Source organism: Artibeus jamaicensis, unplaced genomic scaffold (genome assembly GCF_021234435.1).
Source record: "Artibeus jamaicensis isolate MK-2021 breed Jamaican fruit bat unplaced genomic scaffold, CSHL_Jam_final contig_866, whole genome shotgun sequence".
Taxonomy (NCBI): Eukaryota; Metazoa; Chordata; class Mammalia; order Chiroptera; family Phyllostomidae; genus Artibeus; species Artibeus jamaicensis.
Genome location: NW_026521994.1, coordinates 485,582 through 629,760, shown reverse-complemented (window position 1 = coordinate 629,760; position 144,179 = coordinate 485,582). Strand labels below are relative to the sequence as shown.

Below are 144,179 nucleotides of genomic sequence, written 5' to 3'. Positions count from 1 at the left end.
AGAGAAATGGAAGCAAAAGAAAACACAAGGCATTAAACTCCAGGAAAAATAAAACATTGCAACTGCCCATCCAAAGGGATTCTGGTCATGGTACACTAGTAGTATCAGAGAACAATATTTATATAGCATTAATATGTAAATGCTAGACACTAATTTAACTAAAATTTGGTAATTTGGGTGGGAATTGGAAGAGATACAGATTTTAGAGGTAAATGATAGAAAGTTAATCACTACTATTTCAAGAGAGGAGTGTATGCATGGAAATATGGAAGTGTATTCCAAAAGAGGCAGATACGAATTGAAAGTAGATGCTTCTAGGGAACACACCAGGCTCCTGAGAAGGGGACAAGGCACCATTAAGACCCTGTCATTGCTCTTTGACCTGTCAGATTATTTGCCTGTTTCAATGCAATCAAAACAAAAATTACTTGTTAATAATGTCTTCCTTTTTAAGGGAAGAAAATACTACTTCCAAATTGAAATCCTGCTTCTAGATAAAAAGTGCTTTAGTGCTTTGTAAAAACAGAGTAGGGGTAGAGCCTTGTTTTGTGTTTTCAACATCTACCCAAGTGTCACGATTCTTAGGGCGCTAGGACAGATGAGGGGGGACCTCCCCCAAACTGGACTTCACTTATAAAAAATTGTGTATTTAGTCTTACATGTTGAAACTTCAGCAACCTTCAAAGTACTCTCCGTTTGATGCAATTCACCTGTTGAGACTTTTTTTTCCATTGTTTAAAACAGTTTTTTAACTCATCAATTTTGTTATCTTTTGGTGCTTCTACCATTTTTTGTTTCTCCTCTTTCACATTGGCAAAATGTTTCCCTTTGAGGACTTTTTTTTTTTTTATCAGGGAAACAAACCAAAAAAAGTTGCTTGAGGCAAGATCAGGTGAATAAGGAGGGTAGGCCATGGTGGTCATGCCATTTTGGGTCAAAAACAGCTGAAACACTCAGCAGAGTGTGGGCAAGTGAACTGGTAAATCACCCATCATGAAATGGGCAAATGCATTGAAAGAGTCTTCTAAAAAAATTCACTGAAGCCAAATGCATCTGCTCCCAACAGTGACAGTGGTGCACTGATACAGAAGGGCTCCTAGAACGCTCACCTAGTGGGGAAAGCCTGTACTCTAAGGGGCCTGCCCTCCAGGAGATAATTCTGGGTCTGTTTGTTTGGTCCTTCCTCATTTAGGTTTCCAGATAATGAACTCTGACAACAGCAACAGTCTCTTATTTGTATGTGTATGGGCCTCAGAGCCCAGCACGGGGCCCAGCACACAGTGAGCCCTCCATGCTGTTGAATGAGGGAAAATTAAAGAGGCACTTCCAAATAAAATCTTTCTGACTTTCCAGTTCAGTGGTGACCTCCCTAGTATTTCCATGCAGACACTTCCCACCACCTTCTCCTTGTTCCAAGATTCCAGGGACAGAGAGCTCCAGGGTGGTGGGGAGAATGAAGTTTAGAGCTCGAGGAGCACTTCCTGGCTTCAGTGGAGTGTGAAGCATCCTCTCCTTCCCTGGAAATTTGTTGGATTTGGAAGTTTATCAAGAGGTGCTTTGAGGCAGGAGGAGAGGCTGTAACACCATTCGAAGCAGAAACAAAGTTTGCATTTTGATCTTTGTGGAGCTGTACTCCTTAGAGAACCAGGTCAAATCTTTGCTACTTGCTGGGCCTGAGAGGGGCAATCTTCTCACTGGACCAGTGGGGAAATAGCCTCCACCTCCACCTCTTTTGCCTCTTTTTTCCAGTCACTGTGAGCTTTGCAAGTGAGAATGAGTAAGAATGTGCCAAAGTACTGTCAACCCAGCCATTATCCAGTAAGTCAGACACAATAGACACTAGGGATTCATTCATTCAGCCAACCATTCAACAACATTAAGTGAAAGCTGTTATGCATCAAGCAAATGCATTCTGACTCTTGCTCTCAAAGGGGTTAACAGCTGGGGAGGGAGTCTAACCAGGGTGTTTCATACCAGACTGTGCAGACCTACTGTCCCACCTCCAAAGACAGCGTCCCCACCTCCTCAGGTGTCCTGCACCCTTCCTTTCCATGAGCTGCCAGCTTTCCACCCTCACCTGCCTCACCACCCAGAGCTTTAAACTCTTAGATCTACGAGATGTGCATCAGACATGCCCAACGTGCAAATCACATTTGCCCTGGGCTTAGGATGCACTGATCCCATTTCCACCTTTTCCACATCTAATCTAGAGCCCACTAGACTGGGTGTCTGGGGCAGAGGAGTTTGGGAAAGCCTTATGCTTAGCATTTGGGTCAGCACCACAGAGCTGGACAGGATCGACAGCCCTATCCTCCCTCCCCCTCACTCAGCAACCGAGTCTCCACTCGCCGCTGCCCTGTCCTTGGTGCTGGGGACAGTCGTGAATCAGCTCAGGTCCGTGCTGTCCCAGCTCCCAATTTAAAGGCGAGGGGCATAGCTGATGGTGCAGTGCCTGCCTCCACAAGTGCAGAGGACCAGGTTCTGCAGCCTGGTCCCACTCTTTAAATAGGGAGCTTTACACCCAGTGCCGTTTCTCCAGAATACTGTATACTAATCACCAGCAAATTCTGTTAATATGCAGAATGTGATGATTTTGTGGGTCTGGAGGGGAGCCTGAGACTGTGCATGTCTAATAAGGTGAAAGCTCATGGACTGCACTTCGGGTCCAAGGCTATAGAGCACTTATCTCATTTCTCTGAGGAGTGACTGGCAATGTCTCTTCCCCTTTGGTCCCTAACCATCATAAGGCAGGGATCTTGCCCATTTGTTAGTGATGCATTTATTCCCAAAGCCTAGCACACTCAATAAGTAGCTGCAGGAGTGGCCACTACTCCCTCACCCGTGGAAGCTGGAAGTAATCACACAGCCCAAAACTCACTGGCCAAATACTCTCATGTGCACACACAGTTCATCTCCACCAGCTTCTGGGGTGCAGCAGGTGGTGGCGTCTACTGGGCTTACTAGGTGCACAGCTCTGGTCAATCCCATCCTAACCCTATTTCATGAGCCTGATGACCCACGAGGGGCTCACGCTGTGTGACAACCAAAGACCCTGAACAAAGCTCACCCACTATCTCCCCAGACCACTCCCCCCACTCCAGGCACCAGCCAGCACACCGAGCCCAGAGAAACCTTTCTTTCTTTTTAATCAGACCAGCTTTAATTTAAAAAAAAATAGTAATAACCTAATGAGTCAGGCCTAAATCTTCAGATAGTGGGGAGCCTACTCACTCCTTTTCGGTCAGGAGCCCCTGGTGCTGCTGGTCTCAGAAGCGGCCTCAGGGCCTGACCCCACGCGGCCAGGCGCGCTGTGTGGGAGGGGCGGCACTCTCCCAGGAAGAAACAGGACAGGCAGCTAAGCCGGGGTGGGAATAAACTTGCGGAAAATACAGGGAAGAGAGCGAGGGAGTCACGAACCCAGGAGTCTGGCCTCTAATGTAGTGTCAAAACTGGAGGGAATGTTTAGATAAGGAGCCAGTCCTGGAGGCAGCTTGAGATGGAAGGAAGGCCTGGCTTCTGAAGGCTTGGAATTCACCAGAAACCTGCGGTGGAGGTTCGTGGGTAGCGATCCAGCTCAGGGTCCCGCACCGACAACAGCGCGGGGTGAGGGCGGGGGCGCGGGGTGGGGCGCTTAGGGGGGCTCAGAGTGGAAGAAGAAAGGAGGGGCTCACATATTGGGGAGATGTGAGGGGCAGTCAGTCCGATTGCGAGATGGTAGGATTCTCCCCATAGATGGGTTACAGAGAAAGAGGTAACAGGTGGGCTCGGTCCAAGAGGCAAAGATGGGGAGCTAAGAGGTGGGCACAAGCCAAGAGGGGAAGGGACCCCTCCCAGGCAGCACCCCAGTCCTGGGGGTGAGAGGACCCCCACGTGGCCCCAGCCGCTGGGGAAGGGCTCACAAGTAGCGCTCCAGCCCGGGCGTGTAGCCGGGCTGCATCAGGTAGGCCTCGCCCGGGCCGAGCGGGCCGAGCGCGCCCAGCGGCACCCCCAAGGCCAGCAGGGGCTCGGCGGGAAGCGGGCCGGGGCCGGGGCCGGGGGCGCCCGCGGGCAGCCCCGGGCGGTCGGGCGCTGGCTCGTAGAGCGGCGGCGAGGCGGCGGCCGCGCGGAGCGGGAAGGCGGCGGCGCAGCAGGGCGGCTCGGGGGCCGCCAGCCCCGCCAGCTCGGGCGGCAGGCTCACCACGCCGTCGACGCTGAAGAGGCGCGCGGGCGGCGCGGGCCCGGGGGCGAGCGGGAGCGGCGCGAGCAGCCCGGGGCCCGGCGGGAAGGGCGCGTAGGGCCCGGGCGGCGCGCTCGGGGCGGGCCCCGGCGGGTCGGGCTGGGGCGCGGGCGGCTCCGCGCGCTTGAAGCGCTTGCGGCGCCGCAGGAAGCTGCCGTTGTCGAACATGTCGGCGGCCGCCGGGTCCAGCGTCCAGTAGTTGCCCTTGCCCGGGTTGCCGGGCTCGCGGGGCACCTTGACGAAGCAGTCGTTGAGCGTGAGGTTGTGGCGGATGCTGTTCTGCCACTTGCGCGGGCTGTCGCGGTAGAAGGCGAAGCGCTCGGTGATGAAGCGGTAGATGGCGGCCAGAGTGAGGCGGCGGCCGGGGGCGTGCGCCAGGGCCATGGCGATGAGCGCGATGTACGAGTAGGGCGGCTTCCCGCGCTGCAGGGGCCGCCGCCGTCGTCGCCCCTGGCCGGGTGAGGGCCCCGGCTCCCCGCGGCCCGCGGCCCCCTCCTGGGGCTCCAGCCCGGGCTCGGCTCCGGCGAGCGGCGACGGCGGCGGCCCCGACGGCGCGACCGAGGGCAGGATCGGGAAGCCCGAGAAGGCGGTGGGGGACTCCATCTCGCCGCGCCGGGTCTTCGGGACGGGACGGCGCAGCCCCAGCTGGCGCTGCGCTGCTCCGAGGGAGCAGGGGCTGCAGGGCCGCCTTATATGGACACAGCTCCCCTCCTCCGCCCCCTGACCAAAAGTCTCGACCTTCCCCCCGGCCCCGCGTGTCCCTCCCTACTTTGCTTTCCCTGTCCGCTAGCCAGGCTCCCGGTCCCCGGTCCTACATTTGCCCCTCCTTTGGTTTCCTCCCTTTGGGTCGGTCTTTCCCAGACCCAGGCTCATCCCCTCCCCATATCCCACGGATCAGTCCCTGGCAACTCATGGGTTCCACCGAATTCGTCAGCTCCCTTTTCTTTCTCACCGTATTCCTAAACCTCCTCCCTTTTTTAGTCAATGCCAATCACAAATCCACCCATTCAGCCCACTCTCTGGGCCCCTCCCCATTACTCTTTTTCCAGTTGAACCTGTCTCCTGCATCTTTCTAGCCTCCTCTCTGTCTTCCAACCCCCACTGGGGCGGAGATGAGAGCCCCCCCAGGCCGCCTTGCCAGCCTTAGTGTCCTAACGCAGTGCTGGTCAGGGCAGTGTGCGCGCACACTCAGACATTTGGAGATGGAGACGGGCAGAACGGGGAGAAGGGCGGAGGGAAGACCCTGGCTTTGTCTCAGCGGAGGATGTTTGGGGGGTCCACAGTCACCATCTCCTCTCTCTCCCGGCTCCGCCACAACCCTGTTTCCAACCAGGACATTTGTGAGTGTCCTTTAAAAAGTGGCGGGAGATCGACTGCTTTAAATTAACAGTCCCACAAATCCTTAACTTGGAGTTGCCTTTCTGGCTGCCTCTTTTCCATGTCCCTTCCATTCCAGAAAAAGAGCTCCCTTGCTCACACCTGCACAGTTTGCACACTGGGAAGGTGCACAGAACACAGGCCTGCACAGCCCAAAGTTCCAAGGGGCAGTTACTGCTCAGAGAAAAGACCCCCTAGTGCTTCCACAGACGGGAGGTCTGAGAGATCTGCTTGCTGGCACAGAAATGCTACACTCGGTCTCAGGGGGGGCGAGAGGGAGAGATGTCTTAGAAGTTTTCATTAAAAGCTCACTCTGGGAAGTGCTACTCACCACCACCATCCAGAGCTTATTTCAGGAAAACCTTCTAAAATGACTGGAGAGGAGGCCCTGGCTTGGAGGAAACCAAAAGATAAAGGAGGATAAAACCTCTTGTCTCAAAGAGGTTTTTGTCGTGGGTACAGGCAAGATCGAGGGAGCAGGGCTGGGGTAGGACAGGTAAGTGGCATTCCCAAGGCAAATTTAAGGGGGCACTCACTCTCAGGGTGGTGTGAGTGCCAGGTCAGTACTTGAGAGCCAGCTTCCTTAAATGGGGACCCCTAGGTGCCTCGCCCTAGTTCTGGCCCTGGGTATAGTGGGCCTGTGGGCCAGGGCTTCAGTATCCATGCTTGAAGTTGAAGGGCCCCCCTCTCTCAGCTCCAGTCTCAGCTGATAATTTAACAGCCATCATTACTGAGCATTTTGTATGTGGTAAACACGTTATACCTGTTATCTTGCTGAAGTGTGAACACCTTGTGCAGTAGACACTGTTACACCTGAGGGTTGAGTGACTTCCCTGTCCTCACACAGCTGGTAGCAGAGCTGGAAGGACCCCCAGAGCTCAGAGCACCAGCACCACAGCCCTTCTAAAGACATCATGTTTTAAATCTGAGACTGTAGAAATAACTTACTACAGAGTTCTTCCAGTCCTCACAATTTTAGTTGCAAAGTTGATGCCTAGCCTCTGTCCTGACCTCCAGGTCGGCATATTCCAAGTGTCCACTGTACATCATTCTCACCCTTGCATAACCCCCACCCCCAACCTGCTCTCCTTTGTGCATCCAGATCTCAGCCAATGGACCCCTTGCTCCGCACCACCCAGATCAGAAATACGGTCATCATCTTGGTCTCCTCCCTCCCCTACCACTTCAGTATCCAACTAATCTACAAGTCCCGAAACCACATGGATTCCAAATCCATTCTCCTGCCTCAGCTTAGCCCACGTCATTCCTCAAGCACTTCCCCACCAGTCCCTTTGCCAGCGTTCAGGGAAGACAGAGCTGAAGATACAGTCTGGTGCAGAGAGAGACACAGACAGTTTGGCTATGAGACAGGTGGGTAGAGGGGGCTGTGGAAGCAAAGCGGAGGGAAATGACACTCGGAGATCTAAAAACAATCCCCTATCCCACAACCGTGAAGAGTCAGCTGGCTTATACATGAGCAGGTCCCACTCCACACCCTCCCGACCTTGCACAGGTCGTAGGGAACACAAGGTGGTACTGTCACAACAAGCAGCTCGCCAGAGAAGACAAGACAGGCAACTGTGGTGACGGGATGCTGCTCCCCAAGCTGAGTGACCTGGGATCAGTTGCTCATTTGAGCCTCAGTTTCCTCACCTGCCAAATGGGGACAGTAATGAGCCCTCAGCATTGTTATGAGGTTTAAACGAGATCATGTCTGAAAGGGCCTGGCCCACACTGTACTTGGTAATAGGAAATCCAGAATTAAACCAGGGGATGCAGGAGAGAGGCAGAGCCGAAGAAGTGATTTCAGAGCCTGCATACTGTCAAATGGGCACGGCGTAATGCTGCAGTTAGACTCAGGCACAGAACAGGAGCTACCATCTTTCCCACCTTCCCCAGGGCTGAAGTCCCCTTGGAAGCCCCCTACCACAGTCCCCTACCACAGCCTCTGTCTCACGTGTCCAAATTAGGAGTGGAGGGACAACAGCTCATTTTACCTCCATATCAGACTACACTTTTCTTGTACTCTTAATTTTCTGTGTCATGGACAAAGCCTGGGACATAGTATGTGGTCAATAAATGATACTGAGTGTGCATTTGGCTGTGCTAATTCTGGGGTGGGCGGAGGCGGGGAGCTGGGTCAAAGGGGTGAGAACCCAGACTTTATCAGTTCTCGGTGCCTGCCTGGCCCCTTCCAATGGGCCTGCTTCCCAGAGCCGAGCAGGCCAGTGTCAGGGGTAGCCCAAGGGCTAATCCGTGTTTTCAGCGTGGCTGGGCCCTCTTTTCATAGGCCCTGGGCCGGACGGGATGTGGCTGAGCATCCGGGCATAAGACGACCAGTGAAGGCAGCCCCTTTCTCATGGGCCTGAATTCCAGGCGGCCCAGTGTCTGAGTGGAGCCCCTGGGGCAGGAGGAACACAGAGGCTGGACTGGGCAGTCCTTTGTCTGACCATGCTGGGTGGATATTTGGACTGGCAGGAGGGATTAATGGCCAGGGATTGGCCCTGGGGCTGGCCTTCCCACTGCCCTTTGGAGGCCAAAGGCCCAGGTCAGGGCACACAACACTGATGGCTCCCTAGATAGGGCTGGAAATTCCCACCCTGTGCAAAGCTCTTAGCATCAGCCCCCAAGGCTCCCTGCCCCCAGCCCCACCTCCACAGAGGCACCACAGCCAAGATACACACCATGGGAAGGAGCAGAGGCTGGGGGCCAGAGCTCCTCGGTCACTCTGCCAGGGGTCTGAGGGGGGTCTTAGTCCGAAAGTCGGTTCCCCTCCTTACCCTGAGAATTGTAGCCCCTCTGGAGCTCTGGGGCAAAAGAGCTATGTTAATCTAGCAAGGAAGGGTCCAAGGGGCCAGACTGAGCTGCTGCCAGACCCCCTAAGTTTTTCTGGAATACTTCTCAAACACCTCTAGTTCGATCCTGCTCCATAGTTGTTTATTCCTAAAGTCCTCCATCACATCGTCCACTTATCTCATAGCCCAAAGGCTGTAGAAAGGTCTCAGGAACCAAAGGAAAGCTCAGCGACACCCCCGCCCCACCTCTGCCACCCAGGGACTCTGAGGGCTGCTGCAGGACCCCTCCCCTTTACCCCCACAACTAGAGCTGTCCCAGATACTGCCCCTTCCTCAGAAGCCTGGGGTAGACAGTTCCAGCCCGGCTGGGGGGCGTTCTGCATGGCCTTTCCAACCAGGCTGCTCCTGAACCAGGGATGGCAACAGCAGCCCTGGCCTTGTCTGAAGGGCCTGACTCCTGCGGAGGATTGCTCTCTGGGCTGAGCAGGCAAGCCAGGTCCAACAAGGAGACAAGTGTATGCCTGACTGTGGGGAGAGCGTCAGGGAGCAACTCGGAAGAAGGACAGCCCTCCTGTGACTCTTCATTCCTCAAGAGCTTCCTTCCATTCAGCAAATCCTAAGGATCTGGGTCCAGGCCACTCTGGGTGTGGGTCAGTGATGAGGCAGACTGTTCTCTGCCTTCACTGTAGTAAGGAGGGGACAGCCACATAATCACGCCCCATACACAGTGGTCAGTGTGTAACATGGACAGAGAAGGGACTTGCAGAGGCTCAGAGGAGGGACCTCACCCAGCCTGGTAAAATCAGGAAGGCTTCTTGGAAGAGTAAAGCTCCAGCTGGCCAGGTGGGGCAGATGCCGGGCTGCATTAGAGGCTCCTTCTCTGTGCTCCCATCACATCTGTCACTGCACTTACCTTATCAACTCTGTGTGTGTCTGTCCCCTGTGCTAGACTCAGGCACTGTGTCTCACTTAGTATAGTGCCTGACACAAGTTGATGGTCAGTAAATATGTATCAGATGGCTGGCAGGACAGTTGGATACCAGGACAAGAAAAGTGTGAGTGGAAAGTTCTGAAGGCAAGATAGGATATAGTCCATTCTGGGAAGTGTAAGACTTTCAGCGGTTTTCTGTTATGAACCAGCTAATAATATGTATAAAGCTCTTAGGACACGGCCAGGCAGGTAACAACAGCAGGCAAGTGTAGGCTGTTGTTGCTGTTGTACTATTAGTCTTCACAGTGGCTAATGTAGAAGGTCAAGGAACCTAGACAAAGAAGGTAGATGGGGCCAGATTGTAGAGGACTTTATTTGCTAGCCTAAGGAGCTCAAATCGTTCTAGAAACAACAGGGAGCCCTTGAAATTCTTCAGCAGGGAGTGATACAATCACATCCATTGTTTAGATCCCGGTGGCATCAGATAGGCTAGAGAGGGAAGAGGCTGGAGGCTGAGAGAGCAGAGGGGAGGCTGAGAGCGTGATGAGGTGTGAACTCCGCGTCTGGGGGCCTCACCACACCCTTCGATCACATTCATTCCAGACCAAAGCAGAGAGCGCAGCTCCTACCGTCCATCTCACAGAATGGCTTAAACACTGAATTTGCCACAAGTCCAGGAACTGGTCATCGTTTTCTACTCCTTTTTCTCTCTCCAGCCACTTCCAGTCACCGAGACCTGTGTGTCCTCAGAAGTTTCTCTCAAGTCCATTCTCTTTTCTTGTCCCCTGTGTTGGTCCTTGTTCAGGCCAATATTTGTATTCACACTGCCAACTGCAGCTGTCTTCTGGTTGAGCTCACTGCCTCCCCCTCTGATTTCTTTTCTGCCTGGCAGCTAGAATGATGTTAGGGCCACTTAAGCACCTTTAGTGACTCCCCACTATCTCAGGAGTCAGACCTAGTCATTAACATGGTTGGCAGGCACCATACAACCTGACCTGCAGCCCCTACTGCCTCATTTATCACCAGCTCCTGTGCCCACTTCCCCCAAAACATACACACGGTCCATACACAGCTCCAGCTGCTTTTAGCCAAAGGCTAAAGGTCCTCTCCTTCTCCGAGCCTTTGCTAACCCAAATCAGCACAACCCACTTTGCCAGCTCTACATACAAATACAGTCTCATTTACTTTTCCTACCAGCCCCTTGATTTCCTAAGATCTTGTAACAAGAAACCCATCTATCCCTCCGAAAGACTGGTCCTCCAGAATGTCAGACAAATAACAAGCAAGTGAACAAAACCCTGAGAGTTTTCCATCCAAATGCAGAGAAGGAGCTTACTCCTTCTCCCACCTGACCCTCTGACAGGAGCTCCAGTCTTCCACAACCTGCTTGGTGTACCTGCCCCTTGTCCTTTGAGAACTGCTCACAGTAAATAACTACTTGATTCTTTAAAAAACCATTTTCTACTTTCTCCTTCCCCAGACAGAAGCCTCTCTGGCCTCTGGCCTCCAGCCCAACCACACCCAAAGAGACTTCAGCACATGCTCTGGTTTGCCTTCCTCTGTGCCCAGTTCATCCTTAGACCCTATGCCAGGCTGCAGAGCTGCACACTTCTGAGCATTTGTTGAGTGACTAATGGACTACCTTTCTGAATGAATGAATGCATGAATGAATGAATGAATTAACCAGCTAACAAATGCTCACATGTGTCTGGAAAGACAAAAGGACCCTGTGCCTGATTTCCAACTAAGAATCTTCCTCGTGCCCTCACTGTCTCTCTGCTGGGCTGTGTGGCCCAGGACTGAGACCCCCCATGCAACCCTTGCCTTAGCAGGGCCCACACTCAGCTCAGGTTCAGACTCAGACAATGTTCGCTCAGCCCTGAGGGTGTAATTCCAGCCGTTCCTAAACCACACACTGGTATCTGAAGTATGTTCCATGTCATTTTGGGCTGTCAGCATACTGCATTCTGCCTTCTACCTCTGCTTGTACTGTACACAATGTCAGGGCTCTTGGACCTCCCTGCTTTTCATTTCCACGGAGGCTGAGGGGGAACAGTGCTGTCAGCCAGGCTGGCTGAGCCAAGAGAGCCCAGGCTGGAGAAGAGTGCACTGGAATCCACCACTCATTTGCTGTGTGATCTCGAGCAAGTTGTGCAACTCCTGTGGCCTGTGTTAGACACATAAGCCCCTAGTTCATCAGCCCAAAGAACCCCGAGATGATCTAGGTCAGTGAATTCCAATGGTCAGGCCCCTTAGCAAAAGCCAGGCATCTGGAAACCACGTGCTACTGGGGCTGTCTATAAAGAAGATGCATGATGTGTCTCACACACACAAGAATGGATGTCTTTCAAATGGTTGTTGATGCTGCTGTGACTGGTAAGTACCCACACTTGAAAGCTTTGCAGCCCTTCTTATTTTTAACCCATTAGTGGATACCAAAAGCCCAACTACTATCACACAGAGTAGCTCATAGAGGTGTTTTTAATCTTGTTCTTCAACTACTGCTTTAGTTTAATATGACTTCTTACAGTGTTGGGTATTGGGGTCCAGAAAGGGGAGTGATTTACCTAAAGTCCCCAAGCAAGTCAGTGCCAAACCAGAAGTAGAGTCTAGGACATTGCCTCCCCAGCCTCCCTTTCTCTGCATTTATCCCACAATTTTGCTAAGCACCTGCATTGTGGCAGACTCTCAGTCCTAGTCTCAGTGGCTGGTGGGTGCCTAGGAGGATGTAGGTATTATGTAAGCAGAGGAGACATTGAACAAAGCCTTCATCCTAACTGCTAAAAGTAGCCACTGAAGGACTGGAATCAGAAAGTGACGTGATAAGATTCCTGTTGTATAATAACCACTACATTTGCAATGTGGACGATGGGCCAGAAGGGTTTTATCATTCAGGCTGTTTTTGGCTTCAAGTAACAGAAAACCTCAAGTCAAAGGAGTTAGGATGTAGGGAAATACATTTTCTCCCTAGCAAGTTCAGAGGCAGGATGTGGTTAGGGTTCTGGCTTCTTTTTTCAGTGATTCTCCTGGCCATGTTCCCCTTACAAGCTGGCCTCATCTTCAGGCTAGTGACAAGATACTTACAGCACCCAGCATGACAATGCCTGAGTTCTAGGGATCCAAAAGACAGGTGTCTCACTCTATGCCTAAATTTCTTAGGAGAGGAAAACTCCCCATCCCCCAAAGTCTCCTTATTCCTCATTGGCCAGAATGGGATTACTTCCCCTGCTCCTAAACCAATCACTGGCAAGGAGCAAAGTTATTACAGGTTTGACTAGGACCAATCCGAACCTACTTACTCCAGGAGCTGGTGGTGGGTCACTTTCCTATCACGCAGGTTATTGTGTAGAAAAGAGTGGATACTGGAAAAAATGGCTCCCTTTACAAAGGAGGAAAAGGGCCCTCAGCAGTGTCTGCTACAAAAAGAGAAGAAAGGAGGCTGGCAGCCCAGACTGCAGGCGACTGAACAGGGCAGCTTCTGTAGAGCTCCTAGGTCTCTGTTTTGTATAAACCACTCACAGGTGTCTCCCTCCTCTCTGGGCTCTCACTTCCTTGACTGCAAGGCCTGTGGCTCATCACTTGTGAATCCAGGCACAGGAGTCCCCGAAGAAGCAGAGGAGCAGTTAGAAAAGACAGTGTATTTCTATAGTGGGAAGCACAGGTTTCCATCTGGTAAGTTCATCAAGCAGAGACCAGGGAATGACACTCTGCGAAAGGTCATCTGGCCAGGTGACATGGGCAATCATCTTGACCAACTGTAGCCTCAGGTTCTCCCTTGGAGAACAAAGAGGGGATATTTTTGTTCTTTGGGAACAGTCGCCTCCTGCAAAATGTTCAATTTATGTTCTGTCACCTTGGATGGGTCTCAGGGTGGAGGACAATGGGGAGGGGTTAAGAAGAGAGAGACTTAGAGCTGGGGTGCTGTAGCCAGCTCCAACCAGCTCGTGAGATTAAGTGCTTCTCCTCCCAACTCTGCTTTCAGAGACATGTTGTTGGTAATTTGAAAATGGCCATAGTGGGAGTTCTCGCACCACAGAAATTGAAAAACACTACAAATCAGAACCTAACCCTCCTTGCCCTGAAGATCCAGCTGTTAAATATTCACCAGCCCACCACTTGGCAAGAATCCAATGATTAAAATAATTAAGCTCAGACGAGACCAAGGCTCTCCCCTGTGGCTGTCAGGAGGCTCCAGGGAGGAAGGGTCTGGAGGGAGGAGCAGCAGGCCTGTATCTGTCCTCTGTCTGGGACCCCTTAGCCCCACACTCACGGAGTGCTGTGTCCAGACCAGAGCCTTACACACCATCTCTAACACAGTGGCTCTGTGAGGCCTTTTCATTCTGGGTTCTCATACAGTCATGTCTCACGTAGAGAAATGAGTCATTAGGCATTTTCATCATTGTGTGAACACCACTTACATAAACCCAGATTAAACAGCCTGCGATACATGAGGCTGTAATAGTATGGCCTATAGCTCCTGGGCTACAAACCTTTATAGCACACTACTACCGCACTGACTGCTGTGTGCAATTTTAATACAATAGTGTTTGTGTGTCTAAACATAGCTAAACGTAGAAAAGGTACAGTAAAATGCAGTAGGAAATACAAAAAATGGCACACCTGTGTAGGGCACTTACCATGAATGGAGCTTGTAGGACTGGAAGTTGTTTGGGGGAGTTGCGGAGTGAGTGGTGAGTGAATGTGAAGGCCAAGCTCATCACTGTCACTCCTGCAGATTTTATAAACACTGTCCCACAAGCCGTTTCCCAGCTTCTGACAGGGTCAGAAATAAGGCATTGAAGCTGTCAGTGCTACTCCATGAATAGGGACATGGGCAAGACTTATTGGAAATAATGAGGAGAAACTGGCTGGGAGAGGCATAGATCACCATAGTAATGACTGTCAGGAGGGAGTGAAAGAGGCCTGAGGACCAGTAGGAATAAGAAATCAGGATGGAGAGAGATGAAGGATCATAGGGGCTTGTCATGCAATATGGTTTTAGCTATTGCATGTTGGAACAGTCACAAGATTAAGGCAATTTGTTGTATCCATAAAGAAAAGAGGGTGTTGAACATGAAGGTATGGAGCTGATGACTCAATATGGTGACACTGGAAGTTTAGTTTTTGTTCCATTGACCCTGTCTAGCACAAAGGGCTTTCTCTGACATTGAACTGATGGAATAAATACCATTTGTCTGTGCTTTACATCATGACAACCTGAAAATATTTCCAAAGTACAAAGACAGGCTGGGTCCACAGGACCACAGACAGCTTTAACTAAAGGGGCAGTGGCACCTACTACCTGTTACGGTAATTCCTTGGACCTGTGTCCTCATACAGGACCTTAGGTCCTCCATGAACAATGTACGGCATTGTACTCAGAAGACCATCAGGCTGGACCTGCGAGGGCTGTTGCACCCTCTGATTGTGTAGTTCTGGGGCACAGGCTCCTCTGTGCTGACAGGTCCTTGACTGACTGACAGGATGTAATGTGTGCACTCAAAATTGAGGTGCCGTGAGTGAGAGAGAATCTACTGCCATGCCCCACAGGTATTGCTCCCGTCAGAGAAAAAAATTCCTCCTGAACTACACATCCTTCCATTTCTTACAGGAAATGCAGTTTTGTTATGATGTTACAGGGTCACTGTCGTATCTGCAGTCTGTCACTGACTGAAACGTTGTTATGTAGTGTATGGCTATGGTTCATGCCATTTGATTCAGTAATGCCCATGCGAGGAATTCCTCTCGTGGGGTGTGCTCCGTGATGCGTGTTTCAGGAGGGACACCACTGTGCTATCAGGAGAAACGTGGACCTGAAGGTTCCATAGTGAGGTTGGGTCCATTCCTTTGAAGCAATAGGCAAACACTGAAAGAAATTTTCTGAGGAATTTTTTTCTTTTTTTTTTAATTTTTAATGACATGAGAAAATGTTCATGTTAAAATGTTAAATATAAAAAACGGTACAAAATTATACAGATGATATATATATTGCCTATTTTTATACTTTGTGCATATATAAAATAGGAAGAAAATCACCAAAAATAGCAATAGCTTTTATCCCTAGAGCAAGGATTTGGGGTGATTTTTCTTTTTTCTTATTGATTTATAACTTATTAAAAGATTTTATTTCTTTATCTCTAGAGAGAGGGGAAGGTAGGGAGAAAGAGAAGGGGAGGAACATCAACATGTGAGAGAAATATGGATCGACTGCCTCCCGCACACTCCCTGATCGGAGACTGAACCTGAAACCCGGCACACGCCCCAACCGGGAATCGAACCTGTGCCCTCCCACCCTGCAGGACAGCACTCAAGCAAACTGAGCCACACCAGTCAGAGCTTTTCCTTATTTTTTTTAGGAATTAAAATTGTGAACATTATTTACCATGATGAGCTCTTGAAACATATGCACTTTGCTATATACATCTGTGCTGACACTTCAATAAAAAGCTCTAAAATGTTATACATATTTAATACACCATAAACCAAGAACAACGGTTTGGTGTAAGAAACCGTTGCCTTGGTGGAAGAAAATGGTGTGGTTAGGGAACAGGGGTGAGGGGGAGACTTTAACTTTGTGCCATTTGCATCTTTTGAACTTGGAACTGTGTGTCGCCTATTCAAAGATGGGTTGATTAAACTGTAAAAAATAGACAATAAGAATACATAGTACTTTAATCAGAGGGGGGAGATGCTAACTTCAGAAACTATCAAATTTGCAGATGAGAAAAATGGAGCTTCACAGAGGTGGGGGGAACTGCCCAGAGTCACCAGCCAGAAGACCGTTCCAAGCTCCAGCACTGATCCAATCAATCCCTGAGTGTGTTTGAGGCTTTGTTTGAGTTTGCAGATTACTGCTTCCCTACAGGCTCCTTATCACTTGATAGATACAGAAATGGAAAACACTCAAGTTTAGAGCCCACCTCCCTCACCCCAAGTCGCCTAAAACACTGGCTTCCTGCCCACCACCCTTCTCCCAACAGTCAGCTGAGGCGACGATCCCTAGAGGGCCTATTGCGGGAGAGCGACCACTTACCCCAAGACCCCAAGCTGACCGCAGGTCTCCCAAGGGACTAGGACCCCAGGAAGAGTCCAGAACTCTTCAGGCGGGAAAAGGGAAATGCTCTCCCAGAGGCAGGAAGCAGCATCTGGAACAGTTTAGCCTTCAGTGCAGGCGTGCAGTCATTAGCAGGGCTTTGGCATGTTTGGGGGCAATAACTGCATATTTTCTCCAGGGTGCATTGTGAATTGCCTTTGCTCAGAATGTAATGAGTATGTTTTCTGTGAGTGGGTGATATTTATGCTCATCCCAGGCCTGCCTGGGCTGCTTTTCTGCCGTCTGCTTGGTGTTAGACTCCCAGCCTTCCTATTTTTAGATGGGTCCAACAGACTGAGGACCAGCAGCTGGATGAGACTGTGAGTACGGCTCACGGAGGAGCAGTGGGGCAGCCTACTGAGGGAAGAATCAGTCATGCCAGTGCTTTACTGTGGTCAGGAGTCACTTCTTTTCATCCCTGTTCAAAGACTCCACCCTGGGGACTTTCCAAGCTTAAAAAATGGAGCGCTTTGTTTTTTGTGTGTTTATTTTTCCAGAAGTTACATGGGTGGAAAATACAAATAAGTTCATCTCTGGTGTCCCCTCTCCTCTGGCTCCAGGCTGCCTCTTTCTCTCATTCTGCTTTGGGCCCTTACTAAGGTAAATTCTTCTGCCTGAAATGCTGTTCCTCCACTCTGCACACCCACTTCCATCTGAAAAACTCAGCTCGGGTGACCTCTTCCAGGAAGCCCTCCAAACAGGGATACATCTTCTCTGACTTCCCCACAGCTCCTGTGCTTCCCTCAGTCACACCCATTTACCATACTCAGTACTGAATGCTTACTTAATTCCCAGCCCTATCTAACTCTGTGAGTTTTGAGATTCAGGAATGTGAATTATTTCTTCAGCAGAAGTCCCAGTGTCCAACCTAGGGCCAGGAATGCAATAGATACCCAATGGTTACTGACTAACTAATTGATTGAATGAATAAATTTGTGACAATAGTGATAAAACATCAGAGATGAAGGCGGCAGGTTGCAGAGGTTTAGTGAGGGAAAGGAGAATGTATTATCAGGAATATTTGGTTGCAAATGACAGAATGCCTACCCAAACTAACTTAAAAAAATGGGAGAGGATGTTGGCTCATAATTCATGGCAAGAATGAAACTGGGTTTAGAAATATCTGGAAGCAACTTCTGGTCAAGATGGCAGTGTTGGTAAACATAGCACACCTCCTCACACAAGCACATCAAAATTACAACTCAACTATTGGACAACCATCATTCAGAGTTGAATGGAAATCTGACAACTGTGGAATTAAAGAAACCACATCCATCTAAAGGTAGGAGGGGTGGAGACACAGATTGGGCTGGTTCCATAAACATATGTGGTGGATAAAAATTGGGGGGATATCTAAGGAGTGAGGAGTCCCAGTTCCATACCAGTCCCCCCAGCCCAGGGTTCCAGTGCCAGGAATATAAGTCCTCATAACTTCTGGCTGCAAACACCAACGGGAATGGAGTTGGTGGAAAAACGTCGGGAGTCCCAAGCGGTTTCTCTTAAAGAAGCCACACTGACTTGCTCAGACTCACTCCCTCTGAGCTCCAGCACCAGGGCAGCAGCTTGAAAGGCATCAGTGGCACACAGGGAGGAACTGAAATTTCTGACATCAAAGCAAGAGCTTGGGGACAGTTTTTTCCCAGACAGAAAGACAGGCAGAGGACATCGTCCCTTTTCTTCACAGAGACACAGAGCCAGCAGGCAGCTGCCATATCTGAGACTCCATCAGCCTGGCTAACACTTTTGCCCTACCCTGGAGATACCCTGAGACTCTGTCCACTCAACTTAAGGCCCATCCAAACTGTTAACTGTGACTTTTCCACATAAATAGCTGGTCTTGACTCATGCTTTACAACCTCCTAAATCCTCTCAAATGAGCAACAACCTGTCTCAGTGAGCCCTCAGCCCCCATACCTTGTGCTAAATGGCCCCAGGACTGGCACTAGCAGCATTCAGCCTAGAGTCACAGCTTAGCTTCACCTGGGAATCTCCAAGCCCAGCACAAGTAGCAACCATCTCAAACTGATTTATAGCTCAGGCAGGTTGGCCCCGGGTACAACACAGGTGGGGGCTGACCTACGCCTGCACCACCTGGGAAACCCCAGAGCCTCTGTACCCAGTGGACAGCTACAGATTATGTCAGAGCACCACCACCCTGCCCCTGCACAGCTGATTTTCCATGGAAGATGGAGTTCTGTGGCCAGTAGTCACAGCCAGTCTTTGCAGCTGACTGGCCTGGGTAAATCCCTCCTATTGCCCTGCCAACAGCAATCAAGTTTCAACTACAAGAAGAGGAAGTACTCAGCCCACATGAAGGATGCACCTCGAGCACCCAGCTTGGGTAATAGAGGAGGCTATGCCACTGGACCCTACAGGATACGTATTGCATTAGGCCACCCTACCAAGACAGGCAGTCATAACAGCTCTAATACATAGAAACAAACACAGGGAGGCTGCCAAAATGAGCAGACAAAGAAATATAGACCAAGTGAAAGAACAGATCAAAACTCCAGAAAATGAACTAAACAAAATGGAGATAAGCAGTCTATCAGATGCAGTTCAAAATACTGGTTATAAGGATGTTCAAGGAACTTACTGAGGACCTCAACAGCATAAAAAAGGTCCAATCAGAAATAAAGAATCCACTAATTTAAATAAAGAACAAGTTATAGGGAAACAACAGTAGAGTGGATGAACAGAATCAAATCAATGATTTGGAACATAAGGAAGCAGAAAATAATCAGAATAACAAGAAGAAAAATGAATAAAAAAAATGAAGATAGTGTAAGGAGTCTCTGGGACAACTTCAAGTGTCCAAAAATTTGCATCTTAGGGGTGCCAGAAGAAGAGAAAGAACAAGAAATTTGAAATTTATTTGAAAAAATAATGAAAAAAAAACTTCCCTAATTTGGTGAAGGAAATAGACATGCAAGTCCAGGAAGCACAGAGAGTCCCAAACAACATGGATGCAAAGAGGCCCACCCCAAGACACATCATAATTAAAATGCCAAACATTAAAGATAAAGAGAGAATCTTAAGAGGACCAAGAGAAAAGAAGTAAGTTACTTACAAAGGAGTTCCTATAAGACTGTCAGCTGATTTCTCAAAGAAACTTTGCAGGCTAGAAGAGATTGGCAAGAAATATTCCAAGTTATGAAAAGCAGGGACCTACAGCCAAGATTACTCTACCCAGAAAAGCTATCATTTAGACTTGAAGAACAGATAAAGAGCTTCCCATACAAAAATAAACTAAAAGAGTTCATCATCACAAAACCATTATTATATGAAATGTTAAAGGGGTTTATTTAAGAAAAGAAAAAGATCAAAACTATGGATAATAAAGTGGCAATAAATATGTATCTATCAACAAATGAATTTAAAAAACAAACTAAGCAAACAAGAACAGAGACAGAATCATGGATCTGGAGAACATTTTTATGGTTACCAGGTGGAAGGGGAGTTTGGAGAATATGTGAAGAGGGAGAGGATTAAGAAGTACAAACAGGTAGTTACAGAATAACCACGGGGATGTACAATATAGGGAATGGAGTAACCAAAGAACTTATATGCATGACCCATGGACATGAACAATGGTAGGGGGACTGCCTAAGGGAGTGGGGGTGCTGCGTGGAAGGGGACAAAGGAGGAAAAAATTGGGACAACAGTAACAGCATAATCAATAAAATATAATTAAAAAAATATAGTACTCATACATCCTCTTTACGTCAGATTCACTTCCACAGAGCACATTCTCCACAAGGTTGGGGACCTGGCTGTTGGCAGCTTCATGCTCCTGTCCTCACAGTTCTGCAAATGGAGACAATAGAGTTGCAGTTAGGAAAAAAAGCTTTAGAGAAGCACTCTGAGTGATTCCATTTGAACCCATGCTCACCTCTTGACAAATTACTGTCGGGAATGGCAGCTCCTGATTAGAGGGGGAACAATTCTTCCCAATACATAAGGGTGTCAATGATTCTTGGGGGAAAGCATTGCGAGCTGGGAACCCACCCTAACTGAAATCTACTAAAGTCACTAGCATTTCCCAAGCATCTCCATACCCAACCCATGTTAGATATTTTCATGCCCACGGTCCTAGAATAACTCTATGAGGTAGATCTCATTACTCCCACTTTACAGATGAGTAAACTGAGTTTGAAGAGGGTAAGTAATTGCCCCAAAGAGGGTGGGACTAAGTAATTATTTAGTGTACAAATGAAGAAACTGCATCCCCAATGGGGTATGGACTTGCCTGAGGTCACAGAATAGGTCAGTAGGGTAGTCTGGAACCAGAATTCAAGAGCAGTTAGCCACCTGACATTGTAGATATGGAAGAGGCAACTTTGGAGTTTTTTGAAATAGCTGTAGAGCTCCTTATCCTTTCTCCATCTCATAGATAAAGAAACAGGTACTCCAGCACCGAGGTGGCTTGCCCCAGGGTGCTTGGTTGGGACGTGGCTTGAACCCAGTGTGCAGATGGCTGCCCTCTCATCATGAAGGCCCATTGCCTTTAGAGGATTTGGGGCACCTTTTCCTCCCCAAGCTTCATGGCCCCAAACCCTCATCCCCTTACATGCCCCACCCTCCCAAACAGCTCTCCAATGCTCCACAGTCAGATCGCCCTCATCACACAGCCTTCATCACGGTGTGGTCCTCACCCCTGGGGGGGGGGGACTATCTACCTAATGGCTGCCTCTGCCTGAAGTTCCCCAAGGGTAGGGGTTTTATCTTTTTCACTGTCCTATCCCCACTTCTTCATTCACTCAACAAATATTTATTGAGTGACAGCCACTCGTAGGTGTTAGGGATACAAAGAGTATACGAATGACAAAAATTCCTGCCCTTTGAGCTTACCTCTTAGTGTGGAAAGACAGGCAATAAGCAAATCTTAGAGTCTTTGAAGGTAATAAAGTATGACAAATGGAAACAAGTAGGGGAGGATAATAAAGAGAGTTGGGGTACAATTTTATATAGAGAGGTCAGGAAGGGGCCTGGAAGCCTGGGAGGGGACAATGTGGGTGCATGTGGGAAGTGCATTCCAGGCAGAAGGAACAGTAAATATAAAGTGCAGAGGCAGGAGGGTCCCTGGCATTTCTCAGGAACAGCGAGGAGGCCAGTGTGCTGGGGCAGAGTGAGGAAAGGGCAGCACAGAATCACACAGGACACCGGAGAGGCTTGGCCTTCCCTTTGATTTGGGAGGCCGCTGGAGAAGGATGGGACAGGAACTGGATCTGATTTAGGTTTGGAAGGACACTCTGGCTACTGTGGTAAGGACTGATGTTTCTGACACACATTAGGGAATTAAGAGGTATTTTTGAATGAATTAGCACAGCAAGAGTGAGAGGGATGAGAGAAAGGAGGCACTGTCAAGGGGAGAAGCTGGAGAGGCAAACCCAGAGGACACTTCTAACCTTGACATTCTAAGTCCAGTTATATGGAAGTGAAAGGTAACAGGTGTCTGATGAGCTGAGTGTGAACATTTTGGCTGTCTTAGTAAATGTTCCAGAGGTCAGAACACCTCTTGTAGGTCAAGACTGGTTGGCTTCAGGAGAACCTATGAGCTGTGGCTTTCCATAGGCCAGGAAAAGCCAGTGTCCCCTGACCTCTCCTTCCAGACTTTAGCTCAGACATTGCATTCCTGTGTCCTCTTGCAGGTCCTCCATCCTACCCTCAGAGATGGCAGGCCTTTCCCATATATCTGGTCTACCTCCTTAGCCAGAGCCAATGACAGAAGAGGCCCAGGGAGCAGGACCGCTAGGAAACTCTGGCAGTGCAGCGTTTGCAGCACTGTTTGGAAGGGGCCAGGAGGCTGCCCAGAGTGGCAGACTCTCTGTGGGCAAAGTCCTGGATTCCAGGGAGCCAGGGCCAAGGAAGGCCAGGAATTCCTCACTTTAATTTTGCCTCTAATTCCTCGCAGAAATGAGGCGTGTCAGTCATCACATTCTCAGGTTTTTATGAGGCGATTATGGTGATTACTATATGTTGTTTTCAAAGGGGCAATTAAGTGGAGAAACCAGACACCATTTTCATTTCTCATTAAGTGATTAGGGTTTGTTTGGCAAATCCCAACATCTGTGGCTGGAGGCAAGCTCTGCTGAGCTTGACTTGGGCAATGCATAGCCTCCATGCACATTAAGTATCCAGCACTTCCCTTCATCCCTGCCCTCTCCTAGCCTGAAGGAATTGGGAGGAATCCTTTCACTGTACAGATGATGAAACCAAAGTGCAGAATGGGGAAATGGCCACCAAAACTGCATCACTAGCAAGCGGTAGCACCAGGCTGTGCGTCCCAGAGCAAGATGCCAGCCATTATACTATGCTTCCTATGGAAAGAGGGAGCTTCCAATAAACTTGTTCCCACTGAGGCTCTTGGCTTCTGGAAGGAGCAGGGAAGGCCCCTTCTTTAGCAGGAGGTTCTTTTTCACCTGATTCTCCTTTCTTCTAGGACAGCCACCACAGCAACAAGTGCGATGTATAGCAGACATTGTTTGTTGTCCACCCAACAGTCATTCCCAGTCTCCTTTTCATTGGCCTCTACAGTCTCTTTAGAGAGACTGTACCCAGGAGAGGCTGCCTGACCCAAGTCTGGCCAATGAAATACATGGGGGATTCTGCTGAGAGACTTCTGGGTAAGATTTTCCTTCTCTTTCAAGTCATTCAAGAGAAAAGCCTTTGCTTCAAACCCACTCCCTCACTTCTGCTTTTAAATACTTTTTAAAGACTTTATTTATCTATTTTTAGAGAGAGGAAATGGGAGAAACAGGGGGAGAGAAATATTAAGAAAAACATTAATCGATAGGTCGCCTCTCACAGACCCCTAACCAGGGAACTGGCCCGCAATCCAGGCATGTACCCTGACTGGGAGTCGAACTGGTGACCTTTCAGTCTGAAGGACAACACCCAATGCACTGAGCCACATCAGTCAGGGCCTCTCACTTCTGCGTTTAGATGTGGTCATTTATAATGAAGCTTGGAGCTGAGGCAGCCATTTGGTAACTTGAAGCAACATACTAGAGGAAGAAAGCCACCTGTTCCAATTATCTATTGCTATGTAACAAATTACCCCCAAAATTCAGTATCATAAAACAACTTGTTACCCTCTGTCACCATCCTGTAGGTTGACTGGGCTTCACTTGATGATTCTTTCTTAAGGTCTCTTGTACGGTTGTAGTGTGATGCAGGCTGGGGCAGAAGTCCTCTAAAGGCTTGACTGGACTGGGCGTTCTGGATGGCTCACTCACAGAGCTGGCAGTGGCTGTCGGATGGCCAGGGGAGCTCACGCGGCCTCTTCCTGTGGCCTGGGTGTCCTACAGCATGGTAGCAGGTTTTTCAGAGCACATGCTTAGGCACTGAGCATTTGAAAATGTTCAGACAGACCAGGCATAGGACTTAACCTTGAAAGTTCAAAATGTCATTTCCATCACATTTTATTGGTTGCAGAAGTCACCAAGGCCAGCCCAGATTCAAGGGAAAGGGAATCGAACTCTACCTTTTTTTGACTCAATGGGAAGGTCACATTGCAAAAGAGCAAGTAGCAAGGGAAACACTGGTCCATCCATCTCTGGAAAACATAACCCACCACACCCACACCCTGAGGATGACGATGAGGTGACATGGGCCTTGTCACCTGTGAGCCACTGTGCAGTTCTAGGACTGCCCCCTCTGGACTTAAGTAAATATATAATGTCCTAAAGGGTTAAACTGTTATGCGTTGGACTTTCTGTCAAAGACTTTCTAGAGGAGATAGGACTTATACTGAGCATTTCAAGACCACCTAAAATTCTTAGGCTGTGGCATCAGGTGCACCTAAGTTTGAGTTCTGGTTCAGCAGTTACTGCTAGCTGTGTGACTCTGAGCAAGCTGGCCTCTCTGAGCTTCACTTTCCTCATTTATAAAACAGGAATAATAATACCTGCCTCTAAGGTTGTTCTGAGGGTTAAATGAGATGAGCTTAGTATGAGACCTAAAACATCTAAGTGGTCTGTAGTCTTATTTATCATCATTATTTTATCACATTATTGAGATGAGGTAGAGGAACCTGCCTTGATCTGTCTGATTCCCAAGGTCCTGGCTGGGACCATTGAGGGGAGTGTCAGGAGGGCACTTTGAGAGGGACACAGCTGCCTCTGGTTGGGCCCACCACATTCATTTCTGGGGTCACAAGCAGATCCGAGGGGCCCCATGAGAGGCTTCAGAGTGGCTTCAGTCCCAGGAGGAGCTGGACTGTTCTTTATAGCTCATCAGTGTGTGTGTGTGGGGGGGGGAAGTAAGCCTGGAATTTGGGAGCTAATGAGAGGAGCCTAGTTGGGACCAGAGGCAATCAGCTTAGAGCAGTCAGTGAGGCCCCAAACCTTCTCGTATGGAAACCTGACCGAGGTTGGGACAGGGGGGTGAGGTGGGTGGGGACAGGGGAACAGTCCTCTGCAGGGAGGGTAATTAATTCTTACCATTTCCCCCAGGGCTTTCCGGAGTTAGCACTGAAAAAAATCTCATCTTCTGGGAAGACCCTCAGTAGTGTGCACACCAGGATGGTTGGTGAGACCCTGTTGACTGGGGATCTTCTTGGTGGAGCCCTTCAGGACTCTGGGACACCAGGTGAGCCGGTCTCAGAACTATCACCCAGGTCCAGTAGGTCTGTCCCATAGAGGCCTGGGATGCAGAGCCACCTCCAGGGCAAACAGTACTTACAGTATCATGGGTCAGGGACAGTCACACCCCTCCAGCGATCAAAGGCTTCATGTCCAGGCCTGGGGACAGAGGCTGTAGTGCGGGGTAGCAGCAGCCTCTCTCCAGCCTCGAGGGCCTGTCTCAGCCAGGAGAGCCACCCTAGTGTGATTACCACCAACAAATGACATGGGATCATTCTAGGGGCTTAAAACATGTAAGGACTATGCTCATTCCTGAGATACAGCTTTCCCAAACCAAGTCCTAGAACTGAAATTTCCCTGTATCTTCTTCACTTCTCAGGTTTTAACCAACAGGGACTGGGTTCACAGAAGCCCTCATTTGATATGCACCCCTAGAGTAAAGGAGTCTCCAGTCCTTTCCAGAGGAGAAGAGAGCCTTGACAGGTGAGGAAGTGGTGCCTGGGGCTAGGAGAGAAGGGAGCAAACACAGCAGTCCTGAGACATGCTTTGAGGATGTCACAACTGGGCCAGTGTGGTAAGGAGAGGGACAGAGGAAGGAGCATAGGCTGACATGTCACAGGGGATGATAAATTGGGAGCCTTCCAAAATGACTGTTGAGGAATTAAAGGGATAATAAACCCACAACAATAAAGATAATGGCTAAAATAACCTTAGTAGGCAAGATGTTACAACCAATTTCAGGACAATTGGAAGCAGATGGGGCTGTGGTGACTGATACAGTGGCAGAGAAGGCCCCGTGCAGTATGCACAGAGAGGAAGACCGAGCCAAGGGAGGAAGCTTGGAACAGAGCTTAAACACAGGGATAACCGGAAACCTGTCCATTGGACAGTCTCTCCACCCCTGGGCACAGGGCACCGAGTCCAGGGTCTGCTGTCCAAGTGATGTCTCAGGGGTTTTCTGGAGAAATCTAATGTCCCCAGAAGAAAGACCTTCATGTTCTGGCACTGGGGTGGGATGGGGGAAGGAAGTCCCCTGCTAGAGTGAAGTCTTGACGACCTGAAGCATACTAGCTAATGAACAAGCTTTTTAGTTCTTCATTCTTAGGTATGAATGGACAAAGATTACCAAACACTTGAGGAAAGCCTCCAACTGAAAGAAAGACAAATAAAATGACCTCAGAGGAAATGGAAAAAATGCAAAAAAAAAAAAAAACCCAAACCCAAACCAGAAAAGAACTAAAAAAAATTTTTATAGTCTAATAGTATCCTCACGGAGATTCGAGGAGGTATTGTATCAATAAAAACTGGATGGTATGAGGAAAAAAAGAAACAACCACAAAACAAGAAAGAGCTCTTAAAAGTATATATATAGTCTGTCCAGAAGGTATGCAGTCATATAATATGAAAAATATAGACATTCACTGAAGAAGATACAAGATACAAGAAACATTGCACATAGGACAATGATGCCTCAGTCCCCTTCAAAACAAGCACCTTGGGACCTCACACAGTTCTCCCAATTGCCACCAGCTACCCCATCATATTTTCCTGAATCTTTTTGACAGTCTGAAATCTCTTCCCTTTCAAAGGTGATTTTCATTTTGGGAAAAGCCAGAAGTCTCAGGGCATCAAATCTGGGCTGTAGGGGGGCTGAGTCATCTCCGTGATATGATGTTTTGCCAAAAAACTCTGCAACAAGACGTGATGCATGAGTGGGCATGTTGTTTTGATGAAGCTGCCAATCACCAGTTGCCCAATCAACAGCTGCAGCCTTCTGAATCACCCAAATAGTTTCCACAGAGAAATGTTCAAGCTTAATGCAAAATCTGATGCAGATTTGTTGCTCTACTCACTCAGTCACCTTGAATGCAATGGCCACACAGTACACATGCTCATTCATTGGCATCTACTGCCCCCACTGACTAGGACAGTGAAGTCGTCATTGTTCACACATGTGCCTTCCAGTCCACTCTCCTGGGCTACCAGGTTACATTGATGTCATGCAAACTATTCTTGTTATGTTAACAATGGCTGGACTTTTTCCAGACAGACCTCATGTGTGTGTGTGTGTGTGTGTGTGTATGTGTGTGTGTGTATATATATATATGCTTTAAAAATAACAGAGGTTTAAAACATAAAAATAAAAAAATGATGTGGTAGAAAATGTAAGAGAAAATATAAAAGACATAAAAGAAGTTAAAAATCCAACAGGTAGGAATTCCAGCAAAAACATATTAAAATGGAGAATTATTTAAATGTTATATAAGAAAATGCCCCATAAACAAAATTCATAAGGTCTCCATATTAAAAGAGTTCAATATGTGTCCCCCAAATGAATGAAAATATGACCCCCACTCAAGTAGGTCCTGACCTTTTTGAACCGGGGGTAAAGAAAAGGTCTAAAATCTTTCAGAGGGAGTGGGATGGCTTCAGGTTTCTCAGCAGCAGCACTGGGTGCTGGAAGTCACTGGAGAAATGCTTCAAAGTGCTGAGGGCACATGGCTTTCAACCTAGAATTCCACGTAGGCTAAGCCGTCCATCACAAGGACATAATGAAGACCTGCAAGATGTACAAGCTCAGGTTTACAGCCCTCGCAGCCTTCTCCAGGTGGTTACGTGGAGGGGATACTCTGGACAAACATGGACACAAAGCATGAAAGAGAAAAACCTGAGCTAAGGAAAGGGAGAATCCCGTGCAGAAACCTGTGAAAGGAAGTCAGGGAGACAGAGGTCCGCAGCCTCGGACAGCAGCAGGCCAGGCTGCGGTGGGTCAGAGGGCCTGGAAAGAGGTCTCTGGGGAGAGAGGGGGACTGCACTAAGGAAAAAATGCATAAACACAGGGGAAAGAGAAAGGCAGTTAGGAACTGAAGGAAAGAAAAAGTGGTGTAAGAAAGGAAATGCAATGTAGTATCTACCATCTCTATAGTGAATGATACTAACACAATTACACAAAAACCACGACTTATTAGTTTCTAACTTTTTGGGTCCATCTACGAACAAAGCACAGACGACTTGATTGTCCAGCTGGTGGCAGAAAGGAAGTCAGAGATTCCAAGCAGGACGAAAATTCTACCTGCCTTTGTTATCTGGAAAATGGAGGGGTCACATGGAAAGGACCTGAGCCTGGCCTCTACTGCCAAGAGTGCCCCACTCACTTCAGTGGCCTGGGATACACAGCTCCCCTCCTTCGGTACCAACAGACACCTCCTGACCACCTGCAGCGTGATCATCAGCCCTGCAATCCCAAGGAAGCCAACAGCGTGGATGAGGCTGGAAGTGGATTATCTCCTAAGCCTCCAGATGAGAGCCAGGCCCAGCTGATATCTGGATTTCAGTTCTGTGATGCTGTGAGCAGAGAACCCAGACTTCTGACCCACACAACTGTGAGGTAACTAACATGTGGATGTTGTTTAAAGCTGCAAAGTTTGCGATAACTTGTTAGACAATAGAAAAACTAATACACCTGGCATGACTTTCCCCTCCCAGTCTGCCCCCAAACCCTTATTTTGTTTAGGTCATAAGAAGTGTTCTGGCCTAGTGGTTAATCTCTCAAGACTGCAGACAGGCAGACCTGGCTCAGAATTTTTCCTCTGTGAGGATTAGCAGTCACGAACACAGTAAACAGGCAACAAACAGAACTGTAATTATTGTTCTTATTCATTCGAGTGTCTGTTGGGCTCTCACTCCCTCAGTAAATGTTTCCCCGCCTCCCTGCCTCCCGCTCTGGAAATGTCATCACACCCTCCCCTGTACTTTGTACTTGCTGTGCTAATGCATGCTGTCCTGGTTAAATGCCCTCACCAGACTGCTAGCTCATTGAAGGGCAGGAGTCTTGTCTGTTCAGAGCCTACCATGGCCCCTGTCGTGATGGAGATCCAAGAATGTTTATGGAGAAGGAGCACAGAGGAAGCTTCTAGAAGTCAGAGCCACCCCGTGAGGTCTGCTCAAGGAGGGTGAGTTCTCTGTTCCTATGGTAGCTACCTGTCAGGGATGCTGAAAAGGATTGACTTCGTGACGTCTTGGGTTTTTCTAGCCTAGCTCATGTTTTGAAGCCAGGATTCGCTTCACAGGACCACGCAGGAAAAAGCTGGCAGACAGGGGCTGGAGGGAGAGAGGCCTGTCCAGCTGGGTTTAGTGGGGAAGGCAGAGTCAAGTGCTCAGTTGGGCACTGATTTGTTCATTCAGTAATTTTAAAGTTGTTAACTTTTGCAGTCCATCATGGGGAGGTGCTGAAAGAGAATTTGAAAATATAGGTGGGATTTTGACAGATGCTCCTGGAAGAGAAGCTTCCTGCAGAAGCCACATTATGATCAAGACCTGACATCCAGTTTTACAAGGAGCTGTCTCAAGACTGAGCAGGGGCTCTGAATTACGCATTCAGCTAGGCGGGAGGAGGGTCGGGGAGTTGTTGTTTCGGTGGTTTGGGAGAGAGAAGGGGTGAGAATGAGTACAATGGATGCTAGAAGGCTGGGAGCAAAGAGCCTTCCAGTTCTGTGCAGGGATCTAGGACAGGAAAGTGCACGTTTGTGCGTGAAAACAATCCACCCGCCTGCAGAGGCAGCGAAAGGTGGATGCAGGATGGATCCTGGGCGCCCCTTGGTGGCCACAATGAGTAACTACACCTGAGCCACACACAAATAGTGCCCAGCTGACTTGAATGCTTCACTTACCGCAGGGCTGGGAGGATCCATTCTCCCACCCAGGAGACACACTTGTTGCAGTAAAAATGATTTGTGAGAATGCATGTGCCTGGGGTCGTGGGGTGTGTTACCCAACTGTGTAAGTACACATGTATGTGAGTGTATGAATGTGAATTTGGGTGTGTATGTGAGAGTATGTATGTTGTTACCAGTGATTGGGCACATGTGTACTAGGTGTTAGTATGCAAGGATGTGATTGTGAGCACTGGTGCCAAAATGTGCATCTGTATATTTACATGTGTTATGTATCTACTGGTGTGATTGCTTGTGTCTGAGTGCATGTGTGCTCATGTAACTTTTGGGGCCTTGGGCTTTCTTTCCTGTTACACATTGAAATAGTTAAGCATCATAATCTTATTGTTTGTTTAAAGTTTGCTCTTGGATGCAGGCCTGTTCCAGAATAACTAGCAGATGCGAAAAGCATCCATTATGTATTTTTGCAATTAGCCGAAAACCCCAAAACTTTTCTTAAATAACAGACACAATTCTGTGGGTTGCTTATTGCTGGGAGCCACCTCCTTTCCCCAGCTCGCCTGAGCCAGCCCTGGGCCCAGTCCCACCCAGGCCAAGCCAGGGAGGGTTTGCAAACTGTCCTCACTGGGATGGAAAAAACATTAAGTGTTCAGAATAGAACTCAAGGGACAGCTTACAATAAAGAAGAGACAGAGAATAAAGAGGGGGAAGCAGAACAGCATCCAAAATCTGAGACGCTTTTGTCAGACTGACTCATCCAGCCTTGCAGTTACCCAGCATTCTAGTCTGGACCCAGCTAAACAGACACAATAAACCACAGTCCTTTACCTGTTATTAAATCTGTGTTCCCACCTTGTCTTTGCATGCTCCTACTCCCACTGTTCAGTACAGGGACCCCCATCCCCTCCACACACATGGGTCTCCCCACCGCTCACTCATCCTCACTGCCCCCTTTGGCTAGTGCTATTTTCCTCTCCTGGAATACACCACTCCTCTCAGCCAGTACGAACCAGGCACCCCCTGATCACTGGCAATTTTGTTCAGAGTACCTATCCTAGGCACTGGGGAGGGCACCCAGGAGGCAAAATCAGAAGCTTAAGGAAACTTCTCAGTGTTTGGGTTCTTACGGGAAAGCACAGACTCTCACAATGTTCCTTAGCCTTTCCTCCCACTGTTCTGTGTCCTGAGTCGGAAGAGGGCCTAGACCCAGGAGGGATGTCCAACCCGCTACCCAGGATGGCTATGAATGTGGCCCAACACAAAATCATTTAAATTTACTTAAAACCTTTTTTTTTTTTTGTTCATCAGTATTTGTGTATTTAATGAGTGGCCTGAGACAACTCTTTTCAGTGTGGCCCAGAGATACAAAAAGTTGGGCACCCAGAGAATGTGGCTGGGGCTCTAGGTGGACTTCAGACTTGGAGAGCAACAACTCGAACAGGATGGCCCCAAACCATGGAGTCTCCGGGCTTGAAACCTCTAACACACCCTGCCAAGTAGGCGCCCAGGCTCTGCTGGCACACCCAGTGACGGGGAGCTCACCATGTCCTCAGGCAGCCCAGGTTGCTGCTGGGCAGCTCGAACTTTAGAAGGTCTTCCTTGCATTGTTTTCCCTGCTCTGGCTCTGCCCCCTGGCCAACATGGACCATATCTACTCCATCTTCCCTCAGAGGTCTGGAGACCGACCAGTGGTGTCCTCTGGGCTCTCCTCATCTTTTAAGGCCGCGGCAGCTGCTAAGTCCTACCTTAGCGGCTGCCCTACTATGTCAAGTGGGCACTCACTGACAAATTCTTGAGTGTGAGAACATTTGTGATTTCCTTGCAGTACTTCTCCTTGCTCAACCCATGAGCTTCAAGGATGGCAGACTAGGCAAATGTTTGCTTAGTGAGATTTCCTATGTGTTGTTACCAACTCATCAAACACTGAGGACCTATTAACTCTATGTATGCTAGGCAAAAAGATTCAGTCCTTTGCCCACAAAGACGTGAGGCTAGGAGTTTCCAAATACTTGCTCTGATTACTTCGTTTAGTACAGTGGCCCTCAAAGTATCAATATCAGCATCACCTGGAACTTTCTAAGATGTAAATTCTTGGGCCACACCCAGGATCTACAGAGCCAGAAACTGGGGTTGAGTGCAGCTATCTGGGTTTAACGAGCCTTTCAAATGACTTGTATATACTGGAAAGTTTGGGAATCACTGTTTTAGATTGACCTGGGGAACTTTTAAAATTAAGTTAGGATTTCTGGGGGTGGGTCATTGGTTTGTCTGTTTCTTAATATGGTTTAAAATACACGCTCGGCACACTGAATAAACTGTCCCTGGGGCATCGCAAGATCTCCCTTTGCTTTTCCAAGTCCTTGTTAGGAATGATGGAGGTAGAAGCATGCCGGTGTGAAGAATGGAGCTGGGAGACAGGAGCACTGATGCTACTAGGCCTTGTTCTCTTTTTAACGACCTGGAGGGCTTTGAGGACACGTTCCTTCTTTTATGATCCAACAAAATGTATAGGCAATGTATTAGCAATAAAATGTATTACTAATCTATTCCATGCCAGGTCGTTAAGAGCATAGAGCTCTGCAACGAAGATCTTAAAACCTCTCTCCCAAAGACTCTTACTGATCAAGAACCACATGCATAACCACAGAGAAAGCTTCTCACTTTATTCTTTCCAATTCAATAAATACAGTCAGTGAAAGTGCTGAGCATGCACTGTGGTTCTAGAAGGCTTCCAACAGAAATGTATGCTAAGAGGTTTCAGATCTGTGACATGGACCAGAAACTGTCTGCATAAAGCAGAGCTTTTCTATGTCATAACACAGTAACTTTAAAATAGAGGAGGTACAATAGGTCAAAATCTATCAACTAGATTGAACTATGGATGGCTGGATGAGATTTTTCACCTAAACGTGGTTTTCTGGTTCCAGCCTTTCCTTGCTTCCAAGATACACACACTTCAAATCTTTCTATGAGTTGTGTGCTGAAGTGGGGGGGGGGGGGGCTGGCCGATGTGGCTCAGTTGGTTGGAGCGTCCGCCTGTAACTGAAAGGCTGCGGGTTTGATTTTCAGTCAGGACACGTGTCTAGGTTGCCGGTTTAATCCTGGGTGCTCGGGGCTTGTAGGGAGGCAACCAGCTGTTGCTTCCCTCTCACAGGTTTCCCTCTCCCTTCCTCTCTCTCTAAAAAGCAATGAAAAGAATGTCCTTGGTTAAGGATTAAAAAAAAAAAAAACCAGTAGAGGGAGGCTGACAGGATCGAAAACTCATCTCTCCTCCCAACCCCGGTACTTGATGATTATCAGCTTCCCACCTTCAGGGTGAATGAAAACACAATCCTAAGGAGACTGCAGATGGACCCAACTGGGACCCAAAGTTCAGTGATGCAAATTGTAGCTACTTCAGTGACAGCCAAAAAATAGCTTTTCTTTTGTTCACTTTTTCAACAAATATGTACTGATTGCCTACTACATGCAGGCACTGGGAAAAAGAGACAAGACGTTTTTGCTGCCCCGGCACTTATAATCTAGCAGGGAAAACAACAATAAGTAAGCAAAGTAACTTCACAAATTGTACACATGTGGAACAGAAAATAAATGAGGGTTAACAGACCAGCATAATGGGACATTAGAAGTCACCTAAAATTGGGCTTTATTAGAGGCAGTCAGCAAGGGATGTTAGAAAGGCAGGAAACAGACTTGGGTTTCAGTTCTAGACTCACAACTAACTAGCTGTAAAGGCTTTTAATTTAAACAAAAAATGCTTAGAATCAAGGCATACTTCATTTGGCTGAAGTATGCAGATAAGCCAACTGACTTCAACTCCTTGGACCTCAGTTTTATCATCCACGAAACAGGAGAATCGCTGTATTAACCCACCTTGTTAGGGAAACTAAATGAGATCACAGGGTAAACGGGTTTGCATGAAAACATTACAAGCACTATATAGAAACACAATACAGTTAGGAAAGCACTGGATTTGAGCTGGTAAGCACGTTGAGGGCAAGGGCTGTGTATGACTGATGGTTGAATATGTAATAAATCTGTCTCAAACGCATTTTGAATGAATGGCCAGCCAATTTTTGTGTGACTGCATTATTTTAGTGCCAGTGTCATCCCCCAGTCTGGTGACAGACACATTGCCGAAGGAATATACAGATTTCTTGTAACAAACTCTCTGATCTGTCACAGGGTTAGCATCTCTGAAATTCGCTTGCCAAGGTGACAGGTCACCTAAATTAAGATGCGGATCTTGAATGAATGTAATTACAGACCATAATAATGCCTCCTCTACTGTGCATCCAGCTATTACTTCACCAATTGGCCATAAACTGTGCATCATCATATAAAACAATAATTCCATCAATGACTGTAAAGTCAACAGCTACTTCCTTAAGGCAAATACATCACCACCTAAACTAAGAAACAGCTATCAAATAACTCAAACCACAAGTCCAGAATCAATGAAAATAAATGGTTGTTAAGGAGTCACATTCCTCAAATCTGTTTTCAGCATCAAATACTCATGGGGAGAAATGGGAATGTGGTCCATGATTATGGAGACTTTGGGGCAGGTTAAGGGACGGTGTTTGGTGGGAGTGATGATGAGTTGAACTAAAGTAAGCTCTTCCAAGAGCCAGATGTGTGAAGTAGAACTGGGCTGAACCAACTCTTACCTTTCTATTCAAAGGGTTTTACTCTCCCTACCCTCATCCTGTCCCAGCCCATCCCCTAAACTTCTGAATCTCCCATTGGCACACAGTAGCAGCAGCTGCCAGCACTGATCCAGACCTCACTAAAGACCCTCAACAGAGGAAGAAATATAGTCTCTGCTTTCTCACACATTTGACACCAGTGGGATTTCACTGTGCCTGATTTAATTTGGTTATTTTGATGTGGAAATATTTTGACCCACTGTGAAAGCCATTAAACTTGAGCATTTTCCCTCCAAATAACGTGTCCGTCTTGACCACTATCCCAGCTGAGGACAGAATAGCGGTATTGCCTACTGTGCATGTTACCTGGTAATTAAAACGTGAAAAGGTTTCCATTTTGACAAGTCCATTGTGAAGCAGCCTCATCACCACCATAGATACTCTGGTCCTTGAAAAACCGTTTCACTCAATATCATTTAGTTATAATGCTGGAACTTGACTCCTGTTTTTATCACTTAGCCTATGTTAAAATTGATATTATATATCATTTCAGTTGAAGTTATGTGAGGACTTACTTTTTAGAACTAATGAACAACCTAGGGGGAGCCATGCACAACAGCCCTGTGCTTCCAAGTAGGAACTGCTGAACTCACTCAGTGTCTTTCACCCCTGGCTCTGGGAGCCCTTGGACCTGAGTGGCTGTGAAAGGGCCAGTTCCACCCGAGTCCTCAAAGGACTACAAGCATCTACAAACTAGCAAGGACACTTATTCAATTGAGGGCTTTTCTTGAAAGTCCATCTTCAGTACACTGTATCCATTTTTCCCCCTTAGTTATTTCTAGAGAGATGGGAAAGGAGGGAGAAATAGAGGGAAACATCAATGTGTGAGAGATGCACCAATCGGTTGACTCTCATGCACCCCCAGTGGTGGGGGTCTGCATGAGAGTCAGCCCAGGCACTTTCAACCTGCAACCCAAAAACTGCAACCCAGGCACATGCCCACACGGGGAATCAAACCGGTGACCCTTTGGTTCACAGTCTGGTGCTCAAATCCACTGAGCCACACCAGCCAGGGCTCCCTTAATTTCTTAGAAGCAGCTACTGAGAGTAACACATAGTACTGATATATGAGCATTCCTTAAAGCTCATATACATGGTTTTATTTGAATTTTACTTTGTTTTTAAATGTGGTTACTCAACCGAATGGGAATACATATGCTATTAATATGGTATGCTGCTTAGCTGCTTGATTCTGCCATGCAGACGACAGTTCTTCAAGTCTGCTTCCATTTCCACCTGCAGGGTGGAATGTAGTAGTTCCCCTGCAGATGCTTTTCCTCTGGTTGGTTAAGGCATCAGAGGCCAGTGTTAGGAAGCTGCGTTGTTACCTGAAAATGTAGCATAAGTAGAAAACAGTTTTCTGTGGCAGAAAGAACCACACCTGGAGAGGGGTCGATCTGTATACCCTTATCTCCCTAAATAGTAGAAAGTAATTAAGCCCTCTTCTCCTGCGCCAGGGCCTTATGAGGACACAGTCATGGAAGAAAAGCCTCTTTGGAAAAGAGGGACCCAAGAGAAGCTGGCTCTGCTCTAATGAATGGGGACAGCGGGGATCCCATCAGGTCTGAGCAGGATAGCCCCCAGCTGGTATGGCTGACACTGGGTGTAGGGTGGTAGCCAGAAATTCAGCTTTGTCCTTCAGCTCTCGACGGGAGGCATGGTGACCTGCAGAGCCTGACCAACGTCCAGACTACCATCACAATCACAAACAACCACACCCATTCAAAGGAAAGCAGGTCTGGATCCAGGAGATTTCTTACACTGGAGTCCATGATGAGGGAAAGAAGGATAGGAGATAAGAACCATTTTTAGCTATTTCCTTTGTTACACAGTAAGTGAGCTTCATTTCTTTCTTTCATTAAAAAAATACTGAGACTGAAGGACTACTTCTTTTAGCTGAAGTATGCATGTAGGCTAGGGAGAAGTGTCGGAAACTATATAACAATGACTGAAGTTAGCCAACACAAGACATCTGAAGGTCTGTCTGCATCAGAGTGTTAGATTTTGCTAGAAATTTCCTGGAAGGCAGAGAATGTGTTTGCAGCTCTGTGACTGGTGCAGTTAATATGTGTTTGAAGATGAAAGACCAAACCTCCAGGGAAAAGATGCTGACCTCGTCTGGCCAATACTTTCAGCCACTATTATCTACAGGGACCACTGAAATGTCAGACAACCACTTAAATTACATGGACAAAGCCACAAACCCACAAAAGACACTACCGCATCCTGAGACAGACGCGCTGCTTGCTTGCTGCCAATTTTCCCCTCAAAGAGACAAGGAATTGATGCTGCAGGCTGGTAATGAAACGGGCTACTGGTACCTTGCTCCAGATTATTCTTGGAGGACTGGGATCGAGTCATGCTTTCTGCTTAATTCAAGACACACAAACATAACACACAGAGCAGAAAATCCTCCTGGATCTTGAATTCTGCTTTTGCTATGTAAGGACCCATGTGCACTATACTTGAGAGGACAGAAATCTGAACCAGCAAACAACAAAGGCCATAGCGCAAAATTTATTGGGATTATTTACTACTAAATATTCATATATATCCAGCATCACTGAATGGAAATAATGTAATTTTTTTCAAATGGCAAACCTTCCACTGTGGTCTTTCAAGAAAGTCAAAAACTTCTTGGTGACTGTATCTTTAACAAATGGAATGACCTAACTAGTAAAGTTAGATGTGTCTCAATCAGCTCCTAAACTCAATATTGCTAACATGTTTTTCTACTTAAAAAGCAAACAAAAAGCAGAGCTTCATAATTTAGTAATTATGCCACAGAAAGATATTTGATGAAAGTAAGCAAAGCACCTAGTCTCAACAGTCTTCTTAAAATCCTTAAATTAAGGTTGCTTTCACAATACCAATATAAATATTTAGATCCCCATCTGATGCGTTTCTTCACTTATATGAGTAGGAATGCACTCAAATCCTTAAGTCTTTACTCTTGCTTCATACTACAGCTGCTTAATTAAATTACCCAGTACAGAGGGCTGTACTGGCTGGACCAAAACACTTGATAAGAATTCATTACAATCTTTTCCAAGAAACCAAGATAATGTCAATACAAATTTTAGTGGCTACTGTGTTTACCACTTACGAATACTTTGTTTTTATAACAGGAAGCATGTTTGAAAATTCATCATTAATAAGTGAATTCCATAACACACATAGAAATAAATAAATCTGTTATAATGCAGGGGTGGGCGAAAGTGGGTTCCCAGTTGTATGGGAGTTAATAAAGCTACTGCAGTGATCATAACCTGCATGTCTTTTTCCACACAAACAAGTGTAAACCTACTTTAGCCTGACCCCTGTATAGGAATATCTATAAATTGTTCTTATTGTTCCCAATGGCTTTAAATGTAAATATGTAATTATATTAGTAATTTTATAAAGTCAAAATTTTTGCCTAATTTAACCCTGTATACCAAACGGTGTATGTGCTGAAGATGAGAAGCATTTTAAGAAGTCTCGTAACAGGAAACTTAAATACCACTTTGCACTGGTGATGGCATAAAAGATAGAGAAAATCAATTTCTCAGAAATTTTTAAAGGAAGAATAGATTTAAGAATAAATTTCTTTGGACTCTATAGCCCGTTTTATTCTACACCTTTCCACGCTTCAACATGATGCCAGAAAAAAGAATTTACTGAATAAAAGTAGCCAGGAAGGGAATCAAACATTTATAAGATATATTTATTATTTTTCTGACCAAAGTGCAGCGATTTTTTAAATCTTCTTAAACAATAACTATGAAAAAATATTCAAAAAATAAAATAGAAATGGGAAATTTAACCATTATATTTCTTCTACCTTATTCTAATGTTATTATATTTAGTCTGGAAAGCAAACCAAAAAAAACTCATTTTACCATAAATTTAGTACATGCATTTCAAGATTCCACTACTGAAAATTTGGTTGAGATCAACTTAATCACTAATAACAGTAAATAATAGAGCACAAGGAACACGTGTCATTAGAAGTGATCCTTGCCCCTTATCCTCAGACTTATGTCAGAATAAAGCTGACGACCCTGTCAGGCTCTGAACCCCAGTACCCCCATCCCCATCCCTGGACGCAGAGGCTGCGCCCTGCCACACAACTCTGTACATGCCGTAGGAAGGTGTAGCCTAAGTGTTCTTACCTTTCTACGGGATATGGCCAGTTATGTGATAAATGCTAAAACACTTCTAGCAATTCATTTCATGAGTTTGTTTACCAAACACACTATGCAAGAACTGACTACACAGAGTCCCTTTGGAATTTGGTCCATAAATTTACTTAACAGGTTGGACATTTAAAACCTGCAAGAAAAAGAGGAAATGAGGAATCCCTAGTCCTGACACATTATAATTACTAAAGGGATACACACATACCAAAAAGTTTTGCTCACAGAAGGCACAAACTATAAAAGGGATTTTCTTATTCAATAAAAACAAAGAACTAGCTAATGCCCTTCTTTGTTTCGTGAGCACCATAGCTAAGATGAAATTAGATCCAAATTCACTCTCTACTCCTGTGACAAAAAAAAAAGTTAAAAAATTTAATTTGTCTTACATACTTTGTGGCCATTAATTGTGATATAATTATGAAACATTAAAATTGACTTAAAAAGAGATTGTGATAGCAGCTATCAAAGCAATATTTCAAGCATGATTTCAAGGATGCTTTCAGGTCTAGAATTAGCCTTCTCTGTCAAAAATCTTCACAACTTCATTAAAAACCTATAAAGGAAAAAGAGATTAACAATTTTAAGAAACAGGTATTGTTAAAATACCACACAGCCTTAAAATGTGTCAACTTTATATTCATTTCCAAAATAGATCATTAAAAAACAATTAGGATTTCTTAGTTTCGTCTATTTTACTTTAGACGGTAAATAACACCATAAATAATACATATACAATTATGAAAATGATGTATTCAATTTTATTAGTGTTCTTAGGATAAAACAAAACTTCTTGATCAGCTACCAAACACTGATACAATAGAAGTGGCCTATCTTCCTAGTTCTGATTCTGAAACACTTAAGTTTTCTGATGTATTACACCTCACTGCTATAGAAAGCAGCAATGGATAAAAAACCAGAAACGACTAGATAATAAAAAAGAAAAGTCCAGAGGAAGAAGATTCAGGAATCAAGAAAAGACTGGGTCAATTAAAAGGCACTGAAAGGATTTGGAGGAACAAGTAGGAAGGACACAAGGACAAGAACTAAGGGGGTGAAAATGGGAGGGAGATGGGGAGCAAGGGGGGGGGACTAGGAAGGGAGAAATAGACAGAAAATTGTACTTGAAAAATAAGTAAATATAAATTTTTTAAAAATACACAAGGACAAAAAAAAGGCACTAGGAACAGCTGCAGGGCACCAAGGACTTGCGAACCGGAGCTGACTCGTGAGGGAGAGAGCAACGTCGAGTCACGGAAATCCTGCCCCGCTGGAGCTGTGTGCTCTGCGACAGAAGAGACGAAGGCAGCCTGGGGCTCCTGAGCCACAAGACTTGCCCTTCACGTTATAGATTTTAAAAAATGATCATGGTCCAAATCATAGTCTCAAAGTGCCAATTTTCCAGTGTTCAAGAAATGAGTTTTGGAAGTAATAGACCACTCACTTCTTAGGAAGAACAAGTCTGAAGTTGTAAAATCCATTTTAGACTACTCAAAATAAGAGAAAAAGCCTAATTTTTCATTTGGTCTCCAGTGTCTTGAAAAGCAAAGTATTCTGTCATAGTATTTTTTTTCTCCTGCCTAACTCCTCCATCACATTTTTACTGGACTTTTTTTTTAAGGCAGGCTAGAGATACTCACTTCATCAACAGATTTAGAAGCATCTATTTTCTTGACTTTCCCCATTTCTTCATATAAGTCAATAATTGGCTTTGTTGACTGAAGGTAGGTTTGAATTCTGCAAAACAAGAGGAACTATTGCAAGGTTCTAAGTATCTATCCATCCTCCCCCACGTTATAGGAAAGAAAGCTTAGAGGAAAACACTGGATCTGCCTCAGCCGATTCCCTGACCATCATCTCAGGTCAGCCATTCCACCTATGTAAGCATGGCGTTTTCTCTGTTTCTGGACCAAATGAGGGAAGTGTTTGGCCTGCTACTCAAGTTGCAAACTGAGGCTAAGGTGGCTATTGTATAAAAACTGCAAAGTACCTCTTTTCCAGGCTCTCTCTGTTGTCATCACTCCTTCCGCTGCTCTTTCCCCTCTCAAGACATCGTTCAACACAGATCTGAAAAGATCAATAAATTAGAAGTTATTTTGAGCCCTGGCTGGTATAGCTTAGTGGATTCAGCAAGGGCCTGTGAACCAAACAACCACAGTTCAATTCCTAGTCAGGGCACATGCCTGGGTTGCAGGCCAGTTCCCAGGAGGGGACGCATGAGAGGCAACCATACATTGATATTTCTCTCCCTTTCTCCTTCCCTCCCCCTCTAAAAATAAATAAATAAAATCTTTTAAAAAAACTAAAAAAAAAAAAAGGTACTTTGAAAAGGACAAAATTAAAAGGAGAGACATGCATTCTTTTAACCTGAAAAGAGAATGAAGTTTTAAGAGTTAAAGAAAAAACCTGCATTAAACCAAATGTGTCTAATTCATTAATCAACATATAAAGTCCTTTTAAATTTAAACATGTGGTTCAATTTATATAAACTAGGTTAAATAAGTACAGAGCATAATAAGAATTCATTCATGACTCAGTTTTTCCTGTGTATTTGTTTTCAAACCGCAATAAAAAGATCTGTATGTGTATGGTTCCAGCTAAGATATATTATTATTAACTTATTAGGTATGAATTACAGGCCTCAAACTTTGTTCTATTTCTGCTTACTTTTCAATAATTCCATAAATATCCAAATATTTAAAAATCAACGTATTTGCATTGTAAGAAAGTACCCCTTTTTAATTGTGAATAAACATTCCTTGGTTGTAAAGCTATGGTAACATTCTAAAGTTAACTTTGAAGAGTAAGTGAAAACATATTTTTGGGGGCTGGAAGAAGACAGTTATATTTTAAAACAACTCAAAGGCTTCAGCAAGTCCTTCCACCAGAGGATATTTGCAATTCAACCAGCCAATTTCCTTCAAGGCAGTACTTCAGGTTTTTTTTTTTTTTTTTAAGAAAGAGGGGAAAGGAGAGAGGAAAAGGAGAGAACACTGACGTGAGAGACACTGAAGGGCTGCCTCTCTTACGCTCCCAACCACCAGCAACCTGGGCACGTGCCCTGACTGGGAATCGACCAGTGGTGATGCCCGTGGGTGATACCTGGCCAGATGAGCCACACTGGGCAGAGCAGCACTTCAGATACTCACTCCCTCAGGCTGCTGGCATTAATTTAATGAAGTTTACAGGTGTGAAACAGTCAGGCCTTTTAATTAGATGTTCCCAAGAAATTAATTTAGTTATTCAAAGGTATGTCTAAGTATGCTATTAAAAGTGCCAACAAGAAAAAGAATGCTTTCCTGCTTTTTTTTTGCCTAAGATCATTTTACTCTGAGAAGACAAATCAGCTATTTTCAATGTTTCTGTAAAATAGAAACTTTTCTCAACTTCCCAGAAATGTGTGCTTCTTTTCCAGTAAACAATCATCCTAAGGCAAGATAACAGCTCATACCTAAGAAGTAATAGGGGGCAGCTTTATCAGCTAACATTATTGTACAAGTCAATTCCTACTTAAAAACAACTCAAGACAAATTGTTCTTTTGAAAAAAAACAAAAAACAAATTTCAGGTCCACAATGTTGCTGATGCCACTAAGTGTGCAACACTCTAATGGCAAGACAATGCCGTTCTGTCCCTGCAACGTTCCAATTCAGAAAGACACTGCTGCCAACATAGAACATAAATATCAGCAAAGAGTCACGTCGGCCCTGGCTGGTGAGGCTCTGCTGGTTGGAGCACTGTACTGTATTCCTAAAGGCTGGGGCACAAATGGGAAGCAACTAACTGATGTTTCTCTCTCACACTGATGTTTCTCTCTCTCTCCAAAATCAATAAACAATATATTTTCAAAAAGCCACTTTGTATTTCTGTATGGCTGACAATCAAGTTGCTTAAAACTCATGTGGGCAGATGACGATGTGCATTACCTCATTATTACAATCAAAAAACAGAACGAAAGCTACATCTGCCTTCCCATCCATGGTCTTGTTCCAACCTTGAAGGTTCTCTTGATTTCTTGGAAACCCATCAATCAAGAATTTATTCTTCTGAGCATTGGCAGCCATCGTCTGATCCATTTCCTAAAGGAAAAGAAAGATTCAGGGCCAATACTACATTAACAAAATTCAATTTCTTAGCAGGCCAGTGAATATGTTGGTGCTTGTTTTATTGTTATTCTTTAAATCCTAAGTAAAGTGTGAAGGATGCATAGGAAAAAAAGACTTAAAAGAAAATGATCCAATGTATTAACATGGTTGCTGGTGGAACTATGGATGTGTACCCTTCCCCCACTTTATGGGCATATACATTTTTTGTACTTTCTAAGATTTCTATAGTAAGCATGTACTGCTTTAACATATACATCCACAAAGTTATAAACAGCAAATGAGAAAAATAAGTATTAAGCAATATCTTTGCTTCAGCCACTGGAGACCTCATCCTGTCTTTCCTTTCCTCCACCCACAGCATGGTGCCGTGGTGGGAAGTACATATGCTGCATCTAACGGCACTTGGATTCTCTGCAGTAATTCAAGTCCAACTGCAAAAAGCTCTGGAAAATTATAACAGACTGCTAGCATTAATTGTAAGTGAAGGAGTCAATATGTTTTCTTCTTTTAATTGAAGCTAATTAAACCTAAATGCCACTCACTGGCTACCCCCAAACACAGGTAGCAAAGAAAACAATACCTTCAGAGAGACAGCAAGAAGAGCACATTTCACCATCCTCTTTCCAAGTCTGAATTTAAGTGCAATGTGGAAAAATGTGATGGGAGATGCAGATGTCCAAATCCCTACCACACCAATCACCATGGGATAAGCACAGATGCGTGACTTTGAAAAAGTCCAGAGGGGCCTCTATTCCAATGCAAACCAATATCTGGTCCCGTGAGTGCTCAAACTGTTTTCTAGTTCCTCAAGAACAATGGCCTTCAGGACTCCTGATTCCCTGATCCGAGGGCTGGCTTTATTCCAGCACCTAGCTTCTCCAACACTCACAAAACTTGCACAGCAAGCCTTTGTGCCCCTTCTATAACATTTCTATACCAATAGAAATTGGTACAGTGGAAGACACATGCAGAGGTACACCAATATTCTACTCATTCAACATACGTTTATTCAAGGCTAACTCACAGGGGACATGAAGAGCAAGGACATGGCCCCTAGGGAGCTCACAGTCCAATGGATAACAAATATGTAATTAAATCTGCTAAGTTCTATCGTGAGGCATAAGAAGATGCTATGATAAAACAAAGAAGCGAGCACAAACTACCTGGGAAACTTGGAAGCTTTATCTAAGAGGTGGCAGCAGAGCTGAATCCTGAATAGTGAAGTGGCAGGCAGACAGGGGTCCAAGTACTTTGGACGGTAAACTGCATGGATAAAGGCTCACAAATGAGAACGTGTACAGCTCTGATGAATCTGAAGTAAGCTGGTACAGCTGAATCTTAGGATATGTATATAAAATGGTGGAAGATGTGACTAGAAAGTATGAGGGGCAAGACTAATGAAGAACTGGTTATGCCACACAGAGGATTTGGTTTTTATTCTGGAAGCAATAAAGGATCACTAAGGAACTTTAAGCAAAGAAGAGTATGCTCACATCACCTTTCAGAAGAAAAAAAAGTCACCCTGACTGCACCATGAAGGATGTATTTGAAAGGGACAAAAATGATTTAGGCAAAAAGACTAGGAGGAGGCTCTAGAAGAAAAGAAGGTCTAAACTAAGGTGACAGTTATAGTAAAGAAAAGAGATGAAATAGAAGAGGATTAAGAGAAAGATAAATGAAAGGATCTGCTCACTGAATGAATGTGGGAAACTAAGGCAGACTCGGAAAATACAGCACAAAACCCAGATTTCTGGCCTGGGCAGCTGGGTAGATAAGACGGTAGACCCATTAAGCAGGACAGGAAATAACGGTGATCACATTTTAGATGGTACATTCCATCTCGGACGTGGTGATTCTGGAGCACTTGTAAGACATACCGGTGGATGCCTAGTAGTTGGTTAGAATCGCAGGTCTGCTGTTCAGAAAAGCATACTACAGCTGCAGATTTTGGCACCATTAGCACATGGAGAGCCTTAGGCATGGCTAAACCATCCAGCAAGAAATATATAAAATGATAAAAGAACCGAGGATAAAACCCTGAGAAATATATGGCTTAGGAAAACTTGCAGAACAAGATTTATCAAGGAGACTCAAGAAATAGTACTTATCGAAATAGGAAGAGAATCGAAAAAAATGGTGTCACAAAGAACAAAAGAAATGAATTTCAAAAAGACAGTGAGCACAGTTAAATGCTACAAGAAAAATGACAAAAATATCCCCTGTATTTAATATAGATTATTGGTAACAACAACAAGAACAATTTCAGTGAAGATGGACATAGAACCTGACTGCAAAGGGTTATGAGTAGAAAGTGAGAAAGTGAAAAACGTAGACTGGTCTTTCATGATGCTGAGCTATAAAGTGGAGAAAGAACATTACATCCAGAGAATAAGGAGATTTATTACCCTGGAATAGAAGTAGGTTATTCCAATCTCTGAGGCAAGAGGTAAGAGTATGTGTGAATAAGCTACTCTTCATCCTCAAGTTTCTCTGATTCCACCCAGATGCTCACATATCTCTTTCCTAGCACGTTTAAACTATTCCTTGCTGTTCCCATTCTTGTATTTGTCCTTAACTGTTCCTTACATGTGAAAATATTCATTAATGATTAGACGTGTAAAGTTATGAAAATGTGTGTTTTTTTAGATGGGAAATATTTTACTTTGATAGCTGTTAATCTTTGCATTTCATACTGAAGATGGTGATGCATACACCAGAAAAGGAGATACCGAGACTGAGAGAATGGCAACAGTAGGAAGGTCATGGAAGACAGGGATAAAGGCAGGGAAGGAGGTGGGAGGAAGGTAGGAAGTTTAACAAAAGAACAGAAAACAGAAAGGAGGAGAGGGAGGAAAACGAGGGGAAGAAGAAAAAGAAGAAACAAATGGAAAAGAGATCATCAAGTGCACACATATGAATGTTGAGTTGATACCAGACCAAAGCAAAGAATGCTTGCAACTGTCCAATTTCTTCCCACGTGGAAGCGGAGTTCCCAATCTTAAACACCATGATCATCTTCTACAGAGAAATTCAATACTCTGATTTTTTTCATTACTCTAAAGGTGGATAGATTTAAATTCTCAAACGAGATTAAACCTTGCTGGTTTAAATTGGTTGGCATTCACACTCCTTACCCTCTTTAACAAACTGATGGTTATCTCAACTGGCACAATCCTTCCATCTTTAATGTATTTTTCAATGAGTTCACCATACTGTGAATCAGGGTTTTTCCTTTCATCGCGAAGAAGTTCTCCTGCAGAAAGGTGTGTGTAGCCATATTTCTGAAAGAAACAACAAATAGGGGGGAAAATTAGAATATAGTTAACCCAGTAGGACTATTGGTTTTATCTCATTTTAATTTCTACACTCTATTTTTTCTTACAATAAAAAAGCTTTTCTTACATAATAAATAATTTAAAAATTTAGCCCTGGCTGGTGTGGCTCAGTAGATTGAGTGCTGGTTTGCAAACCAAAGGGTTGCTAGTTCGATTCCCAGTTGGGGAACATGAATGGGTTGTGGGCCAGGTCCCCAGGGGGAGGCACACGAAGGCAACCACACAGTGATGTTTCTCTTCTCCTTTCTCCCTTCTTTCCACTCTCTAAAAATAAATAAATACAATCTTTAAAAAAATGTGAGAGGTTTCATGTAATCTCTCAGTTTGCTTAAAAAACATCTCTTACCTATGTAGGGCATGGTAACTGTAATGTTCACAAACTGTGAAATCCTCCAGAAACTTATTTAATTATTGAAAGCATTAACATCTCATTATATTCCTTCACAAACACAATCAACATTTAAATGTTATTAACATTCGAAGAAGTGCCTAACAAATGTCTGTAAGATTCAAGGCAGCCCTAGCCAGTGTGGCTCAGTAGACTGAGCGCCAACCTGCAAACCAAAGGGTCGTTGGTTCGATTCCTGGTCAGGGCAAATGTCTGGGTTGCAGGCCAGGTCCCCAGTGGGGGCAGGACGGGGGCGGTGCACAAGAGGCAACCACACATCACATGATGTTTCTCCCTACCCCTCTGTCTAAAAATAAATAAAATCTTTTAAAAAAAAAATCAAGGCAAAAAAAGAAACCTCCCCCAAAACTCACCACTATTGGCTACACCCACCTTTTTAAAGTCTGCTTCCCTTCCTTAAACTCAACATGTCCAAATTGAACTCATCAGCATTTACACAACCCCCATTCTTGTTTTGTTACCCTTCTCAGTAAACAGCACACAATCAAAAAGTATCTTACCAAGTATTACTGTCTCGACACCTAATAAACCAGCATCTTCCTTCCTATTTTCCAAAGTCCATTTCCTACTTCTCCAGTGAGGTCTCATATTAGAAAGGGAATAGAGCTACCTATTTTATAAGTTAGTGGGATGATTAAATGAGATAATGTGTGGGAACTGCATACCAGAGACCCTGACACATAATAGGGGATAAAAGCCATCAATTACCTCTTTGCCACCATGAAAATATTTATCTTAAATAATCCAGAAGCATTTTACATTTTATATATACCATTTAAATATATATATTTTTAAGATTTTTAATTTATTTTTAGAGGGAGAAGGGAGAAAGAGAGGGAGAGAAACATCAGTGTGTGGTTGCCTCTCATGCGCCCCCTACTGGGAACCCGGCCCACAACCCAGGCATGTGCCCTAGACTGGGAATCAAACCAGCAACCCTTTGGTTTGCAGGCTGACACTCAATCCACTAAGCCACACCAGCCAGGGCCATTTTTATATTTTAACATGTGTATGTATATATTCACCTTAATGTTTTATGATAGAAAGACTAATGAAGGGGCTTATGTGAGATAACAGATATGAATATCCTATGAAAGATCAACAAGTATAATATTATGACTGTGATAATCATTAAGGAGTTACATATGACGTATTAGGTCATAGGTCGCAGTTGAGCCAAGTCATGTAAGAAGCTATGGTATTGTTCTGCCATTTCCCCAAGGTCAGAATGAGAATAGAATATAGATCTAAGAAATAACTCTGAATATTGAAAAGCTTCCTCTACATGAACTTGTACATTCTCTTTGTTTGAATCAAAAGAATCATAAAGTCTATTTTTTAAATGTTTTTACTCTCAAACATCAGGACACTCAGAACAATATCCAATGTTCAGTTACAATAATCATCTCGTCCCAAATTCTTAAGACTCCCTAAGTGGGATTTTTTCTTATCCATAGTAAGTGTGCAATAAATATTTAATAACTTAAATCTTATGTTTAATTTCAATGTTAAGATTTGAGGCATCCCATACACTCATCCCCTTTTATTTTTTAAATATATTTTATTAATTATGCCACTACAGTTGTTCTATTTCCCCCCTTCATTCCCCTCCATCATCCCCTTTTAAAGTAGCATTTCAATTACACATTTTACAAAAACTTTCAATTACCTAAGCTACAGCGAATTTCTCTCTTTTTTGGATTACAGAAGCCATACATTCTCTACCCCTTTTTCTATTTCCAAAAATTGTTAACTACACTTGTTCCTGCTCCCTAAAGTAAGTGACCAGTAAAGTAGTCAGCAAAGGAAAACAAACTCTTAAAATTGGGCATAAAGTTTGGTGAGAATAAACAAAACCTATAGTATCATACATGTCTCTCAATCATATAATTCCTTCCATTAGAAGAAATGACCAAAAGTATATTTAGTTGTTAATAGGTCTTTAAAGAAATCCCTATCATTTATAGAAAATGGAAATAAATATTAGTATTTAATTATTTAAACTGTTATGTTAAAATTATTTCCACACCACATAATTTTTAAATGCCTACTTGGATCACCAAGTACACTTTTGAAAGATGGATCAAGAAAAGACTTTATAAAAAGTAAGGTGTGACCCACTTTCCCATTTATTATGTACAATTTTTAAAAAGCGTTTTGCATATACACTATCCACAAAATTTTATAGCAGCTTCAATTCCCACTGCTTACTTGGACTCCTGCTTGGAAGTCTAAGTTTGCAGGATGCTCTCACTGGTCTAGAAATCACAGCATGTGGTAATACTGAATAAAGGCAGAGACAAACAGCACTAAACAATGGCAAATGCTCTGTGAAACACCAACAGTGTTACAACTGCTCTGCAGGGACTGCCTCTGCCTCATGAACAGAGACAATGAACCGAGACAGCTGGAAGCATCTTAGTAATTTAGAAATTAGAATACAGTTTGTTTCCTGACACTGCAGAGCTCGAATGTGCACACTTCATTTTGTGCATTTTACTGCACATTGTGTAAACTCAAATGTGCAGTAAAATGGGTTTTGGTATACCACTTTTTTTAAAGAGAAACTACTTTTCAAACTGTAGAGGTATACAAATGATATTTTAAAAAATAACTCATTTGTCAAGAAAGAAAATAACCTGATCTGCAAAGCCCAAAACAACCCAAGGAATTTAAATAAATATAACCATGTCAAACCTTTACATGTGTCTATTTCTCATTCACATTCCACTTTAAAATATATCTTCCATTTATCAGTTACTTTTTTATACTATATTTTTCTTAAGGATTTTGTGGAAGCTTCCTATCACAAAGTTTCACTTACATAGTAGTTATTATGGTATTTTTAAAGTGTAGTAACAGCTACACTTTAAAAGCTTGTTTCAAGCATTTTGCTGTCATTAGGTAGTCACTGACTGCAATTTTGAGAAAAGCAAGAATGGATATGTCCTAGCAACTAAAATCTAGTGGGTCACTAACTACAGTCTTAAGAGCAATATTCAAAACCACAGCAGGTTATAAATACCATAAACTACAATAACTACAACTACAAGCTACTATTCAACTAAAAATAGTTTCCTAGTAACAAATGTATAAACAGTTCATTTAGAGTAACTGTTCTAATGTTTTACTTTCATTTTCTTTTTTAAGAAATTAAAAAATAACTCTCACTTTTTCCCTCACAAAGATCTGGAGGGAGGAAAAAAAGCACAATGTTCTCAACAAGTACAAAATGGCATTCTATATAACTACTACAAGGGAAATGTTGACAATACTAGGATATCAAATCTCAAATCACCTTGATCAGTTTCTCTCAGCTCCAAGCAATTTGTCCTTTCTTGTTTCTAAATTTAGGTAGATGTGGTAATGTGTGAAGAAAAGCAATCAAACAAAAACAACAACAAATAAAGAGTTTGAGGGAAATGGCAAGTCCCGGGAGGCAAGAAGACATCCAAATGCCAGGCACCTCCTCCTGCCAGGGTGGCAATTAGAAAGTGCCACTGCACTGCTACTGAGTCTTGCATTACATAGAGGGAATGTAGCAGAGATATGAGATACAAATATATTTTTAAAATAAACCAGAAAGGAAGGAGAACTGTCAATATTTGCATATGATATGATACTGTATGTAGAGAACCCTAAAGATTCCATCCCCCCAAAAAACCCAAACTACTAGAACAGATAAATGAATTCAGTAAAGTAGCCAGATATAAAATAAATATCCAGAAATCAGTTGCACTTTTATACACCAATAATGAACTATCAGAAAGGGAAGCTAAGAAAACAATCCTATTTCAATTGCCTCAAAAAATACTGAGGAATAAATTTAACCAAGGATGTAAGACCTATACTTGGAAAATTATAAGACACTGAGGAAAGAAAATGAAGAAGATACAAATAAGGGGAAGCATATACCCGTTCATGGATAGGAAGAATTAACATCATTAAAACGTCCATATTACCCAAAGCAGTCTACACAATCAATGCAATTCCCATCAAGATACCAATGACATATTTCACAGACTAGAACAAAGGTTACAAAAATTTATATGGAACTGTTACTGAACAAAGTGGGATCTGGCTGCCTGCCACTGTATACACACATAACGAAGATTAATGGGGAAGGAAAAAGGTCTTTATTAAAATGTTGCCCAATTTTGGAGGAAGCTGGGAACTTCGTGGATCTAGGCCAAGCTCTTCCACAAACACAGAAAGAAGCCAGCCACCCCTGGAACTAGAGTCAATGTCCAGACACCCTGCTCCATTCTTATTTGTCCTCCTGGGGTCCAAGACTGTTACACAAATGGCAACAGCTCTCCATCAGGCTCTCTCTCCCTGGGGTGCGTACTTGTGGGACCAGCACTGCTATCACCTTGCCACAGCTTCTTCCTCTTGCCTGGACCACTGCCACATCACTGCAGCTGGTTGTGCAGTGGCTGTGTCCATGGGAGAACATGGACCCCCCAGCACCCGAAGCTGCTTGCACTCCCAAGGCCAGCAAGCGTTCTGGCCTGTGCATCCATGAGCTGAGAAGGGGCTCAGTCCAGGACCCAGGCTGTGCAGCATGGAGCCACAGTGTCCCATAGACTGCCACTATCAAGGTGCACAGGCCAGTGTGGGACTCAGCCTTCAGGAGCTGGGCCCTGACCCAGCAAGCAAGGGCAAGGAAAAAAAACAATGAGTCTCCATGTGCAATTCCATTTAAAAGATGGGGCTCAAAATCCTATGTGCTCCTGAAGCAAATAGGAGGGTCTTCTTCTCTGTCCAAACATTTCACTACCTCACACATGCCCTCTGCAGGGGCCTTCTCCTGCCACCCTGATCCAAAGTGGGGAGAGGGTTTCTAGTCCCATTGCAGCTTGGGGTGTCACTTGCCGTGGGGCTGGTTTGTTTATCCTTACCTGGCGGTATGGAAATCTATCATGCAGTTTTGGTCCCACTACCTCTGGCACTTCCTGACACCTCCTTGGGGGTCCCTCCCCTCTGCAACAGAACCACAAAAAACCTCGAATAGCCACAGCAATCTTGAGAAAAAACAAAGCTAGAGGAATCACCCTACCTGATATCAAACTATATTATAAGGCCAGAGTAATCAAACCAGCATGGTACTGGCATAAAAACAGATAAATAGATCAATGGAACAGAATAGAGAGCCCAGAAGTAAAGCCACACCTTTATGGTCAATTAATATTTGACAAAAGAGGCAAAAACATACAAGGGGGTAAAGACAGTCTATTCAATAAATGATGATGGGAAAATTGGACAGATACATGTGAAAAGTAAAACTAGACCACCTTCTTACATCATACACAAGGATAAAGTCAAAACAGATTAAATACATGTTAGACGTGAAACTAAAAATCCTAGAAGAAAACATAAGGCAGTAAAATCTCAGACATTTTTCATAGCAGTATTTTTCTGATATATCTGCTTAGGCAAGGGAAACAAAAAAATAAACAAATGGGACTACATCAATCTAAAAGTTTTTTCACAGCAAAGAAAACCATCAACAAAAACAACCCACTGAATAGGAGAACATATTTGCCAGTAACACAAAATTTATAAAGAATTTATAAAACTTAACACCAAAAACCAAACAACCCAATTAAAAAATGGGCAGAGGACCTGAATAGACACTTTTCAAAAGAGGACATACAGATGGCCAGTAGACATTTGAAAAATGCTCAACATCACTAATCATCAGGAAAATGAAAATTAAAACTATCACCTGTCAAAATGCCTATCACTAATAAATCAACAAACATCAAGTATTGACAAGGATGTAGAGTAAACCAAACCCTCATGCACTACTGGTGGGAATGTAGATTGTTACAGCCACTGTGGAAAGCAGTATGGTGTTACCTCAAAAAATTAAAAATGGAACTGCCTTCTGACCAAGCAATCCCATTTCTGGGAATATATCTGAAGAAACCTGAAACACCAATTTGGAAAAAATATACGTACCACTACATTCATTGCAGCACTATTTACAATAGCCAAGATCTGGAAACAGCCCAGGTGCCTGTCAGTAGGTGAGTGGATAAAAGAGCTGTGGTACAGTCACGCAATGGGGTACTACGCAGCCATAAAAAAGAAGGAAATCTTACCTTTTGTGACAGCATGGATGGAACTGGAGAGTATTATGCTAAGTAAAATAAGCCAGTCAGAAAAAGACAAATCGCATATGATTTCACTTAAATGTGGAATCTAATGAATACAATAAACAGACAAACAAAATAGAAACAGACTCATAGAGACAGAGAACAGACTGAGAGCTGCCAGGAGGTGGGGAGCGGGGGTTGAGGGGCTGGGGGAAAAAGGTAAAGGGACTAAACAAAGGAAAAACAAAAACTCAGAGACACTGACAACAGTATGGTGATCACTAGAGGGAAAGGGGATAGGTGAGGGGCGATAGAAGACGGTGAAGGGGGGATAAATAATTGTGGAAAGAAAACTTGACTTAAGGTCATAAACACACAATACGATGTACAGATGATGTATTATAGAATTATACACCTGAAACCTATAATTTTATTAGCCAATATAACACAAATTCAACAAAAATTTAATTAATAAATACATACATACACACAACAGACTGAGTTAAAAGTACTAGGAGTCTTTTAAATAGTTGACACATCTATGAAACATTTAAGACTAAGTTTAGTTTGCATTCCCTGGACGATTAGTGAACCTTAAAATCTAAATTCAACAACGCAGCATTAGCAGAACACCTGGACCTGCTGCAGGTACTATTCAGAGCCATTCTCACTCACCAGTCTGGTACTTGTTGCAAAGAATGGCTGTGGAGCCCAGCATCCCAGCAACACTTCACGAGAGGCTATCGTTATTTCAAAGGCATTCCCAACAGAACTTTTTCCAATTACACTAAATGAAATGTCTGGTAAGGGCTTCCCAGGAACAGTACCTGCCAGTCTCGGGAAACCTACTTTGCTTCAAGAACAGTTAGCTACTCAGTGCACAGACAGCACTTTAAACTGGTCAACTGTTGTGAGGGTTAGAAAAAGGGTTTTCCTATAATCACTATTAAAGAAAGATTAACATTTAAAAAAAACCCACTATCCAGTGGAAGAAAAGCTTCAGTGTAATGTTTAACTTAAACTGCTGGCATATTTTCAATCTCATTTTTAGTCTGTCACCATTGGATTTCCAAAAGTGTTCACTGCACTTGACCATGTGTATTTAATTGCAAATCTACATATTAATATGAACTATGGAAGTTACAAACCCAGCTAAATCTTTTCATAAGCAAAAAACTTTAGCAGACAGACTCCAAATTAACACAAAGCATACTTCTTTCTCTAATTAAAGAGTGATATTTTAAAAGCTTACATCCTGTAAGGCAGAAAAGAGGAGGGATATAAATGAATTCAACTACAGACAATTACAGCACCATTTCATTTTCCTCGATGCTTTGCTCTTCATAAAAGAAAACCTTAATTAAGGCAATACATGGAACTTATTTTAAATCCACAAATATTTATTGAATTTCTACAAGATGTCAGGCAATACACTCTTTTGGAGAAGGTAAAAAGGTTATATTAAAAAGGATGTAATAGTGACTTGCATATACAAGTGACTTGAGTCCTACTATTAATGAATAAAGGCAAGTCTTCATATACGTATAACGTTTGCTAAGGAATCCAGTCTTCACCAGCCTTGTCTGCCTGAGGAAGAAGTTGATTCTTCAAAGGCAGTGCCAAGAAGATAGAACAATAAATAAAACTTAAAGAAAGGATAAGTTAGAAGCCACCAAACAGGCTGCTTCCTCATTTGCATAGGCCTGGATATCTCTAACATTTTACAGAAAGCTTCTCAGCTAATTGAGGACTCAGGTATCTGATTTATTTACCAAATGGCCCTATAGCAACAATGAACTGGAATGTTAACATTCCAACTTCATTCCAGTGTGTCATTTCCAGCATTTTTATTTCTTTTAATTTACCTCGGCCCTTTTGAATCAATCTGCATTCCTATACCAGAAGGGGGTGGAAAATGGCCAAAGATAAAGACCAGGCCCGGAAACCTCCAGGGATTCCAGGAACTTAGAGGCAATGATTTGGAAACTTCAACATTAATGGATAGGCACTGAGGTCTTGTTACTCTTAGGAAACACTAATCTGATCTTGTTAACTAAATGATCAACTCTTGAAGTCACTACAGAGCCCACAAGCTACACACTCACTTCACCACAACCCAAATATTGTTGCAGGTGGTCTAAGAGCCTGGAAATCAGTTAATTCGGTTACTGTAAGAACACTCAAAGGACAGACATCCAACCACTCAGCTGCAGCCCTAGCCTCCGTGCTGTGCTTTCTCCTTATGACAAAGGGTTTTCTGAATAGTAAGCAGGCCCTACTGTACCTTTTTTCTCACTTTAATAAGGTAATTAACATTAAAATGAGAATATCACCCCGGGAAAATGAAAAGAAAGTCACCCTAAGAAAAATAACTATTTGAAAATGCAATTTGTAAAGAGCTTCATCACAAAATGCCACAACATGTTAATAGCTCAGGTTCTCTTTGAGAACTAAAATTTATTTGGATTTATGAATCAGCACTTGAGAAAAATGTACAAAGGACACCAAATTATGAATTCAATAATACATGCAAACATGACAGTTGAGCATCTGCAAAGTTATCACATGAATATAGAAGTGCATTTAGAGAAACACACAGACTTCAGCAAGAATCACAAGTACACAGCCTTGTGTAAAGTCATAGACTCATAACACTGAACTAGAAGTTAAGAGATAAGCTTTAATAACTAAATTTTGCCACAACCGAGTGTGACATGGGGAAATTTATTTAACCTTTCTTAGATCTGTTTCCTATTTGTAAAATAAAAATATACACTGTATAGCCCAAAATATCTACACTACACAGTTAATATTATTAGCTGTTAGAAGCAGCTCCCATAGAACATACTCCTAAAAATGTACTCTGTGCTAGTAGATTCAAGACCTACTGTCAGGTACTAAGACAGGTCAGGGAGGAAGGAGTCCGATAAACTCATACAGGCTAGTCTCAAAGCAAAATCCAAAATAATCCATGACTAAATTACAGATTACATACCAATAAAGGAACAGAACTACCTTACTGGCTCAACAGCAAATGAAATATATACTAGGAAAAAGCAATGTCAAAGAATAACCACAGAGCAAGTAAAGTTATAATATATGAAAATCCAATTCACTATGCAAATAGTCTCATACACAGAAGCTCCAAAATTGGCATAAAAATGTATTTGAGTACATTAAAAAGTTTATGAGAAGCCCTGGATGGTGTAGCTCAGTGGATTGAGCGCGGGCCTGCGAACCAGACAATCGCGGTTTGATTCCCAGTCAGGGCACATGCCTGGGTTGCAGGCCAGTTCCCTGCAGGCCAGTTCCCAGCAGGGGACTAACGAAAGGCAACCATACATTGATGTTTCTCTCCCTCCCTCCTTCCAAAGATAAATAAATAAAAAAATATTAAAAAAAAAAGTTTATGAGAACCAACAAGTATTCACCTACTCTCTTCTGATAAATTAACTTAGATGGAAATAAACGAGTTATTTCCAACTGACTAATTAGAAAACATAATTTTAAAAGATCTTATTCAAGTTAATTATACATACATTTTTTAAAGATCCTATTTTACACAGCAATAAAGACTTAAATTTAGGTATAAACCAAAAACTAATGTATAAAAACTGTATGACGAGGACTTCTGGCTAAGATGGAGGAATAGGTGGAAATACCGTACCTCCTCGCACAACCAAATTTAAGGACAACAAAGATTTAGAAACAAAAACACAACCAGCACAGACAGAAAATTGTACTGTACCGAACAAAGTCTTACAACGAACCATTCATCCAGACTGGTAAGAGGGGCAGAGTCAGCGGCCAGCGGAGAAGGGACCCAGCAGGAAGAGGCGGTGGTTGGCAGACCCTGGCACAAGGAGGTAATGAGCCGTGCAAGACAGTTGGCTGACCGGGGACACACATTCACATGCAGATAAACCAGGCAAAAAAAGGGCAGTGAGACAGACTGCGCAACCCAGGGCCCCAGCGACAGGAAATAGAGCCTAAAAGCACCGACTGGAAACTTTTAGGGGTTGAGGTGCCAGGAGAGGCTCCCAGACACACAGGAGAGTTCGTTGGAGAGACCCACAGGGTCCTAGAACATACACAAGCCCACCCACACGGGAATCAGCACCAGAAGGGCACAATTTGCTTATGGGAGGCAGCAGAGGGGACGGAAATCTGAGAGAGAGCAGAACAAGCACCATTGCTCCCTCTCTGACCTCGCCCCCACATAAAGACAGCATCACGACCCAGCAACTGGGTTGCCCCACTCTGAACACCTAAGGATCCACCCCTCATACCTAATAGGCGGGACAAGACCAAAACATTATGGCTCAAACAGAACAGATCAAAGCCCCAGAGCCAATACTTCCAAGTGACTAAGAGATAGCCAATCTATCGGATGCACAGTTCAAAACACTGATGATCAGAATGCTCACAGAACTGGTTGATTTTAGTCACAAATTAGATGAAAAAATGAAGGCTACACTAAGTGAAAGGAAGGAAAATGCACAGGGAACCAATAGTGATGGAAAGAAAACTGGGACTCAAATCAATGAAGTGTACCAAAAGGAAAGAAAGAAATAACCAAACAGAAAAGAATGAAGAAACAAGAATTCAAAAAAATGAGGAGAGGCTTAAGAACCTTCAAGACATCTTCAAACATTCCAACATTGAATTATAGGGGTACCAGAAGGAGAAGAGGAAGAGTGACAAGTGGAAAACTTATTTGAACAAATAATAAAGGAGAACTTCCCCAATCTGGCAAAGGACATAGACTTCCAGTAAGTCCAGGAAGCTCAGTGAGTCCCAAAGAAGATGGACCCAAAGAGGAACACACCAAGGCACATCATAATTACATTAGCCAAGATTAAAATGAAGGAGAGAATTCTAGAAGCAGCAAGAACTAAAGGGACAGTCACCTACAAAGGAGTTCCCATCGGACTGTCAGCTGATTTCTCAAAAGAGACCTTACAGGCAAGAAGGGGCTGGCAAGAAGTATTCCAACTCATGAAAGGCAAGGACCTACATCCGAGATTGCTCTATTCAGTAAAGCTTTCATTTAGAATGGAAGGGCAGATAAAGTGCTTCTCAGATAAGGTCAAGTTCAAGGAATTCATCATCTCCAAGCCCTTATTTTATGAAATGTTAAAGGGACTAATCTAAGAAAAAGGAGATAAAAAAGATGAACAGTGAAAGGACAGCAAACTCACAGTTATTAAGAACCACACCTAAAACAAAAGCAAACTAAGAGGACAGCTACATCAGGAGCAGAACCATAGAAATGAAGATCACATGGAGGGTTAGCAACAGGGGAGTGGGAGGAGGAGGGAGAGAAGAAGGTACAGAGAATAAGTAGCATAGACGGTGGGGAGAAAATAGGGGGAGGGCAAGAGTAGTGTGGGAAATGTAGAAGCTAAAGAACTTATGACACATGGACATGAACTAAAAGGGGGGAATGTGGGGGATGAGGTGTGCAGGGTGGAGGGGAATGAACAGGGGTGGAATGGGACAACTGTAATGGCATAATCAATAAAATATATTTAAAACAAAAGAACCATATGAAGTACTAGAAACACTTAAAAACCAGTATCAAAAAAAGACAAGTTCTGGCCAGTGTGGCTCAGTTAGTTGGAGGGTCATCCTGTATACCAAAGGGTCACAGGTCATGGGTTCGATCCCCGATCAGGGCAGATACACAAGGTAACACATACACGTTTCTCTCCTCTCTCTCTCCCTCCCTACCCCTCTCTCTAGAATCAATAAACATGTCCTCAGGTAAGGAAGGGAAAAATAAGAAAGAAAAGCATTTTGTATTTCTGAATAAAAAGATTCATTACTGTGGATATTTTCTACTGGACCCTACAGGACACCTACTACATTAGGCCATACTACCAAGACACAGAGTCAAAACAGCTCCATCTAATATATAGAAACAAATACACAGAGGCTGCCAAAATGAGCAAAGAAACATGGCCCAAACAAAACAACAGATCAAAACTCCAGAAAAAAAAAGAACTGAACAAAATGGAGATAAGAAATCTATCAGATGCAGTTCAAAACACTGGTTATAAGGATGTTCAAGGAACTTCGTGAGGACCACAACAGCATAAAAAAAAGATCCAAAACAGAGGATACACTAATTGAAGTGAAGAACAATTTACAGGGAAAAAAACAGTAGAGTGGATGAAGCTGAGAATCAAGTCAGTAATTTGGAACATAAGGAAGCACAACAACAACCAATTAGAACAAGAAGAAAAAAGAATCTAACAAAATAGGGATTGTGTAAGTAGCCTCTGGGACAACTTCAAGAGGCCCAACGTTTACATCATAGGGGTGCCAGAGGGAGAAGGGAAAGAGCAAGAAATTGGAAATGTATTTGAAAAAATAATATAAGAAGACTTCCCTAATTTGGTGAAGGAAATAGACATGCAAGTCTCAAACAAGATGGATGCAGAGAAGCCCACTACCAAGACACACCATGATTAAATGCCAAAGGTTAAAGATAAATAGAATCTTAAGAGCAGCAAGAGAAAAGGAGTTAGTTACCTACAGGGGAGTTCCCATAAAACTGTCAGCTGATTTCACAAAAGAAACTTTGCAGGCTAGAAGGGACTGGCAAGAAATATTCAAAGTCACAGAAAGTAGGGACCTACAGCCAAGATTGCTCTACCCTGCAAAGATATCATTTGGACTTGAAGGACAGATGAAGCACTTCCCAGACCAGAAAAAACTAAAGGAGTTCATCATTACCAAACCATTATTACATGAAATGTGAAAGGGACTTATTTAAGAAAAAGAAGATCAATACTATGAACAATAAAATGGCAATACATATGTATCTATCAACAATTCAATCTAAAAAACAAACTAAACAAGAATAACACAGCCAGAATTATAGATACAGAAAGCATTTTGATGGTTGCCAGATGAGAGGAGAGTGAGAAGGAACGAGTTAAGTGAGCGGATTAAATACAAACAGGTAGTTACACAAAAGCCATGGGGATGTAAAATACAGTATAGGAAATGGAGTAGCCAAATAACTTATACGCACAACCCATGGACATGAACAAAGGTGTGGGGACTGCCCGAGGGAGTGGGGGTGCTGGATGGAGCAGTGCAAAGGGGGAAAAATCAGGACAACTTTAATAGCATAATCGATAAAATATAATTTTTTAAAAAGGAAGATGCTCAACCTTGGTGGTAATAACAATGCAAATTAAAGCAATATGATTCCATTTTCCACCCATCAGACTGGTTAAAATAAAAGAGACTGTTATGTATAGCTATGGCAAGGTTAGGGGTTGGGAGAAAACCAGCCTTCTCACACTTTGCCAAAGTGTAATTTGGTTCAGCCTTTTTAAAGGGTCATTTAACAGTGTCTATCAAAATTAAAGTCTGGACTTCCGCCAAGATGGAGGTTTAAGGTGGATGTGCCTTGCCTCCTCTCACAACCAAGTTTAAGGACAACTAAATATTAGCATCAGAAAACACAACCAGAACACGGAAAACTGAACTTTTCGGAAGTCCGCAAACAACAAATTCTTCGGCCCGACCGGTAAGGGGCGAAACCAGCGGCGGGTGAGGAGTTACAAAGGAGAACTCGATCGACCCGGGCGCGGGCGCGGAATCCAGACGCGCGACATTCGCGCGGGTTCCAAACCCAGGATTGGACCTAGTGAGCAGCCCACCGGGTGAGCGACAACGGAGGAGTCAGCGGGGAGGCGGTGGTAGCGAGTTGACTGTGGGTGCCCGGATACGCGCGGGTGAGGGAGTGAGCGGTGGGACCGGCGGCGCCGCCATTTTCCCCGCTCTGACCACGCCCCCACATACAGCGTCACAACCCAGCGACCTGGGACTCCAAGGCGCCGCTTCTCTCACTTAAAGGGCCAGAACAGACCAAAAATGTCGCAGGGGGACCTCAAAGTCCCGGAGATAAATCTAAGTGACGAAGAAATAGCAAATCTCTCAGACGCACAGTTTAAAACACTGGTCGTCAGCTTCCTCACAGATTTGGTGGACTATAGCCACAAATTAGAGAAACATATGAAGGCTAAATTAAGGGAAATGAATGGAATTCCACAGGAAACCCATAGAGATGAAAAAAAAACTGGGACTCAACTCAATGGAGTGAACCAGAAGGAAGAAAAAAATGATCAATCAGAAAGGAATGAAGAAATAAGAATTCAGAAAAATGAGGAGAAGCTTAGGAACTTCCAGGACATCTATAAACGCTCCAATATCCGAATTATAGGGGTACCAGAAGGGGGGAAAGACACAACCACCAGTGGAAAAACTATTTGAACAAATAATAAAAGAAAATTTCCCCAATCTGGCAAAGGAAACAGACTTCCAAGAAATCCAAGAAGCCCAGAGAGTACCAAAAAAGTTGGATTCAAGAAGAAACACACCAAGGCATATAATAATTACATTAGCCAAAATTAAAACGAAGGAGAGAATCCTGGAAGCAGCAAGAGCTAAGGGGACAATCACCTACAAAGGAGTCCCCATCAGGCTGTCAGCAGATTTCTCAAAAGAGACCTTACAGGCAAGAAGGGGCTGGAAAGAAATATTCCAAGTCATGAAAACTAAAGACCTACAACCAAGATTGCTCTACCCAGCAAAACTTTCATTTAGAACGGAAGGACAGATAAGGTGCTTCTCAGATAAGACCAAATTCAAGGAGTTCATCATCACCAAGCCCTTATTATATGAAATGTTAAAGGGACTTATCTAAGAAAAAGAAGTTAAAGAAACATGAACAGTGAAAGGACAACAAGCTCACAGTTATTAACAACCACACCTAAAACGAAAGCAAACTAAAAGGACAGCTAGATCAGGAGTGGAAACATAGAAATGAAGATCTCAAGGAGGGTTAGCAACAGGGGTGTAGGAGGAGGAGAAGGGGGGAGAAGGTACAGAAAATAAGTAGCATAGACAGTAGATAGAAAATAGATGGGGGGGGCAAGAATAGTATGGGAAATACAGAACCTAAAGGACTTGAGACACATGGACATAAGCTAAAGGGGGGGTAATGGGGGGGTTGGGGGGGCAGGGTGGAGGGGAATGAAGGGGGGAATAGAACAACTGTAAAAGCATAAACAATTCAAAAAAAATAAATAAATTTATTTAATAAAAAAAATTAAAGTCTGCATACCCTTTGGCTCAGTAATTCCATTTCTAAGACTTGTATTACTGAAATAATTGCACATGTACACAGATATATGTACATCAATATTCACATCAGCATCATTTGTAAATAAGATATCAAACTATCCACCAATGTATATGAATGACTAAATAGATGACTGTATATATCAGGAATGAAGTAGAGCTATCTTTATGTTCTGACATGGAAGGCTATCCAAGATAATCTGTTAAAAAAAAAAAACCAAAAAAACAAGCAAGTTGCAAAACAATAGGAAACGTGTGTGTGCACACATGTAGTCATGCATTATGTCTGTGTGTAAATGCATCAAAAGTGGATCAGAAATGTACACACAGAAAAAACTTATGTGATTATGCCTAAAGAGAACTTTCACTTTTGACCTCATGTACTTTCAAACTGTTTGAATCTTTTATAATACACATATAAACTTTTTAAAGCTTTAATTCTTTTTCAGAAAGCATTGATATTATCCACACATCTCTAAGTGGCAAATACCACAAAGTAAGAATAATGATTTAAATATTTTTTATATCAAACCTTAAGAGAACAGCAAAATGAAATTCAAAGTAAACTAACATTAAGGATACAAATCCCTACATAAAAAGTATCATCTAACTTCAAGAAGAAAGGGAAACAGTACCTGTACAATCAAAAACTTATTTAAAACTTAAAACTAAATACGGAGAATAGCAGCAAAATATCAATTCATATGTCCAGCTAAAAATTTCCTAGAATGTGACCCATTCCTTAAACAAAGGACAAACAAAAGTATAATATAGCAACACAAAAACATACTGCATGGGCATGAAGTCGAGAATTATAGGAGACAGAAAACAGTCCAGTTTTATAGCCCAGACACAGATGGGAATTTAGAGACACACTAAGTTGGGAGGATCCAAAAGGCACCGCAGCAAAGGTTTAAAAGGAAACACATTTCAATGAAGCCCTACTCTAGACATTAGAATTCAAAATTATAAGTAAGATATTCTGGAAATGACACCTCCGTGGCAAAGACAGTATCTTTGCATTACTTCTAATGTCCAGAATAACCCCTTGGAGAACTTTCAGGACTTTCTTGTGCTAAGCAACCTCTCTCAATTAATATTTTAGAGAAAATGAATCTTGCTTAGACAACAAAGAGTTATCCTCATATTTAGTTCATCAATCTGTGCTAATGGAAGTATGAGCAAAACCATATTTGGCTTTAAAAAGTACTACATATTTATTTATTTTTAGAGAGAGGGAATGGGAGGAGAAAGAGAGGAAAAGAAACATCAGTGTGTGGTTGCCTCTCACATACCCTCCACAGTGAGGGCTGGGAATCGAACCAGCGACCCTTTGGTTCACAGGTCCGTGCTCAATCCACTGAGCTCCACCAGCCAGGGTTCAAAAGTACTACATATTTAAATGGTGGTATAAAATTTACCTTCATGAATGCATTTTTTTCAAACTATAAAAAGATACATTTTTTGATGGTATACCCATCAAATCCTAGCCCAGCCTAGGATTTCATGTTGACCATAGATAACTGTACCCATTTATGTAATATGGAGCAGAATACTATAAGAGACTCTTGGTTCTTGATTAGAGCCTTACCTTTTTCAGGTAAGGGAAATGTCCTAAGAAGTCCCAAGTTTTTAAGAAAATGTTATGGGGGGAAAAATGTTTCTGCTATCACTACACACCAGGAAGAATGATGGAAACCACTCTGCAAAATAGGCAACTTCTCCCACCCCACTAATCTAACTTAATTTGGATCCAATTGTGCTCTAGAATCAGTCAAGGAAGTAATAAGACTCTCTTAATCACACTCTCCCTTTCCGTCCACCATTACCCCCTCTCTCTTCCACTCTCAACTCACAGTCCCATGTACAATATACATAGATACTTAAAGTTATACTTCTTCTGTAATTTTGGATTCACTTATCAACCTTTTAATCTCTACACCATAGGCAACAGAGAGTGTGGACCCTGAGAATCAAGATAACGACTAAGAAGAGTCCCAGTGGCTGAACTCAAAAAAACAAAAAACAGAGCCTAGCAGTCATTTCTATACAGGTTGCTCTCACACATACCTCACTTCAGGAAGAACCATGCACTAAGCTGCTTGAGGCCCCTATTGAACTGCCTTCCTGCACTCTCTGCCATCTGACAACCTTCACCAACCAATCAGAGCAGCCCCATTCTCACCAATCAGAAGAGTGCCTTTTGGACCAAAGTGCAAAGATTGGAGTTTGCACCAATCAGGGACTAGGGGCAGGGACTTCCATTTATACACAGTCAAGTCCCCTGTGGCTTCAAGAGCTACTTTCCCTTTCCACTGAAGACTGAGGACAGTGTTTGCCCCAGCTGGACCAGCAAAGACCTCTGTCCAAGCACATCAGAGCAGACCAGAGCTGTCTAGCTGCAGAGGAGCCTGGTCCCATGGTGGCTTCGCAACAGTACTGCTCCTCAGCTGTGCTGCTTCATAACTAAACTGTAACACTATTTAGCTCTTTCATAACCATGCTGTTCTCATAGCCCTGCTGTAAGAACATTATAACTGAGCTGTTTGCATTGAATAAACTTACTTTCTTCACCACACCCCAAACTGGGGACTCCTGTTGGCACTGAACTGGCACAGAACAACAGCCTACCATGTCCTAATGCACAAGATAGAAGATCTCATTAAAATTAAAAACTTCAGTGCTTCCAAGGATACTACCAAGAAAATTAATACACAATCCACAAAACGGGAGAAATTATTTGTCAGCCATATATCTGAATAAGGGACTTCTATCTAAAATATATAAATGACTTTACAACTCAACAATAAAAATAGAAATAACTCAATTAAAAATGGGCAAAGATAATTTTTAAAATGCAGTATTAAAGGGGGGTGGTGGTAAGGACAGAGGATCCAAAAAGACATTTCTCCAAAGAACACACACAAACTATAAGTACAGGAAAGTTACTCAACATCACTACTCATCAGGGAAATGCAAATCAAAACCATAATAAAGCCCTGGCTGGTGTAGCTCAGTGGACTGAGTGCGGGCCTGCGAACCATATGATCGAGGTTCGATTCCCAGTCAGGGCACATGCCTGGGTTGCAGGCCAGTTCCCAGCAGGACTCAGGAGAGGCAACCATACATTGATATTTCTCTCCTTCTCTCCTTCCCTTCCCCTCTAAAGATAAATAAATAAAATCTTAAAAAAAAAACCATAATAAAATTCCACTTCACACCCACCAAGATGACTTAAAAAAACAAACAAACAGGTAAGTGTTGACTGGAAGTCTCATACCCTGCAGGTGGGAATGTAAGTAAGATGGTGTGGCCATTTGGAAGTCAGGCAGTTCCTTAAAAGTTTAAACATAAAATATTTGCACATTATATAATATTCAAACTATATAAAGAACTCCTGTAACTCAACAACAAAAAGACAAACAAAATTTTTAAATGGGTCAAGGGCTTGAGCAGACATTTCTCAGAAGAAAATAATACAAAAAGCCAAAAAGTAAATAAAAGATGCTCACATCATTAGAAAATGCAAATCAAAGCCACAATGAGATACCATTTCGCACCTACTACGATGGTTAAAATTAAGCAAACAAATGGAAATGGTATTGGTGAGAATGTGGAGAAATTAAAACCCTCCTTGCACATTGCTGGTGGGAAGGCGGAATTGTTGAGCTGCTGTGGAAAAGTTTGTTCCTCAACATGTTAAACAGAATTATTATATGACCCAGCAATTCCACTCCTAGCTATATACCCAAAAGAACGAAAACAGGGACCCAAACAGATGCTTGTATGCCAACATTCACTGCGCCATTATATACATAAGCTAAAAGATATAAACAGCCCATGACCAATAAGATGAGCAGATAAACAAAATCTGACGTAACAAACATCTGACTTCAAAAGTCTTCATTCTTCTAATACTATATTATCTTGTAAAAAAGTTGGCCCTACTCTCCCATTTCTTAAATCTGTTTAATTAATACATATGTACATCATTATTCTATTTCAAAAAGCTGTTTCTTTTCCTGCCTTTACACATTCTTTGTTACCATTCTGAAGTACTATGTAAACATGAAATACAGCAAGAATTTATAAATACAATACTTTGTCACTCTCATTCATACAACACAGAATGGCAAAAAAGGTACATACTCATAGTGATTGGAAAATTTGCTTCTTGAGTTACTATATTGGATCATACACTATCTTAAGCTGACATCTAGGATACAGACCTGTTTTAGGGTTAGCAAGACCACCTACCAGACTTCCATACCCCACATTTTACAGAAGGGGAAATGGAGATAAACTGATTTGCCAGTTAGTGGAAAGGAAACCTGCACGTGAAACCAGACCTCCTGACTCTCAGTGACTCATTACTCTACAGCGGGTCCCTGAGGTAATTCCTAGGTGACAGATATGGAGATGGATTCTTTTGCCTTCAAGCTACTATGGTCTTTGAATACAGAATCTGCTGGTGGAAATTAAAAAGGAGACTTAGAATGGATGAACTTGATCATTTTGTTGTATCCTAGCATGGAGATGAGATCAGGAACTTTATCCACACACAAGAGACAGGCATATTGGACCCTCACTCAGCCAGATGCTGACCCTCCTAGCTTTGTTTGCTTATTCTTGCCATTCTCCACTTCTGATACCATTCCACTTTCCACTTATCTCACCCAATAATCACTAATTAAGTAGCAAATAACATTTTCCATTATTTACAAACCTAAATTAACCATTAAATTGATTCCTGATTACATAATCAAAACACCATCCAGGCTGCCTTTCTACTCCCATAGACACCAAGAAAACAGAAATTCATGTTATTTACCTAAACCTAAATCATAAAGGTAAGTCCTACAGATCAAATTAAAAACAATAGTTCCCACTTGCAAACATCAGTGACTACTACATTATGGAAATTCCAAACAGGAAGTGGTTGAGGAAGCAGTCTTTTCTGTGGCCCAAGTTATGGCTTGCTGATACAGAATATAGCCTAATGGTGAATGGAACCAACTTATGGGTCTTCTGGAGAAGACTGATGGAACATAGGCATGGAACATACTGTCCCATGGACCCCACTCCGTCAGAGTGAAAGTTTCTGACAGTGATAGGTAACACATGGTGCTTTTTCCTTTGCCAGACGAGGACCTTTGTTCACCATGCAGTCTAACATTGTTGGCAAACAATAAATTCGAGAGCATGTCAAATGTGTTCTCTATTAAGTTCTAAATGTTCTTATCACATATTTAGTCTGTAAAAATGTTCCTGATTTGTCAGGTTAAAGTGACTGAATTGTTAGAGCAAATACATTTTCTTTTTTTTTAAGATTTTTTATTTATTTATATTTAGAGAGAGGGGAAGGGAAGGAGAAAGAGAGGGAGAGAAACATCAATGTGTGCTTGCCTCTTGCACGCTCTCTACTGGCAACCTGGCCTGCAACCCAGGCATGTGCCCAGACTGGGAATTGAAGCAGCAACCCTTTGGTTTGCAGGCCCATGCTCAATCCACTGAGCTACACCAGCCAGAGTGAGCAAATACATTTTCATATGCATATTAGCTTTAAGGTTAAAAAAGTCAGGGTAATCAGGCCAAAACGACACAGAGTAAGACAGTTCTCCCCATCTCCACCCTTTCTCTCTAACCTGATCTAAAAGTCCCATTACTAGAGCCAATGTCTCTGAAATGCTCTTAATTTCAATTCAGAAGGATAATCATTAAATACTGGAAGTTGCTCTAGGTGAGTCAGTGACTGAGTGGTGAGTGAGTGTGAAGGCCAAGGACATTATGTACACCACTATAGACCTTACAAAACTGTACATTTAGGCTACACTAAATTTGCAAAACATTATAGATTAAATCAAGCACAAGAGAAAATGACATAATGAAGAGATGAGGTGAACATGAAATGTTGGGAGGCCGCTGATGACATGACACGAATACTTACTGTTTTGGTTTTTTCTTAATCCTCATCAGAGGATATATTTACTGATTTTACAGAAAGAGGAAGGGGGAGAGAAGGAGAAAGAAACATTGATTGGTTGCCTCCTGTATGCACCTCGACCAGGGATCAAACCCACAGCCTAGGTATGTGCCCTGACAGAGGATCGAACCCACAACGGTTTAGTGCATGAGATGGCGCTCCAACCAATTGAGCCACCTGGCCAGGACCACAACATACTGTTTTACAGCAAACTTTCTCTTACATAAGTATAAAGAAATTTATACTCTAAAATAACAATAAAAAGTATAGTGAATACATAAGTCAGTAACATAATAGTTTATTTTCATTACCAAGTATTACGTACTGTATGTAACTGTGCTATATTTTCATACAACTGGCAGCACAAGTTTGTTTAGACCAGCATCACCACAAACATGACGGCTAACCACCAAGCAATAGAAATTTTTCAGCTCCATTGTAATATTATGGGACCACCATCATATAGGTATGTCTGCTGTTGACTGAAATATCATTATGCGGCGTATGGCTGTATATACCAGAAATATATATTTGGTCATCTACATGACCAAACATGTATTTTTCTTATAAATCACAGTATCACAAGGAGACATTCAAATAATCATAAAAATAAAGGCGCATTACACATGGATAAATGTTATAAAGGACAACAGATTTAAAAACTGGTAACTATTATAAAGGACAACAGAATTGCAAGCCAACAGATGTGATGAGGTGCTCCAAGAACATACAGTACAGAAATCTGACCTCATCTAAACCTGGGAGGGCAGGCTTCAGAGGAAATGTTTAAGCTCATGGTTCCCAAACTAAAGCCAAAGTGCCTGGAGTACAGCAGCTAATTCACCAGAGTATCCTGGGTTTAAATTTCTAAGGAAAATAGTAATATTTGATGTTTGTTAACTAGCAGCTCAGAGTAGCTCAGTTTCAACTTTAGATCATGGCACATTCTTTCTGAAGACATATCTTTGTGACACTGATTTTTTGGTAGGTGCTTGTCGTGATAATAAGTACCACATGAGAAGTAATGTGGAAAAGGAAATGAGGATGGAAGTGTACAATCTGATTCCAAGATATGAGAAACTACAGTGCCCAAAAGGCATTTACACCCCATTATTAGTTAAGTAACTGTGGAAAGACGATTGCTACTTCTTTTAAATTATAGGTATTATTTCTTCAAACAGCTACAAAAATTGTTAGAGAATACTTATTAAGTATTGTTTGGACCTAATTATTTAATAAATAGAACTATCAGATTATTTCTTTTCAATTAAGAGTGGTTGTGAAAAAATTTACTGAGATGCTAAGGGAGTCTCTAGTATTTGGGACTCTCTGTATTAAGCTAAGATCTGAAGGATGAATGAATAGGTATTTCCAACACTATGTAGTAGCAGGAGGAGCAAAAGACAGGAAAGATAGGGTCCCCATTCTTGAAGGTGTCACATTTCGTTAAGGAGGCAAAACTAAAAGATAAAACGTTTTAAAACTTGAATACTTGTAAAATCTTTCATATCTTTTCTCATTAAGAGTCTATTAAGTGTGTGCCTATTCCTACTCTAAACTGAGAGCCCCTGAAGGCCTGTATCCCAGCACACAGATACAGCACAGTTTGCATTCACGAAGTATTTCTGGGTCAACTGCACTTTTATAGGTTTATTCTCCTTAGGCTTTTCTCAGAAATGAAAGCTCCAATTACCCTATGCAAGGGTAACTCTGCTTTAAGCATTCTCTACTCCCTCACATCTCCCAAGTGCTGCTTTTCCGCTGACCTTCAAAATTGAGGCCATACATATTAACTGCCCTGGGAAGACTTCCCTGACCCACTAGACTGAAATCTGTACGTCCCTTACCTAAACAGTATATACTGTATATTTCTATCACAGGACTTCCCACTTTATCCTGTAGTAGTCACTTATTAAATTCACTGCCTCCCCACTCACTGTGAACTTGTGATAGCAGGGTCCGTGCCTTATTTATCTCAGTAACTACCATGGTGTTAGCTCTCAAAAATGTCTTCTGAATAAATGACAAAGTACAGGGAATTAAAAAAAAAAAAAAGACTACTTATGCCATTTCACCTTAATAGGCTTCTTGGAAAAAACAAGGGTTTTGCTCAAAAACTTTAGAAAGAAAATTTACAAACTTGCAAAAATGAAAATGATTGATAATCATCCAGCACTGGCAAAGAATCAATACTCTGCTTATATAAATATAACAACTATAATGTTTTTGAAAAGCAATCTGACAGTGGAAAAGGGTACGAGGGGGATAAATGGTAATGGAAAAATACAATATATAAAAATATAGTTTTATATATTTTATAATATATAAAATCATAATATATTTTATAATATATGTAAAATACAATATATTAAAATATAATTTTTTAAAAAGAAAAGTAATCAGACAATTATCTATTAAAATTTGAAATGCACCTATCCTCTGACTCAACAATCCTATGTAGGGCTTCAGAACGAATCACGTCAAGATGTGCCTCTGTGGTATGTGGACTACTTTGAGTTAAAGGCAACCAAGACCTACTTTTAGGAACCTTACTGACAAAAATAATATGCAGTATTATGTTTACAAGGAAGTTTACTGCACTGGCTGGTGTGGCTCTGTGGATTGAGTGCTGGCCCGTTTGATGCCCAGTCAGGGCACATGTCTGGGTTGCTGGCCAGGTCCCCAGTCGGGGGCTCATAAGAGGCAACCACACACTGATCTTTCCCTCTTTCTCTCCCTCCCTTCCCCTCTCTCTAAAAATAAATACATAAATTTTTTTAAAGGAAGTTTACTGAAGCACTGTTTGCAACAGCAAAATAAGCAAAATAATTCCTGTAAACTATAATGAATGTTTATCAATAGGGGAATGGTAAACCATGCTATGCAACATCCATTTTATAGAATATTCTGCAGCTGCTAATAAGAATGAATTAAATCTTATTAAATGAATTAAATCATGTAAAGACCTTAACAATCCATGATACATTCAGTAGAAAATAGAATATTCCCAACTAGACATAAAAATGATAAACATATGCATTTTTATGTATAGGAATATTAAGAAGGAGATGAGGAAGCAGTTAACACCAGTTAATACCAGTGACCTCAGATTAGAGGACAACAACTTTTCCCAAATAGTATGTAACTTTTGTAACTTAAAATAGGCCAAAAATAAAAGAAAGTTTTAAAAACAATAGTAATATCAAAATATAGTCTTTCCTCCATGTTATTAACAAAAATATCCTGTTACAACCACTTTTAATGAAACAGTGGTGCTTCAGAAGAGTCAAGAATCCTGTGAACTATCTCTTTAATAATAATTTAAACTGTCTTTAAAAAAAACCAACAACCTATCTCTTACTCTACCCATCACACCAAAAGGAGAGAGAAACCTATTTTTAAAGTAGCTTAATGTCCAGTGGATCTTCCTATCTAGTTTCATCTATGAATGGTAATCTGCTTCAGGGATTTGTAATCAGGAGCTTGGAAATTTTAGAATGCTCATATTTTCACAACCATACCATTTATTCACTGAGAGTAAACAAAAATGTTACATAAGAAACTTGAGCAAGACAGAGGTAGGTCTTCTTCAAATCCCTCTATCCTGAAATTGGGAGAACTAACTGCTACTTGGGCGCCCCCTGGGGATCAAATTTTAAATTTATTTACATCTTTAAAAAATTTCTTTAATCCTCACTACGAGAGAAACTTACTGAGTTGCAAGAGAGGGGAAGGGAGGGAGAGACAGCGAGAAAAATACTGATGTGAGAACGAAACATCAATGGGTTGCTTCTCATATGTGCCCTAAAACCAGGGATGGAACCTGCAACCTAGGTATGTGTCATTATGGGGGATTGAACCTGCAGCCTGAGACTTTTCGGTTTACAGGACAACGCTCCAACCAGCGGAGCCACACCAGCCAGGGAAAAACAGTTTCACATCTTTAGGACAAACTAGTATCCTCCAAAAACATTTAAAGAATACTTATTAAGGACCTACTATGTGCCAGGCACAATGTCAACACTTAAGACACAAAGATAAGTAAAATCAAGTTTCTGATTTCTACATGCTTAAAGTCAGTATTAACTAAAACTTTCTAAGGACAGCAGGTAATATGGCCAAAGTATGAGTTGCCCACAAAACTTGGAAGTTATGACTCAAAAGATAAGAATGCATTTGGGTTCTATAGAAACCAATTTGGCATGGCTTGAGCATAATTTGTTTATATAAGCAAAATATTCACCATCTTTAAAAGAAAGATTTAAACATCTCTTCTAGCTAACACATGGGAAGTTGCAGTTGTTATTTTCAAATACAAGTTATGGCACCATAGTTTTTTTCTTGGGTGAAAACAATATAAAGTTTAATTTTAATAATTCATAAATAAAGCAGTATTCCCACGTTTTTTCTTTAGTAACAAGTTATCCCACAACAATTCTACTCTGAACACTAACTCTAAGAGGACTGCACTGATTTTAAAAATGGCTAATTTTCAAAATCAAATTGGGCATGAGAGGACACAGAAAATAGAAACAATTAGTTAGAAAATAAAACAAAACTGAAAAAGACCAGTACAAATAAGTGGGCAAAGTCAAAACTAAAACCTCTCCAACCTTTCTTTCTTAGTTCAGAACACTTTTAGATTTGCCTTTTCTTCCTTAAGATCTGGGAGAGCAAGCAACAGACGTAGTCTTCCCCTCCAAAAAGAAAAGTAAGTACTATCTTCCCTCCACCTGCACCCTCATCCCTAAAAGCAATGCCCCAGGACATCAGACAGCCAGAAGGTGGCAGGTTCTATAGCCAGGTTCCTAAAATGCACTTAGGCAGGCAGACTGATCTGGATATCAATGTACTTTCCACAAAGAAACAATTCTATTTCGACCACATTTCAGGGTTCCTGTAAACTAGACTAGCATTGGCATGATATTTGGGAAATTTAGCCTTGTTTATATAGCTTTTTCCCTACAGGGAAAAGAAAATCAGTTCCAAAAATTACAATCTTTGGGGATTCACTTAATGTTTGTCTGACAGTAAAATACTGAATAAAAATACAAGGGACTTGTAAAAAAAAACCCTCTGATTTAACTGACCATAGACATTCCATTGTTTAATAGCCAACTGAATGATAGCAATTACTAAATTGTAAACTATTTGGAATTTGCAGATACCAACTTAATGTTTATGGCAACTGGAATCAACAGTAACTATTTTCATGACAGACGTCAGTTTAAAACAGTTTAAGCTTATATAACTGCTGAAATCTTAAAGAATAAGATGATAAATTGTAAGTGGGTAATGGGATCAAGCAAAAAGGAAAAAGGGCTCATGGACATGTACAACAGTGTGGTGATTGTGGGGCAACAGAGGTGTAAGGGGGCCCTGGCTGGTGTAGCTCAGTGGATTGAGCATGGACCTGTGAAGCAAAGGGTCACTGGTTTGATTCCCAGTCAGAGCACACGCCTGGGTTGTAGGCCAGGTTCCCAATAGGGGACACATAAGAGGCAACCACACATTGATGTTTCTCTCCCACACTTTCTCCTTCCCTTCCCCTCTCTCTAAAAATAAATAAAACAGTTAAAAAAAAAAAAAGAGGTGTAAGGGGGACTAAATGGTATTGGAAAAATACAATAAAAATTAATTTAAAAACATGAAGTACATATAGAATTTTAGAAAAAAATATAAAACATATCTCATTATGGAAATCTTATAATAGGTAATTAACAGATTTAAAATATTATCAGCCCTAACTGACCAGAGATCAGAATAAATACTAGTTTCAGAATATGGAGATTATTTTTAATCCAGTGTAGTAACATGGGTATTATTAGTTTGGTTGTAGACATTTAAAGCTACTTCAGGAAGAAAAAAAACCCACTTCACAATTCAGAAACAAAATATTTAAGTGCATTTAAATATAACGGTCATAAACTAATTTTTAAAAAGTAACACTACAAAGTAAAAATAACTAATCTCAGAAATTTAGGACAGGATGTCTAAAATTGAAAAAATATTTGCATATATATGTGCCAGAGATTTTACTTCATTTAATATTCACATATACCATATAAGACAGGTATTATTTCTCCCTTTTTACAGAGAAACTCAAGCTAAAAGTAACAACTTCCCTGGAACTAAAGAAAGAGTAAATGGCACTTAGGATTTGACTCCATACTTATTTGACTCTAAAACTTGAAATCATCCCATTGTCACTTGGCTTCTAAAAAAGAACCAACAAAAAATGAAGAAAAATATTTACATATTTTTTGGTGAATTACTTTCACTTTTATTTCAAAAAATGATCGATAAAGATAAATACAGCTGTAGAACACATAAAATGAAGTAGTTGCTACCATCCGACTTCTTCTGGATGCTCTTAAATATAGGCCAGGAGTGAACCGTATGAACACAGAACAGAAGCCCAAAGCTAAAATAAGCCACATCATGCAACAGAGGGAATTATTTTAAAAGTTCTGGGTCAAAACTTTGGTTGATCAACTGAGTTTCACAGGGACTCTCTTGGTGTTTTAAGCATCCATGTCACCTCTTATGTTTCTACACATTTTGTTTTCCTTCTCTCGCAAATATTCCCCAGACTGTCCAATAAGCATTTCTCTTCAGTGTTATTGCAAGTAACCACGTATCTGTTCCAAAATTTTAAACAGAACTGAAGTTGTAACCTTATCTGGATTTTGGGGGGGAAAAGTATCAATATCAGAGCTAGGAGGTATTTTACACTGACTTTAAACTAAACTGGATATACGGCCTGCTGTGTTCTGGAGGTGGCAACTGAGACTCGGAGAAAGGAAGTAACGTGATCGTAAACAAAGCGTGAGTTGGCTGGGCAGGGCCTGAGGTTGGAGCTTGATCTCAGCACTGGGCTCCATGGCTTTTCCAACCACATGAACTGCGTCAGGACTGGCACTGCCCATTGAAAAGGCCAGAGGCGCTATGGGCAGATCACAGAACACCTAAAGTAACAGTCTGTCCGCTGGGACTTCTTTCTAGGGTTAAGGCTGGTTAGTTGAAGGTTCGTAGTTTAAAATGCCCACAGAAAATGGCAGAGCAGAAAAATCTGTCTTGCCCTGGCCGGGTGGCTCAGTTGGTTGGCGCGCTGTCCTCTACACCGAAAGGTTGAGGGTTCCGTTCCAGGTCAAGGCACTTACTTAGGTAGCCTGTTCCCCGGTTGGAGCGAGTATGGCAGGCAACCAATCGAAGTTTCCCTCTCTCTCCCTAACCCCACCCCCGACTCTCACTCCCCCCCCCTTCTCCTCTAAAAGCAATAAACACATCTTAGAGTGAGGATTAAAAAAAGAACAGAAAGAAAGATCGGCGTGCCCTTCAGACAAGCAGCTGTAAACGGACACCGCCTCTAACCAAAATCCGCGCTCCTGCTGCCAGTGATTATTCCACACCCAGCGACACATTGAACTCTGCCGCATTGAACTCTGCGCGCTGGGGAGTCCCCGGATGCTGAATCTCCCGTAATCCCTCTCCAAGTCCACTCTCAAGACGAACTTTGTCCCAAAAAGCAAAGAGGGGCGCAGAAACAAAGCGAGTCCAAGCACTCTCCCTCCACTCCCGGGGCCCCCCCAAAAGCGGGCGGACTTGGACTACTAATCCCGACATGCCGTGCGCCTGGGGACCCCCGACCACCGCCACGCGAGTGGCGCGACGGTCGCCGGGACTCGTAGTCCGCGGCTCCTTGGCTCTGCGGGGCGCGGACCGCGGGCGCGACTGGACAAGCGGGCCCAACGTCAGTCAAGTCCAGGAGACCGCCAGCTGCCCGGGTCTCACCTCGACAATGCGAGCGCACTGGGTTCCTTTGCCGGCGCCGGGACCGCCGAGGACGAACACAACCAGCGGTTTCATGAGGCGGTGAGGGCCGATGAAAAGCGGCCGGCGGGTCAGCAGCGGTAAACTAAGGCCCAGGACGTGCAGCAGCCTGCAGCCGCAGCAGCTCAGCATACACAATGTCTCGGGCGGACGCTGAAGGAGCTGACAGTAGCCGGCCGGCGGAGGCGCGGGGCGTGGCGGCGGGAAGAGGGCGGGCCTAGCCGGCGCCCGCCGCAGCCTTGCCGCCTGGGCTGCCGGGGCGTCCGCGCGGGGCCGGAAAAGGAGGGTCTTACACTGCTCCCGGGGCGGTGGCGCCGGGGCCCGGCTGACGGGGCCGCGCCCCCTCCCCTCCCTTCGCCTCCAACCTCTCGTTCATTGGTTCGATCCCTTGGTTCTTTATCCTGTGCATCCTAGTGTCAGGTCTGTGCTGGATTCTGTGACGCGACACACGCGAGAGCAGAGCCTATTGTCTCTACTCACAAGGAGTTTGAATTCCAGTGGGGAAGCAGCCGACATGAACACGCCAACACACGAATAAGTAAATAAATACAAATAGCAACAAACAAAAAAATAAAATAGCAATATGAGCTTTGAAGGGGAAAAAACGGAAGAATAACAGGGATGAATGTAATTCAGAAAAGGCAGTCAGAAAAGACTTCTGAAAAGGTGACATTTAGGCCAAGACATGAAGAAAGAGCAAAACCAAGCAAAGACTAGAATACAGTATCCCACGAGAACAGAAAAGCGTGTGCAAAAACCCTGAAACGGCTTGTGTTAGAGAAGACAAGTAAGACCTGAGCTATATGAATGATGGGAATAACAGAAGGTGTGAGAGACTGGTGGCAGATCATTCAGGGGCTTTAGTTGAGAAAAGAAGTTTGGGTTATACTCTAATTGCACTGGGAAGCTCTTTAACCCTAACTCCGTTACTCTGCCCCCTGCATGAAGGAGAACAATCTTAAAGGAGAAGAGGAGTCTAAGGAATGAGTCTTGGTGATCACAGACCTTTAATAAAAGTTGGAGGGAGGAAGAGGAGCCTAAAAAGGAAGAGCCAGAAAAGTAGGATAAAAACATATGAATATGATGTTCCAGCAAAAAGTATTTCGGGTGGGATTTTGTTGATGTAGTGGTGAACATTGTTAAAAGCGGACAAGTATAGATCAATTGACTTTGGCAACAGGAAGACTTCATAGTTATGAATTCTACAGTTCTACCCAAAGCAGGTCCCACACTATATTTAATTTAAAGCTAGATTGAAAGAGGAGTGGATAGGAGATGAGGAGCTCAAGACAATAGAGAGAATAAGGGGTCAATGCTTAGTTTATTTAGGATGACATTAGGAGTGATAATGTCTAATAAGGTAGCCACTAGCCACATATGGCTATTTAAATTAATTACATTAAATACAATAAAAATTCAGTTCCTCAGCTATTGGAACAAATGACTGAGGAACAAAATTTCAAGGGCTCTATCATGTGTCTAGAGGCAATTGTACTGGAAAGTGCACATACAGAACATTTCCACCATCACAAAGTGTTCTATTGGGCAAGTGCTATATTAGAACTTACATTTAAGCTACTAAGATCGATGTGAAAGAAAGAGGGGCAACCCCTTGAAAAGAAAAATCAGATGGGTTCCAAAGGGCACATGAGCAGCCTTAGATAATTAAAAGGTCTTAGAGATAAAGAAGTTCATTTATAACAGGAGTTACAAAAGGGTACAGTTACAGGAAAATTTGAAGGTAAGGAAGCATTCAGCTGAGGGCAAAAAGATGGGAGTAGGGTGTTTGAGAAAAGAGAAGGTACGAAGTAGACATCTTTGAGGGTGGAAAATTGGCTTTCTAAGGAAAACTAATCAGTTGAACTTCTGACAAATACTAGGAACTCACTTGGTGTTTGAGTTTGTCGACCTTAAAACAGAATCAACTAGGTATTCTGTCACCAAAAAAAATTTATTCAGGAAAAAGGAAGTATTGTAACCCAGTATGTACAAACATCATGAGCAATATACGTGAACTACCATAAGCCAGTTCAGAACTCAACCTAGCATCATCCCCCAAGAGCTCCTCCCTGACCTTCAGGTTAACAGCTGACCATGGTAAGAGACTGCACTGCTTTAGGGCTCCTCCCACAGGTTCTAGCTCCTCCAGAGGCCCTACCTATTGATTTTGTGCAGGTTAATGTCTCTGTCATAAATTTTATGAAGATTAGGGATTTAAAAGTATTTGAAGATGTTTGTTCAGGTGCAGGCAGAGAGAAGACAGGTGGTTGAGTTTATCCAGGGTAGGAGTTTTGCCAAACAAGTACAACAGAGGAAGAATGAGCCAAGTGGATGTTGGCAACAGAATGTTTATGATGGTGCATGTGGGCTCAAAACCATACAGAGAGCAATTTTTGACATGTGACGTGAACCTGGAAAGGGGTCAAAGAATTAGAAGTGTTGCCGTTAAAGAACGGTTGCAGTACCGTACGTAAGCAAGGGAGCTGGTAGTACAGATGCTGGTGGTATGAACAGGATATTTGGAATTGAGATTTCAGTTGTGAGTTTCTGGTGATGGTAAGATCCAAGGTGAGCCCATGCTGGGTAAGACATGGGGAATGGAAGGCTGAGGCAGAATGTATGCCCTGTTGTTAGAACTGAGAGGACAGGGTGCTAGGTTTATCATCTGAGTAAAGCTTAAGTCAGGGAATAATACTAGAGTGAAGAAAAAGACTATGAGAGAGGAACTAAGTTGTTGAGGACAGAGTGAACAGAAGGCTGGGAAATAATGGCAAACGGCAGGGGAGAATGGCGACATAGCCTTCTGTCTGGCTACCCTCAGTCTTCTTTTCCCTCTACTATGCCTCTCTTCCCTATTTCCAGCTTCCTTCCAATCTCATTCTATCTTTTCTTCCTCCTCTTTTTTTATTTTCCATCTTTCCTCCCCTTCTTTCCCCATTTCTAACTTCCTCTCCTTCTCCCCAACTACTTTTCCTCTCCTTCTGTCTACCCTCTTATTTTTCTTTGCCCCTCTTATCCCTTTCCCTCTTCAGCTCCTACTCCTTCTTTTCCACAATGTATACTTTTTCCTTCCCACCATGGAAGATGGAATAGAATATCCCAGATTATCACAGCTGAAGAAATCTTATTATTAATAATTTATTCATATTCGTCATGAATTCCTTTTTTGTCGTTTATTGAGCCCTATCATAACTCCCAGCTTATTGACCTAGATGTTACTGTTATGCTCATTTTGTGAAAGAAACCTGAAGCCATATGTTGTCCAAGGGCATTAAGCAGCAGGAGCTGGAATTCTGGGCTTCTGAATCCGTGTCTCATGTTCTTCTTGTTATTGTTGTAGAACTAGGTATCATCTTGTTAAAAAGCAGTGTACATCAGGGTTGAAAGGAGCTAAACTAAGTTCAGAATCTTCATGTTACAACAGGGAAACAGAGATGCAGAGGAAGGAAGGAAGTTGTCCAAGATCTTGCCACACTTTAGATATTAGGACTCAGGTGAGGAATAGACAGTGGTATCCTACCAAGAGTAGGGCAAAGTCCCTAGGCTACTAATAACTCAAACTAAGGAAACGCCTATGAATCTTTGAACTTCAGTTTTTTATCTTCAGCTGGGAAATAGAAAGATAAAATGAAAGCCTCGATGTAGATGATCTGTAGGGTCCTACCATGTTCATGTTCTTTGATGAAAAAAAAAGGACAGTTATTCAATTGCTCATACTAATCCCTTTAAGGACATGTCCCTGATAACTAGCACAAGGATTTGAAAACTTTTGGTAAGATCTAGGTAATAAATATTTTAGGATTTGTGGGCCTTATCATCTCTGTTGCAACTACCCAACTTTGCCACTGTAGGTACAAAAGCAGACCCAGATAATACATAAATTAGTAAGTATGGTTATATAAAACTGTTTATATGGACCCTGATATTTGTATTTTATATATATAATTTACATGCGTCCCAAAATATACTTTCTTTTATGTTTTTATCTATTTAAAAATGCAAAAATCATTTTAGTTTGCAGGCTATAACAAAACAGGCACTTACAGGCTATAGTTTGCCAAATCCTGACCTGGCAAAATGCCTAGTGTGAGAAGGTCAATCTAAGCTCAAAGGAAGCCTCCAAACCTTCATGTTCTGGGGAGAAGAAGTTAGGACACAGGTCAGCTGAAAACAAGTACAGCCGGTCCTATTACTAAAAGGATTAGGAGTATAATAGAAGGGCACATCAAAGCAAATATGCCTTCTTTGCCTTTGTGTACATTCTTTTAAGCAACTTTTCTGTAATTGTGCTGGCAACTAGACTTGAAACATATTAAGGTATGAGTCTGTGGAAAAAGGATCTAGGAAGCTTGCTTTAAATGAAATCCCTAGGCTCTGTTCATATGTTTTTAGTTAAGGCTATAAATAAAAAGTCTTTCTTGCTCTGATGATAGAGTCTACCAGAACTAAGGATTCCACACAAGAATTTGGGTCCAAAACTTCATTATATACCTACACACAGCATTTTGTAGTCTTTTCTCTCTATGCCTCCCTGGAGAACTATGACCACGGTACACTGACCACAGTCCTGTACCTTGTCCATCTCTTTCTGCCAACCATGCTAGGCAACTAAGGAAAATCTAATGTGAAAAGAAAAAAGTTAAACACAGATATCTATCTCTGCCAAGGGTTTTCCAGGGAGTTATTTCCAGGAAGTACAAGGCTAGGCAAAAAAAAACCCAGGTTATTTATTGGTTCTTCGGGCCTGCCCTGGTTATCTATCACCATGTAACAACCCAAACCAAAAACGTAATGGTTTACAACAAGATATGATTTGTGTGGGAACCTTGTCCCCTCCCCATAAGGCACACATACATTTGGTAACCAGAAGTGTTTAGTGTGAGTAGTGCTGTGAATAGAGACAGGAGACACTTGGAAGAGTTTTTCCAAAACACCTTACTACACCAGGTAGTCACACGGAGCCAAGCCAAGGAGGCCAGGATTCATATGAGACACCGTGTTACTCTGATGCTTGAACACTGAACCCCTTTGCTGTCCACAGACAAAGGTCAATTAGCACTTTGATCCTATTTTCTCCCCACCATAATCATTTTGTTGTAGCCTTATATCAGTGCTCCTAGTCTGTGGAGATGGCAGAGAAGCAGTGAGTTCCATCTAGATGCAAACAACAGACCTTCAATAATAATATGCCTCAATAAATATATATTGAATAAGTGGATGTTACACATTAGGGGTCCACTCTTTATCTAAACCCATAGATTGAATCCATAGCTTAAATAATTGGATGAGTATCTGTGGAATATCCACTGTATACCAGGCATTTCACTTGTATAACCTGTATTTTGTGATAATGTTCAAACTTTTCAATAATCAGTACAATCAGACTATCTGTAGAGATTTCTGGGCCAGGATTTGCTATGCTAGGCATCAACCCTCTAATTGTTGGACTGTAGGTCCATGGTATCCCAGAAGAGGGATGAACAGTATTCAAGTGCTCAGGGGAGTAGCTATATACCAACTCATATTAAAATAATTCAATATTTTATCTGCCAATAGAGTCTTACCAGTTGTGTGTTGGCTAAACATCAGCCTTGCCCTGCCCTGATTGGTGTGGCTTAGTTGGTTATGTATTGTCCCACAAAGAAAAAGGCTGCCAGTTCAATTAATTCCTGGTCAGGGCACATGCCTGGGTTGCAGGTTTGGCCCCCAGTAGGGATGCATACAAGAGGCAATAAATCAGTGTTTCTCTCTCACACAGATGTTTCTCTCCCTCTATCTCTCTCCCTTCTCCTTTCTCTAAAAAAATAAGCATATAAAATCTTTTAAAAAATCAGCCTTGCCTTATAAAATTCTCATAACGCTCTGAAGTTAGTGCTGCTATTTTGCAGATGGAAAAACAAAGCCAGGAAGTGGAAATACTTTGTTCAAGACCACATAAACAGTAGATAGCATAGTAAATTTCAAACTCAGCATGTTGGAATTCAAAATCTGCATTCTCTCTAGAATTCTGACACCTTATAAAAAGTTCCATACTCACAAAATCCCTACATAGTAAGTTTTATTACATATGAGAAGACTGAGCTCAGAATGATGTGTAATAAGAGCTAGCCTCTAAACCCACTCGTACCCATTGTGTTTATTTATCATCAAGTACATTAGGTCTTTTGCATATATTCAGTGAATGCATACTATTCCCAGGATATATTCAGGTTCCTAGTGAAGTCTCTAGGAACTTCAGAAATAGGGCCTTGTCACCATTTATTTGTCCTGTTGGTCATAATTACCCTTTACAGATAAATCATCTGTTCACATACTTTTACTTTCCCATTCTTGACCATACCGGTTCAGTGATATATGCTATTCATTTTTCGGGATTCAGCTCAGATTTTACCTCTTCGAGGAAGCTTTCTCTAAATTCCCAAGACTGGGTTAGATGCTCCTCTGTTGTGATTCTACACATACCACCTCTCCACTCACTCCCTTGTTTACTTCTGTTGCAACACTGTGTGATGTATTGTGTATCCCCACACCAGATTTAGAGTTCCTTGAAGGAAGGGACTGTGTCTCACCACTCTTTATACAACATGGCAATGTATTTATTATTATAACATGATTCACTCTTTTAAGCGAATTCCAAGTTTCCTGGAAGATTCAGACTAGAAATTAAAGAGATGTTACAACTAATACCACAGAAATACAAAAGATCATAAAAGACAACTACAGACAATTATACAATGAAGTGGACAACCTAGAAGTTGATAAACTCTTAGAAACAGAACTACAAAAACTGAATTATGATGAGATAAAAAATCTGAACAGATAGAGTACTAGCAAGGAGATGGAATCAGTATTCAAAAACCTCCTAACAAACAAAAGTCCAGGACCAGACATCTTCACTAGTGAAAACTACCAACCATTCAAAAAAGAATACCAATCTTTATCCAAAAAATAAAAAAGGGAGAACTCTTCCGAACACATTTAATGAGGCCAGCATTACCCTGATAACCAGACAATGCCACACACAAAAATTACAAGCCAATATTTTTAATGAACATAGATGCAAAAATCTTCAACAAAATATTAGCAAACCAAATTCAACAATACATAAAAAAGATTATATACCATCATCTACTTTTATTCAACATAGAATTGGAAGTTCTAGCCAAAGCAATTAGACAAGAAAAAGTAGTCATCCAAACTGGAAAGGAAGAAGAAAAACTGTCACTATTTGCAGATGACATAATATTATATATATAGAAAACCCTAAAGACTCCATCAAAAAACTGTTAGAACTAATAGGCAAATTCAGTACATAAGTTGTATGATACAAAATCAATATATAAAACTGTGTGGCAAACTATCAGAAATAAAACAATCTGCTTCTGCTGCTCCTGGTGTTGCTTGTGTGCTCATTTGGTGCATACCTGGTACCTCTTTTGTGAAGTGGTAGTTGAGGAGTCACCAGTGCTCACCATGGTAGATGTAAATCCAAAGAAAGGAGTCAAGATGGAGAATAATGATCATATTAATTTGAAGGTGGTGGGGCAGGATAGTTCTGTGGTGCAGTTTAAGATTAAAAGGCATACACTACTTAGTAAACTAATGAAAGCCTATTGTAAAACATAGGGTTTGTCAATGAGGCAGATCAGATTCTGATTTGACGGGCAACCAATCAATGAAACAGACACACCTGCACAGTTGGGAATGAAGGATGAAGACACAATTGATGTGTTCCAGCAGCAGACAGGAGATGTCTGCCGAAAAGGAAAGCTGCTACTTTACTTCAGAACTCTGTCCCTTCAAGGACCAAGAAGCCATTCTCGATTAGTAAACAGCAATTTGCTTCCACTACATCCTGACTACTACAGTCTAGTTTTCTTTGCTCTTTCATTTTCCCTTTCCCCATTCCTTTAATTGTGCATAAAGTAACTGATGTACCTGCACAAGCACTTGCATTTTTTTAACTGAATAGCCAATGGTATGTTTTGATCAACATCGAATGGAAATGGAAAATACTGCTTCTGTGAAAATACCCCCTTTCTCCATTAGTGGCATGCTCATTCAGCTCTTATCTTTATATTCCAGTAGGTTATTTTGCTCTCACTGCTTAACAAAAGCAAAAACAAAAACAAAAAAAAACATAAAAATCCTTGCATATCTTGTCTGACTGGAGATTTTAATGTTTCTCATTCATCATTGTAAAACCAAGGACAGTTTTATAACTTTTTTGTATGTAGCTGTTACACATAGGGCAATCTGTCTTTAAGTAGGGATAAATGAAAAGAAATGAATCCTAGTTTTCCCTTCAACTCAAGCATTTTGTTGTTTAAATAGTTTTAAAAAAAGACAGAAAATAATCCCACTGCATCAAAAAGAATACACAGAAATAAATTGCACCAAGGAGTTGAAAGACCTATATACTGAAAACTACAAGACATTAATGAAAAAATTAAGGAAGACACAAATGTAACGATATTCTGAGCTCATAGACTGCAAGAATTAATAATGTTACAATGTCCATACTATCCAAGGCAATATACGGATTCACTTTCATCCCTATCAAAATCCCAATGGTATTTTTCACAAAAATAGAGCAAACAATCTTAAAATTTGTATGGAACCACAAAAGACCTCAAATAGCCAAAGAAATCTTAAGAAAGAAGAACAAAGCTGGAGGCATTGTGCTGCCTGATTTCAAACTATATTACAAAGCTATGGTAATTAAAACATAGCACTGTTATAAAAACAGACACATAGAACAATGAAACAGAGTAAAGAACCGAGAAATAATTTACAGCCAAGGAGCTAGTTTTCTTGAATGCAAAATCAGGATGATAGTATATTAACTCAGATTAGCAAATACTATCAGAGAATTTACTGGTGCATGTTATTTACTTATTCTAGTTTTTATTCCAAACAATCCAAGCTTTAAAAAAATAAGTAAAATAAGTCAACATTACTTAATTCATAAATTGTTATTGTTACCTCTAATGAGAGGTTCAAGAATCTCAAAAGAATTTTGCATAAATTGAAAAATTGGCAATCAATCCCTTAAAAATAATGATGTTCAACAAAGCAAACATCAAAGTGATGTGCAACAAAGTGAAGTTGTACTTATTTTTAGAAAGCAATAGTCCAGCTTAGCTCAGAAGTGTAAATAGGGGAGGGAAAGTTGAGTGTTTGGAGAAATTCAGTAAATGAGTGGCAGAACTGATAACTGATTCCAACTTCCCTGTTCCTGGTACTAACAACAGCTCTTTAATTCCCACAGCCAGCCTGTTAAAAGGCATGTCAGCATTTATACCACTGAACATTAACCTGTTCTAATCATAAAGATTATGTCAGTTAGACAGTGACTAAAAAGGAAAGTTAAAAAAAAAAGACAATTGACATGTTAGGTTGTAGAATTTTGGGTGAATTTTTCAATTTGCAATATTTTCTTATAGCATTGTTTGTGCAACAAATTAGTACTTTGAGAAGTATAACACACTGGAAATGGTTCACTGTGAAGAAAATTTAAAACACTTGCAAATTTGAAAAATAAGACTGGTAGCTTTTCACTGTTAGGGCCAATAGCCATAAAAATTCCATAGTGTCCTGAACTGACGTAAATATATATAAACAGGGAGCAAAGAATAGCATAGCATATAGTCAATCTGTTTAAAGTGGCCAGCAATCTAACACTAATTCATATTTGCTTTGGATAATTGCCTCTTACTACCCTGTCTATAAAATTGTTCCTTCCTTCTTCTATGCTTGCTATATCCTTCCAATTCTCCTTTCCATCTAGCACAAAACTTAGTGTGTAGCAGGTCCTTGGTATAGCATTTGTAAGTTTTATTTCACTAAGCTTATTCTCTTTATAATTAACAAATTAGTTCCCTTAATCTCTGTGAATTTATGGCAATGTGTTGCTCATTTATTAACAGTGCCAATTGTTAGTACATCTGCACTAATAATATATGGGCAGCTTTTAATTAACTTTTACATTCTTTATGCATTCAATCTTTTTTTATGATAATGTATAGTATGTGAAGGAGGAAAATCAATTTTAGAGAGATTAAATGGCAGAATTGGGGGCCAGATCCCCAAAGCTAGTACTAGTTACACTATACCATAATTTTAAAAATGTTTAATATCTAGAAAATAATCCCTTTAGGCATCTCCAAGCTGTACTAAATATAAGGCTGAGTCATTCCAATCCTAAAATGAAGACTACTCTTATCTTCATTCAGTTAAAAAAGCATTTACTCTATGCACAGCATTAAATGTATATCCTGTCTAGAAGTCCAATAGTAGTGAAATGTTTAATTAAAGTTCTTTTTTGGTATGTGAGTTATTACTATTAAGCAACAATAAGGTATTTTATTGTTTTGTTAAAAATATAGCATATACTTCAACTCTCCTCTTGCCTCTTCTTTCTTTCTTTTAAATATGTTTTTTAAAAGATTTAATTTCTTATTTATTTTTGGGGAGAGGGAGAGAAACATCAGCGTGTGATTGCCTTTCACAAGCCCCCTAATGGAGATCTGGCCTGCAACCCAGGCGTGTGCCCTAACTGGGAATCAAATGGGTAACCCTTTGGTTTGCAGCCTGTGCAGTCAACTGAGCTACACCAGCCAGGATTTCCTTTTTTTTCTTTTTAACAGACTTTATTGTTTAGAAAAGTTTGAGATTTACAGAAAAAATGAGATTGTAATACAAGGTTCCCATATACCCCATATACACATAGCTTCTATTAACATATTTAGTATGGTACACTTGTTACAATTAACAAACAAATGTACTATACTAAACATTATTAATTAAAGTCCTTGGATTATTAGAGTTTCTTAATTTTTAACCTAGTGTCATTTCTCTGTTCCACGATTCCATCCATGATACCACATTACATTTAGTTGTCCTATCACTTCAGGTGCCTCTTGGCTAGTTTCTCAGACTTCCCTTGGTTTTGATAACCTTGGCAATTTTGAGTATAGGTCAGGTATTTTATAGGATTCCCCATTACTGGAATTGGTCTGATGTTTTTCTTAGGACTGAGGTTATAGGTTATGAAAGAAGATTCTAGAGATAATTGCCATTTTCATCACAGCATGCGTGTATATACTATCAACATGACTCATGACTATTAATGTTAGCCTTGATTACGTGGCTGAAGTCTGTTGGACAGACTTCCCCAGTGTAAAATTACTCTCCTTGCCCCCACCCTTCCACACTGGTTGCTTTGGAAGAATGTCACTATACCCAGCCCACATCCAAGGAGTAGGGAATTATGTGTTACGCTCATCCCTTCTTTTTTGTCTAATTTGTATCATCTTACATTTCCCTTTCAGATATCTTAAAGTGGTTCTAAATAAAACTAGAGGAAAGTAAGTGGCATTTCAAATCCTGACTCTGTACAAACTAGCTGCATCTTTTAAATTTCCTCCCTTGTTGAACAGGGATAATACAATACCTCTCTACTTTGACAATTAGGACTGTCATATAATGATAGAGAAGGCCCACACAAGGTCTTTTTCATTTACATTCTAAATTTAATCTTTAATCAAATCCTGTTGAATCTACCTACATCCACCAGAATTCAACAACATTCATTGCTACCATTCTGGTTCAAGCCACCATCAATCTCTCCCCTAGGTTTTTGCAGCAGCCTTCTGCCTAGTCTTCTTACTTCTGCCCTTGCCTCTCCAGTTTATTCTCAGTGGGGCAACTACAGTTTTTTCATGTGGGGTCTCTTTTTAAGACCAAAAACCAGATCTTGTCAGTTCCCTATTTAAAATCGTCGAATGGCTTTCTTTTTTTTTTTTAAATTTTTTATTGATTATGCTGTTACAGTTGTTCTATTCCCCCTTTCATTCCCCTCCACCCTACCCCCCCATCCCCACCATTACCCCCTCTTTTGTTTATGACCATGTGTCTCAAGTCCTTTAGATTCTATATTTCCCATGCTATTCTTGCCCCCCTTCTATTTTCTATCTGCTGTCTATATTACTTATTTTCTGTACCTTCTTCCCCCTTCTCCTCCTCCCACTCCCCTGTTGCTAACCCTCCTTGAGATCTTCATTTCTATGTTTCCACTCCTGATCTAGCTGTCCTTTTAGTTTGCTTTTGTTTTAGGTGTGGTTGTTAATAACTGTGAGTTTGCTGTCCTTTCACTGCTCATCTTTTTTTCTTCTTTTTCTTAGATAAGTCCCTTTAACATTTCATATAATAAGGGCTTGGTGATGATGAACTCCTTGAATTTGATCTTATCTGAGAAGCACCTTATCTGTCCTTCCATTCTATCACACTCAAGAATGCAGCCAAGTCCTTATCATGACCTAGAAGAACCCAAATGATCTACCAACACCTCCTCCCCTGTTCAACTTTTTTTTAAATGGCTAATTCCATTTATTCTGAAACAAAACAAAATAGGAGCCCTTCAACTCTTGATAATCCTCTTCTCACTCACTCTGCCCAACACATATTAGCTTTCATGATTTTTCTTAAAAATGCCAAGAGGCTCCCAACCCAGGGTCTTTGCGTCCATCAAGGTGTGTGACATGTACCTCTCCTGAAAGAACTTGCCAATTTGCTGTGGAGTAAACTTGCCTGACTGCCTCTTGCTGGCCTTTAGGATCTGCCTTACTTTTGGTGCTTGCTCTTTCAGAAAACCTATGACTGAGCACAGCAAGAGTTCTAGCCATTTCTAACTACTGTGGGGCTCCTCTAACTTCAGAGCTCCCCACTGAGTTGGCAACACTTTGTCACACATGCATTGCTGTCTGAGGCTTTTCCTGCTCTCAAACCAGAGCTGAGGAACTGGCCATCATTTCCCTTAAAATGTTTGCCCAGGAATCTTTGCAGGGAAGCAGAGAATGACACTCTGGGGACCATATATTTCATGGCTAGTTTAATACATTTACACACTCTCAAAACGACAGACACATTCAGAACAAGATAGTCTACAAATGCATTTCAGACCTTAAGGCACTCCCATATTACTCAGTAAACTAACAAAAGTAGAATCTAGAGGAAAGTAAGTGGCATTTCAAATCTTGCTACTCACTAGCTGTGTAATATCTTAAGTTTCTTCCCTTGTTGATTAGGGATTATTCCTCTCTACTTTGACGGTTAGGACAGTAATAGACAAGGTCCGAGAAGGCCCAGTTACCAACAATAGTTGTGGAGGTTACAAGTTATCACACCAATACTAATACTATATGCCACATATATATATACCTATGCCATATATGTTTATACCATATGCCATTTATATATGAAGAAACTTTTTTTAATTTTATTTTTTCTATTTTTAGAGAGAGGGGAAGGGAAAGAGAAAGAGAGGAAGAGAAACAAAAATGTGTGGTTGCCTCTCACACACCCCCTAAACGGGCACCTGGCCAACAACCCTGGCCTACAACCCAGGGCATGTGCCCTGGCTGGCAATCCAGCCAGCGACCCTTTGCTTCACAGGCCTTGCTCAGTCCACTGAGCTACACCAGCCAGGGTTATATACAAGGACATTTTAAAAAATATTTATTTACCTTTAGAGAGAGGGCAAGGGAAGGAGAGAGGGCGAGAAACATGACGTGAGAGAGTAACATCCATCAGTTGCCTCTCATACACATGGGGAGGGGATGCGCCCCACCGCAACCCGGGCAGGTGCCTGGACCGGAACAGAACCTGGCCGGCCTCTCACTTTGAGGGTGGAGGGCCAACAAATAGCCACATCGGTCAGGGCTATAAACAAAGAAATGTTTTTAAAAACGTTTGTTACCGCGAAGAGAGGACGCTTCTTAGGAAAGAAACTGGAATAAGTCTAACTTGCCCTCTCTTTTGCCCATTCAAATTAAGAATTTCACTCTCTTCTAGTCTCGGAGCGACGATCGCACGACCAGAAAAGGGAGCAATTGCTTCCTCTGCCTTGCGCACTTCAGGCCAACTGGGGTTTTCTTTGTGGGTACGCTAGGCCCGCCCCACCCCGGAACTTAACCGTTGACGAAAAACTAAGTGTTTAAATCCTCCGGAACCTGATCCTGGAATGCCAGTGTCGCCCACCTTTCTCCAAGGAGGCTTTGGATTGGCCAACCGCTGCTGTGTGTGGGGCACTGATTGGTTGGCGTACCAGCCCTGCTAGAGACAGTGAAGCCTCCAGTACACACCCTGCACTGTGATGGGTCGAATTTCTGACCAGTCAGCAGGGGCGGCGCGGGCTTCGGTTTCGCTAGCGAGTGTTTGCCGCCTCGGTTCCCGCGACCCCAACGTCCCAGGGCGGGGTCCGTCGAGGCGCTCCTTGGATCTTACCTCTGTTCCGGCTTAACAAACAGACCTGGATTCGGCGGAGGTTGCGGTGAGTTGCACTTAATGCTTTGGCTTTCAGTAGGAGGCTGCAGTGGGGACCGGGAAAGGACGTTGGGTAGCGTTCAGGGCCCTGTAGTGGGTTCAGTGCTCCAGGAGCCTGGATTGTTGACGCGAAGGGGAACTAATGGGAGAAATGAGTGGACCACGAATTCCTTGGGAATCATGTTTACTAGATATGTGAAAGAGGTTTTCAGTCGACAACATGCCATTCGTAGTCGTTTTCACTGTGAAAATTTCTTGAGGACTGAAACCTTCTATGCTCGTCCTTGCATTCCTCACATTATCTAGCTCAGACAGCTACATAATAAGGGATCGGTTAATGTTTGAAGTTCGAGTTCTATTGTAAGTAAAGTCTGAAAATGCGATGGGTATGAACACGGGCAGAAATAACATTACACATGGTGTCCAGGATATGGTTTCACAGAGGAAGTGATATTAGAGTTGGATTGCGAAGGATGATGGGGTTTACCAAGCATTGCTGGTAAAGGGGGACAGCCTGTGCAGATACTCAAACTCGGGGAACTGCAGGTAGTTAGTTCAGTATGATTGGGACGTAGGATGAGTGGATAAAGGATAAAGCTGGAATAATAGGATGGGCCAGATTGTGATTGTTTTTTATTCTGTATATAAGGAAGAGTCATCAACTTTTTAAGCAGGAGAATTAAGTCAGATTTATATAGAAGTAACTTAGCAAACTGTCGGGACTTACAGTAAATCTGATGAGTTGATGAAGTCAGGAACTAAGTGGAGATGGAAAGAGAGAAATTTTATGGGGGAAGAAGGAGGAAAGAGAGGTAAGGATAATTTGATAATTTCTATTTGATGCATGATAACTCCTAGCTTTTCCAGGTATAGGTGTTACGTGATTTTAGTTTCACTGGCTTTGATTGCTTGCATGTTACTGTCAGATCAAACTGTCTCATGTGTATCATTTTAAATGAGGAATGGATCAACATTATATTTTTTACCCTAAGTCATAAAGAAAGAAGAGACATGTATGGAGTTTTAAACCTCCCCTGTTTAATGAAGAAAAATGGCAATCTGTATATTTCTTAGGCTTACAGTGATCAAGAAGCTGAATACTGTTACCCATGACAACCAAGCAGCATAGAAAGGCTTTAGATTTTAAAACCTGCATCCATAGAAGCTCTTCATGGAGTCCACATATCTCCAAGAAGGGCTTTTTAGTCAACTGTACAAGGGCGATTTTAATAGGATTTTATTCCTGTAAATATTTTCAGCCTTTGGCTTTATCTAAAAAAAAAAAAACAACAACTCTTCTAAATGACTTCTGCACCTGCATTATTAACTCTCTCCACACTTACCTTAATTTTGACAGTTCCTTTTTGCTAGCATTGAAATAGAAGGTATAGGACTAAAAAAACTATTAAGGCAAAAATAAAAGAATATAAGAAGCCCTGGCTGGTGTAGCTCAGTGGATTGAGCACGGGCCTGGGTTGCAGGCAGGTTCCCTGCAGGCCAGTGCCCTGCAGGGGATGCACTAGAGGCAACCATACATTGATATTTCTCTCCCTCTCTCCTTCCCTTCCCCTCTAAAGATAAATAAATAACTCTTTAAAAAAAGAATATAAGAAATACTGAACTGAAAAGAAAGGACTTTGAGGTCTGTATTTTGCTTCCGTAATATTTAAATGTAGATACCCAGTGGGCAATTAGAAAAGTGGGTTTGAAACTCAGAAGAGAGGTGGAAGCTGAAAGGGTGCTGTACATAGATGGGTGTGGAAACAATGGGAGTGATAAGATTACCCACAGAGGGCTGGTGGAGCCCAAAGAGACCCCTGATTTGCACTGATTCAAATCAGTTTGTGGGGATGCAGTATTTACCTTGCATGTGCACGAGGCTGAAGGTGTGTTGACTTCAGTATAGACCCAATAAATATCTAACCCAAATTATTCCTATCTGCTGCCTTGTGGGTTTTTTAAAAAATATTTTGCAGCTTTTAGTGAAAATCTTATATATTAAATACTACCTGATATACCCAGCTCACTTAGTTACTTAGTTGTTGTAATGATTTTGGGGCAGAATCTGTGCTTTCTTTAATGAATAAATATATTGGTAGGGTTTGCTGCCAAGGATAAATATTAATTTATAGTCAGAATGACTATAAAGTATGAAAATAATTAAAACCCACAAGGATTTTATCATATTAATCTATAGATGAAGGCACTTTATGTAAGTAACCTAATTTTGTCTGTAATTTGTTAATAAGTGGTTAAATCATGTTTCTTATTTTTTATTTGTATCAGTCATTGCTAATATCCTCTTTTTTAGGATACTGAGCATTCAAAATTGAATAGATCATTCACCAACTATCATGGAGCCTCCATATCCTCTTGCAGGGTCCCAGATGAATACCAGGTATAAACATATTTTTTAATATTTTATTTATTTATTTTTAGAGAGAGGGGAAGGGAAGGAGAAAGAGTGGGAGAGAAACATCAATGTGTGGTTGTCTCTCGTGTGTCCCCTACTGGGGTCCTAACCTGCAACCCAGGCATGTGCCCTGACTGGGAATCAAACTGGTGACCCTTTGTTTCACAGGCCCATGCTCAATCCACTGAGCTACACCAGCCAGGGCTAGAAATATTTTTTATACAATTTTCCCCCACAATTGCTCACATAACTTGGGAAGATATATTGGAACAGAAGGGAAAAAAACTTTATAATCAGAAAAATCTGGATTCATATCCCAGCTGTGCCAGTTATTAGGTGGGTGACCTTGATCAAGTTAATTAACTTCTCTAAGCCTCAGTTTCTTCATCTGTAAGTTGGGGGTAGTAATTTCTATCTAACAGAAGATTTTTATGAAGGGTTAAATATAGGCACTTCGTCTATTTTCATTTCATTCCCCCCTTTCCTTGTTTTAGTTTCACAGAGGATTTTTTAAAAGTAGGTTGTTGCCTCCTTTGCATATTTAAAAAATTATGTATTGATTTTTAGAGAGGAAAGGAGAGAGAGAGGTATCAATTTGTTGCTGTACTTATTTACACATACATTGATCGATTTCTTGTATGTACGTACCCTGATGGGGGATCAAACCTACAACATTGCTGAGTTGGAATGAGCTGCCCAGCCAGGGCAAGGATCTTTTTATTGATGGAAATAGTACCTGAACTATTAAGGCTAAACATTTATTTATATACATTTTTATACAAGTGGGTGGTTGGATTCTTTTCCTCTCGTAAACCCTAATTCCTTGCTGGTAAAAACTTCAGATTGGATATACCTAGTTTTCTTAAATATCCCTAAGCCTTTTCCCATTCATGGGAGTAGGAAGGGGGAACTTGCCACCTGTTTCCGGATTTCTCAGTCTGTCAATACCAATGGGACCGTTAAATTAGCTGTGTTATTTGCCTCTTTGGATCCTTTATTGTTCTTTTTTCCCTCTAGGAAAGAACAATTAGTGCTGACATATGAATTTTTTTTCATGTAAACTAGAATTGCATCCATGAGTTACCTTTATTCTTCATATTGCTTTTCTTTGTGCCAGATGTCTTTTGATGAAGACAATGGGAAACATGACCCAAAGAGGCTATCTTATTTCTTTCGCTCAATTTTGGCCTTTTTTGTTCTACTGCCACCTCTTATTCTTAGAAAATTTGTCAACAGAAGTTTTTCTCTTTTTTAACTTATTATTGGATCAAATTTATTCCTTATATTCTAGGTAAAATAATATACCCATGTGATTTAAACTGATTATTTCTGGTATACTTAATTCTAGTTTTTGAAAAAAATCACATTCATCTCTAGTTTTCTGGGTTTTTGTTTTCTTGAAATCCCTGGTGTTCAGTAAGTTATGGCCTTTAGAAATTTTGAATTATTTTGGGGTTACACACTGCTTTGAATATCTGATAGCCATGAATATCATTTCCTAAGAAAAAGTACTTATATACATACATGCAAAGTTTTACTTGCAATTTAAGGGTGTTTTTATTTCACCTCCTTCCAATATCTGTGTTTATACCTTAGATTAAGAAAAAAACTAAACAGCATTTATTGAACTCTTGCAGTACCAGGTGCTTTGTATGCATTATTGTGAATTAATCTTCACAACAAGCCTATGAGTTGTAAATACTATTATTACCCCTCTCTATTTTTCTTAAATGAGGAAACTTGTAGCCTAGAGAGGTTAACCAAGTTATACAGTTGGTAAATGGTATAGCCATGATTTAAACCTGATATTATTTCTACTCTATATTGTAGCAAAGTAAACCTGAAGTAGTGTAGGTTGGCCTTTAGCGGTATTATGGACTGCTGAGAGCAAAAGAAATACCTAACAATAATACTTGCAATTAGCCAGGAATTTTTCTAAGAACTTTACATATATTGACTCATTTAATATTCAATGTAACTGCCAAGAGATGCTTATATTAATTCTATTTAACTGGTGAGGAAACTGAGGCACAGAGACATTAAATAACTTGATTGAGTTTACACAACTAGCAAATTCTGAGGCCAGGTTTCAGACCCAAGCAGCTGATCTCCAGACCTTTTGCTTTTAGCCCTTACATCCTACTGCCTTTCATCCATTGGTAAATGATAAATACAGGGTCTGGCACAAGTAATGCCCCCGCTTTTTATTACAAATCCATAAGCATATAATTCTGTAACATAACAGTGTCACACTCAAACACACCATGTAACATTTTAGGTGACATGTTTAAATTAAAACTATAAATTATTACACCCATATTATTACCCTACCAACCACACTCAAGCAGGCCTTACTTCTGCCAGACCCTGTACGTTAGATACAGAGACATACGTAAATTGACAGTTTGTCACTTACTAGTGTTGTGACCATGAACAAAATCCTTCATCTCAGATTATGTCCTCATTACAAAACAGGCAGATTAAATATCCTTCCTATAGATATTATGTGCACAAATTAGACCAGGGTTTGAAAACATACAGCTAGAAATGGGGTGGAACCAGAATTCACACCCGGGCTCTAAAGTACTATACCGCTGAACTTCTAGAATAAGCCTTGAAATCAACTACATTTAAAATCCCAGCTCTGCTACTTAATTGTTGCATGAAGCTAGGAAAGGTACAGTTTGTTATCAATAAAGTAGACAATAAAGTGTTTATGAAATAGTTTTAGAGATACTATGTAGGTGAAGTAGGCATCCGGTAGGATGTCTGACATACCTAGTAGGTGATTAGTAAACTGGCGATAGTATGTTAGTTGAGAAGCTTCATCAAATGATCCGTGAAAGTAAGAAGATTTACGATATGATAAATATTTCTTCAGTTCAACTACTTAACAGTCTACTACCAGACAAAGGCACTGTTGTCCGTAGCTCACTGTTACAGCTTTCTTGCTTTAACTACATGCAACTCTTATCCTTTCTTTCCATTGTCTTTTTCTTACCGTGGTTTTCTTATATTACTCACTTACATAAACAAAATCTTTGTGATGGTACCCTATATAATTTAGTATTGAAACCTTGCTTTATAAGACCCCTAGGATCTGTGTTGAGGAATTAGTTACTTATAAGATGCTTTTGATGTTTCAATAATTAACTTATGCAATAGGGTCCAAGATACCAAATTTGGAAACTGAAAAATAAAGAGTATTAAGTTTTTGTGTTTTTCATAATTTTATACGTATAAACTAGAAATTAGTTCTAAAGGACAGAATTGATTTTAAATTTCATTATAAATTCATGACTTATACATGTTTTTTTTTTAATAGGATTTTATAGAATAAGTGCTTCTGGGTTTTTTTTTTTCCGTAAAGCTTATGTGTGTATAAATTTAGGTATCATAAAAAAAAAGAACAAAAGCTATACCTAAAGTTTGAGTGCTTATTCTCTTGATAGTAGTTCCAAGTGATTTTTCTTTTTTAAAAAATATTTTCAACTCTTCTAAAATAACAACAGTAGTCTGAAAAGCTTCATCATTTAAACTGTTTCTTATAAACTTTCTACTAAGTTTGCTTTTAATTGTTCTTTGACTTGAAACTATTTTTTTAAAGGTTTTCTTCAAGCAGGATGGTACCTTTTCATTTTCCTCCATCAAAATGTGCACTTTGGAACCCAGTGCCAATTGGAGATTTCATCTATTTACACCTTAATTACTACAGGTATGAGATGCTTCTGTTTTCAGATCAAACCAGTATAAACAGGAGTTAGAAGGACGTGTAAGGCAAAATTGATTACTATGACTTTTTTTTTACTTTTCTGTTCACAGTCTTCTCTCTGCTTTTTGAAAAAATCTGTTCTTCATGCTTTTGAGAAATAATCTTCATTTTACAGTTAACATAGTTTGCAAACCTAGAGTTCTAAGTATTATAAAAACTCAAGAGACAAAATAATAATAATTGAACGGTTTTTTTCTTAATGCTTCAGCATGATGTCTTTGTAGAGCATTGAAAAGATTGAACTGAGTTTGAGTGAGTAGACCATATTAGAAGGAATATAAAATATTATGGTTATGGCCAGATTCTTGAAAGAAAGACAGAAACTTAGGCTTAAAGTAATAGAAAACAGAGATTAATTGAGTTTTTTAATATAAGGGAGTTACTTGTTAAAAGCAGAATTCTAAAGCTGGGTCATAATGGGAAGAGCCTAGAGTCAGCCCAGCTGTGAGAGGGTTTTCTGTAATAGTAGAAACATAGATTTATGCAATAGCAGTTTAAGGTGCTGTAATTGTAGTTAGACAGCTTAGATGGTCATGTTCTGATTCTACCATTTTTTTATTTATGTGGCCTCAGTAAAGAGGCCCAGGGCCAGTTTTCTTATTTATAAAATGGGGATAACGATACCTGTTTCATAGCACTCTTGTAAGGGTTAAATGAGACAGACTCTGAAAAGCATCAGCTGACACAGTGCCTGTAACATAGGAAGTATTCAGTACATGGTAGTTATTATAAGGGTTTGGAGCAGTAGTGAGATCAAGAGGAAAGAATGAAACAAGGTGTTTTTAAAGAAACCATTTCTAGCGTTTGATGACATACTGAACAGAGAAATTAAAGGCAAGATACAAATCAAAGAATATTTAAGTTCTAAATCAATTGGCAGAGAAAAGGGGTATCATTAACAGAAATTTTTGTAGAAGTACAATTAAATATTTGTTAGACTTGTTCATTCTTTTCTCCATGTCTCTTAACTTATCTTTTATCTTTTCTATTTTTTTCTGTGCTACTTTTTGAGTAATTTCTTTTGTTCTTCAACTTTACTAATTTTCTTTTTTAGGTGTGCTTAATTACCATCTAACCTGTTCATTTAGATTTTTTAAATGTAGAAGTATACTATATATATGAAAGATTTTATATATGCACAGTTTAATTGATTATATTTCTAATTCTATAAGTTTTATGCAGTTCTTTTTCAAATTGGCTAGTATATTTAATATTATTTTGTTTCTTGCTCATATTAGAGTTCCTTTTATATTTCTTTAAACATTTAGATAATACTTATTTATATTCTATATTCATTAATGCTAGACAATTAGTAAACTGATAGATATGATTATGTAATTCCAGCTTTACAAAAACAGGAGGTTGGCCTCATCGTTTATCAAGCCCTGTTCTGGTTCCTAAGTCAGGCAAATGCCTGGAAAAAACTGTAATTCCAGCATGTGCTTATTGGAGTCCTAACTTCCAGGCAGCCCTCTCTGTGCCCTGCCCTTGACCCTAGGATTTCCTCACAATGATTGTTCTGTACATTTTTAAAGATGTGAGTTATATTTTAGGCAGCATTTCATGGCAGGAGGTTTTTTGAGGATATTAGACCCAATACCTTCATAAAACACTTGTTGTTTTACAGAAATCCAAAGCTTGTGGTAACTGAAAAGACCATCCGACTTGCCTGTCGACATGCCAAGCAGAATAAAAAGAACTTGCCATGCTTTTTACTTGGTTCTCTCACAGTAGATGAAGGTAATATACTTTTAAAATTATTTTTAGGAGCTCTTCCTCAGAAGATGTACACACCACTGCTGCCTTGTCTTTAGTGATTCCTGAGCGATTGTAGCACATTTTGTGAGTACTCAACACCAGTATTGGTGGGCAAGAGAAAATAGCCTTTGCCGTCACCACAGTTAGGAGTGTGGTGCAAAGGTATGCTCGTGTGGTGTTGAGGAAGGCAGACATTAACCGAGAGAGCAGGAGAGCTCACTGGATGACATGGAACGTGTGATCACCGTATGATTCCAGACTGATTCTTGAACAGGCAGTAGATGTGAAGGATGGAAAATACAGCCAGGTGCTGGCAAGTCGTCTGGACAACAAGCTTCCCGGAGACCTGGAGTGGCTGAAGAAATTTTGGGCCCACAGAAGGCTGCACCAGTTCTGGGGTCTTCGTGTTTGAGGCTAGCACACCCAAACTGTGGGCCACTGGGGTCACACTGTGGTTGTGTCCAAGAAGAAGTAAATCTGTAGGCCTTGTCTGTTAATAAATAGTTTATATACCAAAAATTATTTCTATGACTACAATAAAGTTAATGTTTAGTAATTCAGCCATTTATTATAATGTACTTGTGCTGATTTTCTTGGCTATATACCAAGGTTATGAAAAAGAGTAAAATTAGGCATTACCTGTCACAGATTTTAGTCTGGTCAGGAGGAAGAATATATATGCAAGTCATTTTTTAAAAAAGAGCTTAATGTTACAATTAGTATGAATACAGTGTTTTGCTATAATGTATGCTTGTTTGATTGGTTTCACGTTTTTAGTTGGCGAACTTTGTAATAACTGCTATTTTTGTTCTTCAGATGAAGAAAGTGTGAAATTGACAGTGGATCGCTTTGATCCTGGTCGAGAAGTACCTGAGTGCTCTGAAAGAACCCCTACTGCTGCTCTTCCTGGGGACTTTGTGGTTCCATGCAAAGTTCATACTCATGGGCTTTGTTCAAGAGAAGTAATAGTTCACAATGCAGATTACCTCAGCTCAGCTTTTAAGGTGAGAGTTGTTGATAACTCAGTTATTCTTAACACAAGAATCAAACTGTGTGCTATGTTGTATTTTAATAAATCAATATTTACTAAGTATTCATAATAATTTGTTGACCTAAAATATAGTTAAACTTGGTTTCTAAGGGCAGAAATCCTAGATAGGTAATACAGGTAGCATTCCAGAATAGGAAGCAGTGTGTCCAGGGTAGCAAAGTGCAGTACCTGCTCAGGGTGACTTTAACAGCATAGATTTTTGCTGGATTTGTCTGCAGTCACGCTGGAGTATTACTTTGTCCAGATCATAGAGAGCTTTGTCTGTCAGGTTAATGAATTTGAACTTTGTCATGTGGGCCATGTAAAGTCACTGAAAGTTTCTGAAAAGAAGAAATACTGTTAAATCAGGGGTAGTTAACTTGATAGGTCAGGCTGACCTATGAAGTCAGAGTAGTCAGGCCATTGCAGAGTCAGCTGTGTGTTCAAGAGGGACGCGTTAGCCTGTAGCAGAGTGATGGCCGACTACAAAGGACACAGCATGAGCAACTACGGAGGAAGAACCTCCTTGACAATTTGGGATAATAAGAAAAGAAAGAGGAATGGACTTCAGTTTCTCTGGGACTGAGTCAGAGTTAATTTGCAGCCATTTTTTCCCCATGCAATAAATATTTATTAGAAGTGACATTCTCCAGTAAGAATTGGAAATACTGCGGAGACATCTAAGTTGGAAATATGTGATGGAGCTTAATATAGTCCATCTTAATTGCTTTGACAAAATTAGTCATGTAACCTTTTGTTCACAGAAAAGAAATGAGGTAATTGAAATGCTGTAAGTCAAGTTGTTTCATTTTGTTAGTGCAAGATATGTAAGTATATGTGTGCCAGAATCAAATAAAACCTTTGGAGATGTTACAAAGTTTTAAAATAATTGTATACTATTTATTCCTCAGGCTCTGCAGCACCATGTATGTTGCAAAGATTCCTTGGATTGTGGCAAACTGCTTTCCCTAAGAGCTCATATCACTTCCAGGGAGAGTTTGGATGCTATGGATTTTGACTTTCACTGGGCAGCAGTAACTCTAGCAAATACCTTTAAATGCACACCAGTGAAGCCCATCCCCATTATTCCAACAGCTCTGGCAAGAAACTTGAGCAGTAATCTGAATATTTCTCAAGTTCAAGGTACCTATAAATATGGGTAAGTAAAAAAATTTATTAAGCCAATTTTAAAAATATTGGTCACATTAGTCTATTTTTATGATATCCGTATACTATGAAATAATTGCGCAGTCAGCTTACTTGCCAGAGGTCTGCAGTGCTAGGTGAGTAACCAAGGCAGATGAAAAATGAAGTTGTTAATTTTTGCTGAATGTAGTTTTCTTTCAAAGACTTGTGCCTAACACCTCAAGAAAAATTGATATTAAAAATTCTGTTAAAATGGGTTGTATTCTGTAATTTGAAAATACAAGGAGAAATTGTTCTCTATATAATTTTGTCCCCTTGTATTTTGCCTTGGTTGTGGGTCATCATTTTTTTAACTTTGTCTTTTTTAAAAATTTTAACGATAACTGACTGATTATAAGCCTAAAAGAGGTGGGAGAATTTCTTTATTATGTGCAGTTTTAATTATGAATAATGAGCATTGCAGTTAGAGAGAAAGGAGATAAATAAAAATTTGTAGTACTCTAGCTTACCAGATTGTCAAACACTTGACGGCGGAGTTTCCTCACACAGCTGGAACAGCATCCTCTCCAGCTTCCTATCACTACCACTCTTAGACCACTCTTAGTTTCTTAGGAAACATAAGCCAAACTGTGTGCTTTCTGCTCCTCAGTGGGGCTGCTTCCCTGAATCACCTACTTTCTTTATCCATTGTCTACTGAGCTAGGTTAGAAAATGTAAGCACCCTCTGCTTTAAAGTCTGAGCAGTTCACTTCTGGCTTCCTTTCCCACTACACTCCACCCTAGTTCCTGTTAGGTCTCTAGAGCTAGAAATGTTTGCCAAAGTACACTCAACTCCAAGTCTCATTCTCTAAAAAATGCCTTTTCAAAAGAAGGAGGATTTTCTTTTCAGAGGGTCCCTGGAATAGCAAGAAAGATCCCATTTTGGGTCCTACTTGGTGACCTTTCTGGTTGGAGTGGCATAAAAAAAAGTGTTAGTATATTCCAGAATCATGGCATGGCTAAATGTGATGGTGATAAAAATATTTGAATTAACTGTAACATTTAATGCCCTCGGAGTAGTAAAGTGAGTCTCAATTAGGACATGGGAATTTGTGTTAAAATCAACCAAAATATTCATTTGTTTTCTTTAGTACCCATGCCCATCTACCAGTGAAATATGAACTTACCTTTCTCTAAATTATCCTGTTGTGATCCTCTGGCATGCCACTCAGGATGTTCAGCATTTTGATTGTTCATTCCCCGTACCCCTTACCTATAATTATGTATTAAATTTGTGAGGTTTGCCATTTTCCTTAACCATAATCATTTGTTTACCCTACTATTTATTAGGATCCATTATGGAATAGGTATTATGTTAGACAGTGAAGTTAAATGGATTTTGAAAAAGCATACTTACTGTCTACTAAGCATATTAACATGCCTAATGTATTAACACGATTTACGTATAAGCATGTAGACATGATGTGGATAAAGATAATACGGGTTTATATACAGTGCAGGGAAGGCAGGAAGGTGTGTCCAAATTGCCTGGGAAAGTTATCGAAAGCCTGAGCTGGTTCTTTTAGAGAATAGGAATTTATCAGGTAGGTGAGGGAGAAGAGCTTTCAAAACACATGTAAGTGTCATGGATAAATCCCCTGCCAACTCAGGCTTAATCGTCTTGTCCCATGGTCTGATAAATTCATTATCTTTGTTTTTTAGGGTTATTATAAAGTGAAATATATCCTCAGTGGGACTATCAAGACTCTATTTCACAAATGACTTTGTTTTATTTTTGTATTTTAAAGCCATAACAATAAAATTAACTCTTCACAATTCTATTGTAGTTATTCATATCCTTCAAACTTACTGTCAGTAATAAACATAGTAACAAAGAATAAATATAGTATAATATCCTGTTGGGGAATAGTGAGCTTTTGAGTTCTGTCATGATGGTTCCAAAGTTCTTCGACAGTGGAGGACTATAGTACATGGAAGGCTGAATATATCGTACCTTCTCCCAGTTCAGCCTCCTTTAGGGAGAAGTCGTATCTGTTGCAGTCTCATCAAGTCACCCGGGTGGCTGAACACTGCAGTGAAAGGAAATTCACTTCTTCCAGGGAAATGTGTATGGCTCTAAAATCTTTAGCTTTGATTTTAATACTTTTGATTAAAGTAAGTTGACACGTTTAGAGCAAAACTTTTTAAGAGGGTGTGTTATTTTCAATGACCATTTTAATGGATAGAGTCTTAGGATACTGAATCTCTTTAATCTCCTCTTATTGGAGTCTTTTTTTAAAGATTTTATTTATTTATCTTTAGAGGGGAAAAGAAGGAGAGAAACATCAGTGTATGGTTGCCTCTCTTGTGTCCCCTGCTGGGAACTGGCCTGCAACGCAGGCATGTGCCCTGACTGGGAATTGAACCGCGATCATCTGGTTCACAAGCCCATACTCAATCCACTGAGCTATACCAGGCAGGGCTGGTGTCTTTTTTTTTTAACACTTGTTTTCTTTGTGTACGTATGTAATAGAGAAAATACTCATTTGAATTTTCTCCCCTGCCTAAAATGTGCTTCAGCACTCAGTCGATCTCTTTTAAAGGTCAAAAGTATATACTTCGGGTTAGTCGTTTTTACATGAATATTCTATGTTTAGGTATCTTACCATGGATGAAACGCGCAAGTTGTTACTTCTGCTGGAATCTGATCCCAAGGCTTATTCTCTACCATTAGTGGGAATGTAAGTGTTGCATTAGTTATGAAAACCTCTTCAGCCATGTATATGTTCAAATGTATATGATAAACATGCAAATCAGTTGTGCTATGACTATGTGATTAAAACTTAGATCACCTTACAAAACCGCAATGGCCAGTGATTCTTAAACTTTCTTATTTGAATAGCAGAATTAGTTAAAACAAGATTTTGCCCAATCTTAAGAAGAACTTCAATGTATAAAACAGGAAGTTGAGTTCTGCTAGTTGAAGTTGAAGCATTAGGACCCTTTTTCTTTAACTTTCTTTACTACTTGCTGTCCTTAAGTCACCTTGAACACAGGGTGAGGATAACACTTTCAAATTCCCTATCAGGCAGTTTTGTAGAAATTCCCCTGAATATTAATGGCTTTCTCTTTAGAGTTGGTAGTTAATAACATTTAGACAGTGTTCAGTCAGAAAGTTATGTTCATTCCATATTTATTGAATGCTTACCATATGTGTAGTGTTATATTGTGTTGGGATTGTGTTGGGATTTAAAGCTCCTCAAGTAATTTATAAATTAATTTATAAATTAATTCATCAAGGTGAGGTGATAAAATATTCAAATATTCACACATACAAAGGTAAATAATAAGGAAATACAGTGGTACCTCAATACTTGTCGTTAATTCATTCTGGAACTTGAGAGTAGTGCGAGACCAAAAGTACTGAATGATGAAGCATTTCTTCTTATGGGCCCGGCATCATGTCTCATACAAGTTCTAGCAAGGGCAACAAGTCCTGAGCAAGTGCCAAGTGCTGAAATATTTTTTTCTCATCAAAATGCAGTGAGTACAGGGTTTGATGAGTTCTAAAGCCAATGAGTACCAGGGTATGACTGTATATGATTTGCTATGAAATGTGCAGTATCAATAGTGAGCACTATTAGTACTTGTAACAGAGATGATGGGGACACTTACTTAGAGAAAGCACTCTTGAGCTGGAAGTTCTAGTGTATTCGGATCTTAGCAGGGAGGATTGATGGGGAGGGAACCCATGTGAGGGAATAGTACATGCAAAATTAAAAAGCAAGAATGCACAAATGTTCTGAGTCATGAAATCTACTTAAATTTTGTTTGCTGTATTTCTGGTATTGGCTATGGGCTTTTGATGCTAAGTGATTACCTTTTTTTTAATTGAATGTATTGGGGTGACATTGGCTAATAAAATTATATAGGTTTCAGGTGTGCAATTCCATAATACATCATCTGTATATTGTATTATGTGTTCACCACCTCAAGTCAAGTCTCCTTCTATTGCCATATATCCCCCCTTTACCTTCTTCTACCTTCCCCCATCCCCTTTCCCTCTGGTAATCACCATACTGTTGTCTGTGTCTATGAGTTTGCTCATTTTTTTGCTTATCTCTTCATCTTTTAAACTGAGCCCTGCAACTGCCCTCCCCTCTGATAGCTGTCAGTCTGTTCTCTGAGTCTATTACTGTTTTGTTTATTATTTTTTCATTAGATTCTACTTATGAGTGAAATTCTGTGGTACTTGTCTTTCTCACTAAGTGAATATTAAGAACATTCTGTTTCACACACACACTTTATTTATTTATTTATTTATTTATTTATTTATTTATTTATTTAACGTTTAACCCTTTCAGTACTCTACAGTTTTAGCTGCTGACTTCATTCTCCCCTAATTCTTTCAAGTCCAGGCTAATTGATTCTAATTGATGCCTGCTTTTACCTCTAAGGTTACCATTTTCTCTCCTACCATTTTCCCTTCATCTCAAGTGGGAGAGGACAGAGAGAAAGAAGCTCTCTATATATCTGTGTCTATTCTTCCTCTTAATTATTATCATGGTCTAGTGTTACTAGATTTCTTATTCGTGAGGCTTTTATTGTAGTGCTGGTGAATGCCAAGAATCTTACCCTAAAAAAGAACATAATCTAAAGTATATTAAGTATCAGCCCTGGCTGGGTAGCTCAATTGGTTAAAGTGTTCTTCTGATACACCAAGGTTGCAGATTCCATCCCTGGTCAGGGCACATATAAGAATGAACCAGTGAATGCATAATAAGTGGAACAACAAATCAGTCTCTCTCTTTCTCACTCTCCTTATCTCTGTCACCCTCCATCCCTTTCTCTCTTTCTCTCTTTCTCTCTTTCCATTCCTCTCTCTCTAAAATCAATAAGATTTTTTAAATAAATAAATAAATACAGTATATTAAGTATCAATTTATAAATGACTATAGTTTTTTATTTCTGTTTTTTTTTCTTTTAGATGGCTCTCTGGTATTATACATGTCTATAGTCCTCAGGTATGGGCTTGCTGCTTGCGATACATGTTCAGTTCTTCTATTCAAGAAAGGCAAGTGGTATTTTCTCCTATATTTTATTTTGATCTTTTCCTTTGTTCATATTTTATTGATCTTCAAAATTTGTGCAAAGTCTTGCCCTGACCAGTGTGGCTCAGTTGGTTGGGCATCGGCCCATGAAGCAAAAGGTCACTGGTTCATTTCCCAGTCAGGGCACATGCCCTGATTGTGGACCAGGTTCCCAGTTGAGGGTGGGCGAGAGGCAACCAATCCATGTTTCTCTCCCTCTGTTTCTCCCTCCCTTCCCTTCTCTTTAAAAATAAATAAAATCTAAAAAACATAAATAAAATTCATGCAAAGCCTTAACATTTTGTGATACTTATAAACCAGAAGAAAAAGCACATTAGAAAAATAAACTTATATTAAATGGGAATAACACCAGACAAAGGTGAGGTAGCACTAAATTTGGAAATGTGAAGGAATTTATTCACCTAACCACAGAACTGTTAACATAGAAGTTAAACTTTTTAAGAGTGGGGGGGGAACCCCTCGAGATAATGTACTCTAGTATTATAGTGCATAAGTAGATATTCATTTTCATTGAAATGGCTGAAATGAGTTTGAATTTGTTACAAGTGTTTTATTAAGTTACACAGTGATATTACTAGAACTTGAAGAAACATTTGAGAGGAAGTGTTTACTTTTCCTCCTGGAACTAAAGTATAAGCAGTAGAACTGATAGGGAAACTTTATTTTTAACCTCAATTGCTTATTTAATTTTGTTACTTTGTATACTACCATTTGCCTCTCACCTTCTCCATCCATTAAATGAAAATTCCAAGGTCTGTTTCTGTCTACCTTGGGTGTATAGTTCATGTTAGAAAAAACTTTATTGAAAAGATGGTGCAAGAGCATGGTAATAAATCAGACATAATACAGATACAATAAAAATAAGTCTCTCTTCTACCTCGTTTCCCCAGACTTGATCCCCAGAGACAGTCATTGTTAAACAGTATCTCATGCTTCCTTCCTGCAATATACAATTCATAGACAGATGCCACCCTCTAATGGCCAAATCTCTAATGGGAACACACCATTCTTCCTCTTCCGTATATTGCTTTTCCCCTATATCATTATTCCTTATAGTTTTAACACATATTTTACAACTGAATAGTAAATAATAGATACTGTACTTTAAAAATTAGTCCTCTTTTGAATATATCTTTGTATGCATATCTTAGTATATTTGTAGAATAAATTCCTGAAAATGGTTTTTCTGATCAAAGTGTAATTTTAAACTTTGGCAGATATTACTAAGTGCCCTTCAAAAACACTGCCAATTTATAACCCTTCCAACAGTGTTTGAGAGTGCCTTTTTTCTCTATCCCCTCACTAAAACTGTGGAACAAATGTTTATTGAGCACCCACTATGTACCAAGCACTGTTCATTATATTGTGGATTAGCAGTAAGCAAAATGAAGACTCTGCCAATATAGGCAGAAAATAGAACAAATAAGTAAAATAAATAATATTTTATAAGGTGATGAGTGTTGTGGAAGAAAATATGCAGGGGAGGAGGATGTCTGTCTGGATGGTAGTGGCAGGTAAAGAGTAACAATTTTAATAGGGTAATCAGGCAGGCAATGACTTGAGGTAAGGGAGTAAGCCACCTAAAATCTTACAGGGGCTGTCTGGGTAGTCCCAATCACCTTGCATCTTTAAGGAAGAGCAAGGAAGCCAGTGTGGCTGAAGAGGAGTGAGGGAAGCGGGGAGAGTAGCAAGACCTCAGAGAGGTAATGAGAGTGGTCTTTTCTCATGTGTTACAACCATCTTCTGGGAACTTTTATTCATGTCTCTTGCCATTATTCTCTTGGATTGTGCACCCTTTCCTGTTGCTTGAAATAGCTCACTATCTCTTTCTCATTCTATATACATTCATGTGGCACATAACATTTTGGTCAAACAACAGACCACGTACAGACTATGGTGTGCCTTATAGCCTGCGTGTGTAATAGGTTATACTATCTAGGTTTGTGTAAGTTCTCTGAGTGACTTTCACACAACAATGAAATCACCTAACAATGCGTTTCTCAGAACACACCCCTGTCATTAAGCAGTACAGGACTCCGTGTGTGTGTGTGTGTGTGTGTGTGTGTGTGTGTGTGTGTGTGTTTTATATGTAAGATATAGAGAGAAATAATATTTATAAAAATATATGGTATAGCTTTCTTTCCCCCCTGATTGTCACTTGATTTAACTTTGGTTAATGGTGTTTTTCCCATAGTCTTTTTTTTTTTAAGTCATATTTATAAAACATTTTTCTATTTTGCTTAGAAAGGATTTTCCCATTCCAGGAGTGTTTATTGAAATAAAAAAAAATCTCTAGTGCTTTCTTCAGATGCTTTTAATGTTTTACTTTTTTACATTTTATTTCAACTTTAAAAGACAATTAGGTTTATTTATAATAAAGCAAATGTTCACTTTAGTGTATTTGCATAGTTGTTTAAGTATCAATGATTGATCTTGCTTTAAATTCTTATTGACAGTAAATACCCAGTAAGATTATTTTTGAGCTTTTTCACTCTGTGGTCAATGTGAAGTATTAGAGAATTTCTTTGATACTGAACTCTTTAATTACTGTCAATCCATCCATTCAAGGGAAGTTCGAGCCAGAGAGGAGTCAGCACTGCTTAGCGTAGCTTCGGTCAGTACGAACCCCACTGCATTCTGAGCACTGGCCTTGTCTGATCCCAGAGACAGGAGTTGAGGACAATAGACATTCTGCCTCTTCAGCCTCTACTGCTTTGTTTTGTTGTGATATATACCCAAGTTTTTTTTTTCATTCAACACTTTACAAAATAGGGACAACTATTGAAAGTATTTAAATAGTTGGTTTTATTTTTTAAAATATTTTATTCATTTATTTATTTTAGAGAGAGCGAAAGGGAGGGAGCAAGAGAGGGAGAGAAACATGGATTTGATGCATCTCACATGCCCCCTCCTGGGTACCTGGCCTCAACCCAGGCATGTTCCCTGACCGGGAATTGAACCGGTTACCTTTCCGTTTGCAGGACAATGCCCAGCCCACTGGGCCACACCAGTCAGGGCTAAATAGTTGGTTTCAGTATATATTTTAAAGACTCTTGCTGACTTTTTGTTATGTAATGAGTAATAAAATCAATGTTCACTTTATCAGTGTTTCTAATAGTGAAACATTGTAAATACAGTAATCTGAATATACACTTCTGGAAGTCTAGGAGAATCAATAATGGCATATCTGCAAATCAGAATACTGGTAGTTGCTAAAAAAGAATCAGGACATCTGAGATATAATATAGAATAGTGACCTGGAAAGAAACCCAGGATGGTTAAAGAAGAAATAGCAAATGCACATCATGTGTGGCGTATGGCCTTGTTTTTCTTAAATTTTATAAAATGTTTTTGTAGGCTTAGGAGAAAATCTGGAAATATATGCATATATATATTAAACCGCAGAGTAGAGTGGGGTGGTTTTTGTTTTCTATTTTATATTCTTGTCTTGTTCAAAGTTTTTACAAGGAATGTTTTTCTTCATAAAATGTAGTTAAAAATTAAAATCAGTAACATTAAAAAGTAAGCATGAATTTGCTCCCCAGTTTTCCTCCAAAAGTTAGACTATTTAGTCAGTCTATTAACTAGATGGAGAGACTTGCATAGAGTTCTTGTAATATACTCTTGTTATCTTCAGTGCATTTTAACTAAGTGGCACTTTTTTCATCTAGGGTTTTCTCAGAATCTGGACATTTCATTATAGTTCTGTATTCTGTGACACATAAGGATCCCGAGTTTTATGAATGCCTCCCTTGTGATGGCACCTCACCAGACCTTCGATTCCAGCTACTAACCAGCAAGGAAACATTGCATCTTTTCAAAGTAAGGGGTTTGATTGAATTAATTACTGTTGAAAGCTTTGTGTTGTCAGTTTAAGCCCAATGGTCTTTACTTTAAAACAGTAACTCTTAGGCTTTGTGTATTTATAATCGGTCTTACTGAATATTACTTTATTCATCTATAGTTAATTTTGTTTCAGTAACTTTAGGTTATATTGCCAGAACCAAATTATGATACAGGATCAAAGGTTATCCACAGAATAGCTTGCCAATGTTTTTTCTAAAACCTTTGAGTTCGGGGGCTTTTCCCTGGTTGGTGTGGTTCAGTGGATTGAGTGCTGGCCTGTAAACCAAAGGGTCGCTGGCTCAATTCCTGGTCAAGGCACATGCCTGGGTTGCAGGCCAGGTCCCCAGCAGGAGGTGCACAAGAGGCAACCACACATTGATGTTTCTTTCCCTCTCTTTCTCCTTCCCTTCCCCTCTCTCTAAGGGGGGGGGGGGGGGGGGGGGTATGCAGGGTGGAGGGGAATGAAGGGGGGAATAGAACAAATGTAATGGCATAATCAATAAAATAAAAAATATATTAAAAAAATAAAGACACTGAGAAATCAGATCCTCCAATGGAAAAAAATTAATAAAGTCTTTAAAAATATATATATATTATCAGGTATTTATATGTTGTATCATTTTATGATATTGAGAGTTAATTTGTGATTTTAGTGTTTTCCTTTCCCTAATTGTTATTTTTAAAATGTAGGGGTATAAGAAATGGTTTCTTGCACTTAAAAGTCAGTGTTAATCATATATAATCCTAGGAATCAGAGTAGATTGTTGCTATATCTAATAAAATAAATAAAAATACATGTGTTGTTTTGTAAAAACATTCCAAGACCACTTCTCAGTAACATGATTAGTTGTCTTATGTCTCAGACCAATAATTAAAAATTTTTGCATTTTATTTCAAAAATATTAACTGAATAACCATGTGTTTCTACTCAGATCTTATTTTGTGTCTGCTTTCACTCTACTTACAGGTTGTATCAGTTCATGAATAAAGTTCTTGCATTTTAATTATAAATATAATCTTCTTAAATGAAGTCTAATTTATTTCTATTTTAGAGACATATATTATTTACTCATTCTTTAGGTTGTATCTTCAGTTCAAAGTTACTATTTTAACTGAACCCCTGGTTATTGAGTGAGTGCCTTAATATAGATGATTAACACTTCACTTTTGTAGTAGGGACATGGACAATAGAAAAAAGATGGTTACATAAAAACAGAACTACCATATGATCCAGCATTTACTGCTAGGTGTTTATCTGAAGGAAATGAAAACACTAATGCAAAAGAATATCTGCACCCCACGTTCATTGCAGCATTGTTTACAATAACCGAGACACAGAAGCAACCATAAGTGTCCATCAATAGATGGGTGAATAAAGAAAATGTAGAACATATATACAATACAATATTGTTCAGCCAGAAAAAAATAATGAAATTTTGCCAGTGGCCACATGGATGGACCTTGAAGGCATTATACTAAGTGAAATAGTCAGACAGAGAAAGAGAGCTAGTTTATGATTTCATTTATATTGGAATCTAAAAGTAAAACCAAACAAACACATAAATAAAGAGAACAGATTGGTGGGGTGATGGTAAGAGAAATGGAGGAAGGCAGTATAAAGGTACAAACTTCCAGTTATAGAATAAATAGGTCCTGGAGCTGTAATGTACAGGTGGGTGGCTGTAGTTACTGTATAAGGTTGACTGTTGAACAACATGGATTCGAACTGGGCAGGTCCTCTTTTATGCAGATATTTTTCACTTGACCTTAGCAGTTGAAAGCCTCATTGTTCAAGGGTCAATTCTGATACTGGGAATCTACGTATGCCAAAAGGTCAACTGTCATTGTACCATATTTTCAGCTGCTCAGGAGGTTGGCACCTCTAACCCCCTTGTTGTTTAAGAGTTGATTATATTTGAAAGTTGCTAAAAGAGTAGATCTTAAACATTCTCATCCTAAGAAAAACATTGTAACTCTGTATGGCAGTGGGTGTTAACTAGACTTCCTGTGGTGACCATTTCACAGTATATACAAACATCGAATCATTGGGTTGTACGCCTGAAACTAATGTTATATGTCAATTATATCTCTATGAAACAGCTCTTTTAAAAAGGTTACAGTTGCAGAAATCAGAAGTCTCCCTCCCCCAACCCTCACCCCCGCAATGTTTCAGAGCTACTTTTCATCTAAATAGAATTCTCTGGTGTTTTAAGTCACATCTCAAAAATGTGACCTACTTCATTTCAGAACGTTGAACCTTCTGACAAGAATCCAATACATTTTGAGCTGAGTGCTGAAAGCCAAAATGCAGAAACAGAGTTTTTCAACAGAATTTCTAAGAATCTTTCAATTAAGAGGTAAGAGATACATTTTTATTATCTGTATACTTTTAAATTATTTTATTAGCTTTCAATGAGTAATTAAATTAACTCTAATTACTTCTAATGAAACTATTTGTATGTCTTATGTACAATAGATGTCTTTGCTTTAAATGCATCCCTTCATACTCAGAAGTTGGATGGGAATTTTAATGAAGTGACAGCTCTCATATGATTCTAATTTGAGTTGCTTTTTTACATAGGGGAAAAAGTATAAAAGAAGCATCCTGTTTTGGGTTAGTTTGCCTTTTGTTTGTTCTTCCCTTCTTTATAGTCTTAAACCTAAGCCTATCAGATAAACTATTGTACAAAATAATTCCTCTACCTAAAAATGAAATAGCTTGTTTTAAAACTTGTGGCTAAGTCGGTTGACCATTGGCCCATGAACTGAAAAGTCGCCAGTTTGATTCCTGTCCAGGGCATATGCCTGGGTTGTGGGTTCGGTTCCCTGTCAGAGCACATGTGAGAGACAACCAATCCTGTTTCTCTCTCACATTGATGTTTCTCTCCCTTTCTTTCTCCCTCCCTTCCCCTCTCTCTAAAACATAAGTAAATAAATATTTAAAACATTTAAAGCAAATATACTTGGGGAATATTAATTACATAATTGCTTGTGACTATTTGGGGTCAGTATATACCTTTTTTGGTAAAGAAGATGTTCCTTTGTACTAGTCGGGGTTGTCCAGAGAAACCGAACTGACTGTGTGTGTGTAGAGGGAGGTTTTAAGGAACTGGCCCCCACAGTGTGGAGGCTTGGCAAGTCCGAAATCTACAGTGGACGCTGGCAGGTTGAGACAAGTTGCAGTCAGAGCCCGAGGACGGTTGCTATCTTCTTGGGGAGGTCAGTCTTCTCTGTTCTGGTAAGGCCCTTAACTGGTTGCGTGAGGCCCACCGACACTCAGAGTCTGCTGATTTAAATGATACTTTCATCTAAAAAACACCTTCATAGAAACGTCTAGAATAATGTTTGACCAAATAGTTGGATACTGTGACCTTGCCAAGCGGACACATAAAATTCCCCTTTCAATCCCTAGGTCAGATAATATGCTAAGGGCTGAGGATATGGTGATATTAAAAACATGTACTGGCATGGTCCCTTTGCTCATGAACTCTGCATCTGATAGATTGCTTATCTCCAGCTTGTTTAGCTCTTTCTCTGGGGTTTTGGTCTGCTCCATTATTTGGGCCATGTTTCTTTGTCTCCTCGTTTTGGTAGCCTCCGTGTGTTTGTTTCCATGTATTAGGTGGAGCTGCTATGACTCCCTGTCTTGGTTGTGTGGTCTAATGTAGTAGGTGTCATGTGGGGTCCAGTGATACAGCCTCGCATCTCACCCAAGCTGGGTACTTGAGGTGTGCTCATAGTGTGGACTGAATACACTCTCCTCTTGTAGTTGAGCTTTGGTTGCTGTTGACAGATCAATGGGAGGGATTTACCCAGGCTAGTTAGCTGCAAGGATTGGCTATGACCACTTACCACAACCCTCTGCCCTCTGTAGGCCTTTAAGTTGGTCGGGGTGGAGTCTCTGGGGATGTCTAAAGTGGGTCAGACAGTGTTAGCCAGGTTCACAGAATCTCAGATATGGCACCAGCTTGCTGGGGAGGGTTTAGAAGAGTCAGTGGCCTCTGCTCACCTTGATGCCAGACACTTCAGTGTCTCCCAATATGCTGGTACCTTTTAAGCTGCTACCCCACTGCTGGAGCTGAGAGAGAATGAGTCTGAGTAGGTGAGTCCAAGTGTGAATCCTTCAGAGGAACTGCCTCCAGCTCCAACAGTTTCTTCCCCAACTCAATCCCTTCTGGTTTTTGCAACCAGAAGTTCTGGGATTTATATTGCCAGCACTGAAACCCTGGGCTGGGGGGCCTGGCATGGGGCCGGAACTGCTTGCTCCTGAGATATCCCTCCTAAATGTTTATTCACCACACTTGGGTTTGGGAGTGCCCCTCCTACCAGTGTGGGTGGATGTGGTTCCTTCAATTCCATAGTTGTCAGACTTACATTTAACTCAATGTCTGACATTCCTGAGTGATGATTGTTCTATATTTTAATTGTAATTTTGATGTGGGTGTGTGAAGAGGCAAACCACATCTACCTATGCCACCATCTTGATCTATATTCTTACAGCTTTGCAAGGACACCTTTACTATCTGCAGGGGCGTCCAACCTGTGTCCCATGGACCACATGCAGCCCAGGATGGCTGTGAATGTGGCCCAACACAAAATTGTAAATGCACTTAAAACATTATGGGATTTCTTTTGTGATTTTGTGTCACAATGTATTTAATGGGTGGACCAAGACAGCTCTTCTTCTTCCAGTATGGCCCAGTGATGCCAAAAGCTTAGATACCCCTGTAAGGCTTTCTTTAAGATTTTATTGCATATTATGGAAGACAAAGCCAAATTAAGGAGACACTTACATTTCTTTAACGTTGCTGTTGGAAAATCCCTGTACTGACCCTTGTACAGACTGATACAGACCCTCTGTTCAGTGACACTGACTTTAGTTGAGTTTTGATAAACCACTACCACCGGACCAGCCCAGACCTTTCTGTTTAAATGCACCATGCAAGCAGGCATTGTTTCACTGTTGCACCTTGGCACAGAATGAATTTTGTGTTTGCCTCTCTAGACAACCAGGGCTTGGGGCAAAGGTCTCTCCTTCTGTCAGATCTTCCAGATCTACCTGGGGGTTTCTCTTGTTCTTCCTGCCAGGGAGGTAAGACACAGGACCCTTTCTTACAGTACCCATTGATGTCTAAGCTCTCTTAGCTATGTTATGGCTTTTCTCTCCTCTTTCCTAACCCATCCTATTGAGACTTTATCTGATTTAGGATGCAAAAAACCTGATGCATGTAGTCTTCCAAATTTTAGTCTTAAACTCTAATTTCAGCTTTTGAAAGTCAATCCCAGCTCTGTGTTCTCTGCTGGGCCACCTGTGATACTGACTAAGTGAGAGGAGGTACCTCAATTAATGTTTCAGTATTTTCCCATCACAGATATAAATACATAGGAAAAGTAATCCTTACTCGATTTTCCTTTTTAACACAGTGAATATTTAATACAGTGAAAATACATCTTTGTCACCAGATTACTAGTTTTTGATGGCAGGTGCTGTATCTTATTTATTTCTACATTCCTCAAAGTAGTTAAACAAAAGATGCTCAGTAACTGTTAATTTATTGTGACATTAAGAATAACTGGATTAAACATGCCATTATGATCAGGCAAAGGGATAATTTCTTAAGCATGGGTTCAGTTGGGCCAGCTGTCCTGGGCAACTAACATTGTCCTGAAAAATAAAATAACTTATGATTGTCAGATACTATGTTAAATGATCCAAATACTACTGTAGCTTACTAAAGAACTGTCTTCAACTTCCAAAAGAGTGAACAAACACTAGGTTACTGAAGACTTTTTCCTGTCTTCTCCTCCACTCCTTAGGTCTTCCCAAAAATTAACTCCAGGGAAAATGCCAATAAATGATCACGACTCTGGTGTTGAAGATGAAGATTTTTCTCCAAGACCAATTCCTAGTCCTCATCCAGTGAGTCAGAAGGTATCACTGATCTTATTAAGTACTTACCTTGATGGCTAGAAACCTAAAAATCTCTTCATGTTGCTCAATAACATAGACTAAAACTTACTGAAATTTTAATTCTAAGATATATATAGCTATCTATATGTATATAGTGATATTTGCATATATACCTCACAGGTATATATAATTATTTTATGTAGTAATAGATATACATATATACACAAACTATAAGGACATATAGTAATTATTCCCAGAGAAAATTGAGGCATAGATTGGTTAAGTTATCTGCCTGGGATTACACAGCTAGTAAGTAGTAAAGCTGGGATTCTAACTGCATAGTTTTAGTTTCAGAATGTGGTGCTTTTAATCCATATGGACCCAACATTCTATACTCTATCACCAAAGCTTGACATTGCATCTTATTACCATATTCTGAGAAAACCTACTTGCTTTTGGAGATGAATTACTAAGAACCCCATCATAATTTTTTATAGTCAACCAGCAGGTTATTTTAGAATTGCTATATACCATAATTTGACTAATGGCTTATTAGAAGAAAAAGGAATAGGAAAGATATTTTTTAATCTTTCCCAGAGGATATGTTTATTGATTTTTTTGAGAGAGAGAGAGAAAAAAAAAAACATTGACATAAGAGAGAAACATGGGTTGTTTTCCTCCAGTATATGCCCTGACTGGGGATCAAACCCTCAACCTAGGTATGTGCCCTGATTGGAAGGGAATCGAACCCACAACCTTTTGGTGTACAGGGTGGCGCTCAAACCAACTGAGCCACCTGGCCAGGGCTGGAATGGGAAAGACTTTTTAAGATTAATATCAATTATAACCAAATTCACCACAGTGTGTATTTTTTTCTCTTTTCTGCTGTCTTCCAAGTCTTTTAGTTTGTATCAGTACAAAGAACAAATAGTTACACTAAGTGGAAAAATATTTGGAAATATTTATTGGAAGATTCTTTGTTATTTAAGATTCAGAAACATTATTTGCTACTAAATCTGTTGAAGCACTTTGCCTGTGATAATTTTTTTGCAGGGAGGGTAAAACTATTGTAAAACAGTTTATCATATTGTATTTTCTGATCTAAGCAATATTAAAGTGTTCCAGTAAAAGGAGTTCCACCATTATATAAGCTCGTGAGGTGCTTAGTTTTGTTTTTTGAAGGCAAGGACCTTATTTATTTTGCTCACAATTGTATTTCTAGTGCTTAGCTCATAGAAGATGCCCAGAAAATATTTACCAACTGTCTAGATAAGGAATAAACCTTTTTAAATTAAGTGAGTGGATATAATTTGGGAGATACTGGTCTATGGAAAGTGAAGTATATATCTTTCTCCTGAAAAATACTTGTCCCTCTTTCATTTCTTTCCCATTTGCAGGTCTCTAAGATCCAACCGTCAGTTCCAGAACTTTCACTGGTGTTGGATGGCAGTTGCATCGAATCAAACCCTCTGCCTCATACTTTGGAAGTGGTGAATGGTGAAAACCCTCCTTTACTGATGGACCATTCTGAACACTTGCAACCACTGCACCCCCAGCTTTATGATGAGCAGCACAGTCCAGCATCTGGAGCTGGAGAGCCTTCCTCGGAAGGGCTGCCAAATCAGTTAAACCAGGGCACTGCTCCTTTGGGGCACGGCAAAGTACGACAGCCATCTACCCGTAAGAAAGAGAACCCCTGTATAAAGAACGGTGTTAAACCATCTTCTCTCAGTGGGCCATCTCCTGATGCATCTGAAAAACTGCAAACAGTTTCTTCTGGAAATGTACCCAAGGAAGAGTATTCTGTAAGATCTTCCACATTTAATTCCAGGCAGTCTTCTCTTGCTGTACAGTCCCACCCACACAATTTTATTTTATCACCTCATAATTCAGGAAAACCAATGGAATTTCAGATACCTACTCCCCCACTACCATCTTACTATTCCACAAATGTTTGTGGTTGTTGTCAGCATCATGGCCATATTCAATACAGTCCCATAAATTCTTGGCAAGGAATGAATACAGCAGGATCCACTCAAGACCTCCAGTCTGAAGCTGTTCAGAAACATTCATTGTTTCACCCAAGCGGATGTCCAGCTATGTATCATAATGCATTCTATTCTTCAAGCAGTCCTATAGCCTTGAGACCACAGGGAAGCACGGGCGGTTGCTCTCCCCACAGCAGCGTAGAACCATCCCCTGTGGCAAGACTGCCTTCACACGTGGACTCCTGTAACCTGAGGCCTTGTGCAGTGTGCATGCACACACCCAACACTGGGTCAGAACATGGAATGATGGGACTGTCCCCTGATGCGTACAGGTTCCTCACAGAGCAAGACAGACAGCTGAGACTACTTCAAGCTCAGGTTTGCTGGGAGTGTTTTTTAGTTCTGTTAAATTCCTTGTATTAAAATGGTTTCTTAAAAATTGTGCTCGCTTCAGCAGCACATATACTAAAATGGTTTCTTAAAAATAACTAGCAGTTTGCCCTGGCTGGTGTAGCTCAGTGGATTGAGCTCGGGCCTGCAAACCAAAGGGTCGCCAGTTCGGTTCCCGGTCAGGGTGCATGCCTGGGTTGCGGGGCATGTCCCCAGCGGGGTGCACACGAGAGGCAACCATGTTGATGTTTCTCTCCCTCTCTTTCTCCTTCCCTTCCCCTCTCTCTAAAATTAAATAAATAAGAAAATAAATAACTAGCAGCTCTTCAGGCATTGTATTTTTGGTAGTAGAATTCTAAAATGTCTAACTAGAAGGAGGCCCTTGGAAACTGAATTCTGGTCCTTGTCTTACAGATAAGTAAAATGAAGATTAGGGAGCAAACATAACTTACCTACTGACACACAAGCCTTCTATTTTTTGTTTTGTGCATACCTAACTTACAACCTAATTGTATTTTTTTTTCATTTTTTGCCTCTAATGAAAAATCTATGTAAGTTACTAAACAAAATACAGGGTAGGGCAAAAGTAGGTTTACAGTTTTTCATATGGAAAATAATTAATAAATCATAATATAAGAATAAACTGTTGTGTATACTCACAACCTGCTTTTACCCCACCTTTGTAAGGGCTGCACAGTGGATTCTGATACAGCTCTAGTTGTAAACCTTATGGTATATATATTAATCCTTAGAGAAGAGTTTACCTTATCTCTAGAAGGCAAATACCTCTTCTAGAGAAGAGAAATTCAAATTTAGTACTTCTATACTAGACTTGTTCCACTCATTTTATTTTTAAAGTTTTCTTTCCTCTGGTCTTTATGGCAAAGTTCTTAGTTTTTTAATGATACTCTTGTACTGTTGAGTCTTTAAGATGCCTTATACCTGCATCTTCCTGCATATGTACTTGTATCTCTGTAGTATACATTCCTGGAAGTAAAATTGTGACATTAAAGAGAACACACATTTTAAATGTTCAAAGATATTCTTTTGGTATTTTGTTGGTATTGTATTTTTTTTCCTTTCCTTACTGACACCCTTTTTCCACATACCTACTCCAAATCCTCTCTTCCTTTTTTTCCCCTAGTACAAATGGAAACAACCCAAAGTATAGTTCTTCATATTTTTTCCATGATCCCATAACTGCAAATATATGCGTATGTATGTGTGATTTTTTTAAAATCTTTGTTTTATAAAATTGGAATCATACTGTTTGCATTTTGCAAAAACAGAAAAAAGATAATGACGTTTTTTTAAATTCTGCTTAAAATGCTTTAGATATGACATGAGAAAAAATTAGCTTTGTTGCTTTTCTAGAACTAGGCAAATTCTTTGAAATTGTCAAATGTAAAGGGACTTTAACAAATCATAAATATTTGGTTAAACTTTAAAAAAAAGATTTTGTTTATTTTAGTTTTAGACAGAGGGGAAGTGAGAAGGAGAGGGAGAGAAACACTAATGTATGAGAGATACATTGATCAAGTGCGCCCCTCACTGGGGACCTGGCTCGCAACACAGGCACATGCCCTGACCGGGAATTGAACTCGTGACTTTTTTGTTCGCAGGCCAGCACTCAATCCTCTAAGCTATACCAGCCAGGGCTGGTACAACTTCTAATGTAGCTAAATATTGAAATCAAGTTTTTTCCTTTTTTTTTAAGATTTTATTTATTTACTTTTATTGAGAGGGGAAGAGAGGGAGAGAAACATCAACATGGGAGAGATACATCGATCATTACCTCTTACACACCCCCAGCCAAGGACTCAGCCTGCAACCCAGGCATGTGCCCTGATGGGAAATCAAACTGGTGACCTTTGGGTTGACCCAATGGCTGGTGCTTAATCCACTGAACCACACCAGCCAGGGTTGTTTTTGTTTTTCTCTTTTTTTTAAGATTTATGAAGGATAAAAAAATCTGTTATTTGGGATCTATATACTTAAAATGTAAATTATAAACTACTGGCTGTAATCTAAATTATATGAATAATTATATTTGGAGAATATAAAATATGATATAGAAAATGCTTCTATGATAAATATATGTAGTGTTTTGTTCATGTAAATTTTTAAGACATCTTTTTAGGTAACATCATGTTTAAATTTTTTTGAAGTGTCATTAGCACATTTTCTATGTAGTATATATAGAACTATCTTATTCTGCATAGAATTCTGTTGTGATGATGCATAACAAAGTTTCTAATTGGTCTCCTGTTATTTCAGCAGTTTGAAGTTTCTGCTATTGCAAACAACACAGCAGGGAACATCCTTATACCTGCATCTTCCTGCATATGTACTTGTATCTCTGTAGTATACATTCCTGGAAGTAAAATTGTGACATTAAAGAGAACACACATTTTAAATGTTCAAAGATATCCAAACTTGCTCTTCTCCTAATATTCCAAGTCTTATTTTGATATATGGCTGTCTGGCATCAGACTCTTTGGGGTCTAATCTGGTTTCTGGGTAACATAAATTATGTGATCTTGGGCAAGTTATCTTACCTTTGGCTTCATTTTTCTCATCTACAAAATGAGGATATACATATGCATATGGATTATTAAGGATTGAATTAGTTACTAGGTAAGGGCTTAGAATAGTGCCTGACATATAGTGTTCAGTAAATGTTAACTGTTACTACCTTTTCATTATTATTATCTAAGTTAATGACATCACTTCTCATCCTGTCACTCAGGCCAGGATGTCAAGAACCCAGGCTTTACTTTCTAGATGTTCCCTGAACCTCTCTTTACCGTCTTTCACATTACCACCCTGATTCAGGTTGTCTTCTCTTAGCCATACATGTTTCCAGTACTGTCCCCTCATGTTTCCTGCATTTGGGGACACCACAGCCATCTTTTTAAAGCCCAAGTCAGATCATAGGGCTCCTATTTAAAACTCTCAATAGTATACCATTACAATTAGAACAGAATCCAGACTCATTACCTTGGCACTCGAAGTCGTTTTGATTTGGCACCTGTCTCCCCTGTCCAACTCATCTCTTGTCACTTTATATTCACTAGATTTCAACTACAATAGTGTGCTTTTTCTTCTTTAAAAACATAAATGGTTTTCCACTCTAGTTCTTAAATGTGCTTCTCTGCCTGAAACATTGTTCTGTTTTTAATGACTAGCTCCTCATCGTTTAGCCTTAATTAGATATTTTTGTACATATATTGGTACCTATATGTAGACATGTGTATTACACATATGTAAGCACTTAGTGTAGGACTCGACTATAGTAACAACCAAGCAGATTGCAATTTATCTCCTAATCCTTACAACTACTTAAGTTTTACGTGATATTGAAGCTCATAGTGGTTAAATCGATTTTCCAAGAGGTATTAGAGAAGGATTTAAACCAGGTTGTCAAACTCATTTTCACCGGGGGCCACATCAGCCTCACAGTTGCCTTCAAAGGGCCGAATGTAATTTTAGGACTGTATAAATGTAACTCCTTAAGAGGTAAGCGAGAGCTCAGCTCTGCTACCCGGTAGAAACGAGGTGGAGGGCCGGATTCAGCCCTCAGGCCTTGTATTTGCCATCTGTGATTAAACCTATGTCTTTATGATAACAAATCCCATGCTCCAAACCACTAAATACATATGCTACTCTGTATTATTAATGCAGGTTAAATTTCTCCTGATTTTAACAATTTATTAATAATATTTTTCTATATTAGTAATCTAAAATTAATGAGATGAGAGGAACACAATATTATACTTTATAGGGAAGTAGAAAATCACATTGTTTAAAAAGGGAGGCTTTTCCAGCCTTAAGTATATATCCAAGATAGGTGTTCACACAAAAATTTGTGTACACATGTTCATAGCAACATTATTTATAATAGCCCAAAGTGAAAACACTCCAGATGTCCATCAGCTGATGCATGGATAAACACAGTGTGTTATATACATACAACGGGGTATTATTCAGTCATTAAAAGGAATAAAGAATTGATAGATTCTGCAGCATGGGTGCAGCAAGGGTAAACTTCAAAAACATTGTGTTAAGTGAAAAAAGCAGTATATAAAGTCACATATTGTATGATTCTGGGTATATAAAATATCCAGAATAGGCAAATCTATAGACAAAGTAGATAGTCGCTGCCAGGGGCTAGGGAAAGATGCAGTGGAGAGTGATCACTAATGGGTGCGGAAATTTGGGGTATTAATGAATGCAAACTTTGTGAACATCCTGAAAACCACAGAGGTGTATACTGTAAAAGGATGAATTCTATAGTTCGTGAATTATATCTCAGTTTGAAAAGGAGGAGGGGACATTTTTGGTGTTTGAGCCTCAGCTTTGCTGCTTGTTAGTTATGTGACCTGGGCAAGTAACTTCATTTTTATTTTTTATTTTATTTTTTTAAGGATTTATTATCATTTATTTCTCTTTAGAGGGGAAGGGAAGGAAAGAGGGAGAGAAATATCAATGTGTGGTTGCCTCTCGTGCGTCTCCTGCTGGGAACTGGCCTGCAACCCAGGCGTGTGCCCTGACTGGGAATTGAACCACGATCTTCTGGTTCGTAGGCCTGCGCTCAATCCACTGAGCTACACCAGCCAGGGGTTAATACCTGAAGTTTTCTTATTTGTTAAATGTATCTAAATATATATAGTATATTCACAGTGTTGTAAAATTATACATAAGACTTTTAGGATAGCGTCATATACATAGGAAGCACTTAGTAACTGTTATCAATTGTTAAGATTTCCAGTTTCAGCATGGTCATACATGGGCAATTCTGATTAACCTTATACGAAGAACCTTGAGCCCTGGCTGGTGTGGCTCAGTGGACTGAGCACGGGCTGGCGAACCAAAGGGTCACCAGTTCAATTCCCAGTCAGGGCGCATGCCTAGGTTGTGGGCCAGGTCCCCAGGTGGCGGCATGTGAGAGACTACCGCACACTGATGTTTCCCTCCCTCTCTTTCTCCTTCCCTTCCCTTCTCTCTACAAAATAAATAATAAAATCTTTAAAAAAAAGAATAACCTTGAGCAAAAATGTCTAATATTTGGTATGTGGAGTCAGGACATACCTACTACCATACTTTTGATTTTTTAAGTGAAATAGGAAAAAAATGTTGGATTGAATTGTTAACATTCAGGCTTTTCAACGTGAGTGTCAATTTTTGAATGCTAATCTAGACACTTGTATGTTTTTACTATTAAATTTATACACAGCCCAGTTTCTTACTAATGAATGATAATGATTTTCTACATTGAATAAGTTTTATGATATTATCTAGTTGAAATGTGAGAAAATATAAAGTTTAGTTATTTATAACTGGGAAACTATAATTCATATGTAAACTCAGCTGCCATTTTTGCAATTCACTGTCAGTTTAACATATGTTTTTCATTGATACAGATTCAGCGTTTGTTGGAAGCACAGTCTCGTCAGCCCTGCTCCCCTAAGACGACCACTGTGGAAGACACGGGGCAGGACTCGGCACAGACGGAGCTGGTTTCCATGGAAGCACAGCCGTCCCCGGGTTTACACCTGAGGAAAAGTGTAAGCATTGCTGTGAGCACAGGTAATTTCTTTCTTTTTTTTTATTTGTAAGGAATTTTTTTAAATGCTTTTCATGTCCACTTTGAAATTTTTTTACATTGAAATTGGTGCACGATGCAAATAAAACTAAAACCAAGGTAATAAGAGTGTAACTATTTAAAGTGTTTGTGTAACTTTACTCTTTATGAAATAAAACTATACCTGAAAACAGGTATGAAACTACATAACAATACATTGTTTCTGCTGCTTTCCCAGGTTGGACCCAGTTCTAACAAGAGAAATCATCTGTGGTTTGAGGGATCTGGGGAGGTTGCATCTGTGCACTGTTACTGAATCTGGGCCTTGAAGGGTTTGTAGGATTTTAGTAGGTGGGATTCAGAGATGGCAGAACAGACTGGGTGGAGAGAACAGTGTGGGCTCAGAGACGACAGGACTCTGAGTTGTTCAGTACTCTCCACTGCAGTGTTACACAGGACCCTTTTTATATCTTTAACAAAGGACAGTCAACTTTATTTGGTAAGCAACGTTAAAGGCCTCAAAAAAAATCAGCAATGTAATTGACATTTGTTTACATGTTTACTCATCACCAGACCATGAAATCTTCAACAACAACTTTGTGTCCTCCCGAGTCTAGCAAAACGTGTATTACACAAGATAGTAGAGATAAGAATGGAAAGGAAGAGTCACGTAAGATGCTGATAAGATTTGATAACTAATTGGATGTAGCAGTTGAGGAAGAAGGAGGATTCAGAAGTTACTCTAGCTAAATGCAATGTGACATCTTAGACTGGATCCTGGAACAGAAAAGAACATCAGTGGAAAATTGATGAAATCCAAATAAAGTCTACAATTTTAGTTAATAATAATGTACCATTCTTGGTTTCTTTTTTTTCTTTTTTTTAAAGATTTTATTTATTTTTAGAAGAGAAGGCAGGGAAAATGAGAGGGAAACATCAATGTGTGGTTGTCTCTTGTGAGACGCCCAGTGGAGACCTGGCCCTCAACTCAGGTATGTGCCTGGACCGGGAATCAAACTGGTGACTGTTTGGTTTCTAGGCCAGTGCTCAATCAATCCACTGAGCCACACCAGCCAGGGCCAATTTTTTTTTAAGTCTGCTACACAGTTATCAAATACTTATGAAACAAGAAATTTGGATAGGTAACAAGAAAACTAATAGATGGAGCTAAATTACATTTCTTTCTAATGGCATGTTAAAGGCTTGGCTCAGTTTTTAATCGAATGAATCAGCTTTACTGAATGAACTATAAGTGTTAACTTGATTATACTCTTTACAGAAAATGAGGCAATTAAAAAAAGAAAAATATATTACCAATGAGAAAAATTTCTTAAAGTTGCTATTAATTTTGGTGTTCTATAATCTTTTTTTTTTTTTTTGGCACTCAGTCCACTGAGCCACACCAACCAGGGCACAGTTTTGGTTTCTTGATTTTGAAAAATGTATCGTGGTAGTATAAAATGTTAATATCAAGGGAGCCTGGAAGAGTAGTATATAGGAACTCTGTATTATCTTCTCTGTAAATCTAGAAGTATTCCAAAATGAGGATAGAAGTTATTCCAATATTTTAAGCCTGGATGATAGAGGGGAAAATTGGTAGTATTGAACGGAAGGAGGCAAGTTAGGGAAGCCAAGGAGAGAGGATGAGTACGGTCTGATCTGTTGAGACTGAGCTACTTTTGCAAATGAAGATAATGATGCTCAAAAGAGTCGGGGTAGGTTGAAGACAAATTTTATGTTCTTTTTCTGAACTGTCCATAGAGAGGAGAGGAAGGAGTGAGGGTAGCAAGAACTTCATGCACATTTATGAATCACATTCAGGTATTAATTACTCAGTTAAGATTCTTTGTCTACAACATAAACCACTTGGAAGTGATTTAAGCAAGGATGGGAGTTAATTTGCTGGAAGAATATGGGGATGTTTCATAAAAGTGAAGGCCAAGAATGGGGCTGGACTTCAGGAAAAAATCAGAACTAGAAACTGGAATACCATTAGGACTATCCCATGATTCTACATAGCTGTTTTATTCATCTGCAGTCTTCACTGCCTTACCTTTTAAAATATAGTTCACCCAGAGTTCCAAAGTTTATGTGTGCACAATTTACCTTTATGCACAAACCAGGTTACTATCCATCAGTCCCAGTATCAAATTGCACAGAACCTGAATGGCCAAGTTTGGGTTAGGTTTTATTCCCTGCTTCAATGGTAAGAGGGCTAAGAATCACATAATTAAGGACATAGCTTCTGGAGTCCCATCTTTGTTAATTGCAGGGGTTGGGGTTCCCAGGGAAAGTGTGCACGTGCGCGTGTGTGTGTGTGTGTGTGTGTGTGTGTGTGGTAGAGGGATGGTGGGGAAGGAGTCATGGGTATTGTGAGCTAAATAAACATACCAAAAAGTTCAGTGTCCTCCTAGGCTCTTTTGTAAAATTCTGTACATAAAGTGTATTATAGTTGCTTAACATCTGTGTATGTCACTAGCCTGTAAGCTTTTGGGATCTGAAACACTGCCTTACTCACTGTTGTAGCTTCATTCCTTAACGCGATGCCTAAAACAACATGTGCTGAATAAAGTGGTAACTGAGTGAAGTTATTCACATGCTTGAACTGATATTTCAAAATTATTTGAAATAAGTGTTCAAGCATGATATATAGAATTCAAATATTTTAAAACTTCATAGATTCATATTCAGAGTTATTATATGCAGAAAAATGAATTATGAATCATTTAAATTAAATGGCTCTTAGAAGCACATTTATTCTATAATAATACATAATTCCCCAAAGTGTATCTAGTGATCATGTATTCAGGATAAGTAGCACTTAGAGATTATTATGCTAAGTGAAATAAGCAGTCAGAGAAAGACGAATACAATATGATCTCATTTATCTGTGGAATCTAATGAACAAAGTAAACTGATGGGCAAAATAGAAACAGAAACATGGGCATATGGAACAAAGTGACAGCTGTCAGTGGGGATAGCGGGGCTGATGAAGAAGATGAAGGGACTAGCCAGAGAACACATATGCATGACACCCAGACACAGACGACAGTGTGGTGATGGCCAGAGGGAGGAAAGGGTGGGAAGCCGGCAAAGCGTGGGGAAATGGGGTCATCTCTCACAGTGTCTGCAATAAAAATAAAGAAAAAGATTGTAATGTTTAGTTTAATACAAGATTAAATGCTTTTTTATTAATTTATTTTCATAATATCATCCAAGTTGGCCCTCAAAGTAGAATCCATTTTGACTTGGATTTACTTTTTGGTTTTAATTATTTCTAAAAATCATTTTATAAAGCAGTATTTCCCAAATTGTAGAATGCATACCACTGAGGTTCAGAAGATGACTTGGAGTAGTATACAAATGAATATTTTATACTTTGTGGATATATTTATTGTTAGGAGTATTGGAAAAATATAACACTTCAAATCTATGATTTCTTGGAGATGATGATGCTAGGTAAAAATAAAGTGAGTTGACAAATAAAAATAGCAAGCAAGTAAATAATACCGGCAAATAGTTCTGCATATAGCTGTGCAATTGATCCATAAAGTTTGGGAAACATTTGATTTTTAAATACATGCCTGATATTGCATATGTCCGATACTTCTTTAACATGGCTTTATAAATGCTTCATTAAAGTATCAATATCAGGGATTTGTATTTTACGTTTTGTCCACTGTTTCAGACCAGTGGTTTTCAACACACCACACCAAACTGTATTCAAAACTTTCATGTATAAAACACATCAGTTGAGAGTCGCATCTCTCGAAAAACCAGGGCCCAGATTATCCCCTTTTTCTTTGTACCCCAGTTTTCTTTTTTTCCACCTGCCACTTAACTCTCCGTGGCATTGCTGAGGAATATAATCTGAAAAGAGTTCTAGGTAATTGTGTTAAAATAATATAGCTAGTCGTACTTCACAAAGGCTTGTCAGGGAATTATTTTTATGGTAGAGTATTTGTTTCAGTGTTTGTTAAAACTTTTGATCTCCAGGTGCCAGCTTGTTTTGGAATGCAGCAGGTGAGCATCAAGAGCCTGACTCTCAGCTGAAGCAAGATGACACCAAGATTTCCAGTGAGGACATGAATTTTTCTGTCGACATTAATAATGAAGTCACAAGTCCTCCAGGCAGTGCGTCTTCATTAAAAGCAGTGGACATTCCCAGCTTTGAAGAGAGCAACATTGGTGTGGAGGAAGAGCTTAACCAGCCACTTTCTGTATCCAAGTAAGGTCTCCATGATTCAGTAGTCATCCTACTTCTTTTTCTCTTTTAAATTCTGAGATTCTTTTGGTGATCTAACTCAGTGTGCACGCTAACCCACGGATATACCTACATTTACATTTATTTCTGTAAGTATCTATCTGTACTCGGAAAACCTTGACTTCATACCAATCCTCTGATTCCAGTCCTACACCCCCTGTTTTATTAGTGGTTCAGTCCTACTTCAGTGTGTATGTGAAGTAGTTTCAGAATAACTAAGAATTTTGAAACAAATTGACTAGAGTATATTTGTTTATAATTTTTATCTTTAGCCTTACAATATCCAATGAAAATATCTTTTTTCACTGTTATTTAGGTTAGTTTTTTCTTCCCCATTCCCTTATATGCTTATGCTGTTTGTTTGCAATGCCATTAGGTGTTACTATTCCATCTTGGGGTCCCTTCATATTCTAGTTGATTTTGTTTGGGTTTTTTTTGGAGTGGGAAACATCACTATGACTCTAACAGACCAAACCATATAAAAAGGTGTACACTTAAAGGATTGTTTCCTTCTCCTCCCTTCCACTTTGTTCCCAAATTCTCCTTTTACCACCTCTTCTTCTACCCAATCTCTTTAGTCACTAGATTATCCTTTCGGTATTTCTTTTGTACAAATGAGCAGATATATCTGTGTTTTATGTTCTTTCTTAAACAAAGTATAGAAAAGTAGTGTGCCATAAGCACTGTCCTAAACTTTTCTCTTTTCATTTGACAATATAGACTGGAACTTGCTCCAAATTGGTTCCTAGAGACCGCCTTCATTCTAATAGCTGTATGATATTCCATTGTTTGGGTGTGCCATAGTTTAATAAAATACTCTCCTATGTATGAGCATTTAGACTGTTTCCAATGTTTTTCAACCACAAACAATGCTACAGTGACTTACTTTGTTCATGTATAGTTTTGAATTATTTTAGAAGTGGAATTCCTGCCTCCAAAGTTAATTGTGTATGTAGTTTCATTAAATGTTGCCAAATTTCCCTGCAAAAGGGTTGTATGAGTTTGCATCCCCGCCAGCAGTACCTTACATTATGTTCCCTCTGTTTCCCCAAAGCCGTGCCAGAAACACTGCTGACCAGCCTCTTAAGTGATAACTGATATTTTGATATTGTTTTAATTTTCAATTTTAAACTTACAAGTGAGTTGGATCATAAAAATACTTGTGAATTATGTGCTTGTCTTTCTTATACCATTTTTCTATTAGTTTTATGTCCTTTACCCCTCAAGTTTTAAGTCTTCTTCACATACCAGAGGTGTTCGCTGATTGTGGTAAAGGTTGTAAATATTTTCATCCAGTTTGTCAGTTGCATTTTGACCTTGTTTGATGGTTTTTACCATGTAATGATTTTTTACTTTAGATTGCCAGATTTATTGACTTTTTTCCTTAGAATTATATCTCGACTGGCATTTTACAAAGATTTTTTTTAGCTAATAATTTCTTGAGATTTTCATGTACCAAATGAGTGCTTGCTTGGCCCTTCATATCAAGTTAAAATTAAACAGTATGGCTTGGCTGGTATAGCTCAGTGGATTGAGCGCTGGCCTGCAAACCAAAGGGTCACCGCTTTGATTCCTAGTCAGGGCACATGTCTGGGTTGCTGGCCAGGGTAGGTCCCCAATGTGTGTTCAAGCACACATTGATGTTTCTCTCCCCCTCTTTCTCCCTTCTTCCCTTCTCTCTAAAATAAATAAATAAAATCTTTAAAAAAATTCAATATGGAAAAAATTAAAATAAGCTGAGTTTTAAAGAAGAGGTATGGTTAGAAAAATCATACCATATCTAAAAAATGAAATACTATGTAAAGATTAAAACTTGGTTTTTAAGAATATTTAACGAAGTGGGAAGATATTCATGACATGATATTAGGTTTTTGAAAGCAGCTTCTAAAGCTATAGTGTGGTACAGCTCTTCAGAGAAAAGCGTAGATAGAAATCCTCTGAAGTGTTAACAGCTGTAATCTCTAGGTATTCAATTACCTGTGACTTTTATTTTCTTCATACTTGGTATAACTTTGAGCAGTTACCTAACTAACGTCTGTGCCTCAATTTCCTCATCTGTCGAACAGGGATAAATGTAGTATTTGTCTCATAGGTCTTTTGGGGAAGGATTATATATAAGATGATATACTTGAAACAGTGCCTGGCCCTTTCTGCTAGTTCATATTTCTTATTATTCTTCTCTGTTTTCTGCAGTAGCCACAGATTACTGTTCTTACAAGTAATGTTTGTAAATATTGCTTTCCAAGGTTACTTTTAAAATATATATTCGTATCCTAAATTTGGAAATAATAAATACTAATGGTATGAAATTTGAAAAATATATATAAGCATAAAGAAGAAAAATACAACCAAGTATAAAATGTGATTATAAATGACAACTTTAGGTACTCTTCTTTGACAAAAACTTGAAGTGAGCACTGGCCAGTGTGGCTCCGTGGATTGAGTGCCGGCCTACAGACTGGAAGGCTGCTGCTTCCAGTCTCGGTCAGGGCATGTAATCGATGTTTCTCTCCATCTCTTTCTCCATCCTTTCCCCTCTCTCTAAAAATAAATAAATAAAATCTTTTAAAAAACTTGAAGTAAACAAATAATATATTTTAAAATTTTAGAGCATCTAGAAAATACTAGTTAAGTCTTTTCTATCTTTAAACTCTAAAAAAAATTATTGCATCAAGTTTTGGAGAAATCAATAGGTTGTTTTCCAACTTTTCAAGAAAGTTGTTTAAATATATTATAAATAACATGACTCAAAAAGCTATCATGATCCAGCTTATACGCAGCCGATCAAGATGAGATGCTCATCACTAAGAGCTAAAATTACAAACCAGAATGCTGCGTGAGCCTTACCTCTTTCTTCCAGAGTTACTGTACTTCAGATATATGTTAAGGATACTTTGATAACTAACACTTACATTAAATGTACATCCTTTCAAGCAGCTCTTCTCCAGTGGTGAGAAAAGAACCTGAGGTGCCCGTGTTCTTTCCGAATTCTCTGCTGGCAGAGAGCATAAACATGTGCTTACAGAGTAGACCAACAGAGGGTGCTGGTAACAACTCTGTAACTTCCGGGGAACCAAAAATTGAGCAAGTAATGGAACCTTCGCCACATCAAACATCAGATAACCAGAAAATATACCAGGATTTATTGGTAAGAAAACGTAAAGCGTTTTGTCTTCTGTGTGATGGTGATTTAGCTTAGGGTATACTAGTCAAGCTTTTCCTATCTTTAAATTGATTAGGACCTTGATATAAGAAGATTTTCTGCAAATTAGTGATATGTCATTTATTTCTTTTAGCTTTTCATAAATTGTGATAATCCAAATCCAGTAATTAACTATAAGCGTGCCTGTTATCAGGTACTTAGATAGCTGGGGAGGGGGAAGAAGCTTTATTTTAAAGATGTAAATATTGATATTAGGCCAAATCCAAACTGAAGTTAGTACCATAAGAAATAAGCAAGAGTTTGCAGGAAGTTTGGATGTTGGGAAGAAGTAGAATATTTATGATAATATTTACTGATTTCAGTTTAAGTAAGCGGCATTTTAATTGAATACTTAGCCTAGTCTAAGAAAGTGAACTAAGTTAACTAGATACTATAAAATGTGAATATGACTGTTGAGGACCTAAGGGAAGTAACACACAGATACCGGTAGCAAACAGTTGGGGCAGGTGGAGAAAGTGCTATAGGCAAAGGCAGCGTAGACTAAAAAGACATAATTCTGGTTGGAGGAAGTAGTTGTTTTAGAAAAGCTACAATGTAAACTGGGACATGAAGGTCATGTAACCCCGGCTGTCACTGCCATCCAGATTGTAGACTTTGGAACATTCGATTTCTCCATTTAAAATTGAGGGCGAATTAAGCTTTACTTCATGGGGCCCTTAGTATTCCTCAGTGAACACACATTTGTCATTTGCCTGCTAGGTCCTAGACTGGTGTGAGTGACCGTGTGCTCAGGGAATGCAATGTGCTTTAATGCCAGGAGGATGGAGGTAGTACCACTCTCACTCAGAATGAGAGAAGAAAGGAGTCAGATTCTGCAAGAACAAAGATCTATGATATGCATAACTGAAAAAGTACTGTTTTTCAGATGAAAGCATGGTTTATTTATAAAGAATTTTCTGTAAACCCTGAAAACACTTGAAATACCACTCAAACAATTTTAAGTCTGTTGGTTTTAAAATGAACAAATTCTGAACAGATATACATTTTTTTAAAAAATCAGGATGGAAACTTTATTCATAGATTTTGAGAATTTAGTTCTGACATACTCTGGTGAAAGGCAAAATGGAAATTTTTTATTATTTCCCTCCCTTTGAATCATTTTTTTTACTCAAATTATTGGGGTGACATTCGTTGATAAGATTATATAGGTTTCAGTATACATTTCTATCACACATAATCTGTATATCACAGTGTGTGCCCACCACCTATGAACAGACATTCTCAGTCTCCTCTAGGATCTGGTCAAAGCATTTATTGGGATGGACTGCTTTTATAAAAAACCCATGATACAGTGATGCCTCGATACTTGTAATTCACTCCAGAACTCATGATGAGTGCCAAAACTGACAAGTACCTCACGGATTTTTCAAGTGACAAATGATAAAGCATTTTCTCTTGTGGGGTGGCATCATGTCTCGTACGAGTGCAATGAGTCCTGAGCAAGCTCCCAGTGCAGAAACTTTTTTTTCTTGTCCAAATGCATCTAGTACAGGGTTTGACAAGCTCTGAAGCTGATGAGTACTGAGGTATGACTGTACCTGCAAATGTACTTTATACTTTGTAGAATTTGGGAAGATATTAATTTACTGTTCCCTGTCCTTACTTATGCTATCATTTACATTCTTCCTAAGATTGTTAATAGGGATTTTTAATATATATTCTTATTGTTTTCATCAGGGTCAAGTGAACCACCTATTAAATAACTCTTCCAAAGAGACTGAGCAACCGTCTACCAATGCAGTAATTGTCAGCCATGAGTGTACCGGAACCCAAAATGTTTACCATGCAAAGAAAAAAAAACATGATTCAGGACTGGTGGACAAAGATTGTGTTCTTAATGCAACCCTTAAGCAACTAAGAAGCCTTGGAGTAAAAATTGATTCTCCCACTAAAGTGAAGAAAAATGCACATAAAGTGGATCATGCCAGGTAAATTTAAAATTTGTTTAAAGGATGAATAAATTTTAAATGTATGCAACAATCTCATGAGAAAGGGCATACACTTGCTACTCAATTCAATTGATTTATCATTTATTCAGGGCCTGCTACATGTGTGATGAATAAGAAATCATCTGTACCCTTTAGATTCTCCATTTTAGCAGGAGAGAGGGTTATATAATTACAGAGATATTGTGGGATGTCTCCTGGGTAAAAATGCCAGCGAAGTACTCTGGGAGTCTTGGGGCAAGAGAAGTGAGCTTTGACTCGTTCCTGGTGTCTGGAAAGTCTTGCTGGAAGACACAGTGTCTGTGCCAGCTTCTGGTCGTTACGAAGCTGTGCCACCTAAACGGCAAGGGCATAGTTTTGGGAATGCTGCCTTCTGCTCAGAAATGTTCCCACTGGCCGTGCTCTTCTGCTCAGACTCCTCTGCATCACAGAGGACCTTGGCACCTGCTTGTTTTTAAAGAGGATAAAAATCTAGAAATTATATTGTTAAGGTTAGCCTGTTTTCTGTTCATTATTTTTGTTGCTGTATTCTAGTTACAAAAGTAACAGTCTCGTGGTTTTAAAAAATATATCAAATCATACACAAATACCAGATTAAATACAAGAGCCCCCACCCCGCAAACTTTTCAGTCTGACTCCTCCAAGGTTACTCCTCTTGTTTCATGTTTTTCTAGAAATGTTCAAGTATATACATGTGTGAAGAGTGTCGTGATTTGGTGGTTGTTTTTTTTTCCCTTAACATTTATAGCTTACTTTTTCTTATAGGCATATGCAGTTCTTTCTCATGCATTTAAACAGCTGCATAATATTCTGTGGGACCCATGTACTATAACATAGTGAACCCTAGTCCTCTGTTAATGGCCTTTTAGTCTGAATCTCTTATTTCTCATCTCAAACAATGCTAAGTGAACATCATTCTACAGGTCCTGTACAAGTATCTTTGCAGATAGGCTCAAAGGATGTATGCACGTGAGGTTTTGGCAGATGTTGCCATTACCCACCAGTGTAGTGGTACCGCTTTGGTAGGAGCATGAGGCAGGTAGCATTTGTGAGGTGGAGGCTGTACAACACTTGTTGGGGTGCACAGAGCAGCCTGCTGTCTGTGCAGGACCCTGAGGTTTTGGTGCGGCTGCCTTTGAGAAGTAATATATTTCTTCTCGGTGGCCACCCTATTTTAATGTCTCTAGTCTGAAACACTGAAATTAACACATTTTAGTAATGAACTTCTTAGATTAGAAGTTTTTGCTTTTTCAAATTATTTACATTAATATTATCTATGGATATATTTTTAGTGTGCACACATTTTCTGATTTCATATGCAAACTGATTATAATTTTAGGAAATAAAGAAAGTAGAAAAGGACTGTATATTCAGAATATGTTATCACTATACTATAGCATAAAAGAATAATGTCTGGATAAATTGATACTATCTCTTTCATCTTATTCCGACAGTCTCGCAACCTTAGCAGGAAGGTTAAGGAAGAAGTCCTTGTAAAGACCATCACTGTGGAGCACGCTGTCCCATTGCTGGGTGGTGGCATCACTGGTCTTGGGGAACATTAACAATGAGAATGAAGCTACCCGATAGTTATTTGGGCTTCGTAGGGGTAAGGGCACCCAGGGGCTGGCACATGTAAAATGGCTGAATTTCTTCACTGAATGATATGGAAAATTATAGCTTATTCTTTGACTAGAATATACTGTTTGCCATAACAAATAGTACACAAATGACTCTAATTTTTAGGGAACAGAAAAACTGATAGCAAAATACAAGTTTGCTGAATACAGTACAATGAAAACTATTGCAGAGTCCCAGAGGGTAAGGCAGACCTGATCTCAGTTTGCCAATTACTACTGTTCAACCTAAGGAAATTAGTTAAAAATCTCTATTCCTCAGTTCTCTCAACTATAAAATAAAGATAACAATCGTACCTGCTTCTTTTATTCATTCAGTAAGTATTAATTGTGTGCCCGCTCCCAGGCACCAAGGATACTGCGGCAGGGGACAGAAATAGACAAAAATTCATGGGCTTCCACAAGGGAGCTAGGCAGTAAATAAGAAATGTGAGTAAAAACAAAAAGAAAAGAAATGTGAGTTAAGTAGCTATAGATAGCCATACGTGCCAAGGAGAAAACAGAAAGGTAGGGGAAGGGAAATATGAGGTATTGTAATGGCCAATAAAGTTGAGATACTTGATATGGATGACCTCTCTAAGAAAGGTTTCTGTGAGGATTAAATAAGATGATGAATGGGAAGCAGAGTGCCTGGCATATAATATGGCGTCCATCAAAATTAGCAGCTATTATTGTGTGTATGATAGAAAGGGAAAGGCAAGTCAGTGAGTTAACATTAACGAGATAATACCAGCCACAGTGATTAAGGTTGTATCTAGTAAAAGAAAATCGGTGTCTGCACACATGCCGTAGTCTGTATCCAGAGACTGGCTGATGTTTTTTATTCATTACAAACAGGATCTCTTCGACTATGAATAAGGTAGTATTCTGAGGTACTCACCAGAGCTTGTAATGTTATATTATCAAATGTGCCTTCTATTTTTTTATTTTTGTTTTACTTTACAGATATTTACCTTACCAATAACTTTTACATTTGGGGGCCTATATTTTGTCTTAAAACCATGAGTGATGTTTAAGTTCAGAAAAATTAATTTCTGTTCCACTTTCAGTCTGTAAGTCATGGGTTTACCTTCTAGATTATCAGTTTTATCTCTTGAATGTATCTCGATCATCAAGACTTAGAAGTCTGAGCTCTCAGATAAAGAGCACCACGAGGCTTAGAGCTGAAGCCCTTTAGTCACCTCATAGACCTGGAGCGCATTTAGAATAACGTTACTCGGAACTCCAAGTAAGGTACGTGACGGTCCACTCTGTCTGTTGTGTCTTTCAGTGTGCTGGCCTGCATCAGCCCTGAGGCGGTGATCTCTGGATTGAACTATGTGTCCTTCTCTAATGCTGGCGTGAGCGGCTTAAGCCCCAGCGGTGTGGATCTGAGCATGGAGGCAAACGCTATAGCTCTGAAATACCTAAATGAAAATCAGCTGTCACAACTGTCTCTCACTCGATCAAACCAGAACCACTGTGACTCATCTTTTAGCCTTCTGCATATTAATACAGACAGGAGCACAGTGGGGCTTAGTTTAATTTCACCAAGCAACATGTCGCTTGCAACCAAAAAATATATGAAGAGATATGGACTCATCCAAAGCAGTGACAACAGTGAAGATGAAGAGGAGCCTCTGAAGAACACAGATAGCAAGAGTGAACATTTATTGAATCAAAACCTTACATCCATACCTGAACACCTCGATCATCAGAAGGAGCCTTCTAGGAACGCCTGTGAAAGAATTCATTGTAATAACTGTGAATCCTTGGGCACCCCCACAGATATGCCAGTCCTGAGAAATATTACAAATGAAGTTCCACCAAAAGCAGTACAGCGGTTGAATGAAAACCCAGCTTTCTTATTAAAGAACCTTAAATCAAGTCCTGTAGTCAACCTCCGAACTGGAAAAGCAGAGTTTACCCACCATCCTGAAAAAGAAAATGAAAGAGACACTCCTGTTTTTCCTGAAAGTCTGAAACCTTCTGAAACTTTAAAGCAAATGAATAGTATGAATTCCGTAGGCACCTTCTTAGACGTAAAGCGTCTCAGACAGTTGCCAAAATTATTTTAAACCTTTTACCCCCATCCCTCCTGGTATGAGGAGAGGGTGTCTTCTGAGGATGCTGAGAACAGCCAGCGCCTGTTGGCAGTTTGGGGATTCCTAATTACTCTAAGGGTCACCCTGGTTTTGGTAACAGCTGACTCTAAAGGCCCAAATGAGTGACCTGATTGTCTGTGAGTTGGCTGGCTGGTGGGAGGGCTGGGTTCTCTGTGTGAGGGAGCTTTTCAGTATCTCCAAAACCTTTTCTAAATACACAAGCCCTGCGATCAGTTATTCAACAAACTTAGATAAACAGACACTCTCCAGCTCGGAATCTGAACTGTTCTTTTCTGCTGTGCGTTTTGAAAAGTCAGTCTGTTTTCCTGGCACGTTGCAGCTCTGCATCGACCCGGTGTCACCCAAAGGGACAGAGTCGTCATGACCCTGCCTAAATTAGCTAGGTCAACCCTTACTGAATTTAACAGGAAAGTTTTGTTTGTAAAAAATAACTTGAGATCTTTTCTTACAAGGAGTGTGTATGTCTTCTTAAATTAAAATGTCTATTTGTTAAATTCTGTGAAAGTAAAACTGTAGCAATATAGTGGGTTGAGATAATGTACCATGTTCAACATATAGCTCTAAATATCGCAGGATAAGAAAATTATTGGGTATGAGTGTGTTTTATAAACTTTGCAAGTTTTTCAAACATTTTAGTTTTTAATAGAACTAAAATATGTATTAAATTTAATTAAAATGTCTAGATTGACTGTTTTCCTCTGTCCTCTGCTATAGCGTTTCCTTCTCCACTTAAAAAAATTTAGACACCAGAAAGTTACAAAAAGAATAGAGTTCAGGGGTACCCTTCACTCAGTGAACCTTGATGATAATTATCAAAATCAAAAAATTCACATTACATATAGTATTAATAACTAAAGACCTTTCAGGTTTCACAGGTTTCTACACACACTCATTGACTTACTGGTGTATATGAAATTTTGAAATTATATCACTATCATAGGTTTGCATAATTGGCACCACAATCAGCATACAAAAAGAACTATTCCATCACCCCCCCAAAAATTCTAATTCTACCCTCCTTCCAACCCTAACTCTTAACAACCAATGGTCTGTTCTCCATCACTGGAATTTGGTCATTTTGAGAACATTAATATAAATGGAATCATAGTATGTAACTTTTTGAAATTGTTTTTTACTCAGCATAATATCCTTGAGATCTGTCCAAGTTTTTGAGTGTATCAATAGTTGCTTCCTGCCCTGGCTGGTGTGGCTCAGTGGATTGAGTGCCCACATGCGAACCAAAGGATCGCCAGTTCAATTCCCAGGCAGGACACCTGCCTGGGTTGTGGGCCAGGTCCCCAGTAAGGGGCTCTCGACCCAGTAAAAGGCAACCAACACACTGATGTTTCTCTCCTTCCCTTCCTCTCTCCCTAAAAATAAATAAATAAAATTTTAAAAAGTTGCTTCCGTTTTCCCCCACCTTCTTCAATATTGTTTTAAATTGTTATTTCTGAATATAAATGAAAAAAAAACCTCATTTGAGAGAGCAAGCTCTTCTGCTGAAGTTAAGATGCCGTTGTCTTATATCAAAGCTTGTGCATAAACTGGAAAGAAATATTTAGATCTCCAACCCAATGGGGGCTTTCTCGGGTAAAATCTGGTAAGTCAGTTTATAGGTAGCAAGCCAAAGGACAGCAACAGGGTGGACTCCGCTATTCCCCCTGGAGCCAGGGACCCATTTGCGCATCTTTTCCTTCAGGATTGCTCTTTCAGGTTAAAATTAAGGTGAGTCAGTGGCAGTGATGTGTTTCCCTTTGTTTTCATAGGCATTGTGTGAGGCTTTGGTTGTTTTAATAAGTAGCATAAAAGTCGACATGGATTTTGTTGGAGTAGATTCTTTAACAGAATTGTCAGGTGCCACTGTTTAACAGAATGTACTGTGTACTCTGTTTAACTTTACCCCTCATTGTATCACCCAGGAGAGTGTAGGTACAATTTATACTGCACATTATTGAAAAAAACCGGAATGTTGGCGAATTAAGTGACAGCTTCATTAACTATACCATTATCACTAGGAACCCGCACCAAATAAGCTCTCTATCTGAACAGTAAAAAGTGAACTTAAGGCCTTTTAGACAAAATTTAATTCTGTCACTTCCCTTACCACATCTAAATTAAGGCTTCTGATACAACGTTTAAGCAGTTTTGGAAAACGAATTTGGACTGCAGATTAACTCAGCAAAACATGTCTCTTTACTAAATACATGTCCAGAGAAGAGGGGCCATCACTGAAGCCTATTCTAGAAAGTTCTCTAAGAAGAGTGTTTACTATGGGAAGTTATTTGGCAAACTAATTGCTACAGTGGTGTTTAAACATCTTTGGAAAAAACATTAGTGCTGGGAAAATTGGATTAAAAGACTTTGGAGATGATTGCCTCTAAAGTGACATTTCTCTGAAATTTTCTTCCATCCAGTCTCCAGGATGCTGTTTATAGATATACATGTGCTGCTGCAAATGGAATAAGGAAACGACGGAACTTCTGTCTAGAAACATACCCCTTAGTCTGGGTCCTGGCCAACAGCAGCACCGCCCCCCATGCCCACCCACCAAATGTCCCTTCATTCAACCTCTGAGCCCCTGCTGACTAATTCTGCTATCCTCGCTTTTCTTCTGCCTTGCCCTGCCTGTGCCAGAGCCCTCCGGAAGTAGTCGTTGGAAGCATCCTGGAAACAGTCACGCCAACAGTATATGATGAAAAGACAAAACTAGTGATTCAGACTTGAAGGGCCAGAGCAGTGTAATCATGATAGCTTCCTTCTTTTTAGGACTCACCATGTGCTTACATGGCGTTGGTTCATTTAAGCCTCCTGGCTGACCCCAGCTGGTGATTGTCATCCTCATAGAAGAGAAACAGCCTTAGGGAGTTAACTTAGGCAGATAAGTTGCTACCAGAGATTCAAGCTCCTATAAGCCACTGGGGAAACCACTTCTCTGAGGCCTGAGGGATTCAGGAAGAAGTTCCTGCATCTGGAGCCAAATGAATGATTTTGATACTACAGTCCATGCTGTTTTCAAGTATACACTGTCCTCCAAGCTGTCCTGCTGTATTTTCCCCCCAAGGAGTCCCCCTTGCTCTTTAGCCAAGAGCAGAGATGACTAGTTTTTTACCCAAGTTCTGAAGTATGTAATTCTGGCTGTCTATGTTAATGTTAAAGGGTTCACTTCAATGATTTTCACTGTGGTAACCTACAGAGTACTGTAACAGCTCCAGGAAATTAGAGAAACAAAAGATTTTTCTGTGCCATTGTTTTCTAGACATCACTCATAAGGGCAGAACCTTTGCTTCGCCATCTAGATGAGAGAGACCTTTATGCCTGTGAAATAAATGTAATGATAGTGTCTTAGGTTGGCAGACTGCTTCACGCTTTTCAAAGTACGCTTTCCCTCATATTAACACTTAACAAAACCCAACCGAAATATGTGTGGCAGTATCATTAACTCCCCTTTTTTTTCAGACACAAATAAGATATCACTGGAGCAGAGTCACACTTCTATAGCTCACAGTCTAGTGTCCTTCCAGAGCGTCTAACCCAGCAGCAGCCACTCCCTCCATGCTCCTGATCCCCACCAGCACCTTGTTTACTCCTCATCATTCAACAGGCATCTAAATGTTGGTCCAGCCAGGCACTGAGCTAGGTGCTGAGCATAAGATGACGAACATGTTTACCCTTAGGAATGAACTCTGATGGGAGACAGACATGCAAACACTAGCAATGCAGAAGGGGCAATGCTTATAATAGAACTATATACTGTGGGAGAATATATTAAGAGAAGCTTGGAAGAGGGCTATTCTGACACTTTAGATCTTTCCAGAATCTCACAGAAGCAGTAGAGAAGAGGTGATAGTTCTGATAGAGGGAACAGCTTGTCATAAAGCATGGAGATATGAAGAGGTACAGCACCAGAGGAGGGAGTTGGGGACAGGAAAGCAAAAATAGATGAAGCGGTAAAATATACAAATAGAACAGTGAATTAGAAGTCAGCAGTAATCAGGTTCCTCTCGTCTCTCTGCCCCAAATCCTGTGACATGGGCCAAGTTTCCCAACTTTTTTAAAAGATTTTATTTATTCTTAGAGAGAAGGAAAGGGAGGGAGAAAGGAGGGGAGAGAAACATTGATGTATGGGAGGAAACATCTATCGGTTGCCTTTTGCATGGCCCCAACTGGGGACTCAGCCTGCACCCCAAGCATGTGCCCTGACCAGGAATCAAAACAGTGACCTTTTGGTGTGTGGGACGATACCCAACCCACTGAGCCACACCAGTCAGGGCTAGAGCCCCGATTTTTTAGGGAAAAAGGGTTAGCCACATATCTCCGACATACTGTAACTGTGTGAACGATGATTCAGAAACAGGGTGTGAAAAGTGGTTTGCAATTCCAGAGGAGGGAAAGGCTTCTGCAAAGGATCACTGGATTTGGGCCTTGAAGGGTTTCCACAGATATAGATGAGGAAGAGGAGATTTTCCTACTTTTTATAATGCCTAATGCATTTCTCTATTTAAAAAGAAAAAGATAACTGTTTTCTCCACTGAAATGTTAATAATAGCTGTTTGAAGGGATACCAACATGTCTTTTTCCAGCTCTGAATAACACAGTCCCTGTTTTTAAGGAGTTCAAAGACTAGCGTGGAAGAAAACATCAAACCCACAGAAAGGGGCTTTAGGGTTTGGAAGCCAGGGTGACATTCTTTATCTCCTCTCTGCTTCTTAAACCGGAACTGTCTGGGTCACAGAGAACATCCTCAGAGGAAATCCTGCTTTCCCACTTCCTGGTCAGAGACTGGACTCCAGGAAAAGGGCAGATTAGGGGAGAGCCCTGTGTCCTGTCTCTTCACGGGAGGTCTGGGACCAGGAGGGCAAGAGGGACTAATTAAAAACATAATGGAAAAAATGATGTCAGGTATCCAAGCTGCGGGGCCCTTAGAAATTGCTTGGCCTTCATCGTACAAATGAGAACGCTGCTGCCCAAAGAAGGGGAGGGGCTTGTTCACGTTCACACGGCGTGGTGAGCGCAGAGCTGGGACCGGAACTTGGGACTCTAGCCTCCCGGTGCGCGCTATCGTATGGTGTGGTGTTTGAGTCAGAAAGTTAGGTACCGAACAGTCAGACCTAAGCTGGCCTGTTCCCCTTTATACCATGAAGAAAAGACAGTGTGCACACACACACACACTTCTCGCTTTGCTCACATTGCTCCCTTTGCCTCCAAACCCTCCATAGGTTCAAAGCCTTGTGTACACTTCAAAACCTAGTTTAGAGTCTACCTCCACTCCAAACCCCTCCCCATCCTACAAGAAAGCTCAGGGTCCTCTCGGGGCAGCAATATTTTTCTCCTTTGACTTTCCATAACCCTCTCTTTGGGCCTCATCTTGTCCTCTTACAGATTTATGACATCCAGGTTGTATGTTGGTTATGTGTACCCATGGCTGGAAACTACTCAAGGGCAGGGAGTATGTGTGCTCCCCTTGTCCAACGAAGAGTCACAGGACAAAATCTGCTGAATGTAGCCGCTATGTCTGAGGCCTTCTGCTAGACCCTGGGGAGCATCGGGAAGGAAGGGAAGGCACGGTTAGACCCTGCCGTCGGAAACATGCACTTCTGCGTGCCCAAGGGTGCAAGGAAGGGTCTGGCAGAAGGAACGCCTGCATGGGTGTGGTAATAATATGGGTGTGATAATGTATAGTTTTAATGTGAACATTTCACCTGAAATGTAACATGGTGTGCTTAAGTGTGATAGTTATGTTACAGAAAGACATGCTTGTGATTTTGTAATAAAAGATTGTGTGATTAAAAGGGGCGTTATTTGTGTCAGACACTGTGCGTGCAGAATCACACTCATCTAAGTTGCCCAAAGTCCTGCTCAGAATCTCATTTAGACCTCACAGTCACCCTGTGAAGTAACAGGAGCAGATGTGCACTTTCACGTGCAAACACCCACGGAGAGGTACTCACAACCACAGAGAGTTGGCACCAAAGCAGATGACAAAACCTGCAACTGATCCTGGCTTGGGACAATGGGATGAGGACCAGAGGAGAGACATGAAGATAAGCTGATGCTTTGAGGCCTTTTTGAATATTGGAAACAATCTGTTACAGAGCCTATAGTTTGCCTGCTGCCTGGTGGGTCACTAAGGTCATAGGGGAAAGCACTGTTTTATCCTTTATCTAATCCTTATAAAAATTCATTGAAGTAATAACACTAGTTAACATTTACTGAACACATCTGCTATGTTCTAAGCCCTGAATATTTGTTAATATTCCCCCATTTTATGGAGTAGAAAACAGAAACAGACAGGTTAGACAATTTTCCCCAAGGTCACACAGCCAATACGAAGAACCAGGATTCACACCCTGCACTCTGGCTCCAGAGCCCCGCTGTTCACCTGAGCCTTGTGTTGTGATTATTCCTGAGAGGAACTGGAGACTCGGTGGTGAAAGGATGTGCCCTTGCTGAGGGTGTGGAGCACAGGTAAAGTCAGGACTTGAACTCAGGTCTGTCTGGCTTCAGGACCCATGTTCTCTTCTTCCCCTTTCTCTCCTCTGTCTCTCTCAAGGGCAAAGGGTTGGAGTAAGCATGTGTTTCAGTTCCCTAAAGCCCAAGGTATAACCTTGGTAAAGTGATACCAGGTTGTAGACACTCACTGGTTGGAAGGGAAGCAGGTACATGGGTCAAAGCTGAGTTACTCCTGGGGAGTGCCTTGCTCCAAACCTTAGGAATCACCCTAGAGGGACCTGCTCTGTGACTCTCCAAGCCCCCTGACTGTGTCCCCCTCCCCAGCCAGCACAGACAGTATTTGGATGTAGGGAGAGTCCACTGCCCCCACCGCCGCCAAGGCCTGCATTTCCTGGGGGCTGCCCCAGAAAGGAGCTGCCGCTCACAGCCTGTGTAATAATGGGACAATTTCTCTCTCAGACAGGGCCTTACAGGATGCCCTCACACCTACTCTGTGGCTGGTTTCTAGGACCAGAGGGTTGGCCAGTTCCACTTCCTCTAAGTTCCTGGCCCAAGTTCCTGCTGGGCGGTGTCCCTCTCCCTCAATTTCTTTCTCCAGGTCTGTCTTTATCACTTTTATTCAACACGTAGGATGGCGTTCCTGCTGTGCCTGTGCAGCAAGCCGGCCCGTCTTCCAGGGAATTGGTAGGGAACACCGACACCCAGGCACATGCAGTGAGCACCACGTTGGGGGGACGTTCAGTGGACTCGGACGGAGGAGTCGGAGGCAGGAACTTTCCTGCTGGAAGTGCTCTCTACTCTTTTGTGTCGTGCCCCTTTCTCTGAGCATAATGTTTTGAGGTTATTCCATATTCTTGCATGTATCAGTAATGCGGTTCCTTTTTATTGCTGAGTAGTATTCTACTGTGTGAATGTATAACAATTTATCCATTTACCTACTGATGGGCATTTGGATTGTTTCTAGTTCTTAGCTATTATGAATGAAGCTGCTATGAATATTTGTGTACAAGAGTGCTTGTGGGTATTCTTCAATTCTCCCAAGTAAGTGTGTGTTTATAAACTAACTGCATGTTGGTAAGGACTGTGAAAGAGTTCTTCCAAGTGGTTGAGTCATTTCTGCACTCCCTTCAACAACTCAGGAGAATTCTAGTTGCTCCACATCCTCACTAATAGTCCGTATTGCCAGTCTTTTAAGTTTTAAACATTTCAGTGGGTGTGTCATAGTTATCTCATCACAGTTTTAATTTGCATTCCTAATGCAAGTTTTAGCATCTCTTTATGAGACTTTGGGCTATTTGTTTATCTCCTGTAGAGTCAAAAAGGATTTAAACCAGGACATATCACAGGGCCTGAGACTTTGGAGTAGTTTTCCCAACACAGCAAGTATTTCAGTGCAGCCCTGGCTGCTGTGGTTCAGTGAATTCAGTGCCCAAATGCCAACAAAAGCGTCAGTGGTTTGATTCCCAGTCAGGGCACATGCCTGGGTCCCCTCCTGCAGGCCAGGTCCCCAGAAGGGGGCCCGTGAGAGGCAACCACACATTGATGTTTCTCTCTCTCTTTCTCCTTCCCCTCCTCTTTCTCTAAAAATAAATAAATAAAACCTTGGGAAAAAATATTTCAGTACAGCCATCAGGTATGGAGAGAACATTGGGTCCCAGTGGATGTGGGGGCCAACCAGCTGGGCAGCCTTGGGTGAGGTGAACCTCTCTCCTCACCTCCAAGGCTGGAGTCGCTCTAACAGCCTGGCAGGGTTAGTGTGGAGGATGAAGTGGCAGAACGGAACTGGCAAAGGGCTAGGCAACACACAGCAAGCACT

At 40.8% G+C, this 144,179-nt stretch overlaps 3 protein-coding genes and 2 pseudogenes across 5 annotated transcripts; 3 read left to right on the top strand and 2 right to left on the bottom strand.

Annotated features, from left to right (window-relative positions):
* Nucleotides 1-3,895: 3,895 nt before the first annotated feature.
* Nucleotides 3,896-4,819, bottom strand: FOXE3 (forkhead box E3). The gene has a single exon (XM_053673447.1). The coding sequence runs from the start codon at nucleotides 4,817-4,819 to the stop codon at nucleotides 3,896-3,898; it is 924 nt and encodes a 307-aa protein (XP_053529422.1).
* Nucleotides 4,820-37,960: 33,141 nt separating this feature from the next.
* On the bottom strand, nucleotides 37,961-75,750 carry CMPK1 (cytidine/uridine monophosphate kinase 1). Its single transcript, XM_037132702.2, has 6 exons — nucleotides 75,447-75,750; nucleotides 45,797-45,943; nucleotides 42,483-42,635; nucleotides 40,548-40,624; nucleotides 40,198-40,294; nucleotides 37,961-39,113 (listed from the first exon to the last, which is right to left on the bottom strand). Exons 1-6 carry the CDS (start codon nucleotides 75,615-75,617, stop codon nucleotides 39,072-39,074), a joined length of 687 nt encoding a protein of 228 aa, XP_036988597.2. The 5' UTR covers nucleotides 75,618-75,750; the 3' UTR covers nucleotides 37,961-39,071.
* A 7,208-nt stretch (nucleotides 75,751-82,958) lies between these two features.
* On the top strand, nucleotides 82,959-88,149 carry LOC119039823 (small ubiquitin-related modifier 2-like; annotated as a pseudogene).
* A 1,498-nt stretch (nucleotides 88,150-89,647) lies between these two features.
* STIL (STIL centriolar assembly protein) lies at nucleotides 89,648-137,322 on the top strand. Of its 3 annotated transcripts, none has more exons than XM_037132705.2 (17): nucleotides 89,648-89,817; nucleotides 92,122-92,208; nucleotides 95,831-95,938; nucleotides 97,623-97,735; nucleotides 98,570-98,757; nucleotides 99,695-99,942; nucleotides 102,566-102,649; nucleotides 104,896-104,982; nucleotides 108,691-108,841; nucleotides 111,113-111,222; nucleotides 114,683-114,797; nucleotides 116,174-117,142; nucleotides 122,578-122,743; nucleotides 126,735-126,966; nucleotides 129,940-130,150; nucleotides 131,903-132,153; nucleotides 135,079-137,322. In XM_037132705.2, exons 2-17 carry the CDS (start codon nucleotides 92,165-92,167, stop codon nucleotides 135,863-135,865), a joined length of 3,864 nt encoding a protein of 1,287 aa, XP_036988600.2. In that variant the 5' UTR covers nucleotides 89,648-89,817; nucleotides 92,122-92,164; the 3' UTR covers nucleotides 135,866-137,322. The 3 variants fall into 3 exon arrangements, with proteins under 3 accessions (XP_036988600.2, XP_036988599.2, XP_053529432.1); XM_037132704.2 differs by having other exon boundaries at nucleotides 129,937-130,150; XM_053673457.1 differs by lacking the exon at nucleotides 92,122-92,208 and having other exon boundaries at nucleotides 129,937-130,150.
* Nucleotides 97,773-98,228, top strand: LOC119039836 (40S ribosomal protein S18-like; annotated as a pseudogene).
* Nucleotides 137,323-144,179: the final 6,857 nt, after the last annotated feature.

What these genes read in the sequence shown, in the direction of transcription:
- FOXE3 (XM_053673447.1), bottom strand. Translation starts at nt 4,819, where the DNA reads ATGGAGTCCCCCACCGCCTTCTCGGGCTTCCCGATCCTGCCCTCGGTC.
- CMPK1 (XM_037132702.2), bottom strand. Translation starts at nt 75,617, where the DNA reads ATGCTGAGCTGCTGCGGCTGCAGGCTGCTGCACGTCCTGGGCCTTAGT. An exon ending in AGAGAGAGCCTGGAAAAGAG is followed by an intron (nt 40,295 to 40,547) that starts GTACTTTGCAGT and finishes CTTGTTTTGCAG; the next exon opens with AATTCAAACCTACCTTCAGT. An exon ending in CTTCTAAATCTGTTGATGAA is followed by an intron (nt 39,114 to 40,197) that starts GTGAGTATCTCT and finishes TTTCCTTTATAG; the next exon opens with GTTTTTAATGAAGTTGTGAA.
- STIL (XM_037132704.2), top strand. Translation starts at nt 92,165, where the DNA reads ATGGAGCCTCCATATCCTCTTGCAGGGTCCCAGATGAATACCAG. An exon ending in ACCTCAGCTCAGCTTTTAAG is followed by an intron (nt 98,758 to 99,694) that starts GTGAGAGTTGTT and finishes TTTATTCCTCAG; the next exon opens with GCTCTGCAGCACCATGTATG. An exon ending in AAACATTGCATCTTTTCAAA is followed by an intron (nt 108,842 to 111,112) that starts GTAAGGGGTTTG and finishes ACTTCATTTCAG; the next exon opens with AACGTTGAACCTTCTGACAA.